Source organism: Grampus griseus (assembly GCF_964374135.1).
Source record: "Grampus griseus genome assembly, chromosome: 8".
NCBI classification, from domain to species: Eukaryota; Metazoa; Chordata; class Mammalia; order Artiodactyla; family Delphinidae; genus Grampus; species Grampus griseus.
The window spans coordinates 9930984-10075162 of NC_139002.1; the positions used below are offsets into that span (position 1 = coordinate 9930984).

Consider the following 144179-nt stretch of genomic DNA (forward strand, 5'->3'; position numbering starts at 1 on the left):
ACAGCATAGAAAAGACGGATGGACAGTATGGAATCTGGATGACTGGGACGGGGAGGAGAGTAGCATAAAGACCTAGAAAAAGTATAGACTAGGGAATTGGAGGGTAGAATCAAATTTGAACCCTCGCTTTTACTCAGTAGCTATGTGACCTTCACCAAGTTACCTGATGTCTCTGAGCAAATGTTTTCACAGGATTATTAAGAAAATTAAATGGCAAGTGCTCAGCAAATTTAATCTCCATTCCTGCTGGATCTTCTCCTCCTAGTGTCAGCACTTCCACTAATTTATTGTGTGACCTTGGGACAACTGCTTCATCTTTCTGGGCTCATGCTTGCTTATATGAAAAATGATTATGCTCTATCATTATTTCTACAATCTATTTACTATATATGTTTATTTGTATATTAAATGGGCAGTACATGTTCATGATAATTAAAATTATTACCAAAAAATAATCAGTGAAAGGACGTCCACTTCACTCCAATTTTCTGGTCCTTTTGTACCCTCCCTCGGGTCCATCACTGTTGCTTATTATATATTTATAGACAGTCTTTGCACGTATAGTATACGGTACCTGCACATACATACACACAGTGTTGCCTTTGTTTTCAAAGTCTATGAGCAGTTGCTTTAAACGGATGAAAATTAATTAGAAGAGGAGGGAATAAGGAATTATTATTGGATAAATAAATTAATAGAAAAGCACATAAAATGTATATGAAGGGTCATGGGTAGCCCAAAAGAGGGAGAGAGAAAGGAACACTGTGAAAACAAGGAAGCACCAGCCCTGGTTACAGAAGTGTGTGCCCCAAGACAGAGCTCACAGCAAGAATTTGTTTTTTCTGATCTCTTGCCTCCAATTTGATTTTCATACTTGTGTAAAATTCTACCATATGGATGTATTATATACAATGAGCAATTTTCTACTGCTGTATACTATTTTAATATTTCCAAATTATAAATAATGCTTGATTAACAACATTCAATAAATCTTTGAGTCTCCCCCCACCCTATCAGAATATATTCCTAGACAAGGAATTACTGAACTACACAAGATTTCTTGAATTTTATTGCAAAATCCCCTCTTGAAAGTTTACCTCAACTTGCACTCTCACTAGCCGCGTAAACATATCTGGACTGTCTACTTTGGCCAGACTCTGTACTGGTTAAGGGCGGCACTCATGAAAATTGATCACCTTTAATTTTGGTGGTGGTGGTGTTTGTATTATTGTCTCTTCCTTTTACATCTTTTTTTTTTCTCTACTTCATAAACTACTTGTGGTATCGGGATGGGTAAGAAAGGAGGGAGCAAAACTGAAAATGTTTTCTCCACCCTTCTTTTCCTTCCTTATATAGTCCTTCTATTTCTTAAATGGCTCTTTCTTGGCTTAATCATATTGCTGGTAATCCTTTTAATTCTAGGAAGGGAACGTACTCTGGAGCCTTTATGTCTGTGATAAGCTATTGTGAGGTGTCTTTCTGGAATATCTTTCTCCTACCCCCCACCCCCGTTCGTTTCTGCACCTCTGCTCTGTGCTCTCACAGCAGAACACTGCAGTCAATTTATCAAGTGCTGGTCACAATGTAGGGTCCTTGCTCACTTTCTTTTCTGTATCCACCCCTACCACAAATAAGACTGTAGGTTTTGTGTGAGCAGAGTCCCTGGTGTCCATTTTGAGACAGTCCCACACCAAGCACAGTGCCCGGCACATGCAGAGTGGGGATTTAACAAATATATGTTGGATGCAAGATTGGAGCATCTAGCAGTTTTAGCAGCTGACAGAACAGGGGCTTCCCTGTTTTGTCTTCTGGCAACACATTCTTCTCTTCCAGCATACAGATAAACACATGCTTGGCCCCTAACATCCCATCACTGATGCCTTGATTGTACTATTCTTATGTTTAGTCCTGATCCCCAATTTTAGGCACACGCCACCTGGCGTCTGTAGCAGGAGCCAGACCCTATCATGATTTGTAAACCACAACTTTACACTTCTCTTAAGAGTAAAATGTACTGTGTTATATAAATGTCTTGTGTTATATAAAATGTATTGTATTATAGTAAACTCTAAATCACTATCCAATTGAACATAGGGCTTTGAGGGAAATTTTATAAAATACCAACAGTTGGGCATTCATTTTGTACTCCCCATTTTAACTAATATCTCAGAGACAGCATACTGAAGAAAAATTTGTACAATAAAGAAGTCAATCATTCATGACACTCCCAAATGGGGTATGACACTCTCATTTCCCCCAGAGTAACAGAGACTATAAAATCAAATGATTGTGTTCAAAAGATAAATACACTTGGAAAAAAGTCACCAAGACCACAATCTGGTTCTTCTTTGCTGACCTTGCAAAGCACCATTTCCTCAGAGCAAAGCTTCCTTTTTCTTTACTCACACAAATGAATATATTCTATGTCCTCTCAGAATTGCTTCTGGGGACACTTGATAAAACAAGAGTTTTTGAAACTTTGCAAGTTCCTTAGTAATTTATTGGGGAAGGTTACCACTTTTTCCTTTGTAATTAGAAGTAAATTGTGGGGAGACATTTTGAAACTATGAAACGTCATGTTCCTTTTCAATCTTTCACACCCTAGTTTTAGCATCCATTGATGATGCCTGCCTGAATCTATTACTCTGATGGTTGTAAAATGGGGCCTGTCTAACTCCACCAAACCTTTGTTATTTGTTAGCCTGCATTTTCTCAGGAAGAACCTTTATTTCTTCTATATTTATTCATTCATTCATTTATATCATTGTGGACTCATACATTCTAATTTTATCTGAGTTATGATTCATTATTGTCATTATTTACTTTGATGCTCAATTTGTCCATGATTTGTCCAGTGTGACCCTCCTCACACTGGATCTTACGTCCTTTTAATATATCTCCATTAGATTTTGAGCACTTTATTACTTTCTGGCAAAACAATCAGGCTCATCCTGTACTTCCCCTGCCCCAGCACTGATTCTACATAAAGACAAATGGTGTTTAAATCTGAGATATGACTATTAGGTGAAATGAGCTGTATTTAATGTAATTCTGCAAGCAGGTATTTAATGGGAGAATATTCGTGTTTGTAAAGTACTCATTTATATGTTTGCTCTTTGAGGATACCTGTCTATGTATAAGTGAGACTTGCTTTCTGTCAATAGGCCAATGCTCTGTGTCCCAAACCCGATGATTCCGAAGTGTCAGTTCTCACCACTTTTTACCTGCTCACATGACAGTTTCCTAGGTTCCCATCAGTGACTTGTGAGACTACATGAAAGGAAGAATTAGGCCTGGAGCGGGAGGAAAAAAGCCCCGAGACGCTTGTCCACACATTTGGTTGTAGATGCCATTCAGTCTGGCCTCCTTAAAGATATGACTCCTTGTCCCATTTGCCTCCTTCATTCATGTATCTTGCAATGACTGTGATCTGAGAATGAAGGTGGACAATATTTTCACATTCAAGGAACTCATGTTCTTCAAACAGTAATAATAACATTTTATATGAGTTCTCATTTAGTCTTCCCTACGACTGTATGAGATAATTCTCTCTGCTTTATAGATGGGTAAACTGAGGCTTAAAGACGTTAAGGAACTTGCCTAAGATTGAATAAATAGTAAGCGGTGGAGTAAAGAACTGAATTTAGACTGTCTGACTCTGGTGTCCACACTCCTACCACTCACTGCCTTCCAGAGGCTCAATCTGCATGTGTAAGAAATAGTGATGCACGTATATGCATCTCGTGCCAAGACCAAGGCCTTGCTGCCTTTGAGCTGAGCAAGTCCATAATTCACTCTCATTTGAAAACAATTTGCCAAGAACAAATGTCAAGGGAGACACACTAAAGACCCTTCTCCTTACTCACTGCACTGACCTACTAGGGTCAGTAACATAAACGTGTGAGACCTCCTGGACTATGGTAATATGGATTGTGAAGTAATATATTCACAGAATGTTTATTTGAGGTTATATTCCCAACCTCAGCTAGGTGATCTAACACATGCTGAGAGCTTAATGCCTGACAGATACAGAAGGTGCTAAATAAATGTTGAATGAATCCTTAGTGAGATCTTAAAATACTGAATTATACAGTGTTTTGTTTTTAATTTTTGGAAATAATTCTTCTTAAATTTGCAAAAGCAATGCTTGAGTTGTAAGAATATGTAAATGTATAGGTAAGCAAAAGATTAAAAAATCTATGATCTTGCCACCTAGAGATAACTAACTACTCTTAGGATTTGGGTGTATGTTTTTTCAGAATATTTGTGTGTGTGTAGTCGTGATGGCTTAAATTGGTTTGCAAAGACAATACACACATAAACATATACAAACACACAAAAACAGATGTGATCATATTATGTATGATTTTATAACTATTTTTCATCCTGTAACACATTGTAAGCAGCCTCTGTGTGATTAAATATATATGAAAATCATGATTTTTAACAGCTGTACTCATTATGTTTGAAGCTGTAAGGTCAGTGGAATGATGTGAAATGTTTCTGTTGGCTGCACAGAAGGACAACATTGTTTCCTTCTTTTCAAAGAACTTTTTAACAGTGATGTGTTCATCTGAGGATCCTAAATTCCTTTTCTAAGAGTAGCTTTCTCTTTGATTTATTCTCATGTGTGACATTCTGCACAACCCTCCCACCACCTTAGTTCAAGTTTCCTGGTCTCCAGCCCCATCCTTCTCCTTCGCCCTTTACCAAAATTGAAAGACAAGTCTGGAGATGTCAAGGCTCTCCCATTTTGCTCACCATCAACTACAGTGAAGTCCAAACTCTGGTGCTAACCACTTTGGGCTCCAAATGCGATTCTAGCTTCATTTATGCTTTACTTTCCCTAGTGGGGGAGAAGCTTCTATGTCCCAGGCAGGTAAATGAAGAAGCAACCCTTTCACTTCACCCCAAAGGAGAGGATGGTTTATAGCAGGGGTCCCCAACCCCCGGGCCACGGACCACCAGCAGTCAGTAGCCTCTTAGGAACCGGGCTGCACAGCAGGAAGTGAGTGGTGCACGAGCAAAGTTTCACCCGACGCTCCCCATCGCTCGCATTACCGCCTGAACCATCCCCTTCATCGCTCGCATTACTGCCTGAACCATCGCCTGAACCATCCCCTCCATCGCCGGCATTACCGCCTGAACCATCCCCTACATCACTGACATTACCGCCTGAGGCAACGCCTCCATCGCTGACATTACCGCCTGAACCATCCCCTCCATCGTTCGCATTACCGCCTGAACCATCCCCTCCATCGCTCGCATTACCTCCTGAACCATTCCCTCCATCACTGGCATTACTGCCTGAACCATCCCCCACATCGCTCACATTACCGCCCGAACCGTATCCCCACCCCCCCCCCCAACCCTCCACCCCAGCCCCGTCTGTGGAAAAACTGTCTTCCATGAAACTGGTCCCTGGTGCCAAAAAGGTTGGGGACCGCTGGTTTATAGGACTGATCAGAAATTGGGAGAGTTAACTTATAATGTGGGTTAGTGTGGCCCAGCCCCCTTCCTACAGCCCATCTCATTTCTAGTTAGGACAGGCACATTCTCAGGATCTCCACTCATCTGTTCCATCTGCAACTTTGTTTCTTTGTCGAGAACACCAACAGTTAGTTGTCCAGCTCAGTTTAGACCTGGATTCATAAATTTAGTCTATGGTGTGCAATGAGGGAGCTATAGGGTCCTTGGATGTAGATGTACAACCAAGCTGGGTCTTCCAATCAACCTTATCAGCAATAAAGCTGGCATTTTTTTTTTTCCTGTTTGACTTCTGTATCTAATTTCTCAATTGATTCTGGACTCAGAGAGGGAAGAAGGATATAATTTACTATCATCCTTCATCTAACCCAGCTACCTCCCACCCCTCTCTGCCATGTATACGATTCAAGTCTGTGTCATTTTCCATTCCCCAAATTTGCAGTGCTTCCCCTCCCCCCCCATATGACCTTTAATATTTCCTTTTGTGAGTCCCTTTGCCCAGAACATCCTCCTGATATTCTCTGCTGGTAAACTTCTACTTATCATTCAAGACTAATAGCAATGCATTTCTAAAACCACATCATAAAGCAGACTGTGTGTTTCCATAGTAACAATGTAATAATTGGAGACTGTTTCCGAATAAAGATCTGTTGCAAAATCAAAGATACACTTTCCATAATACTATATAAATGATTTTCATTTTTTCTTTGCGGTATGCGGGCCTCTCACTGTTGTGGCCTCTCCCATTGCGGAGCACAGGCTCCGGACGCGCAGGCTCAGCAGCCATGGCTCACAGGCCCAGCCGCTCCACAGCATGTGGGATCTTCCCGGACCGGGGCACGAACCCGTGTCCCCTGCATCGGCGGGCAGACTCTCAACCACTGCGCCACCAGGGAAGCCCTATATAAATGATTTTTAAGAGTAAATTATTTTCCACGTTTTACAAGGTACGCAGATAGCTATTCCATGTATTGATTTTATAAGGAATTGCAAAGACAATAAAGTGTATACAGAGCCCATGAAAAATAGAACCTTATAATAACAATGACCAATATAAACACACACTAGCAATTTAATCATTAATAAAAATAATTTTTGTGTCATTAGCTTTCTTAGATGTTAAACATAATCCTTATTATTATTTGCTGTTGTTGTTATGGCCCACAGAGCATTAAAAAAGCTGGTCAGACAATTAATCAAATGCATTTCTGTTTAGCTAGAAAAGCAGCTTATTAAAGAAAAGAAGAGTCATTGGAGAATTGAAGGTTTAAAAAACTTTGTGTAGGAGTATGAAGAATGGTCTCCAGAATCTGGAATGTGTGTTCACTTTATCCTCTAAACCACATCCACACAACAGTTCCCTGGAAGGGAAAAATCATTCAAAATAAAGAAAATCTCTGGGAGTTTGTTACACCCTTTTAAGAAGGTGATTTTGGCGGGTATGTCTGCCTTCAAGCTGCCCCACAGCCTGGAATGCTTTCCCTGAATCCACTCCCCGCCCACATTCCCCTTAATCTCCAGTCCCTATTCTACCAGCCAGGGTTCTTGACTGCAGACAGCAGACATTGATTCTGGTTAACTTCTTCAAAGAAGGGAGTTGTCAAGAAATGGGGTGGTTCACAGAATCCTAGAGCAGACTGAGGAACCAGTTTCTGGAGTCAGGCAGCAACCAGGGGAAGCCAGGTGGTGGAATCACAGCCAAGTTACACCTCAGAACCATCTGGATAGGCTGAGCTGGCTGCTCCTGCTGGCACCAGCAACACCTGATGTTTGTTATTGACTGATCGATTTTTTCTTTTCTTTCCTTGTGCCAAAAAGAAATATAAGTTGTTCTTGTTTCTTGTGTCACTTGCCCCAGACTCAGAGACCTGCATGGGAACATCTGAGCTGAGCTCAGGTCTTATGTTCTCTGGAGAGATTTCACGGAAAGAGGCCAGGTCCTGGCTCCATCCAAGGCTCACACAAGGGCGGATTCCCAAATGCAGAAGGAGTGCCAATGCTGGACAGTCACAAACAAACAACTATTTTTATCCCTACTTACTTTTTGGGTTTAAACCTGAATTTCACTTCCTCAGGGAGGCCTTCCCTGACCCTCCATTAAATGGGTTCATAGCACCCCATAACTTCTTCCTGGCACACTTACTGTATTTCTAATTGATTATTCGAAGTATCTGTTTATTCTAGGTTTCTCCATATAAAATACATGTTTGAAAGAACAGGGACTATGTACGTCTGTTTCCGCTGTTGCTCTATTTTTAGTGCAAAACACAGGGCCTAGAATGTGGTAAATGCTCTCTGTATATCTGTCGGACCTTCTTTACTTCTACATTTCTTGGGTTATATTTCTAAATGATATTTATTTCCCCATCCCCCTAGCTTATGTTGGCTTCTGGATAATTTCTACTCTCCAAGTTACTTATTTTCTCTTTACCTGTGTCTAATAGGCTGTTTAACATATTCATACAGTTGCTAATTTCAACAATCATGTTTTTATTTCTAAAAGTTCTATTTGAAGGAATTCCCTGGTTCAGGAACTAAGATCCCACAAGCTGCGCAGTGTGGCAAATAAATAAATAAAGTTCTATTTGAGTCTTTAAAAAAATATGCCTTGTCAATTTTGATTTTTCCTTCATTATACTTTCAATTTTTTTTCCTTTGAATACATCAAGTACATTTTTTTTGTATTCTGTCCCTGATAAGCCTAATAGTTTTGCAGGTCTGGTTGTACAGATTGTGATTTTTCGTTTATGGTGATTCTCATCCTGGCGGCTTATTTTTGTGTTTGTTTAGCGGTTTTCATTAAGAGCTTATGATCCTTGGATATTTATCTGGGGAAAGTCTTTGATATCTTGATTTAAACTGTATTTTTCCAAGAAGGATTTTTTTTTGGTTGTATATGTAATATGAATTTTCCACCTAAAACACAGAGGTGGTTAGAACTTTTCAGGGGATACTTTATCTCTTTGTCTGCCCTTCTAGAGCCAAGGCCAAGACAGATACATATCTCTGCCCTCTTCCTGTGTGAGCTTTTCTCTTCCTCTAATTAAGCCATGGAAGATGTTTCCCTTTGGGGATCTAGTATTATGCATCAACAGGTTCCAAACTCCCAACCTGCTTGATTCCCAGGCTTTATCTCTTATGTCCTGCATAGGTAACCCAATTAAACTCTGACTCTGGGCCACAGGGCATCTACTAGTTCCCCAAGGGCAAACCCCAGGTTCAGTGCTTGTGCACCCCTCTGGATTATTACATCCTTATTTTTTCTCTTTTGCTCTCATAGGAGTTCACTTAGTTTCTGCCAGTTCAAAAATTAACAAATAGATGATTTTTATATTTTATTCTAAATTCTTGGTTTTGTTATATCAGGAGAGATTTTTCTGAATATAAAGTTTGCAAGATTGCTGGAAATAGCTAACCTTAATACTTATTGGATGATGAATAAATGAATACACTGACTTCTACTCTAATGAACAGAGATAATTCTTTCTTACTCTTCCATTGCTGGGTCATTGCTACACATCTGCTAACCTGTTATTTAAGAGGGGGAAGTGCAGTGGGTAAGAAATTATGTACTAGAAAGAAATAACTATTTTCTTCACAAAAATAAATCTCAAAAACATCATCTAAATATGGAACTGGAAAAAGATTTCTCTGAGTAGTGAGGGGGAATTAGACCAAGTAATCCTGACCTGTACTAGAAACTGTCCTGGCCCCTAGAGGGCTTCTGCTCTCCCTCAACATTGGATAAACTGCCATAAACTTTCTGCTTTGTGGTGTTTTTGGAGACAAAGCCAGAGTGTTCCAACATGACTGAGATGCTGGGGATGACAAAAGAGGAATAAGAGTACGGGGAGAGAGAGAGAGAGAGAGAGAGAGAGAGAGAGAGAGAGAGAGAGGGAGGCAGGAAGGAAGGGAGGGAGAGAGAGAGAAGGAGGGGGGAAGGGGGAGAGAGAGAGAGAAAGGGAAAGCTGTATTCTTTCATGACTGAGTCACAAAGCATCACTTCTACCATACTCTTGGTTTGAGAAATCCCAAGTCCCTGCCTAGATGCAAGGTTAGAAAGCATAGACACCATCTCTTTATGGGAGGAGTGTTAGTTTCATTGTACCAAGAGCATGTGGGATGTAAGATGCATGCATGTATGTATGTATGTGTATGTGTGTGCTGGAATGGCCATCTTTGGAAAGAATAATCTGCCACACATGCACACTGTCTAGTTGTTATAAACATAATACATAGAAAACATCCAGCATAATGCCAGGTGCTCTGCAGTTGCTCCATAAGCATTAATTCCTTTTCCTCTTGATTTCCTCCCTTTTATATGAGAAACAAAAGGGGGTTTTATTTTAAGAAAAGTAAGATAGATGAGAAATAAAAAAGGTACTTTTGCATGTGTTATCATACTGAAAGTTGGTAGGTTAGTAAATCTCCATTTTATAAATTAGGGAATTATGCCTCAAAGGTGTTTAGTAATTTTAGTGTTAAAGTAATTCTGCGGGATGATTTATTAAGATATTCATTTGTTTTTGTTCTCCATTTATGTTTTACGTAAACTTTTAATTGAAGGGTAACATAAGAACACAGTTGGATGAATTTTCACAAACTGAACACATCCATGTAACCAGCACCCCTGTCAGAAACAGCACATTGTCAGCAACCCTGAACCTGAAGCACCCTTCATAGACCTTTCCAGTCACTAGTCCCCAACTGACCAACCATGAATAACTGCTATCTGACTTCTAACATCAAAGATTAGTTTCCTTGCCTTTGAACTTCATATAAACAGAATCATAAAGTATGCCTTCTTTTGTCCTTGGCTTCTTTTGTTCCATAATAGGTTTGTGACGTTTATCTGTTTAACTTTCATGAAACTTTTTGGCATGTTTTTAGGGTATACATGTGTATACTTATTTTTATTCGGTATACATCTAGGAGTATAACTGCTGGGTCAAAATGTATGTATATGTCCAAATTTGTTGAATACTACTAATCAATGTATTGTACCATATACAGCAATATACAACAATATTATACCATGGTACCAATGACTGCAATATAGAATTGTACCAATGTTTTATTCCTTGTTCCTATGTAATTCTTCTCCCCCTATTCCCCTTCCACATACTTTAGGCAGGTAACTACGGTTTTAACTTCATTTGCTTTAGGGTTTTTTGCTAGGTATAAATCAGAAGCAGCCCGAAGTTAATGCCTTCCCACTTTGAAGCCAAAATCTACTGATGAGATAGTACTGGTTGGCCAGGAAGAGTAGGTTCAGGGAAGGAGAACTCTCAAGGTAAGGAGGGTGAAGGACAGAGAGACTCCCTTGGTCAGAAAGTGGATAGAAGTCAGTGGGTCTAGGAGACAGCAGGAGCCAGAGGACCTGAATAGCTGCTTATGCTCTTTTTAGTAGGGTGACCATATAATTTGTTATCCAAATCCAGACACTTTTGAGAGTGAGAAGGTTTGCTATTAATAATTATACAGGGATAATGGATGTAAATCAGGACTGTTCCAAGCAATCTGGGATTATTTTAGGCAGCTTCAGTGGAAACTTACAAATGTAGTTGCTCACATATCTTTGAATATTTCTTAGAATATTCATGTAGCAGATCACATGGAGAACAATTTTGTCATCTGGAGGATGACAGGATTAAAACCTTTAGGTACATCTCCTGTTAATACCTTAGCCTGCACACATCCATCGAGTAACTTTGTAAAGGGGCGTGTGTGTGTGTGTGTGTGTGTGTGTGTGTGTGTGTGCTTCTTTGCATATGTGATGTGATATTTTAATCTCTTCATATATAGTAAAAGCTGGCCTATGGCCCTTAGTAGAGCTGAGGGTAGGTGGTGTTTGGGGCGGGGGGTGTCTCCACTGTTCTGAGCAGCTCATGGTGCTAGAAACATTTTGTCTGAGGTGCTTTCCATATCACCTACAAGTCTGACCTAACTTTTTTTTTTGTCCTATTCTCAAAACTCCCTTTGAAAATTTAGAAATAGTGGCTGAAATTAGTTTGGGATCATCCCCTCTTAATGTCAAGTGTAAGTGCCAAGCTTTAATGAAGGACAGGAAAACTGAGGGTCCCCCCCTCCAATTCAACACTAAACAACATGAAGTCCTTGGAGATAAGGAGAAGTTTGAGTAGAACACCTGCGTCCCAAGATGCTAGGTAAACATCATCATCCAGGCTGTAAACAAAGACAGTACAATTTCTTCCCTGTAGGGACACATCTCTGAGAAATTCCCAGGGGGTTGAAACTGTATCTAATCAGATCCCTGAGACCATCAAGTAGCATAAAGTTCTTCATGATATGCCAGCTGGGGTTCTGGTGAAAATGAGCGTTGCTGTTTTTTTCCTCCTAAAGTTGATGTATATACCATCTGGGAAAATCCACAAACAGAAATCTTGGTCTGTTCCTAGAGCACCTTGGAGCCTGGGGTCTGTAAAAGCTCTGATTCTCAGCACCAACGGAATCAGAAGAGTTAAAACTCGAGGCTGTCTTCTTTATGCACTAACACCATTTTCTCCTTTGAGATAATGGAAAAAGAGATTGCATAGGGCCCAGGACTTTGGGGGGCAAGGAGGAGGAAGGTGAATGTCTGACTCCTATTTTCCTGATGGCTTTCTTTTAAACTCACAAATAAGGGGTCTGGGATGTATTGAGCCCTTCCCTACTCTTAACACTGACTCTGGTGTGAAATGCAGTGAAGGGACCGAGAGGAGGAAGGTAGGAGGTGCAAACAGAGGGGACACTCTTGGCTTTCTCCCCATGGCGGGAACCCCGTATCTAGTTGGGAGAGGGAGGCAGGATGAATGGAGACAATGGCGACAGGAGAGCTCCTGTCTCTGAGCCTGAGGCAGTGGGCTCGGGTTGTACTCCTGCTGGCTCTTGGAAGGTCTTTCTGAGAGCCGCTGGGCAGCCGATTCAGGGGCTCCATCCCCTCATCTCCCAGGTGGGGACAGAACTCTTGCTGCCCATGCTAACAGACTCTAGCTTGGATTCACGATCAACCCAGGGGAGCTGAGATATAGTCACAGACACATTGTCAATAGCTTGGGGGGGGGCATAGATGAGAGAAGAAAGGCACAAAGGAGGGCATCCATGCACTGGCTCATCTTCTAGACCTTTCTTCCATCAGCCATGCTTGTGCCTATAACCAGTCTATGTATTTTGCCCCTTGTTTCCACAGACAGCTCCCCAGAAGAGAATGGCTCTGAGAAACAGCTCCTCAGTGACTGAGTCTATCCTTGTGGGATTATCAGAACAATTAGAGCTGCAGCTTCCCCTCTTCCTACTGTTCTTAGGGATCTATGTGTTTACTGTGGTGGGCAACTTGGGCTTGATCACCTTAACTGGGCTGAATTCTAGCCTTCACACTCCTATGTACTTTTTCCTCTTCAACTTGTCTTTTATAGATCTGTTTTTCCTGTGTGTTTACCCCCAAAATGCTGAACGATTTTGTGTCAGAAAACATCATTTCTTACGTGGGATGCATGACTCAACTATTTTTCTTCTGTTTCTTTGTCAATTCTGAGTGCTTGTGTTGGTATCGATGGCTTATGATTGCTATGTGGCTATCTGCAATCCTCTGCTGTACATGGTCACCATGTCGCCTCATGTCTGTTCTCTGATGATGTTTGGTTCGTATGTGATAGGGTTTTCTGGGGCCATGGCCCACACCAGAAGCATACTGAGACTGATCTTCCGTGATTCCAACATCGTTGACCATTACCTGTGTGAAGTCCTCCCCCTCCTGCAGCTCTCCTGCGCCAGCATCCACGTCAATGAGCTGGTGTTTTTTATTGTTGTTGGCGTGGTCATCACAATCCCCTTATCAGTATATTCATCTCACGCTTTGATTCTCTCCAGTATCCTCCGTATTCCTTCCACTGAGGGCAGGTCCAAAGCCTTTAGCACATGTGGCTCCCACGTTGCTGTGACTCTGTTCTTTGGGTCGGGGCATTCACCTATTTGAAAACCTGTTTTCCTGGATCTATGGACCAGAGTAAATTTGCCTCAGTCTTCTACCCCAGTGTGGTTCCCATGCTTAGTAACTCTGATCTACAGTTTGAGGAATAAGGATGTTAAAGTTGCTCTGAGAAAAACCCTGGAGAGAGTGCTCTTCTGATGGTTCCGTTTGTATCAGTTATGTACCGGTAAGCATCATACTCAAGAATCTTTTTATATACAGGTGTAGGAATTTTAATCTTGTTTCCTTAAGGGGGATGTCTCTCTACTTAAAAAAATCGCACATCCCTTGCTTATACTCTTTTTGAGGTTTATACTGGTTCACTGCATGCAATTTAGCATCTATTAAGTGCCTATCGTTTACTGGACTCTATACTAGGTCCAAGAGATGAGCAAGATGAGGCTCTATGCCTTCCATCCTTTTCTTGGTAGGCTAAACGGGTTTGTCCAAGCAACTTTTCTGGCTGGGAGATGGGGCAGGTGGTGGTATGAAGGTCCAGGAGAGTGAATTTATTTTTTCTTCAGTTATGGGAGCAGGCTGACCAAAGACGAAAGGTAGATATACCTTGGGCCATAGGTAAGGTAACTTAGAGAGGTTGCTTGGCGAGGAAGATTGTAAATCATCCCTTTCATATACATCCATGTACACACAAGAGAACGCCTCACTTAAGAGTTCTCTACGTGGCCTGAAATGTAAAGATAAATCAAACCTAAAATCTTTCTTTCCAAAGTTTCAGAACTCTTAGGCCATGGATTGGTAACCATGGGGTAGGTAGTTTATAACTGAGCCAAATTCTTGGGCCCTGGGCTCTAAGGCTGAAAGCAAAAGAATAAGGGAGAAATTCCATGGATTTACAAGCTTATGTTAACTGCTACCTCTATCCTGCCTGAGATACTGTGCATATTATAGGCATTTAGGACAATTCTTTTATTATTTACAATAGATTTAGATATTACTGTCTCTGAGACTGTGTGTATGTACGTGTGTGTGTATTATAGTTAACTATTAGAGAATCAGGAAGAAAGAGGAGTCACATTACACTTTCCACTTGCAGGAAGACTTGGAAGCAATCCTGATTTTGAGTGCCAAAGACTGCTCTGTACTACTCTGTTGAAGATTCTGCTATTCCATAATGGATAGCTCAGATTTTGAGGAGTACACCCTCATAAACTTCCCTGTGTGTTGGCAGGAAAGTGAACTTAGGGCCAAACCAACCCACATGGAAAGATGGGAGAATGGAGACTCATGGTGGGGTCAGAAGAATGGGACCCTCTCTGGGTAAAGACTAGAACTTGGGGTGTCCATGAGATCATCCGTAAAGAGTATTTGGTACTTTTGGATACCGAAGAGTCATATAAAGTACTCGGTTTATATATTTTGCTTTGCTTATATTTTTCCAACTCACCCATAAAATTGGACAGCTGCGTAGTGTATATTGGTATGAGAAACGAGGAAACAAGAGATGTAAGACCTTTCTCACATTTATCTCTCTGCTGACACTTGTTAGAAGTGGCAGCATCGTACTGAGAAGAAAGGTAGTTCAAGTGTTCCAGGTCATGGCCAGAAGCAAGGCATCCTGAGATACAGCTGAAAACAGCACAGAGAAGCACCTGCAGCAAGGAACTGACTAAGGAGGAGATGTGAGATAAAACTTATTTTCTCAAAATATGCTAAAGGGAGGGCGTTTTTGAAGGTAGAAAAATCCAATACTTGGATTATATCTGGATTATGATAAAAATGATACTTAACCTTTATTGAGCACTCTATGTCTGGGCACTGTTTAAGGTGCCTGACATATATTAACTCACTTCCTGCAATTGTGTTAATGCCATGCTGAACCACTGCTAGTCAGTCCTCTGGACTTAGCTGAACTCTACCCTCCAGAGGACTATCTAGGTCTAGGCATGTGGAGACCTGGGGATATTAGTAAGAGTCAAGAATAAGGAACAATAAGGATAAATATAATTTGATATGCATAAAGGAAAAAATTACCATTAGTATAAATGAGTGGAAATAAGGGACAAAGCAAAACCATAAGGATGTGAGTGGAAAGGAATAATTATGAAATAAGTTCATTAAAGCCTAAGAATAACTTTATTTACATTCATCCCATATTGGCATTGGGGTAACTAGAGGTGAAAGCATAAGTATGACTTAATGAGACACCGGCTTGGAACCCTTTGTCACTGAAGATCTGAAACGACAAAAACTCAGAGGCTCTTTTCCTGGTTCTTGTAATAGCCAGTAAGAGCCATTTATTTCTCCCACATAAAAGACAACATTTCATAAATTATGAAGACCTTCACCTCTGTCACAAACTAAGGACGGGTCATCTTGCATACCCTTCTAGGTTGGTGTTGAGGAACTGCTGGTTCATAAATGGTCAACAAATAGGAACAGGTTTGGGGGCTTCTGCTTTACAGTAAGTGAAAAACATGATTTGACGCTCTGTGTCAGATGTCCTAAAGTGGGTCCCTCTGCGACAACAGCAACATTCTGTCACCTCATGACATCGTGACATTTTGACTTTCAGCAAGTGAAATTTTCTCTCTAGGAAGCATTATTAAAGTCAGGATTCCTCTGGGTTCAGTCTTTGGTCTACTTCTCCTTTTGGCTCTTCCTGGGACGCCTTTCCAGCTCCTGCGGCTCCAACAACCACATGTTTGACTCCTAAATCCATAACTCTAGTTTGGATCTATGTTTATAACCTACAATTAGTTATAACTAGAAATATGAAAGTATCGTCAGATACCAAACAGAATTATGTAATAATTTGATGGTGACGTAGTTTTGGAGAATAGAAAAGAATAAACTACTCTTGATAAACTACAATAAACTACACATTCTCCTACATTCTAAATAGGTAGGAGAACACAGAGGTAAGTGACAGACACCAAGTCCGCGAAGAACTTTCCAGTGGAGCTTGGGAGTGAAAGGCACTGCTCTAGGCTGTGGGGCAGTGATGCCTGTTCAGTGCTAAGCCTTAGCCCACGTGTTAGATCGACAAACATCGCCCTCTCTCCCCTCACACTTCCATAAAAGAAATCCGTCATTTACTAAATGCTGCAGCTGCTGATAACATAAGTGTGACTGCAGTGGCTTAAACACATGAAGGTCCATTTTTCTCTAACATAAAAGGCATCTAGAAGTAGGGAGTCCAGGGCTGATATGGCAGAGTCACCAAGAACTCAGTGTCTCTCTCTTTCTTCTCTTCTTAGCAGGGACTTCATTCTCGTGGATGCATCATGGCTTCCATATGGCTGCTAGACCTCATATGGTTTTGTCCACAGTCCAACCAGCAAGAAGACAAAGGGGCAAAGGGTGCTTTGCTTATTCAATGAGTGACTTTCACTGACATCTCACTAGCCACCCCTACTTACAAGGGAGACTGGAAACTTGGCATTCAACTTCAGAAGACTGCCATCCAGGAGAAACGTTAGGATTTTGTTATTAATTAAGAAAGAGTAAATGGCTATTGGGTAGGCAATCAGCAACGTGTACCAAAGGACAGAATTGGTTCCACTTGCCAGGAGAGAGCAGTTCAGAAGTGAGCACCTTCCATCCCTATTATGGCTTCCTTACTTAGTTATACTTGGTTTCAAGTGTAAGGGAGAGAGAGAGAGACAGTGTTATTAATATTGCTAAATGTCTCACATTACAGTTATCTTTGTCTTTTTAGTATAAAGGGACTTCTGGTAATTGAAGCTCTTATTTTCTTATGCTTTGAGACGCTCCCTCTTGATTTGTAGGTGTTTATTAGAAATGGTAGGAGAGAAAAATAAACTTTCCTCTATCCATCTTAGGTTCATTGACTAGGGCCCTAAAATTAGAATGATGAAAGAGAGATTAACAAGAGAAAAACAAACAGAAGTGTATTAACATGCGTGGTGTACATACACACAGGAGTATTCAGGGATGAGTAACTCCAAGGGGTGGTTAGAACTTGGGCTTAAATAGCATCTTAACAAAGAATAAATTTGTAGAGAAATTACAAGATAGAGGAAAAGGGTTTTGAGCTTCTGGGGTAGTAAACTGTGGGAAATATATGGGGAAAACTAATGGAGGATAAGGTCTAATTAGTAATGTTTTTTAATGTAGGTTCTGCTGGTGAGGTCTCTGGGTTTAGAAGGGTCTAGAGTTGTCTCCAGTGATTAACTTCTGTCCCTAACTTCTGTCCCTTCTGGTAGAGAAGAGAGAGGAACACCTCTACACATTTATGTGCTGCTTTTAGGTAAATAGGGAGAGATTTTCTTATATCTACTTTTTCTAAATAGTCTTCAGTTCAAAATCCTTATACCAGCATGGTATATTTTGGGTAGCATATACTCTGCTGCCATTAGGAACCATACCAAGAACAAAGTTACTGAGGGCACACAAAAATGCAATTCAAGGGCTTCCCTGGTGGCACAGTGGTTAAGAATCCGCCTGCCAATGCAGGGGACACGGGTTTGGGCCCTGGTCGGGGAAGATCCCACATGCCGCGGAGCAACTGAGCCTGTGCACCACAACTACTGAGCCTGCGCTCTAGAGCCCGCAAAGCACAACTACTGAAGCCTCTGTACCTAGAGCCCGTGCTCTGCAACAAGAGAAGCCACCGCAATGAGAAGCCCGCGTACCACAACGAAGAGTAGCCCCTGCTCACCACAACTAGAGAAAGCCTGCACGCAGCAATGAAGACCCAACACAGCCAAAAATAAATAAATAAATAAATAAATAAATAAATTTATTTTAAAAATGCAACTTAAATAGGGCCACGGACAGCGGGGCTCATTGACAGCTAACAGAGAAATATGACAAGAAAAATTAGGCTAGGAAATCCATAATTTCACAGAACAGCAAGAAGACTTGCTTATCTTTTAAGATTCACCCAACCATTTATGGGTTCAACTGATATTCACTAAATTCTCACTAAGTCACAGGTGAAGAGTTCAAGATTTTCACTTAACGGGATCACTAGGACTTCAAACTGTCTTTTTCTCCATTAATATGTACAACCACATGCCCTAATTAATAAATAAGCTGAGGAGGGTTTGATTGATACTACTTTCTGAAAACTGAGAATCCGAATTAGGACATTTGCCTACTCAGAACAATTTGACATCTCCTTGGAAGAGGGACAAGAGTATTTACAAGCTGACAATTAATAAAAGAATAAGTATATTTAATAGTGTAAAATAGACACTAAGGAAGAATTATTTTTGGCTAAAACTTGATGGTGGAGAAAAGGGAGCAGAGAGGATAAGAAGAGGAAATGTATTAGTTGTATTATTAAATTATAGAGATAATAGACACAGTAAGGGTATTTTATAAAGTTATTATAAAAGCATGCACCATTACAAAAGTACAAACCAAAATTTCACACACATAAGGAGGAAGAAAGGCAAATCACGTAGTTAGTGATGTAAAATAATGTAAATATAAAATGAGAAGTATTAACATAAAATACTATGATAGAACTAAAGCAAACATATATAAATAAATGTAAAAGTCCTCACCTCTTTATTAGTTGAAAAAGGATTAGAGTGGACCATAAAGCGAAAGACAAATCCATGTTACATAAAAAAACCTATCTAAAACCAAGTGATTCAGAAAGATTGATAATAAAATAGTGGCCAAAGACATACTAAGTAAATGCAAACAAATGAACAAACGAACAAGTATCAATAATATGGGTATCAACTAGAATGGAAGTCAGGCCAAAACTGTTAAGCAAGAAAACTATAATGTTACAGGGTAAATTTTACAATGTATATGTGAGCGTTGTGACTCTCTATGCCCTAAATAGTAAAACAGCAGGACCTATAAGAAGACAAAGACACACTAACGGAAGGAAACTTTAAGTTACCTTTCTCAGTTCATGATAAAACAAGGTTACTGAAAAAACAGAAAAAGACATAGAAAATCCTGTCTAAATATAAGAATCAGAAAAATATAATTTATATATATCATTTACATGATATACTGTATATAAATCATCTGTACGTGTGTGTGTGTGTGTGTGTGTGTGTCTAGCTCTGTTTCCTAGAAACTAGAAACACATCTTCTTATTAAGAGGTCAAGACAGTCACATAAATTGAATAGCTATTAGGTCATAAAAGCAAACCTCAATAAATGTTATATATTAGAAATAGCACAATGTCAGCTGATCACTGTGTAACAAAACTAAAACTTAATTACATAAGTAATTAAGGAAAAAAGTCCTCTATTATCTAAATAATAAAAACTAACTTTAAAGGTACTTACACGTGACAGAAAACTGCAAAATTACAAAACATCTAGAAAATGGATATAAAAATGCAACATTTCACAACTCATGGGATTTGTGTACTGCTAAAGCAGAAATATAACATATAACCTTAAATACTGTATCAATAAAGAGAACAATGAAAATAAATTAAGCACTTAATAAATCAGGAAAAAACATAATAAAACCAAGAAAATGAAAACACAGGGTAGGAATTAATAAAGTTAAAATAAAAAATACTGAATTAGAAAACAGAAAATAGTAGAATTAATAAATAAATAGATCAACTACTATCTATTCTAAACTCAGAAAAAAAAGGAAGGGGAACAAATACTAAATTTAAGAAATAAGGGAGAATTAGAAATGGAGGAAATAAAAAACTTCAAACTACTTTGTTTTGCTCTATTCAAATGAATTAAAAAGCCTGGATGAAACAGTCCATTTTCTAGGAAAATGTGATTCAGTAAAACTAATGCTGTAACATGTAGAAAACCTAAAGAGTCCAATTCCATAAAACAAAGTTGTCAAGAGTTATATACCAGTCCCAAATGGTTTCACAGAAGAATTCTACCAAAGAACAAATAATTCCAATACTATTTAAACTGATCTAAAGCCTAAAAAAAGAAGAAAAACTCCAAAATTATTTTTATGAGATAAGTATAACACTGATGCCAAAATCCACAAGATTGCATACAAAAAAGGACCAACCTCATTTATGAAATCAATACAAAAATCCTAAATAAAATATTAGCAGATATTTCAGCAGCAGAAAAAAACAGTAGCTCATCATATCTAAGTAGGGTTTATTACAAGGCTGCATGGATGGTTCAATATTAGGAAATCTACTAATATAATTTATTTATTAATAGGGCTAAAGAGAAAAATCATATGATCATCTCCATAGATGCTGAGAAGATATCAATTCATCATACAATTGTGATTAAATTCACCTTATAAAATAGGTCTTGATAGAGCCAGTTTGAAGTTTGGATCGATCTCTCTCTCTTGCTCTCGCTCTCTCTCTCTCTCTCTCTCTCAGCTAGAACTAAAAACCCTATTGGACTTATTCCAGTTACTTTTATTTCTAGCTATATATAATGCTCATCAAACTGCCTGCCCTCTTCGGACTAAATTAACAGAGACATTTCATTTGTCGTATTTCTTTCCTGGCCCTGAGTAACTCATGCTATATTAGGTAAAATGTAACATTTCACTGTCTTATTCATTTGTATTTATAGCTCCTTTTATTTTCTAGCTGTTTCCAAGTTCTGGACAAATATTCTGGGTTTCACAATTTTAAGAGCAAAAACCACAGTATATTGTCCTTAGCTAAGGGCCAAAGGGCTATCTGCAGCATGAAGTTTCTTTGTTTTATTAACTGTGCAAAACAGCTCCTAGTGCAAATGAAGATCTTTTATTCCTCTTTGAAAAAGGAAAGAAATGAGGCAGAGAAATTTCCTAGCAGTGGACTGTACATTTCCATGCAACTCCCACTTGCCTGTAGCTTCTTAGAAGGTAGAAATAATGTGTATTCTCCTGGCTATCATCTTTTATAGAGGAGTAAACTGAATTCCAGAGTTAAGAATTTGCTGAAGGTCACGAGAATGTGGTAGATCCTATTTTTAAACTCCACTTTATTGGACTCCAACTCCTACGCTTTTTTGCACAAATACACATCGCTTTCTAGAAAGGAATGTAAAGAAACAGGAATATGAAATAGAGAAATATGAGAGGAACAGAGAGCATGACAATCTGGAGAAATGGTTGCAAATCAGCATGAAAGAGAGGATGGACACAGTGTTGGTGCCCCAAATCCCTGTGAGTGAGATATAGTTTACTTTGGTTTAAGAGTCCAAAATAGACACTTGCACATATTCTTAAAAAGTTTGTCTCCAGGGCTGGATGAAGAAAGCCAGCTACAAGGGAACACTTAACCTTGCTTTGTTTTCAACAATAACTCTAACGAGACTGGAGAATGGATCAACCTCATTCTGGGAATAGGTCAGAATCTTTAGGGACACTGTGTATAGTTAAAAAAAAAAATTATTGTCACATGATTTTGTATATTTGAAAGTAAATTAAGTAAAAATAATGTCATAATGCAATTTAGTGATATAAAATACTCTGGTGAGAATACCTAAAAGAATTTATCTTCTTAACACCACTTATTCTAAAGAATGGCAAATAAAATTACTCCTTGGAGGTATATATCAGAGCCTTGGGATTTGTAAAATTTAAATTTTTATCAAATGGTTTTAAGATGGTTAAACACACTGTTTTATAGGAATAAATTTAGATTATAAGTTATATTGGTGAGCATTTAAAACTAGATTTTATGTTCATGACACTGTCTATAAATATACATTATATAATCACTAACTTATAAAATCTTTCTTTCACTCAACTTTTTATTGTATTCCTACTACATTCCAGGTTTGGGGGAGAGAGCAGTAAACAAAACAAAACAAAAAATACTCGGAGCTTAGATTCAACTTATTTGTTAAATTGGAATAATTAGTTTATATTTGTGTATGTTATTTATATTGTGATTACCATGTCTCATCCATTCTTTCTTCACCACATAACGTAGTAAGCATCCAATAAGTTTTGCAAATTGAATATATTCAACCTGCTTAATTTAAATTTTGCTCTAAAACACATCTTTTTTTAAAGTTTATGTGTTTTAACAATGAATTGAAAATTTTATATAATGAGTTATGTAAAATCTCTGGTTATACATTTAGGGGCCTAAAAATATGCAAAATATAAATTTTAAACTAAATTCACTTTTTTTAAAAACAACTTCACTGAGTCACCAGCACAACCTGGTGGCTGCTTAAATAATTACTTGGTTCAGTGTTAAAAAGTTTCTCTTCTGAGTTGTGTCTCCATTCCTGTACTGACCTGGCTTTTTCTTTTTTTGTATTTAAAAATCACATTAAGAAGCTTATAACTATCATAATTAAAATTTCACAATTTTTTGTAGAACAAATATAGGTATTTCAAAATCCTATACATACTGGTCCTCTAATAGCAATATGATTGGATGATTTGTCTCCTCGCCAAGTTAATTAATTTCTAGAGGGCAAGAAGAGCCTCACGAAGTTTTAAATTATAATCCTGCTCCCCACAGGAACTTAATATTCCGCAAATTAAAAGCAATTATTGTTTTACTGCTTTGCAACATTTTAAAGGGTTTGTGTGTTTTGCAGGTGATTTATACCCATTTAATAGAGTCTGGGGTCTTGTCAGATTCATGATATCTATAATCTGAGATGGCTCTTCTTCCAAGTGATCATGACTAGAAATAACTGGGAAGAAGCTGAACGATCATTTGCCAGAAATGTCTTAAAAGGTATTTCACCATGGATGGGGGTGGTTGCACTAGATGACCTCTAATTCTAAGATTTAAAAACTACTAATGATTCATTAAAATAGATCATTTTTGTCTGCTTCCACTTCTGCTTTTGTACTTCCACTAGCTAATGCAGGAATTCAACTCCTGTGAAATTTCCTCAAGAATTTCTGGGAATCTCCAGAAAGATCTTGTTGTGCTCAGGAACCAGTCGTCTCACTGGCAGCACACTACTCCCTTCTGCAACCTTCCCTGTACCCCAAGACTGGAGGATACACTGCTCTGCAGAGCAGAAGATCAGCTGCTCTTGCCCCTGAGTTTCTGTCAGATGTGCCTGCTGCCCTCTCTTGCCACAGCTCAGAGACCACCCCATGGGAGTACAGCCACATTCTCCAAGGCTGTTACCAGGCCCTGACACAGAATTCCCCTTCCTTGGTCCCTCGTTTCCCACCTCCCACACACATCTGCTGCTTTGGATGGTGGCCACTTTCATTGCTTTTATCCTTTTCCACATATCCCTGTAAGAAGCATTTAAATGAGCATCTATAATGTACTGGGCCCTGCATTTGGCACTGGGGATACAGCACTGAGCTATGCAGATATGGTTCTAGTCCTCATGAAGCATTCATCCCAACAAATAAATATGGAGCCAAATCAGATCATCTCACCATGAATGAATGAAATCCACAACTTCATCAGACATTATGAATCTCCTCTGGGTTCATCTGAACTCCTGCTAAATAAGTATTGATTTTACTTGCTTTGGTAAATAACACAATCTTTACTGAGTTTTAGATGAAATTGTAGGCTTAATCTAAATAATAAAAATCCAAGTGAATCACAGATTAAAAACATCTGTGATTCACTTGAGTGAGTCATATCACCAATCACTGTGATATGTGATGTGTGATATGTGATATGGAGATGATGGAGTTCCTAAATCTTGAAGCAGCCCAGAAACTGAGTATTTTGAAGCCTTGGTCTTCCTTTCTCCTTTATGTTCAGGATTGTATGACGCTTTCGTTGCTGTAAAGCTGGTAGAAATCTTCCCTGGAAAGGAAGAGTATGGATGCTTTGGGGAATGGAGAGAATTGAAGAGAAATTTCTGGAAGGATAGTCCAGGTGAAGAGTAACTAAAAAGTTATTTGGATGCAGAAGTAGTGGAAGGGGTAGGGAAGAAAGGTGGATTTTGGCCGTGTTGGGCATGGGCAACCTCGTACACACAAGGAGAATGAGTCATAAAAGCATGTAGGGATCGGGCATATATTATCAACTCTTTGATTCTGAATACTGAGCCTAAGTTGTTTGAATGTAACTTTATTTTCATCAACCTGTACTGATGTGAGATGAAAAACACACACTTCTAGTGGGCCCATTTTGAATCTTTGGAATCCCTTGGTGTGTTGGGTGGCTTTATTAGTGGGGAAATTTATTCAGGTAGGAGCAACATGCACATAGGATGCCCCATAACAATCTGTGCTAAGGACACACTAAAGTTTAAGAAAGCTGTTCTAGTACATACAATGTTGATTACATTGATATTGTTCATCTCAAGTTAAATTCAAGATAACAATAAAATTAATCTAAATGGGCGATATCCTAAGATTTTAGTTTCAAGGAGAATAAAATTTACAAATTCCCTTAAATGCCTTAATTTCTCTGTTTCTGAGATAAAAGCCTATATCTTTTATCTTTTTTAAAAAATTAAACCTTTTAAATAGTAGATTAACATGCAGTTATAAAAATAATGCAGGGATCCCATGTATCCTCTATTCAATTTCCCCCAATGGTAACATCCTAAGACTATAGTATAATAGCACAACCAGGATATTGACACTGATACAGTGCGTTGATCTTATTCAGATTCTCCCAGTTTTACTTTTATTCATTCATGTATGCGTGTGTGTGTGTGTGTGTGTGTGTGTGTGTGTGTGTGTGTGTGTGTGTGTTTGGCTACGTTGCGTCTTCCTTGCTGTGCGCGGGCTTTCTCCAGTTGCAGCGAGTGGGGGCTACTCTTCATTGCGGTGCGTGGGCTTCTCATTGCGGTGGCTTCTCTTGTTGCGGAGCACAGTATCTAGGGCATGCAGGCTTCAGTAGTTGTGGCTTGCTGGCTCTAGAGCTCAGGCTCAGTATTTGTGGTGCGTGGGCTTAGTTGCTCCACAGCATGTGGGATCTTCTCAGACCAGGGATTGAACCCATGTCCCCTGCATTGACAGGTGGATTCTTAACCTCTGCACCATCAGGGAAGTCCCTGTGTGTGTGTTTAATTCTGTACAATTTTTATCACATACGTAGGCTTGTGTATTCGATACCACAGCCAATATGCAGAACAGTTTTATCACCACAAAGATCCCTTGTGGGGCTTCCCTGGTGGCGCAGTGGTTGAGAGTCCGCCTGCCGATGCAGGGGACACGGGTTCGTGCCCCGGTCCAGGAAGATCCCACATGCCACGGAGCGGCTGGGCCCGTGAGCCTGCATTTCTGGAGCCTGTGCTCCGCAACGGGAGAGGCCACAACAGTGAGAGGCCCGCGTACCGCAAAAAAAAAAAAAAAAAAAAAATCCCTTGTGATGTTCTTAACTTATGATGTTCATTTTCCTCCTTAAACTTCATTCCCAGCCTTAAACTCTAATCCTTAAGCCACTAATCTGCTCTCTACCAGCATTACTCTTTCATTTAATTAATACTATAAAAATGGAATGATATAATATGTAACATTTTTGGGATTGACTCTTTTCACTCAGCATAATTCCCTTGAAATTCATCTAGGTTGTTGCCTGTATCAATAGTTCATCCACGTTTTTGTGTGAAGCAAGTTTTCCTTGCTTTGGGATATATGCCCAAGGTTCTAACTGCGAGGTAATCACGTGTTCAGTTTTAGAAGAAACAAACTGTTTTCCAGAGTGATTATAATACTTTATATTCTCACCAGGAATTTACGACTGATCCAGTTTTTCTATATCATTGTCAGCATTTGGTGCTGTCACTTTTATTTTAGCCATTCTAATATGTAATGTTGTTTCATTGTGGTTTTCATTATGTTTTCCTGATAATGTTGAACATCTTTTCATGTGCTCATTTGCCACCTGCATGTCCTCTTTAGTGAAATGTCTACTCATGTCTTTTTCTCATTTTCTACTTGTTTCTTTTTTTTTACTTTTAAGTTTTTGAGAGTTCTTTACATAATCTTGATACGTCTGTGAGATATATGCTTGCAAATATTTTCTCCCTATCTCTGTGTCTTTTTATCCTTTTAACAGGGTATTTGACAGAGCCAAACATTTAATTTTGGTGAGTCTAAATTTACAAATTTTTCCTTTTATAGACTGTGCTTTTGATGTCAAGTCTTAAAAATCTAGGCCTAGCCCTAGATCATAAAGGTTTTCCCCAAATCTGTGTTCTTTTAGCCAACTAAACAAGTTTAACATTATTGGGTTTCTGTCTTAACCTCCAACTCTGTCCATCCTACATAGAAGAGAAAGTTTTAGAAACAGGTGCTGGAAGATCAAAATCTTCCAGGCAGGTTTTCTCAGTGATCTTAGCTAAGAGTTTACTTTTCCTCTTCTACTGTTATTAGGAGACTCTGTGAGTCAGAGTAAATCCCATCATGAACATTTTCATTAGCAAACACCCATTATCATTAGCTTTCATAATGAAATAAATTATTTGGTGCGTTTCATCTGTTAATTACAATTGTAATTCTGATGATACTTGGGAAAGATGGGGTGATACCAAAAAAACTTCTCTCCTTTAAAAAGGAACAATATTAATCACAAACGAAAAGGGGCCATTTTTCTCTGAGTGAAACCAAATTACTCCCTTCATGGGTTGATTTTTCTTAATCACGTTTTGACCTACTTTCTGTTTGATATTCAATCATAAAAATTAGGAGACTAGGATATTTCATAACTACAATTCCTTACCATAGTGTGAGTTCATGAATGTAGGGAACTCTGTTTTGTTCTGTATTATATCCCACACGTAGCACCTACTATGATAGGTGTTCAAAAATTTTTTGTAGAATGATTGAATTAATGAATCAATGAGTATTACCCCTAATTATTTCTTCAGGCAATTTAGGAGAGTCATCACTGAAAGAAAGATCAGAGCAGTGAATTCATTTAGTGTTCTACTTCTAAATAACAGAGGTATGTAGAAAACAGCAAGAATTTCTCAGACTGGTTACCTTGGAGAGGGAGGTGTCTTTCTATGCTTCCCCAGTAACACACAGTCACAAGTTCTGAAGTCTGTGTTCCATTGGTTCATCTATATTCCCTTCTGAGCTGAAAGTAACCAAAATGGGCAATATGGGTATCTATGCCCATCAAGCAGAGATATCAGCCCTATTCCTAAGCTCAATATTTGGTGGGCATATGCTAAATCTCTGCGAGCCTTCATCCTCTTTGGCCTGCTGCAATCTCCCCTAGCTTCTTCCATTGGTGCCCAACCTTAGTTTTGGACACCTGATTATATTCGAGCCCCTGCGGGGACTGAGAAGATCCTCAACCTAAATTCTATGCCACACCTTAGACATCATCCAAAATGTACTGCTGTTAACATTTTGTTGTAATTCCTTACAATCCTAATTTGTAATTGCCAAATAAATCCCACTGCATGCTTATGCTCTCCCTGAAGCGCTTCATGCTCTGCCATCTTTGGCCCTTTCTTCATGCTTTTCCTTGTTGAATTTTCCTCACTCTCCCTATTGTGCTCCCACACTTCTCACCTGACAATACACACTTCTACTTTTGTTCAGGTAACTCATATCCTTCTTCTGTTCTCCGTTGAAACATTACTTTCTCCATTAAGTCTCCCAGCCTCTTAAATCAATCTTATATGCTTGGATACAAATGTACCTATTATCCTCACTGTAAGTATAAATATTTGTCAGATTCCACCACAGACTTTCAGTTCTTCCAGGACAAGGGACATGTTTAAATTATTTGCCATTGTATCAAGATGTCAGGGGTGTTTTTGATATGTAGGCAACAGGTTTCTAACCTTGGAAATACATAGGAGAAAACAGTGTGGAGCTGAGAGACAACGAGCATTATCTGGTACTTGCTGTCTTGTTTATTCTCTTCTGTTCCACATTTAATCCTGAATAAATATTGTGGGTTCTAGAGTCCACAGTGAGCTAAATTAACATTATGCTGAATTTAGCTGGGCACCAAAGTGCCACGGTATTATCATCAAATATCTTGAGAATGTGACTTAAGAGTAGCTTAAATTAGACAATTCAGGTGAACTAAGTCTTTTTGATCCTGTCTTCCTCATACTTTTTAATAGAAGGAAAATTTGCACGTAACTTATCTCTAACAGTTTCTAGAGGCAAAACCCCAAAATCATAGCAGATGAGGTTGATGTTACATGAAAGAGGATTCATTATTGGCAAAGTCAATAATGACATTACTTGCCAGAGGAGGAAGCTAGAATTTTCTCTTTTGATAAGTGAGGTACAGAGGAGGTTACAAAAACTACCACTTTCAATCATTAATCATGAATCAAAACACCCTAAAACCAGTTTTCACAATGTTTAACTTTTCATGTACATATCTTTGGCCAGTTTGTCCATGATTTGGCATATATGGATGCAGGGGAAAATCCTGTCTCAGGATTTATGCTGATAAGCAAATCACTCTAGTAATTTACAGAAAGAATACTGGGGATGCAGGCACTTGGTGTGAGCCTGTAAAGCTATACTTGGAGAAAAGGCAGAACCGAGGCAACCCAGAGGCCAAGAGCAGGGCGTATTCAGCAGGAACAGTCTTGCTACAGCGCCACACCCCTGCTCCATACAACTGGCACGGCCCCTGGACATGCTGCAGCCACCAAAATGGTTCCCAACTGTCTCACTCTGTTCACATCATTCCCATCAGATTAATTTCTCCGGTGGAAGTATGCAATTGGCTGCATCTAGGTCAATGTGCCTCTTTTCTGTGAGCCTAGGGACATGGGGGAGGTGTTTCTCTCCTACATGGATTCTCCAGTGGGAAGTTGGGCACTCAATCTCATGAACATGACACTGAATGGAAGATTATCCTCCAAGATACATGCCCACACATTTGGTTTTTTTCATATCTACTGAAAGAGTGAACCTATATTTTCAACTCTGGTTAGTTGTTTATTTACATAATATCCAATATGACATTTGGGAGTGGAGCACTTGCTGTTTTTTCCTTGCATGTGATTAAATCGATGCCAAGACGATTCAGGTCATCTTCCTGTAACCTGTTTCAATTTGTTTTCATATTTTTAAGATGCTTTTTATTTCTGGCATCGGCATTGAATACTGGTGGAACCGAATAGTAAGCCAGCTGGCACAGCAGAAATATAAGCTCCAGAGGCTTAGCCCCAGTATCATGAAAAAAAGTACAGAAGGGTGGATTTGGACTGAGAGGTAATTTAAACTTACATGAATCAAAGAAATGGTTCTATTAGGGCAACTGGACAATATTCATCAAATTTACATATATACATATCCTTAGGCTAAATAAATGCACTCTAAAAACCTATACACATGCCTAACGATTTATGTACTGGTTTACTAATTTTAACCTTTTTTCACAATAACAAAAAACTGGGATTAACCTAGTTATCCATCAAAAAGAGACTGTTCAAATACTTTTGTGGACATTTGTACAAAAATTTTACGTAGGTGTACTAAAAACTAAGACTATCTTTATATATATAAGACATATATCATATATGACTATCTTTTTATATATATATATATATATATGATATAATATCCAAAATGTATTGTTAAGTGGAAAAAACCCTCCTAAACCACTGTTCCAGTCTGGACTGGTTGCTTTTAGGCTAGCTACACAGCTGTCATCCTGGGACTTCACTAGTCTTCTGAATTTACTCTTTCCTGGATCCTAAGTCTTACTCGTTCTCTAGCTGTGTCTCAAGAAATGATATATATAAGATAAAAAGCAGGTTAAACCAGTGTGCACACAGAATGCTACCATTTATGTAAAATCAGTGGGCTAATATATATGAACTTTATTATATGTGAATAAAATGTCACTGACAGCACTGACAGTAACTGATAGGACTGGCTGCCTCCTGGGAGAACAAGTAGGTAACTGGGGGGATGTGGAATGTAAGGGAGACTTTTCATTGTATATCCTTTCTGTAGCTTTTGAATTTTGAACCATGTGAATGCATTATGGACTCAAAAACTAAATAATTAAAAAGGACCCCAATACTAAGAAGCCATATTTCCCTTATATAACGAGTTATTAATTCTATATATACATATAGGAAAGGAGAAAAATCTAGACAGAGATGGTGGTGGTGGTAAAAGAACGCAGTAAAAGTAAACTTTCCAGAGGAAATACCATCCTAAGAAGAAATATCAGTAAGAAGTCTAAAAGGCATGAGAGAGCATGGCATCAGGAACAGTGTTTTCATAGAAGGAAATCTTTACTGACACAGGAAAATGCTCATGACAGAAAGGGATCAAAAAACAGAGAGCAGAAGCAAAGGACATAATCCATATAATGAAGAGGCATCCTATAGAATGGGAAAAAAATATTTGCAAACCATAGATCTGATGAGGGTTTAAATATACAAGGGACTCATACAACTCCACAGCAAAAAAAAAAAAAAAAAAAAAAAAAAACCTGATTAAAAAATGGACAAAAGAACTGAATAGATATTTTTCCAAAGAAGACATACAAATGGCCAACAGGTATACAAAAAAGTGCTCAACATCACTAATTATCAGGGAAACGAAAATCAAAACCACAATGAGATATCACCTCACACCTGTTAAGATGGCTTTTACCAAAAAGACAAGCAATAGCAAGTGTTAGTGAGGATGCAGAGAAAAGGGAATCCTTGTACACTGCTAAGTGGGAATGTAAATTGGTGCAGCCACTGTGGAAAACAGTATGGCGGCTCCTCAAAAAATTAAAAGTAGAACTGCCATATGATCCAGCAATTCCACTTCTGAGTATATACCCAAAGGAAATGAAATCAAGATTTTGAAGAAATATCTGTAATTCTATATTCATTGCAACATCATTTACAGTAGCCAAGATATGGAAACAACCAAAATGTCCATCAATGGATGAATGGATAAAGAATATGTGATACACACACACACACACACGCACACACACGTTGGAATATTATTCATCCATGAAAGAAGGAAATCCTGCCATTTGCAACAACATGGATGGACCCTGAGAACACGGTGCTAAGTGAAATAAGCCAGACACAGAAAGACAAATACTGCATGATCTCACTTACATGTGGAATCTAAAAAAAGTCAAACTCATAGAAGCAAAGAGTAGAATGGTGGTGGCCAGGGGCTAAGGGGTGTAGGGAATGGAAAGATGTTGGTCAAAGGGTACAAGCTTTCAATTATGATAGGAATAAGTTCTGGGGATTTATACTTTAAATTTACTAAGGGAGTAGATCTTAAGTGTTTTCACCACACACACACACAAAGTGGTAACTATGTGAGCTGATGGACGGGTTAACTAGCTTGATTGTGGTAATCATTTTGCAATGTGTGTGTGTGTGTGTGTGTATATATATATATATATATAAAATCATGTTTTATACCTTAAATATATACAATTTTTATTTGTCAGTTTTATCTCAGTAAAACTGGGAAAAAGAATGCATAAATTTATGTGTAATATCACTCCCATTTCCCCCTAAATATATCTGCAGATGTAAAGAGAAAAGACTTGAAGGTAACATACCAATGATGAAGGGTAGTTTTCTCAGTGTGGTATCTGATACCTAGCATTCTAGTAGCCTAAAATTTAGGGCAAGGCAACTGTCAATCCTACTGAGGAAACTGAAATGCAATCCAATTTAACCACGGTTCAAGCCAAGCATGACTGTGCACAATAGCAGGGATATGTCTTATATTTCTGCTGCCACTCTTAGAAACAAAATTTTACCTACCATGATGCATTTTGGGGTTCTAAAAATGCCACAGCCGCTTTGCAGGCACACCTAATTTATTTACTTGGTTTTATTATCTTCTACCAACACATGCATAGGTTACATTTTGGAGACAGGTTTTATTTTATTTTATTTTTTTTGTCTTCTTTTAACATCTTTATTGGAGTATAATTGCTTTACAATGGTGTGTTAGTTTCTGCTTTATAACAAAGTGAATCAGTTATACATATACATATGTTCCTATATCTCTTCCCTCTTGCGTCTCCCTCCCTCCCACCCTCCCTATCCCACCCCTCTAGGTGGTCACAAAGCACCGAGCTGATCTCCCTGCGCTATGTGGCTGCTTCCCACTAGCTATCTATTTTACGTTTGGTAGTGTATATATGTCCATGCCACTCTCTTGCTTTGTCACAGCTTACCTTTCCCCTTCCCAGTATCCTCAAGTCCATTCTCTAGTAGGTCTGTGTCTTTATTCCTGTCTTACCCCTAGGTACTTCATGACTTTTTTCTTTTCTTAGATTCCATATATATGTGTTAGCACACGGTATTTGTTTTTCTCTTTCTGACTTACTTCACTCTGTATGACAGACTCTAGGTCCATCCAACTCACTACAAATAACTCAATTTTGTTTCTTTTTATGGCTGAGTAATATTCCACTGTATATATGTGCCACATATTCTTTATCCATTCATCTGTTGATGGAGACTTAGGTTGCTTCCATGTCCTGGCTATTGTAAATAGAGCTGCAATGAACATATTGGTACATGACTCTTTTTGAATTATGGTTTGCTCAGGGTATATGCCCAGTAGTGGGACTGATGGGTCGTATGGTAGTTTTATTTGTAGTTTTTTAAGGAACCTCCATACAGTTCTCCATAGTGGCTGTATCAATTTACATTCCCACCAACAGTGCAAGAGTGTTCCCTTTTCTCCACACCCTCTCCAGCATTTATTGTTTCTAGATTTTTTGATGATGGCCATTCTGACCGGTGTGAGATGACCCACCTCCTAGAGTAATGGAAGTAAAAACAAAAATAAACAAATGGGACCTAATGAAACTTAAAAGCTTCTGCACAGCAAAGGAAACCATAAACAAGACCAAAAGACAACCCTCAGAATGGGAGAAAATATTTGCAAATGAAGCAACTGACAAAGGATTAATCTCCAAAATTTACAAGCAGCTCATGCAGCTCAATAACAAAAAAACAAACAACCCAATCCAAAGATGGGCAGAAGACCTAAATAGTCACTTCTCCAAAGAAGATATACAGATTGCCAACAAACACATGAAAGAACACTCAATATCATTAATCACAGGTTTTAAATTTCATGTATATAATAAGTAGTACAACAAATCCCGATTTTATCTTAGTTTCTGAAGGTAAAATTGCATGCTTTTCCTAATTTATTTTGTAACCAAGCCAAACAGTTCTTCTTTTTTCCAAAAGGGATCCAAATTCTTCAGGAGGAACATGTTAGTTTGCAAACAGGAGTGCTGTTTACCTGAAATAGTCAATTTGAAAGATACCTATGTTATAATAGACCCAGGAAAACCCAAAAGCTGAGGGATTCCATCACCACTAGACCTGCCTTATCGGAAATGCAGAAGGCTATACTTCAAACTGAAAAAAGAATGGCATTTCCTTCTACTGTATCAAACCAGACTCTTCACCGTTTTGAAGATTTATGGTCACGAATTTTAAGAAAACTCATTTTCTGAAAAAAAGGAAGTTTTTACTAACAAAAACTTTTAGTTTGCTTTAGAGAAAACATCTGTATCAAACAAGTTCAAACTATTAATTTCATGAATATTTATTTTACCAGAGTCTAGTCTAACCATATAGGAGAAAGGAGTAAACACTAGGTGGTCAAATTCTATTTGATTAGGCAGAGATGTAAACAAAATTATGTACATGTACATTACATATTATGTACATATCTGATACATGTATATATACATATACATCATACCCCTGATGCTATTACAACGAGTCAGACTAAATTGATTTAAAGTAACTAGGTTCATTTCTCTCAGTTCCTAATTGGTATTAACACATTCCATACTTATAAGCTAATACTTGTGATCCCTGTTAACTAAGCATAAATATCTCATAGATACTATTGAAGCTTTGCTGAGTTTGGAAATGCAGTACTATAGAAACCATGACTAAAAGAGCACTGAAATTCTAGAAAATTTATAACTTACACAGAAGGAACTCCTCAAATGGTTAAAAAACAGAAAGGGCTACATTAACATTGTTTTTAGGGAAAACAAAGAGGGGTGGCCACATCAGACCACATTCATGCTGATGTATGAAAAGTACATGGAAAGAAGCAAAGTGGGAGGTGGTGTGAAAAGGAGTAGGAATCAAGCTGAGTCTCTGGAGCCCACTGTTAAGAATAAAGCTCATTCAGTGAGTAAGCATGGAACTGAGAACAATCATGAGACTCAATAATATTTGCATGTTTAAATGGCATGATTAGGCAGAAAAAAGGATCTAAGGCAAAAACCTTGTTCTGAAGAAAATTATGGGGAAACACATTCTCTCACACACACACACACACACACACACACAACAACCCAGCAATACTGGTTCTGCTTAGTTCGCAACTCTCTTTAGGGTTTTCTTCAGAGCAAGTTTGACATCCTTGTTCCTTAGACTATAGATGAGGAGGTTCAACATGGGGACTACATTGGTATAAAATACTGAGAAGAACTCCCCCTGGCCCACAGAACCATCAGAAAAGGTCTTGAGATGTGTAAACAACCCAGAACCATAGAAGAGGGCAAACAGTTATTATGTGGGAGCCACAAGTACTGAGGGCTTTGGACCAACCCTGAGCTGATGAGATGTGGAGGATACTGGAGAGGATCAAACCATAAGAAACAAAAATAATGAAGCTACATATTATTATAACTGTGCTCACAATAATGGAATCCACCATCTCACTGGCATCAGTGCTGCTGCAGGACAGCTGGAGGAGGGGGAAGATGTCACACATGTAATGGTTGGTGATGCTGGAATCACAAAAGGATAATTGGACCATGTGCCCTGTGTGGGCCATGGCACCGGCAAACACCATTACATATGAACCAAACATCAGCAAAGAAGAGACCTGAGGGAACATGGTGACTGTGTACAAAAGGGGCTTACAGATGGACACACAGCGATCATAGGCCATGGCTGTCAACACATAGCATTCAGAATGGACAAAGAAACAGAAAAGAAAAACCCAACAGAGTCATGCACCCTGCAAAGGAGATGATGTTCTCTGACACAAAGCTCATCAGCAGTTTAGGCGTAATGACCAAGGAGTGGCAGAGATCTATGAAGGACAGGTTGAAGACCAAAAAATACTTGGGAGTGTGAAGATGAGAGTTCAGGCATATCTGATTAATTAAGCTCAAATTCCCTACCACAGTGACCATACAGTTCAATAAGAAGAGGAAGAAGAGGGGTATCTGGAGTTGACTTTGGTCTGTAAGTCCTACCAGGATGAACTGAGCCATTTTCCACAGACATTATCGGCAGGGGTGTGATCTGTGAGGAAATGAGAGAACAATGTCACATCAAGAAGAGACTGAAATCCTTTCTTTCTAGACAGAGGACTTGTTCCATGGGGGCTCAAGGGTGACTGCTGGGACAGCACTCTAGAAGAGCCAGAGTGACAACTCCGTATCTTTCAACTTTCTTCTCTCAGCTGTCCTTTCCTTCCATGTTTTCAAATCTCAGCTGCAACTCCTCACCTCCCTTGGGCTGACACGATCCAGGATAAAGTCTTTCAGCAGGGGTCCAAAGTGATGTCCACATCTGAGAGATAAGGAAAAATATCTTGAAGAGATGAGTAGGCTGGCCAAGGCCATACAGCAAGAGAGGAAAGGAGTCCAGAGTGGTACCCGGGACTCCTTGCGATGGAAATTCCTGAAGCTTGGGACAGTGAGGTCACTGTGATCCCCACTGTGCCCACTGCTCAACCTATTCTCTTCCTCCTACCTTTCAGAAACTCAGCACCAGGCTTAGCAAAAGTACTGAGAGTGTCCCCTACGATCCTGCCTTCCTCCCACCCATTCCCTTTAACCAATCTTACCCCAAAATCACAATGGATTGTTTAAGAAGGGCAGGTGGCCTCCCACATCTCTCCACTGCTGTAGCAGTGGGAATGAAAACATCAGAACGGAGAAGCCTCGCCACCCAACTTCCTTCAACCTGGAGACTTCACTACTACCAGGCCTTATGTACTCTTTTCCCTTCACTGGCCGGAAGGAGACAGAGGTTTTGACAAAGGTGGAGGCAACATTCCTTCTGTCTGTAGATTCGCATATGTCTTCAGGGCAAGGCAAATGCATCAGCTTTATGTCTCCAAACCATCAGCGGCCTAATAGTGTGAACGCATCTTATTCTCTGTGGATCTCAGCAGCTTGTTTGGAAGCTTGGAAAATGAGCCTCATTTAGGATCACAGTTTGATCAGGCTCCTTAGGGAAGAAATTACTGAGCCTGTGTTTACATCTTTTGTTAGTAAGTTGATATTGGCACATTTGGGACTCAATGTTCTTCTCCAACTATCAGTTCACATTAAGAATTTATTGATGTGTAATAAATTATCATAAACTTAGTGGCTTAAAAGAACACCCACTTATTAGTCATAGTTCTGTAAATTAGAAGTCTGGTATGGAATCACATGGCTGGATTCTCTGCCCAGGCCGAAATCAGGATGTGGGCAGGGCTGCATTCCCTTCTGGAGGCTCTGGGGGAAGAATCTGTTTCCAAACTCATTCAGGTTGTTGGAAGAACTCAGTTCCTGTAGTTGTAGAACTGAGAGCTCCATTCCCTTGCTGGCTGTCAGCTGGGGGTCACTCTCAGCTTCTAGAGGTTGCCTGCATTCCTCATCACGTGGCCCTCTTGTCTTCAACCTGGCGGTAAATGGAGAATCCTTGCTGTGCTTTGAATCTTGTCGACTTCCCCTTCTGCCACTAGCTTGAGAAAAACTCTCTGGTTTTAATATGCTCATGTGATTACATTAGGCCTGCCCTGATAATCTCCCTAATTTAAGGTCAACTGTACCATATAACATGCATAATCCCTAAAGTGATATATCGTTATATATATGGTTCCTTCCACATTAAAATAAGAGGGGATTATACAAGAGGAAAAGACATTGGGGGGCGGGTCATGTTTCAGAATTTTGCCTGCCACATCTATCTTCTCTGGAAATCTATTCTTCATACATTTTATATGGAATTACTTGTGAAAATGCTGTATTCCCTTGTTTAGCTTCTCTCTCAACACAGATGCAAATTCCTCAGAAAGAGCCTTCTAGGGTCTGCTCCCCAAGTTTGGTGTCCACAGCCTTTTCTCCCATGTGTCTACTTCTTGAATTTTACTCTCTAGTAGTACTTCTCATGCATTTTGATGATTTCTTGGCTTCATGCCATTTCATCTGCCTGAAATGCCTTCTCCCTTGTTCTCACTTGGATACCACTTACTCATGCTCCGAGACTTGTTCTGTCATCATTTCTGATAGGACATCTATTCTGACCTCTTCTCCTGTCTCTACTCCCGGAACCTAAAGTGCCTTCTCTGTGTGCTGCTGAAGCATCTTCTGCATTTATCTTCTCCCATTTCTATACAGTGAGTTTACATGCGTACCTTCATTTAAACTGTAAACTCCTAGAGGGCAAGAAGTCAATCTTATTTATTTTTATTCATGCTGCTATTAACAAGTCTTTCTTTCTATTTTTTCTTTTTTTTGTTTTGGTCTTTATATTTCTAAATAACATGCGGTTGTTTCTTGATTTTTCACTATTATGTCTTGTCAATTGACTTTAAGTCTGGGAAACTAAATCTAGCCAATTTTCACCTTCTACCACCGCAAATATACTTCCTAATGTCTTCATCTTCCCAGTACAGTTAATTTTTAAAGTTCCATTAATATTCAGTGTTTACATGATTATGAGGATGTAAATGCTTTGCACATCTAAGGAGTAAAATATGCTGATTACTTTTCCTTCACAAGCCTGTTTTCTCTAGAGTAAATAATGGTCTTGGTGGATTTAAGCTGTAAGGTACTCTGAATACAAAAAGGAATAAGATGCAGATCCTGCCCCTTGGTTCTCTCATTCTAATTAGAGAAGCAACAAAAGAAAGTGAGAACAGCACAATTTATAGATATCTGGCTCTAGCTACAATACTAAACTCTTTCATTAACTTATCCTTTATAATCTTCAGAATTATCTGAGAAAAGTATTTCTGTTTTACATATGAAGAAACCAAAGCTGATGTTAAAAAGAAATTTGCCAAAGTCATAACAACTAATGTCAGAGCCAGGATTTAAACACAGATCTTTCTTAATATAAAATTAATTTCTCTTACAATGCTATACAGAAAAAAGGGAGTAATTACTATCATAGAACTTTGTACAAGGTACAGTAGTGACATGTATTAATTAAAAACCTTTTCATTATAATAAATAATTACTTTTCATTGTAAGTGAAATGATATTGAGACAAACAAAAAAGTTCACTTAACTGGCAAGTCCAGGGATGCATTATGCTTCAGAATTGAATGGATCCGAGGAATCCAGAGGGTTGTGTCTCTTTCTTTCAATTACTTGAATATGCTTGGTTCTACCTGGCTTTTTTCTCAGACAGACTTTCTCCTTGTGTAGACCAGAAGACTCTACTCTGTTCCTCATGAATATGTATCTCCACCTTTATTATTCTGACTCATGCAATGAAAAGATCACTCCTTTGCTTGATCTTATTTTAGCTGAAATTTCAAAATGGACCTTACTAAGAGTTGGGGTATAACTCAAGGGGAAAATGGCTTACCATGAGACCATATAGGACTAGCTTGTTCTGTGGGGCTCCTCCGCCCTTTTCCGTATACTCAGATCACATGAAATTGAGTAGCTCTTATCTAGGTACCTACTTTTGTAACTTCCAGTGTCAACACGTGGCAGGCATCAACATTATCACCCTTCACCCAAGACTACCCAACAGGTATTTTGAGCTTTTATAGTCCAAAATGAGGAGAGGAAATAAAAAGAAAGGAAAAGACTCAATATGTGCTGCTCAATGCCTGTACTTTTAATTTCAGTATTCTGTTAAAAGAGATGCATCTTTCAAACATGAGTGATGCCAAGAAAATGATCTCACCCTCAACTGCTTAACTCTGGGTGAGATTTCAAGAGAATATCATTCTCAAGAAGGGACTGGAGAGAGACCAACCCAGTGAAGAATCTCATTGCTTGCTTGATTTTGCCTATTTTTCTTCTTTTCCGTGTTCTAGTCTTTAAGATTTTATTTTTAAAACTGTTACAACACAAATTTTATTCTGTATTTGACCTCTCTGTTATTAGTGTCTATTATTTCTTTACTCCACACATAGTACTTTTATAATTTCATTTTTTTTCTTCTCTCAAGGTACCAAGAGGTGACACTTCAAATTGCATATCCTTTCCCTTCCCTTCCTGTATATCTCACTCTCATCTCTCGAGACAGATTCTTCCTTTTCACATTTAGTGTGAACTTAACTCTTTCTGACCATGGTTTTGGATCAAATTAGATCCATCACAATCACAACTCTTCTCTCTTTCCTAAGCTTTTTCCACCTGCTCTTGCTCATTGCAAAAGCTTGAGGTCTCTAGAGCAGGAGTGAGAGAGACTGCTTCCTGGGATTTGGAGTTTTTCTCTCTTAATTTATAGTTATTTTGAAGTTTGGACATATTTTTGTCTTTGGATTATGCTGTGGATATTGTTTTTACAAATTTTTATTTGTTCATCTTATTCTTCTGTATTGCTTTCACCAGAAATATTGGGAGATGCAGATCTAGGCAGCTGTCATTTTTTCTGGCTTCCTGAAAGTCTTCTCAAAAATAACACCTGGGGCATATATCCAGAGAAAACCATAATTCAAAAAAATACATGCACCCCAATGTTCACTGCAACACTATTTACAATAGCCAAGACATGGAAGCAACCTAAATGTCCACTGACAGAGGAATGGATAAAGAAGATGTGGCACATATATACAATGGAATATTACTCAGCCATAAAAAGAAACGAAATTGAGTTATTTGTAGTGAGGTGGATGGACCTAGAGTCTGTCATACAGAGTAAAGTAAGTCAGAAAGAGAAAAACAAATACCGTATGCTAACACATATATATGGAATCTAAGGGAAAAAAAGTTATGAAGAACCTAGGGGTAAGACGGGAATAAAGTCACAGACCTACTAGAGAATGGACTTGAGGATATGGGGAGGGAGAAAGGTAAGCTGTGACAAAGTGAGAGAGTGGCATGGACATATATACACTACCAAACGTAAAACAGATAGCTAGTGGGAAGCAGCCGCATAGCACAGGGAGATCAGCTCAGTACTTTGTGACCACCTAGAGGGGTGGGATAGGGAGGGTGGGAGGGAGGGAGACGCAAGAGGGAAGAGATATGGGAACATATGTATATGTATAACTGATTCACTTTGTTATAAAGCAGAAACTAACACCATTGTAAAGCAATTATACTCCAATAAAGATGCTAAAAAAAAAGGACATTAGGTAAATACTAAGGAAATCTGTATAAAGTATGGATTTTAGTTATTGATAACATAACAATATTGGTTTATTAATTGTAACAAATGTACTGTAAGATGTTAATAATAGAGGAAACAGAATGTGGGGTATTTGGTAATTTTCTGTACTGTGTTCTCAATTTTTCTATAAATCTAAAACTGTTCTAAAAAATAAAACTCATTTAAAAAAATGAAGAAGGAAACCAAGAAACAGGAAGATATACGATCCAGAGAATAGGGGACCTAACATAGGTACAGGGACCTAACATAGGTAAGAGGTGAAGAGTACCCCCAGAAAGATGGTGAAGGGGGATCTCAAGATGTTAAATCTTCAACAAAGTAAGAGGGCATCCTGTCGTCACTGGAGTGGATCATAAATTTATTGGAAAGACATCTTAAAGAAGATAACACTTTTAGACTACCAGCTAACATCATATAGCTACAGCTGTACATACTGAGAGGAGATCTGTACAAATGGGCACGAGGTTAGGGATAAATCACAGAAATCCACAGAATATTAAGCAAAGGAAAGCACCTAAAAATATTCACTTCAAGGAAAACAAAATAGGAAACAAAAGCAAAAATAGCATTTTATGTACTATCTATAAATACTGTTTAATAATCTAACTGCCAAGATTTATCTAACAATTTACAGTTATAACCATATTGCAAGAAAGAGAGGCACGCGCGCGCGTGTGTGTGTGTGTGTGTGTGTGTGTGTGCGCGGTGAGAGGGAGGTAAGATTCCACAGGAACTCACACTGGAAACTATTAGAGTAATCTAAACATGAGATGAGGAGAAGCTTATCAAATCAGTATAATTGAGAGAGAAAGGCCAGACCAGGATTTCAAGAAGATAAGTTCTCTGGGACTTGGAGGCTGGATGAAGAAGTTGAGTGAGAAGAAGATGTTTACAATTTATTTGTTGCCTAGGTGGTAGTGAAAAAAAGCTTATAAATTAATGACCAGAGGAGGAGCAGTGCTGAGAATCGCCAAATAAATGCTGACTGCAGTTTGGGGCACTTTAACTTGAGGAACATAAACAGACATAAAACAGAACCGTCCAGGAGGCAGGTAGGAAACAGGTTCAGGCTGTACATTCAGGTGAATATGAATGAGGAGAAGAAGAACAAAAACTTACCAGATTCTATGTTCCAGGCAGTGTTCTAACATTTTACATGTAGTAAGTCATTTATGCCAAAAGACAATTATTCTCATCTCACAGATGAGGATACCAAGGGTGAAAGAGGTCACATAAATTGTCTAAAATTTCACAATTAGAAAGTGGAGAATCCATCTGGGTTTAAATTTCAGAAAGTCTGACTTGACGGCCCGTTCCCTTAAACGCTTTGCCGCAAGTCAAAACCTCAGACTAGCAGAATCATTGACCTGCTCTGCTCTCCTGACACTGAGAGAATAACATATCCACAACTACACTACATGATGTGGGTGTTGCCAACTGCTCAGAATTGGGTGAGCATCCTTTGTCAGTGGTAGCACAGCTGCCAGTCCTTTTGGCCTGCCCCACCCTTGCAGAACCTCTGTCTACCAAGCTGTCTATAAGATGCCTTATAGATGCGGATACCTGCCACATCTGCCTATTCTCCAACCCTGGTTTTAGAACTTCAAACCAATTGTCTGAATTCCCAATCTTCTTTATATTAACTCTTTTCTATTTAAAAGAGCTAGTCATTTTTTTTCTAGTTTTATTGAGGTATAATTGACAAACAACACTGAATTAGAGTCACTTTCTATTGTTTGTGCACATAAACCCTGATACAATATTTCTCCCCCACATGTATCAGCCAAAGTATGATCTAACTGGCAAAACACTTATCTGTCAAATGAGTTAAATTCTAAGTTACAAATATGAATAAACTTTGCAGTACAAGATTTCAGGGTGTTTTAATTCTCAGTTAATCATTGAAATTTGTGTAATCTTTGCACCTCACTTCTCAAAAGAGAGTATTCTAGCTTCTTCTTTGGCAAACAATGTCACTATTGGTTTTCCCAATAAGTCCTGTTTCATGTAACATAAATTCATTTGCTACAACTTTGGATTTTTCCACCAAAAATTATTAGAAGTTACAAACATAGTTTATATTTCCTGAAAAATATGGGTAAGTCAAATCAAAAGGACCTTCTTCAGTGGAACTTATGGTTGAGTGAGGTCAGCAAATCTTCTCCACAAGAACATCCACAAACTTGGCCAAAATTGACAAACACAATGATTTCAACACTCTGGAAATCAACCAACGCACACAACAATCAGAAATGCTGATGCTTCAGAAAGTGTTGAAGTTAATGTAAGAACAATGGGAGTCTGAGATATTTTACACAGGACTCCTCCCAAGGCCAAATCCTGCCTGGCTCTTCGAACTGTGTATAAACACCGTACTCTAGTTGCTGAATTTGTTTCTCACAGGGCTATGTGTTTCCAACTCTGAAACCCTACTCCACGTTTACTGGGGTTGACAGAATAATAATAAATTGTAGATAAAAGAAATTTTGTTATATTCAAATGCCTTTTCCCGGCTGATTTGCTTATGATGAATAATATTGATCTGGGGAGCCAGCGCCGCAGCAGCGAGAGCGGCCGGCTCCACCCGCTCGACTCCTCCCACAGCCGCCGCCGCCTTACCGCCGCCGCTCGACGCGACGCGCGGGCCAAGGTTCGCTCCACCGCAGCCTCCCGGAGCCCAAGGGCATCCCGGAGGCCCTGTGCCTGAGCGCAGGCGCAGCTTCACTCTTACCTTCTCCGGAGAATCTCTGAAGACCCGGCGGGCGCAGGAGGCTGGCTAGCGGCCCCTGCGAGGTCCTGCGCGAGGGCTCCCTGGTCTCCGGCATCTGCTGGGCCCCGAAGTAAGCGGCGCTAGAGAACGGGCAGCCTGAGAGCCCCGGGCGGCCGGCTGGGCCTGGGTGACCGCTCGGAGGCTGTCACGGGAGATGAGTGGGGCCTGCGGGCACGCGTGGCCTGGGCCACCGCCAAGGCCTCCTAAGGCGGCAACTGCGAGATGGACGGCACAGAAGCCACCCTGGGGCAAATCAGCGGCTAGCACCAGAAGCGCCGTGCAGCCCACGCCCCGGCCCACTGCAGCCCCCAGTTAGGCCGCCCACCAGCTGCCCATGGCTTGGCCCCTGACGGTGCCACAAGGACAAAGCTTCGTCCGTCTTCTGCTCTGCAACATGGGGACCCCAAGCCCGCCGAGCTACACACCCGCCTCGGAGGAGCCGGCGGCTGTGGCGCCGTGTGAGGAGCATGCGCACGAAGAACCCGCCTGCTGCCGCCTCGGGTCTTCCGCAAAATGGAGAAGCAAGGCCCTACGGGGCCGCTGGGCCAGGGCCTGGCCAAGAAGGACACCAGGGGCAGCAACCTGAGTAAGTGCCCGTCCATAACCCTGGGTATGTTCTAAAACAAGAAGTGCGTCTCCCGGCCAGCCGCTCAGGCCGGGGTTCCCGCGTCACTGCCGCCCATCAGATGGGCACCTGGCCCTCGTGCCGAAGCAGCCTGGAAGCCGCTGAACACGGCGGAGCGCGGCTCCCCTTGGGGCGCACCGGTGGATGCCCTGCCTCTCGCCCATCGGCCTCTCCGGTCTTGGGGCTCTGGGGCCCCACTGCCCCAGGCCTTGCTCCCCCAACTCCCATCTCTTCTCACACCTCAGTGTCTGGGCTCTCAGCCTCCCCTTCTTACGCATCTGCCTCCACCGTCTCTTTGGGCTTCAGGTCCCCTTTGGGCCCTCATTCACTTCAGGGTCCCATCGCTTTGTGCCTCAGTCCCCCATTTGTAGGGGTCGCCTTTTTGTACTTCAGTTCCCCATTCTCTTCGGGCCTCCTGTCTTCGGCCTTCCGTGGTCTTGGGGTTCCCCTCTGCTCACGACTTCCCGACCTTGCAGCTTCCTCACTCTGCTGCTGCTTTGCTGTCTCTGGCAGCCCCCGTCCTCTCTGTCCTCCTCAGACCCTTTCTCTCCCACCTGCATCTCAGGCAGCTGGGGGTCACTTCCTGTCCTGCTTGTATTCCGGTTTCTTCACTGCCTCCCTCCCTGCCTCCAGACACCTTTATTGACGGCCCATCCTTTTGCTGTGAGGAAGCGAGCTGGTTGCAGGCAGTTTGGGAGGGAGGGGTGGAGCCAGCTTCAAAAAATGCCTTTCTTGGCAAGTGCGATAGGACAAGCCCTTGAAGCAGACCTGGCCTCCTCCTCCAGCAAGGCTGTGGCCAGCATCTGGTGAGGAGTGAGTGCACTAGGCTTTGCGCACGATAAAACCTGGTCTGTATGGATGATGCCCCAGCCTCACGAAGAGTCCCTGTCATGCCCCACAGACACGTGTTCACAGGCACCATCCCCAGCTATGCCCGGAAAAGGGCTGAATGTGGAGCGCTCGTTCTTGAACAGGTGAAGGCAGAGTATGGTGGCTGCTGAGCCCCAACCCACTGCTCTGGAGGGGTCCTGGCACCCCATGGGGTGGGAGTGGTCCTTGCCCTACAGGTGCCCAGCAGACCCCATCTCTACCCTGTTCTTGGAGCCTTTCCTCTTTGTTACCAACCTGCAAAATCTGTCCTCTTAACTTTCTTGTATTTTTTTACCTCCAGAGAGTAACTTTGATTTGGAATGATACCTTTTGGTACCAAAAGCCAATCCCCCCCTCAACATGTTGGTGTTAGCACTGTGAAATTAGTGTTTCTGCTATTTCATTACAAATAGGTTTTTGTTGTTGTTTTGTTTTTAAGTCTAAGAAATCCCAAGAGAGAAAGAGTTTAAGAAACAAGGCCACTGAGCAAAGGCAGCAGTTCTGACTCCCAGCATGGAGAAGGGAGGATGGTGGGGCTTGGGGGACACTGTCGCTTTCATTCCCTTTTAGCTCTCTGTCCACCAAAGCCACTGCCCAGTGAGTGGTGACACCAGGGACTTTTGTTCAGGTGGAAAAGGTCACTGGGGAGCTGGATGAACTTGAGCATTTCTTGGCCTTAATATGCTTGCTCCTTAGTTTGTTTTCATGTGGCCTGGTGTGTCACTGTTCTGAGCAGGCCATTCCAGGCCTGTTGCTAAGGGAAACCCTAACAGGCATTCTCCCCATGGAGAGGCCAAAGACTGGGACCCCAGCCAAGACTCTTAAGAGCCTCCTGTCTGTATCCTCCCACACCATGCTGCATAAGACATCTCCTAAAGTGAGATTCTGCACATTTTGTTGTTAACAATAAAACACAATACATGCACAAACACAGGCACATAATGATGATGTTATGAATTTTCACAAAGAGTTAGTAGTGGGACATACCCTGTCTTTGACTGATTATAAGACCAACTCAAATTCTGGCCTAACTGTGCAGGCCTGGGAGAAACCACAAACTTGAGCATGCAGCACCACCCTAGGGAAAGCAAAAAGGAGGCTATCAGTAACTGAACTAGTTTTACAGCATTGAAAGAAGGCATACAAGCATAAGAACTCTGCTGTAAGTTGAAACAAGTGTGGAGCACCATAGAAAAGATTTGAGAAAGCCTCAGAATTACTAGCAGGGCTGACAGAAGGTAATTCTCTCCTGAAGCCTGTCAGAAAGACCAGAGGAGGTGACTGCTTCTCCAGATTTGAAGACAGTAGCAAAGTCTTCAAGGAATTTGAAAAATCAGTGTAGCATGACATCACCAAAGGAGCACAATAATTTTCCAGAATCAGAGCCAAAAAAAATATGGAGATCTGCAGTTTGCCTGATAAAGAATTCAAAATAACAGTTTTAAGGAAGCTCAGTGAGCTACAAGAAAACAGAGAAAGACAATTCAATGAAATCATGACAAACAAAATGAGAAGCTTAATAGAATCATAAAAAAGAACCAAATAGAAATCCTGGAGCTGAATAATTACAATGAATGAAATTTAAAAATGTGATAAGAACAGCAGAAGCAGATTAGATCAAGCAAAAGGACAATTCTATGAAGTAGAAGACAGGACATTTGAAATTATGCAGTCAGTAGAGAACAAAGAAAAAAAAATGAAAAAGAGTGAAGAAAGCCTATATGAACTGTGGGATACCATTAAGAGAAACATTGTAGACACTATTGGAGTCCCAGAAGAAGAAGGATGGAGAAAGGGGCGGAAAGCATGTTTAAAGGAATAATGGCTAAGAACTTCCCAAATCTGGGGAGATATCTGGACATCCAACTTCATAAAGTTAATAGGTCACCCCAATATTTCAACTCAAAATGATCTTCTCCAAGACGCATTATAATGAAACTGTCTAAAATCAAAAATTTAAGATCATCCAGAGGAAAAATAATACTCAAATACAAGTGAACCCCCATTAAACTATCAGATTTTTCAAGAGAAAGCTTGCAGCCCAGGAGAGAGTGAGATAATATACTCAAAGTATTGAAAGAAAAAACTGCCCTGCCAATCAAGAATACTTTACCCAGCAAAGCTGTCTTTAAAAATGAAGGTGAGATAAAGACTTTCCCAAACAAACAAAAGCTGAGAGAATTAATCAGTATTAGACCTGCTCTAAGAGACGCTGAACGGAGTTCTTCAAGCTGAAACAAAAGAACACTAATTAGTAACATGAAATGTAAAAAAGTATACAGTACACTGGTAAGTATATAGTCACATTCAGAATATAATACTATAAGACGGTGGTGTGTTAACCAGTCAACTCTAGTAAAGGTTGACAAAACTAAAGAACAAAACTATTAAAAATAACTGTAACTTCAATAACTTGCTGATGGATGCACAATATTAAAAGAGGTAAATTGTGACATCAAAAACAAAATGTGGGAAGGGAGTAAAAGGGTAGTGTTTTTGTGTGTTACCAAAGTTAAGTTGTTATCACCTTAAAATAGAGTTATATCTATAAGATATTTTTTGTAAGTCTCATGGTAATCACAAAGCAAAAGCCTACATTAATATAAAAAGATAAAGAGAAGGGAAATAGAAACATACCATTATAGAAAATCATTAAATCACAAAAGAAGACAGCAAGAGAGGAAGAAAAGAACAAGGGAATTACAAAACAACTAGAGCACAATTAGGATGGAATTAGTAAGTCCTTACCCATCAATCATTATTTTAAGTGTAAATGATATAAATTCTCCAGTCAAAAAGAAAAGAGTGGCTGAATGGATTAAAACAAAACAAAAAACAAGACCCAATTATATGCTGTCCATAAGAGACTTACTTCAGCTTTAAGGACACATACAGACTGAAAGTGAGATAAAAAAAGGTGTTCTATGCAAGTGGAAACCAAAAAACAGCAGTGATAAATATATCAGACAAGATAAACTTTAACAGCTGTAACAAGAGACACAGCAGTGATATCATGATGAAGAGGAAACATTACAACTGATATCACAATAATACAAAAGATCATAAGAGACTACTATGACCAATTATACACAAATAAATTGAATACTATAGAACACATGGATAAATTCTTAGAAACAAACAATATACCAAGACTGAATTATGTAGAAACAGAAAAATCAAAACAGATCAATAGGGCTTCCCTGGTGGCGCAGTGGTTGAGAGTCCACCTGCCGATGCAGGGGACACAGGTTCGTGCCCCGGTCCAGGAAGATCCCACATGCCGCGAAGCGGCTGGGCCCGTGAGCCATGGCTGCTGAGCCTGCACGTCCGGAGACTGTGCTCCGCAACTGGAGAGGCCACAACAGTGAGAGGCCTGCGTACCGCAAAAAAAAAAAAGAACAGATCAATAACGGGTAAGGAGATTGAATCAATAATCAAAAACCTCCCAACAAAGAAAAGCCCAGGACTAAAAACTAGATGGTTTCACTGGTGAATTCTACCAAACATTTAAACAAGAATAAATGCCAAAACTTCTTAAACTCTTCCAAAAATGGAAGAAAGAACAGCTTTCAAACTCATTTTATAACCAGAATTACCTTCACACTAACGTCAGGTAAAGACAGTATAAGAAAAGAAAACTACAGGCCAATGTCTCTGATGAATATAGATGCAAAAATTCTCAATAGAATTTTAGCAAACCAATTCAACAGCACATTAAAAGATCATACACCATGATCAAGCGAGATTTAACCATGGGATGCAAGGATGGTTCAACATACACTAATCAATAAATGTGCTATACCAGATTAATAGAATGAAAGATAAAAATCATATGATTATTTCACTAGATGCAGAGAAAGCATTTGACAAATTTCAACATCCTTTCATGATAAAAAAAAAAGGGGGTGGATTGCAAAGGGAGATGAATATACTTTTGGGGGTGAGGGAAATGCTCTAGATCTTGACCATGGTGGTCTTTACATGACTGTATTATTTTTGAAAGTCACTGAACTGTACTCTTAAAATGAGAGCATATTATTGTATCCAGATTATGCCACAATAAAACTGATTAAAAAGAGAATATTATAAGAAGAGCCAGTCTGAACTGTGATCTTATATCCCCTGCCCCTTAAACATTTTCCATAAATAAAACAGATTTAGTTTTGCATTAAACAAGAACCTAGTAGTTTTAAAATTACTACAGAAGTTTGAATAAATGTGGGTTGTATAAAATGGAACGCAACTCAGCAATAAAAGGAGCAGACTGTTGATACATGCAACAACTGGGATGGACTTAAGGGCATCATGCTTAGTGAAAAAAGCCAATTTCAGAAGTTATATATTGTATAGTTTCATCCGTTGTCTTCCTAATGACCGAACTATAGAGATGAAGAACAGGTTAGTGGTTGCTGCAAGACAGATGAAGGTGGGAGGGGATAGGTGTCACTATAAAGAGGTAGTGTACGGGGTTCCTTTATGTTAGTGGAAGAGTTCTGTATCATGATGGTGGTAGTTACATGAATCTACACAAGTGATGACATTACATAGATCTACACACACACACACACACACACACACGACAGAAACACATACTGCATATAAAATTGCTCAAAGCTAAATAATGTCTGTAGTTTTGCTATTATACTACAGTTGTCAAAGATGTCACCATTGTAGGAAGCTGGGTAGATTTCAGGGGACTCTATCCATTATTTTTGAAATTTCCTGGGAATATATAATAATTTAAAATTTTTTTAAAACTTAGATTTTTTTCTCATAAGCATGATCATAAGCTAATACATACATAGGAATTTTAAAGTCATATTTCCTTGTAATAGAAGCTTATTTACAGTGATTTTTCTTATACATTTGATTTTAATCTATTAAAAGCATATTGAATCAGAACAATTCAAGGTAATTAAATTTCCATGGAATAATTTTTGTAGTAAATAGTGTTTTATTAAACAATAATCTCTGAAATCAATTTAAAAGATTCTTTGGTTTATGTCTATAAAATTTGCATAAACACTGATTATTTAAAGAGACTCAACTATTATAAAGGGCCATAATAAACTTTTCTGAAATGGTCATATATCTTTATGAACTCAAATTCTTGAAACTTATGTTACCTAGAATTATAATTAGTGAATTTTCAATGACATTAATTATTTGCATCTTTATAAGAGACAGCAGAGGATCCTTTCTCCTATGCTCTGGGGAATGTATAGTCCCTGATGGGAAATTAACATTTACTGTAACAATTAGGGTGTAAACACAGACACATTTCTCCCCTGCAGAGCGTATCATGATGGGAAAGTCCTGGGGGACCCCTATACCTGAATTTCTAATCAGGTCCAAAAGAATTATAAGCCTTAAGCAAATGCTATGTGCTCTATGACATTGTGGCTCAGATGTGAAGCCTGTGGTTTCCCTTCATGATCTCTTAGTAAATTTATAACCACAAGTTTGATCTAAATCATAGACTGACTCTTGGAACATTCATACTGTGAGATCTATGCTATGACTCTTTTCCAGGGAAGGAAGAAGATTCTGTGACTACATCTGCTCAGCTTTGATATCTCCAAGGCCAGTTCTTTCAGGACAGCGGAGGTAAAACACGTATAAAGCGTCAGCACTGAGTTCCCTCAATGGATGGAGAGTGAGATAACCAAGTTTGTATACTTGCTCACTCCCTCTGTTGCTGAAAAATGAGAACTATTTATATTGAATAACAAGAAACTCCAAAGTCTGAAGCTCTGACTCTACTGCCTGTATTGTTCGCAGCATACACTCTGTGTTGACTCCATCTTCATTCTGGGAGCAGGAGAACTGTAGCAGTTCCAAGGGACAAATCCAGACAGCAACATCAGAAGAAATTTGTGTTTTCTTTCTAAATTTTTTTTATTGAAATGTATAAACAGAGGAAAGTTGATATATCATAATAAGTATACAGCTTGAAATGTTTTCACAAACTTAATAACTAACTTAATCAGCACTCAAATTAATATTTCTCATTCATGCCATCCTACAAAGCCTAGGAAAGCACATCCACCTTCCTTTATTCATTCGCTGTCCAGCTAGGATAGAGCAGAGGAGGAGAATGTGTGGAAACACTGGAATATATGGTTAAGTATAAAACTTAGGTTACGAAGGTTCACCTCAATACCTGTTATCAATTATTAACTTCCTGGATTCTTATAGTAAAGTATCTGAAAACCTTAGAGACTATGAGAGACTTCCTGGTAGCAGAATATCTGTATGGTCTCTTCCCTGTAGGGATCCTTTCTTTCTTGACGGTCAAAACAGGGGACCTGAGGTACCTAGTAGGGTAATGGAAACATGAGTAGGAACTAGGAAGTGATGAATCAGAGGAATAGGGGGGAGAAATGGGGATACATTCCCACCACTGAAGCCCATCAGCAAGTAGTCTTGTTCCTCAGCTACCCCATCCCTCTCTCTTCTAGTAAGATAGAGCAGTTGTTTGTCATATGCAGTTCATGCAATGAAAGACAGTGATTTAAATGTTGAGGGGTGCGTACCTTCAGACCTTATGAAGAAAAGGAGGACTTATGTGATTTCTGCCAGTCTGAGTCTCTTTCTCGTAAAGCTCATATAAAAGAGAGTCTGTAAGGACAGAGCTGGGTTCCCTATTGATGGAGTTTTCTTCTATTCTCACAGATTTCCGAAGTTGAGAATGCTGGCTAGAAATGACTCCTTAGTGCCTGAATTTATTCTTGCTGGATTAACAGACCGTCCAGAGCTCCAGCAGCCCCTCTCTTACCTGTTTCTAATGATCTACATTGTCACTATGGTGGGCAACCTGGGCTCGATCATTCTTATTGGTCTAAATTCTCACCTCCACACCCCCGTGTACTATTTAGTCTTCAACCATCCTTCATTGATCTCTGTTGCTCCTCTGTTTTCACCCCCCAGATGCTGATGAACTTTGTATTCAGGAAGAATATCATCTCCTATATTGGGTGCGTGACTCAGCTGTTTTTCTTTCTCTTTTTTGTCATCTCTGAGTGCTATATGTTGACCTCAATGGCCTGTGATCGTTATGTGGCCATCTGTACTACAATGCTATATAAGGTCACCATATCCCATAAGGTCTGTTTGGTGCTATCTTTGGCTGCGTATGTGATGGGGTTTACTGGAGCCTCTGCCCACACAGGGTGCATGCTTAGACGAACCTTCTGCAATGTTAATATCAACCATTACTTGTGTGACATCCTCCCACTCCTCCAAGTCTCTTGCACCAGCACTTATGTCAGTGAGGTGGTAGTTCTCATTGTTGTGGGTATTAATATCACAGTACCCAGTTTCACCATCCTAGTTTCTTACATCTTCATCCTTACTAGCATTCTTCATATCAAATCTGCTCAGGGAAGATCGAGAGCCTTCAGCATGTGTAGCTCCCACATCATTGCTCTTTCTCTTTTTTTTTGGCTCAGCAGCATTCATGTACCTTAAATATTCTTCTCCTGGATCTATGGAGCAGGGAAAAGTTTCTTCTGTTTTTTATACTAATGTGGGATCCATGCTCAGTCCTCTGATTTAGTTTGAGGAACAAAGATGTCAGAGTTGCACTGAGAAAATCCGTGTTTAAAATCCAGAGGAGAAACATGTTCTAATTACAAACAACAATAATGTAAAGATATTCAATTTTTATTGTCTTCCAAGATGATATTTGTTCATAACTGTGTTTCTTCTACAGATTGTGTTATATGTGGTATAATAGACTTGTCTCATCACTTTCCTTATAGCTTGTCTAACTTTTCCTACTTATCTCTTGCACCTTGTACCAGTTTCCTAAATAACTAGTAGCATCTTTATAAGAGGAAAATATGAACTGATTTTTTTCATACTATCTTTGTCTCCTGGGCTATTCCTAATCTGGACAAATATGGTGAGTTTCATAAATACATAAAGTTAAATTTAGAGCTTGCTGTTCTAGACACAGAAGTGCCCAAACACTGCAGAATAATTGTCTTTTAAAACAATATTGTTCCTGGTATAGGAAGAAGAATTCAAAGAAATGTCTTCATTGCAAATTGCATATATAGCTTAAAGTAGGATCAGATCCTTCTGATATTATCATTTTGTTCTATTTTTCATACCACTTTTCCTTTTATTATTATTACTTTTCTTGTTCCCTTTGAAAATGGCCAAATCTGTTTTACATGCCACCTGCTTCTGAGAACCTCTATAAGGCAAATGCCTTTAATATTGAAGAGAATACATATAACACCACCATTTATTGCCAAACACGGCATTAAGAGAGGATGATTAGAAGAATAATACATATGTATCTCAGGATCCCAGTAAGCATAATGGGTGGTTTATTATAAAATTTGTGTTTATTACTCTCTAAAATGACACCAGATATTTTGAAAAAAGCACATGGTTTTACTGTCAATTTTGTTTTTTATCACTTTAGGAAAATACTACACATGGTGTTAGGAGAAACATTTTAGCCATGTTTCACTTATCCAGTGAAGTATCATGAAAAAAGTTGTGTATTAATATAGTAAACCATATTCCTAGCAACATTTTTTGAACATACTTAAACCTCGTCTCACCAGTAAGGCAATAAATATATTTACCTAGATGCTTCTCCCTATAATTTCCCTATTTCTCCAATGCTTTTTCCATTCATATATTTAGAGTATCAAATATAGTGGTAGGTCAAAAATATTCTTGTTGAATTGGATTATCTTGTTTGAATAATAACAGTAATAAATTTAATGTTATAAATAATAATTAATAAAATATAGTAATAAATGACAATAACAAAAAATAAGTCAGAAAGAACTTTGGGGTATAATTTCTTTTGAGGAGTAAAGTGTGGCAGCCATAGAGAGGTGCTGCTAACTCCCTTTCAGTAGAGCCACCTGTGGGGAGCATCATTGACTGTCTATAGCCGATACTCCTTTGGATCCACCATAGTGTTCAGGCAGAGTCCATGCTTACTCTAAGATGGCCTCAGCCAATGGCTTAGCATGGTGGGTCATACCGGACCTGGCCAATTTCTGTGTAACGTGAATCTCTTCTGATAGTCAGTCTTTGTTTAGGGACTTCCTATCATCCTATTTGAGATTTTTTTGAACTGCACTGTGGTCTGAGGTTTTCCTACCCAATCCTTTCTTCTCTCTCTCCTTTCGTAGGTATCACACTTTCATCCTGGTCTGAAGGCTTTCTCACTGACTCCCACTCATTCCCATTTTATCCTTCACAGGCACTTACCACAATAAATGTCTTGGAAGTCTAATCATTTCTTAGCATCTGTTTCTTGGAGAACTCTAAAATGACATAGAGGACTTAACACTAACTGATTTTAAACCTTAGTTTTAGGATATGGTAATCAAGACAGATTGGTTTTGTTATAAATATAGATAAATCCATGGGACACAATAGAATATTCAGAAACAGATCCTCACTTATATAGTTGATTGATTTTTAACTGAGCAACTGTGTAAATCCGTAAGTAAAGAAAAATCATTCTAAGCAATTGATGCTGGAAATACTAACTACTCATGAGGAAAACAATGAACTTTGATCTCTACCTCACATCATACACAAAAATTAATTTTAAATAGATCAAAGCTATACACATGAAACTTTAACATAAACCTTCTAGAAGAAAACATAGAAAAGTATGTTAGTGTAGGCACAGATTTCTTAAACATATTCTGGAAAGCACTAAATCTAAAAGAAAAAAAAGAGAAAATGAGTTTCATTTAAATTAGAACACTCTGTTTATCAAAAAAATATTTATAGGCAAGACACAGACTGGAAGAATATTTGCAAAACATATATTTGATAAAGGTATTGTATCCAGAATATATAACAAATTAATTAAAATGTATCTCAGTGATAAAAAGATCATATCATATATTGGCAAATGATTTGAAAGACACATCCCAAACGAACATATGTAAATAGCCAATAAGCACATGGAAATGTGCCTAACTTGGTAAACCCCCTTATGTATAGTGAATAGCTGGACAACAGCTCCTTAACAGCTATAGTATCCTCCCTCACTTTATTGCCCATACTTTGCCCCTTGAGTGGCTCAAGCACTTGTCAGGCCTTCTTCTTGGTCTCCCTCCATGTTGGTCCTTGCACCCTCTTGGAGCCTCTATTGCAGAGGTCCAAGGACCAGCTGTGGGGCATCTCCAAACCCTCCATTAATCCAAGCACCAATCCTATAGAGCTTCTCCTCTTAGATTCTAGAATCTGGTTATGCTTCTTATTCTTTCTGTTTGTTCTATCAGTTCTGGGTAGCTATTTTTTAGAGGTTATTAGTCTTTATGTTTTCTCTACTTCATCTTTTGCTCTTTCCTCCTTGCAATGTCTATATATCCAATTATCTTTTTTTTTTTTTTTTTTTTTTGCGGTACGTGGGCCTCTCGCTGTTGTGGCCTCTCCCGTTGCGGAGCACAGGCTCCGGACACGCAGGCTCAGCGGCCATGGCTCACAGGCCCAGCCGCTCCGTGGCATGTGGGATCTTCCCGGACCGGGACACTAACCCGTGTCCCCTGCATCGGCAGGCGGACTCTCAACCACTGCGCCACCAGGGAAGCCCTGAAACAGGGAACACATTTTATGTGATTTTGTTGGACTGACTTGCCCATCTCACAAGATATATCCTGTCTAATTAGCACATGCCAAACCCTGATGACAGTGATTAGTCAGAAAGTCATTTGACTACAGTCTTTTCTGCCAAAATTATTTAAACAAACTTTTCTTCTTGTAGTTACTGAATTGGTAAGATTAAATCTAGGGATTCTAGTAGTCCTGTTTTCACTACATGGGGAGAGTTCATCTGAGGTTAAAATGCAGTAGAACCAAGCAGACAAAATGCGTGGAGAGAGACACGCCTCCATGAATGGTTGGCCCTGGCCAGCCAAATAAAAGGCCATGTATATTCATGACTTACCAGTTTCACACACTTTTTGGGATTATGTTGGTTTATGTAGGCAAAATATAGTTGCAGGCATGACACATGCCTTGTAGTCTGAATGTGATATCCAATTTCCCAGCACACTCTGCTGGCAGTATGAGTCAGTAAAATGCCTGGCTCGGTCTGTGAATCAGGTTGACTTTATATTCTTTTGATCAACATGGCAAAAATGATCATTTAAAATTATTAAAATCACAACTCATATAAAACTAAAATGATTAAAAATTCAATTGTAGTGTTTTAAAAATAACTATAATTATAGAATTTGAAGTAAAAATTATTTCAATATATCAAGCGTTTTTAAAACACCTTTAGGATATTTGGAAGTATTATGTCCACAACTTGATGAATTTCTTGAAGATATGGGTAGATATGGCTTTATTATCCTTCTGTATATGCTGCATAAATACAATTTTAATTGGGAAAAATATTTGTTTTCTTCATGCGGAATCCCCAGATGAATTCACATTAAAGGCATCGAGCGTAGAGTATATCCTAGACAGATGCTCTTGGAAGGGTAAGAATAGAATGTGTCTGACGTGATGGCATATACCGTACTTTGGCCAGCGTCAAGAATGGTCAGCCAAGTGAGGCACTCACTGCTCTATTTCAACAGCCCGACCAAAAAGGCACTCCACCACCTGCTTACCAGCTACAGCAGCCACACGCAGAGGGTTCAGTGCCTGTGGTGGACCAGAGTCCCACAGGGATGCTGGGGGAGTCTGGTTCAGGTGCCCAGGAGCACAGTGCTTGGCCTGTGGTGGATGCCAGGCAAGGAGTCCTGATGTTCGCAGCTCCAGGCAGATGCCCTAGTCTCTGGCTCCCCATTTCATGTACTTCTGTCCATCTCCAGCCAATTTATCCTTTTCGTGGCATCTAAACTAGTTGAAGTGTGATTGCTCTAAGAATGCACAAGCCTTCTGCAAATTGGGTTTCTCTGTTATTTTGAAATATTTGAAATGAAAAAGCGAAATTAGTTCCAAATTTGTTGAACATTAAATTTGTCAGTAAAAAGAAAATAACTCACATTATTTAAATATGATTTCAACGGCAAAGTTTTAAATGGTGGTAAGAATGATCTAAACTCTACCACTGTGCATACAAAATTTCTCATTGATGATGATTATAAAAGAAATTAGAGATAGTCATTAAAAATTCTTGCTCAAGAATTGCAAATAACTATTTCAAGCACAAAGCCTGTTAACAAAGAAATTATATTCCAGAAGCAAGTACCAATTTTCATTTAGAATTATGAGTATATTTTATTTGGGAATGTTATTTAATAAAAAATGATAAATCTCATTTAATAGATATTTTTGATGTTTGAATAATTTACATTATTATAGTAGGTAATGAATATACCAACTTTTCTGATTTTACCATCAAATATATCCTGAAAACTTCATAATACATACATTTTCAATTTAATAAATAATGCAAAATTTATGTAATCACAAACCAGTTCATAAAATAGAATATTGTAGAATATTTTATTCAGTATTTTTAGCTGTTTTGAGTGGGTGGTAGACCCAATAGCCTAGCCCAACAATACCAGAAATGACAGTTGTTAAATAGCTTATTTAGTCAACTTTGTTCTCAAATTAGATTAGGTGGTAAGGGGGCATTCACTGTATAGTGATACTTTAGGTGGATGTCTTCAGCTGTTATGTCTTCAAATATTTTTCTACCACTCCTCCTCTCTGCTGTCTGGGACTCCAATTACATATGAGGTTACTCCAATTACATAATACGATGTCTTAGGGCTCACTGATGCTCTGTTCATTCTTTTCTAGGCTTTTTTTGTTGTCTCTGGATATCATTTTGGTTACTTTCTATTGCTGTTCTTTAAGTTCACTCATTGTTTCTTCTGATGTGGTGTTAACTCCATTCAACACATTTATTTTTACATAAATTTTTTAGAATTATTTTAGATTTATAGAAGAATTGTTAATATAATACAGAGAGTTACTATATATTTCATATTTTGTTCCTCTTGCTATCTTACATTAGTGTGATACATATGTCACAGTTAGTGAACCAATATTGATAATTATTGTTAAAGTCCATACTTTATCCAGATTTTCTTAGTTTTTACCTAATGTCCCTTTTCTATCCTAGGATCCCATTCGGGATACCACATTGTGTTGATTAGTCATGTCTCATTGGGTTCCTCTTGGCTGTCACATTTTCTCAGACTTCCCATGTTTTGGATAACTTTGACAGTTTTGAAGAGTATTAGTCAGGTATTTTGTAGAATATCCCTCAATTGGGATTTCTAATGTTTTTCTCATGATTATTTTTGGATTCTGTATTTTTTTGGATTTGGTGTATTTTTCATTTCACACGTTGTATTTTTCAGATCAAGGAAGTCAATATGGGCCTTGTCATGCCTTGACTTTTTTTTTCTTGAATATATAGAATATATTAATAAAAGCTCTTTTTTTTCTTATCTGCTGATTTTAAAATGTTATTTTCAGTATGTTTCTACAGATTGAGGTTTTTCCTCATTGTGGATTGAATTTTCCTGATTTTTGCATGCCAAGTTTTAAGCTAGTTTTTAGTTGGATTTCCTGTTATTTTAAACATGAAATGTTGCCATATTTTTAAACTGAAATTACTCATTTGTAAATTTTTTATAAGAAAGATAAAAAGAGATTGAAGCTTGGCTGTCACTATTGGTGATAGAAACACAAACACACTGTAATAATTGGCAGGGCTCATGGAGCACAAGCTTAAATGGGAAGTGATTAATGTACCAGTTGTATCTGATTATTTTTTTTCTCGGTTTTCTTTCTTTATGTCAACTTCATTGAATTTCCCCAGGTTGGAGACATGGATTCAATATAAGTCAGAATATTCTTTATGGAAACACCCAAGCCCAATCCTGTGTAAGACTACTGACCCATCTGGTCCAGTATTAAGCCTCTAAGGTTGGTATGGAAAGGTGTGGATTGGCCTACGCATACTGATAGTAGATATTAGAGATGTGTTACAAAAACACAGACTAGTTTTCCATAGTAAGTCCTGAGAGATCTACTGAACAATATATTGTTTAAACTATTGAGCTGTATAAATTTTTACACAAATTTTCCTTATAAAGTTTTATAAAAACATTTCAAATTATATTTTATGAGGTCTAGTTTACATATAGTAAAATATACAAATATGAGGTCTACAGCTTGATGACTTTTTACCTAAGTATAAACTCATTTAATCACCACCCAGAAAAAGATACAGAACATTTCCATGACCCCAGAAATTTCCCTTATGTCACTTTCTAGTCAATAGACAAATCCCATACACCAGTTGAGGTAACCATTGCTCTCATTTCTATCACTTTAATTTTGCCTGTTATTTAAAATCTTATAAATAAAGTCATACTGTTTATACTCTTTGAGTCTGCCATCTTCGTTCAACATAATGATTTTTGTATTTCAACCATATTGGTGCATGTATCAGAACATTGTTTTATGAGAAATATCTCACTGAATGTATTTTCTACAATTTCCTTATCTATTCTCTTATTGATGGAAATTTGGCTATTGAAATAAAACCTCAGTGAACATTCTTGTACAAGTATTTTTTCTGACATATGCACTAACTTCTCTGTATATGTGATAGCCATGGAATGTCTGGATCAGATGCTACATATGGTGCAACTTTATTAGAAAATACCAATTTGTTTTCCAAAGTACCTATATAATTTTACTCTTCTAACAGCAGTGTATGAAAGTTCCAGGTGTTCCACATCCACATGTTCACTTGGTATAGACAGTTAGTAATTTTAGCCATTCTAGTGTGTATGCAGTGGTATCTCATTATAATTTTAATTTGCATTTTCCTTAGGACAAAGGATGTTGAGATACATTTTTTCAAATTTATTAATATTTGAGCCTGTATTGCTTCTTGGAATGATAACTTTAAACCGTTTTTAAATACATATTGGAAAAAAAAGAAATACAATTGTCTGTGTTCTCAGATGACATGATTGTCTCTGTAGACAGTCCCTCAAAATTGACAGCAACAACTACAAAACAAACGAACAAAAAAACCTCTTGGAACTAATAAGTAGCTAGAGGAGAGTCACAGGATACAAAGTTAACATACAAAAGTTAATAGCTTTCCTATATACCAAGCACTGGATGATTGGAATTTGTAATGAAAAACTCAATACTATTCATATTGTCACCCCACCCCTACCCTCCAAAAAGAAGAAATACTTAGTTATAAGTCTAACAAAATATATAAAGGATCTATATGTGGAAAACTACAAAACTCTAATAAAAGTAATAAAAAATCTAAATAAATGGAAAGATACTCCATGTTTGTGGATTAGAAGACTCAATTATGTTAAGATGTCAATTCTTCTTAACTTCATCTGTATCGTCAATGTGATCCCAATCAAAATCCCAGCAAGTTTTTGTGGATATCAACAAACTGATTCGAAAGTTTATATGGAAAGGGAAAAGACCCTAAATATCAAATACAATACTGAAGGAGAACAAAGTTGTAGGACAGATACTGTCCAACTTCAGGACTCACTATAAAACTAGAGTAATCAAGTCAGTGTGGTAGTGATGAAAGAAAAGACAGTGGATCAGGAGAACCTGACGTTGACCGACAAAATATAGTCAACTGATCTTTGACAAAAGAGCAAAGGCAATCAATGGAATAATGGTAGTCTTCTTCACAAATGATGCTAGAAAAATCAGATGCCCATTTGCAAAAACATGAGTTTAGACACAGACTTTACACCTTTCAAAAACAAACAGGGCTTCCCTGGTGGCGCAGTGGTTGAGAATCTGCCTGCCAATACAGGGGACATGGATTCGAGCCCTGGTCTGGGACGATCCCACATGCCGCGGAGCAACTAGGCCCGTGAGCCACAACTACTGAGCCTGCGCATCTGGAGCCTGAGCCCCACAACAAGAGAGGCCGCGATAGTGAGAGGCCCGCGCACCGCGATGAAGAGTGGCCCCCGCTTGCTGCAACTAGAGAAAGCCCTCGCACAGAAACGAAGACCCAACACAGCCAAAAATTAAAATTAATTAATTAAAAAAAAAAAGAGTAGAGGCTTCTTCCTTCAGCTCTACCATGCTGTTTATCCATTGAACTTCCAGTCAGAAGACCTGGGTTTACCTCAGGTTCTGTCACTAACAGTCAAATCTTGCATGGATCACTTCACTTCTACTGACCTTTGTTTAAAAAACAAAACAAACAAAAAAAACCAGAATCAGGACCAGAATCTAGGACCCCACCCAAGATCTGCTGAATTAGATTTTGCTTTCCCATTTTCTTCCTGACACTTACAGATTTAACTTTCTTTCCATTATATATTTACATTTAAAAATATATTATTAGCCAGTGATTCCAGATGCTTGCAGCAGCTTAGCTCAGTGTGACATAATACTGCAAATTAAAATTCTATTTAGTTAAAAAAGGTTTACATTTTTTGCATCTTGTTGATAATATAGTATGGTATAAAACTTAAATTACCACTGACATTGATAAATTAGAACATAACGGGCTTGAGTTACTTAAAAAGGTGCCAGGAATTAACAAAAGATACCATGGTATATCTCAGTGAAAAGGATCAGGCTACTGTGACCATCATGTAGGTAGAAGAAAGGAGGGTAATGGGTTAGTTTTGCAATGTAAGAATAAGCTCAGAGTATCTCTACACTCATTCTCTGCCTGTATTTACACTGGTTGTGTTAAAAGTGAAAGAATGACCTTTAATTCTAATTTAGTACCTTGCTATAAACTTTTCTTGTAATGTGATTTGATGTAATATAAACTTAAAGGGAGTGTTTCTGGTTCTTGCATCACCTAAATAAGAGTTCTTAACATTTCCAGGAAATAAAATAGTTTTAATGAATCTCTAAGGTCCTCATCAAGGCTAAGCCCAAGAATGTCTGTCTTGTGAGACACATTTCAAGTTTGCCCTAAGGAATTTTTAGTCCCCTTGTAATTTCTAAGGGTCTGATGAAAATAATTGGGACTCATTTTTGTAATGATTAGGTTTTCAACCATCCTATGTGTAAAACCCATATGAGGGATTTCCCACATGTATTTCTTGCCTCTCTGCTCTTTTTCTTTTTATTCTTTCTCATTGAGTTCACCTGATTCCATGGCTTTAACCTCTGTGGAAATGGTCCCCAAATCTTTTTCTCAGATTCTGGTCTTCCTCTTGAGCATTATTTAGCCTTATTTAGGTTGTATACTTCTACTTGCTTGTCCAGCTGGCAACTCAAGATCACCATGTTCAAAGCTGAATGCCTATTGTTTATGAATATTTCCATTCTTTCTGAATTCTCTCTGTTTGTAGTTAACACCATAATTTAACCAAGCACCTAGGCTAATATCTTTGGGCTATCCCCTTTGTGAGAAGTTCTGATGACTCTTTCCTTTCAGTGTCTCTTGCATGTGTTTGTTTCTTGGAATTGCTCACAATAGCACTGTTAATTCAGGGAATTTTTTATCATTCATTGACTATTGTAATTGCCTCTTGCGAGTTACCTTGCCTCCAGTCTCTCTTATGCCAGTCCATTCTGCCAGCCATTGCCATATTACTCTTTCTAAGCTTGCACTTAGATTATTTCAATCCTGTGTCAGAAAAGAAGTAAAAATGTCGAGTGGTTCCTAATGGCCTCTCATAGTGAGCTGACCTTGATTTTGGCATTTGAAAACTTCCTGTATTGACCCAAATCTGCCTTTTGATCTGAGTCTAGGCAGTCAGGGAGAGACATTGAGACCTTTCTGAGAGTCTGTGGAAGTCCTCTTTGTGACATTCAGGGAGGATGGAAATTACATTCTTTTCTCTGAGCTTAGCAACTTTGATCTGAGTCTATGTTGCATTCAGCAGGGACCTTTCTGAGAGCTTGTGGAAGTCTGACAGTCTGGGAGGATGGAAGTTACTTTATTTCTCTGAGCTCAGTTAATCCAGCAGGATTGAGGTCCCCATGTAAAAGGGTGAGTGTTGAATTTTATCTGTCATGTTATTCTTCCAAACCTCATCTCAGAAAGCCAAGGACTCCCTGAAATGACACACCTTCTCTCTGCTGAGACAATCATTGATCATTAGGTGGGCCTGGTAAGCTATCAAAGCAGAAGTGGAGCAAAGATGCTGTAGTCATGAGTGGTCACAGGGTTACTGAATCTTATCCCTGTAGAATTTGCCCGTTAGTGTTTTTGATATATATTATCTTTAAAAATTCCCTCAGCCTTTACACAAAGGAGAAAACAAAGGCACACAGAGGGTTGGCTTGGGTTCATTCTCCTATTCTGGGTCTCAACCTCATTATAGTGGGATTGGGTGAAGAGAGCTGGGTACTCATTTTAATGTTACCCTTTGTCCTGTTCCCACAGATATGTCCTAGGGAAGAATGGCCCCAGGGAACGACTCTTCAGTGACTGAGTTTATCCTGCTGGGTTTAACACAACAGCCAGAACTCCAGCTGCCTCTCTTTTTCATTCTCCTAGGAATATATCTGGTCACCGTGGTGGGGAACACTGGCTTGATTATTCTGATTGGTCTGAACCCTCACCTGCACACTCCCATGTACTACTTTCTCTTCAACTTTTCCTACATTGATCTCTGCCACTCCTCTGTCATCACCCCTAAAATACTGATGAGTTTTGTAAACCAAAACGTCATCTCTTAAGCAGAGTGCATGGTTCAGCTTTGTTTCTTCTCCTTCTTTGTTATTGAAAAGTGCTGTATTTTGACGTCAATGGCCTATGATCGATATGTGGCTTTCTGTAAGCCCCTGCTTTACAAGGTCTCCATGTCCCATCAGGTCTGCCTCACGCAGATGGTGGGTGCATACGCGATGGTGCTTGTGGGTACCATGGCCCACACTGGGTGCATGCTGAGACTCCTTCTGTGATGGTAACATCATCGATCATTACATGTGTGACATTCCTCCTCTCCTCCAGCTCTCCTGCGCAAGCACCTACATCAATGAGTCGGTGGTTTTCGTTGTGGTGGGTGTCAATGTCATAGTGCCCAGTCTCACCAACTCCATTTATTATACCTTGATCCTCTCCAACATCCTCTGCATCTGTTCTACAGCGGGTGGGTCCAAAGCCTTCAGTACCTGCAGCTCTCACATAATTCTGGTTTCTCTTTTCTTTGGATCATCAGCATTCATGTAACTGAAGCCTTTTCCTGCTGTGTCTCTGAATCGAGATAAAGTATCCACAGTTTTTTACACCATTGTGGGGCCAATGATGAATCTTTTCATCTTTTCAGGAACAAAGATGTCCAAGTTGCACTGAGTAAGACTTTGCGTAAAAGCGTGTTCTCCTGAATGAAATCTGTGTTAGTTATTGATGCCAAATCCTCATAAGGGCAAACAACATATAAAGCTATGGAGATAATAGTAAGAAATCAAAAAAGAAATGTAAATGATTTAAAAGTGTAAATTAACTTAGTTATATAAATCACTTCTCAAGAAAATGTAAGGAAGAGGAGGATCAGCCGTTCACTCTCACCTTCTGATATTCCAATTATGCATATTTTTTCACTTTTGAAGTTGTTTCAGAGTTTTTGAATGTTCTGTTTTTCACTCTTTTTCTCTTTGGATTTGATTTTGGGAAGTTTCAATTGACTGATCTTCAAGCCACTGGTTCTTTTTCTAAACTGTGTTGGGTTTTGATGAGCACATAGAAGGAATGCTTCATTTATGTTACTGTGCCTTTTATTTCTAGCATTTTCTTTTGATAGTTTTTGTTAGAGTTTCCATCTCTCTGTTTACCCATTGATTCTTACACATTGTCTATTTTTCCCTTACAGTCCTTAACATGTTCATTATAGACATTTTAATTTCCTGTTCAATAACTTCTACATCTCATTCTTATCTGAGTCTGGTTCTGTGGCTTGCATTACCTCTTAAGACTGTTTCTTTGTCTTGTAATATTTTGTTGAAAGATAATGTGCTGTCTCAGGTACTAACCACTTAGTTAATGGCTATTAGGGTGAGAATTTTTGGTATCCTGGCTAGGATTTTGGCTATGTTTAATTCTGTAGTGTCTATGGTTGCCAGAGTTATTTGTATGGAAATATGTTAGTATAAATGTTTCAGACCTTACATGAAATTTCTAAAAATCTTATATGTTCTGGTATAATGTTATAAGTCATAATTCTAGTTATTACTTTAAAATGTATATCTCAGAAATAACTAAATTTCCTTGTCAATTGCATTATTATGAACTTTCATCAAATCTTTAACCGTGGTCATTTTTAAGTCTCCTGTCATTTACAGACAGTTCTGGGTGTACTCTGATGCTTTCGCAAAAATGTTCCTATAAAAGGGTTTCATCTTCAAGGAATTCATGGAAAAGACTCTGACAAGTACAGGTTTTTGGTAACTGACTATACTGCTGAACTGAATGAATAAGCATTTTCAGAACTCTAATGGAAAACTGATGAATTCATAAAAGTGCTAACAAAAGATCGAGATAAAAAAAATTACATGGGACTGAGTGAACTGCTGAGGATGATTACAATTTTTGTGACTTTCTGTTTGAATAAAAAAAAATCCCACAAGGACTCAGAGGCAAAAAATATACAAATCAATTTTCACTGCAAAGTAAAGGAGCTGTTACAGTGGAGGATCACTGGACTGAATGTCAATATTATGACATAGTATGAGTGTGTTTCATGTTTGGTAATTGCAATCATTGTTTGCATCCATTTACAATACTTGGTGTCAGTTTATCTCTTGTAAAAATAAAATACAGTGTGTGTGGGGAAAATTTTTTTTTGTCAAAATATATGTACTGTACAAGTTTACATGTCATAATAAGTATACAGCTTGATATATATTCACTAACAACAGATAATTTAATCAGCGCCCAAATTAATTTATTTCACTTTCATGCCATCCTACAAAACCTGGGAAAGCATATCCACCTTCCTTTATTCATTCTATGTTCAGCTAGGATGGAATAGAGGAGGAGAATATGTGGAAACAATGCAGTATATGTTTAAGTATAAAGTTTAGGCCACCAAGGCTCTCCTCCATACCTGTTATCAATTGTTGACTTCATGGAATCTTGTAGTAAAGTACCTGAAAATCCGAGAGACTCTTAGCAACTCCCTTCTAGGAAGCAGAATATGGTTATGGTCTCTGCCCTGTGGGAATTCTCTCTTTCTTGAAGGTCATCACAGGGGAACTGAGATAACTCGTAGAGTGATGGAAACATGAGTAGGAACTAAAAAGTGACTGGTCAGATGAATAGGATGGAGAGATGGGGATACACCCCACCACCAAAGCCCATCAACAGGTAGCCTTGTTCCTCAGCTACCCCATCCCTCTGTCTTCTAGTAAAGATAAAGCTGTTGTTTGTCCCATGCAGCTCATGCAACAAAAGACAGTGATTTAAACATAGAGGGGTATGTGTTGCAGTACTTACAGACCCTGTGAAGCAAAGGAAGACGTGATTTCTGCCAGTCTGAGTCTCTTTCTCGTAAAGCTCATATAAAAGAGAGTCTGTAAGGACAGAGCTGGGTTCCCTATTGATGGAGTTTTCTTCTATTCTCACAGATTTCCAAAGTTGAGAATGCTGGCTAGAAATGACTCCTTAGTGCCTGAATTTATACTTGCTGGATTAACAGACCATCCAGAGCTCCAGCAGCCCCTCTTTTACCTGTTTCTAATGATCTACATTGTCACCATGGTGGGCAACCTGGGCTCGATCATTCTTATTGGTCTAAATTCTCACCTCCACACCCCTGTGTACTATTTAGTCTTCAACTTATCCTTCATTGATCTCTGTTACTCCTCTGTTTTCACCCCCCAGATGCTGATGAACTTTGTATTCAAGAAGAATATCATCTCCTATGTTGGGCGCATGACTCAGCTGTTTTTCTTTCTCTTTTTTGTCATCTCTGAATGCTATATGTTGACCTCAATGGCCTATGATAGCTATGTGGCCATCTGTACTCCATTGCTGTATAAGGTCACCATGTTCCATAAGGTCTGTTTGGTGCTATCTTTGGCTGCGTATGTGATGGGGTTTACTGGAGCCTCTGCCCACACAGGGTGCATGCTTAGACGAACCTTCTGCAATGTTAATATCAACCATTACTTGTGTGACATCCTCCCACTCCTCCAAGTCTCTTGCACCAGCACTTATGTCAGTGAGGTGGTAGTTCTCATTGTTGTGGGTATTAATATCACAGTACCCAGTTTCACCATCCTAGTTTCTTACATCTTCATCCTTACTAGCATTCTTCATATCAAATCTGCTCAGGGAAGATCGAAAGCCTTCAGCACGTGTAACTCCCACATCATTGCTCTCTCTTTTTTTGGTTCAGCAGCATTCATGTACCTTAAATATTCTTCTCCTGGATCTATGGACCTGAAAAAAATTTATTCTGTTTTCTATACTAATGTGGTGCCCATGGTCAATCTTTTGATTTACATTTTGAGAAACAAGGATATCAAAGTTACACTGAGGAAATCCCTGTTTAAGAATCCAGAGGAGAACCATGTTCTAATTTGAATCAGCGATATTGTAAAGAAATTCAACTTTTTATTTATTTTTACTGGTGTCTTTCAAGACTGTATTTATCACCATGTTGCTCCTACAGATTTTTTTATATGTGGTATGGACTTGTCTTATCACTTCCCTCACTGCTGATCTTGTCTCATATTTGGCCTCTGTATCTCCTGCACCTCATATCAGTTTACTGAATAACATGTTTATAAAAGGAATAAATATGCTGACCTTTTTAAAAATAATTTTTTCATACTTCCATCTTCTGAGCTATTCCTAATCTGGACAAATATGGTGAATCATAAATCACAGAAAGTTAAAATTATATCTTACTCATCTAAACACAGAAGTGCCAAATACTGTAGAAATATTCTCATTCTTGTCGATACTATTGCTGGTATAGGGAATGGGATTCAATAAAATGTCTTAATACAAACTAGTATATAACTTGAAGTATCATCAGATTCTCTGATCTTTCCCTTTTGTTCTATATTTCTTATCAACTCTCTTTTTATATTTTGCCCTTTCTTGTTCCCTTTGAGAATGGCAAAATCTATACAATTTACCACCTGTTTCTGAGAGCCTCTATCAGCCCAGTTCATTTAATATTGAAGAGAATATATGTAGCTCCACCTTTTATTGCCAAAGATGGTGTTAATAAAGTACCATTAAAGGAATAATATGTACCTTAGGGTATGTACCTTAGGATCCTAGCAAGGGGGCTGACTGGTTTATTATAAAACTTGCATTCGTTATTATCTACAATGACAGCAAATATTTTTAAAAAGAGCATATAGCTCTTACTGCATAGTTTGTTATTTATCACTTTAAAGGAAAATACTGCACATTAAGTTAGGAGAAATATGTTAGACATTGTTTTACTTATCTAATGAGATTTATGATGAAAAAAGGTGTATATTAATGATAATAAACTATATTTTTTCCAACATTTTTTGCGCTTATTTAAACCTGTACCTCAGTCCATTCAGGCTGCTGTAACAAAATACCACAGACTCAATGACATAAACAACAGAAATTTATTTCTCACAGTTCTGGAGGTTGGAAGTCCAAGATCAGGGTATCAGCATAAATGGGTGAGGGCACTTTTCTGGTTCGCTCCCTTCTCATTATATGCTCACAAGGTGGAAGGGGCTAGTGATTTCTGTGAGATGTCTTTCATAAGGTACTAATCCCAATTATGAGGGTTCCATCTTCATGACTTAAGTACCTCCTAAAGGCTCCATCTCCCAATATCATCACCTTTGGGGGTGTTAGGATTCCAACACTTGACCATAACACCTTGTCTCCCCAATAAGATAATAAACAGATTTAAAGTAGATGCTGTTTTCTCTAATTTCCCTATTTCTCCAGCGCTTTCCTGTTTGTATATTTAGAATGTCAGATGTATTTGGAGGGCAAGAAGAATAGTGGTTACCTCTGGGGAGGGGATGGGTATTGACTGAGAAGGGGAACAAGGGAACCTTTCTAGGAAATGTGTATCTTGAATTATATTTTATATGGGCATAGATATATAGGTAAAATTCATTGAGCCATACACTTAAGATTTATGTTTCCTTTTTAACGAAGTATAGTTGATTTATACTATCATATTAGTTTCATTTGCACAACATAGTGATTCAATATTTTTATAGATTATACTCCATTTAAAGTTATTACAAAATAATGGCTATATTTCACTGCACTGTACAATATATCCTTGCTGATTATTTATTTTATACATAGTAGTTTTTAAGCCTTAGTCCCATACATGTAATCTGCCCCTCCCTCCTTCCCTCTGCCCTTTGGTAACTAGTAGTTTGTTTTCTATATCTGTGAGCATGTTTTTGTTTTGCATATACATTCATTTGTATTATTTTTTTAGATTCCATATGTAAGTGATATAATACAGCATTTGTCTTTCTCTGTCTGACTTATTTCACTAGGTCCATTCGTGTTGCTGCAAATGGCAGAATTTCAATATTTTTATGGCTGAGTAATATTCCATCTTTATCTGTCTATCATATCTTTATCCATTCGTCTATTGATGGGCCTTTGGGTTGCTTCCATATCTTGGCAATTGTAAATAGTGCTTCTATGAACATTGGGGCATATGTATCTTTTTAAATTAGTGTTTTTGTTTTTTTCCCAGATATACCTCCAACAGTGGAAATGCTGGATCATATGGTAGATCTATTTTTTAATTTTTTTGAGGAACCTCCATACTGTTTTCCATGGTGGCTACACCAATTTACACTCCCACAAACAGTGTACAAGTGTTTTCTTTTCTCCACATCTTCTCCAACATTTGTTATTTGTAGAGTTTTGATAATAGCCATTCTGACAGGCGTGAGGCGATATTTTGTTGTTTTGATTTGCGCTTTCCTGACAGTTAGCGATGTTGAGCATCTTTTCATGTGTCTGTTGGCCATCTATATGCCTCCTTTTGAAAACTGTCTGTTCAGGACTTCTACCCATTTTTAACTTGTGTTGTTTGTGTTTTTTTGATATTGAGTTGTATGATCTGTTTACATATGTTGGCTATTAATCCATTATCCGTCATATTATTTATAAATATTTTCTCCCATTCAGTATGTTGTCTTTTCGTTTTGTTGATGGTTTCCTTTGCTATGCAAAAGCTTTTAAGTTTAATTAGGTCCCGTTTGTTTATGTTTGCTTTTATTTCATTTACCTTAGGTGACAGATGTAAAAAAATATTCCTACAGTTTATGTCAAAGAGTGTTCTGCTTATGTTTTCTTCTAGGATTTTTATGGTTTCATGTGTTACATTTAGGTCTTTAATCCAGTTTCAGTTTATTTTTGTATATGGTCAGGAAATGTTCATCCCATTGTTTTACAAGTAGCTGTCCAGTTTTCCCAGCATCACTTGTTGAAAAGAATGTCATTTCTTCACTGTATATTCTTCACTTCTTTGTTGTAGATTGACAATAAATGTGTGGGTTTTTTTCTGGGATCTCTATTCTGTTTTATTGATCTGTGTGTCTGTTTTTGTGCAGGCACCACTCTGTTTTGATTACTCTAGCTTTGTAGTATAGTCTGAAGGCTGGTAGGGTAATACATCCGGCTTTGTTCTTCTTTTCTCAAGATTGTTTTGGCAGTTTGGGGCCTTATTTGGTTGTATGTGAATTTTAGGATTAATTTTTCTAGTTCTGTGAAAAATATCATAGGTATTTTTTTAGGGATTGCATTAAATCTTTAGATTGCTTTGTGTGGTATGCCCATTTTAACAACATTAATTGTTTGAATCCAAGAGCACAGGATATCATTTCATTTCTTTGTATCATATTCAGTTTCCTTTATCAGTGTTTTATATTTTCCAGATTACACATCTTTCACCTCTTTGGTTTAGTTTCTTCCTATGTATTTTATTCTTTTTCAAACTATTTTAAATGGGCTTTATTTTTTACTTTCTTTTTCTGATAGTTTATTGTGTATGGAAACTCAACAGACTTCTGTATGTTAGTCTTGTATCCCGCAACATTGCTGAATTCATTTATTCTAATAGCTTTGGGGTGGAGACTTCAGCATTTTCTATATAATGTATCATGTCATCTGCAAATAGTGGCAATTTTACTTCTTCCCTTCAAATTAGGATACCTCATTTCTTTTTCTTGTGTGATTGCTGTGGCTAGGACTTCCAATTCTGTGTTAAATAGAAGTTGCAAAACTGGTATCCTTGTATGGTTCCTGAATTTAGAGGAAAGGCTTTCAGCTTTTCACCATTATGATGTTACATGTGGATTCATCATAAATGGCCTTTATTATGTTGAGATATGTTCCCTCAATACCCACTTTGCTAAGTGTTTTTTATCATGACTGGATGTTGAATTTTGTCAAATGTTTTTTCTGTCTATTGAGATGATTGTGTGACTTTTATTCTTCCCTTTTTTTTTTTTTTTTTTGCGGTATGCAGGCCTCTCACCGCTGTGGCCTCTCCCGTCGTGAAGCACAGGCTCTGGACGCGCAGGCCCAGTGGCCATGGCCCACAGGCCCAGCCACTCCGCGGCATGTGGGATCCTCCCAGACCAGGTCACGAACCCATATCCCCTGCATCGGCAGGCAGACCCCCAACCACTGCGCCACCAGGGAAGCCCATATTCTTCCTTTTCTTAATGTAGTTTATCACATTGATTGATTTGTGAATGCTGAACCATCCTTGTGACTGTAGACTAAATCCAACTTGATCATGGTGTATGATCCTTTTTATATATTGTTGGATTTGGTTTGCTAATATTTTTTTAAGGATTTTTGCATCTATATTTGTCAGAGATATTGGCCTCTACCTTCCCTTTTTTGTAGTGTCTTTGCTTGATTTTGGTATCAGGGTAATGGTGGCCCTGTAGAATGAGTTTGATAATGTTCTGTCCTCTTCATTTTTTGGAACAGTTTGAGAAAGATAGGTATTATTTCTTCTTCATATTTTTGGTAGAATTCCCCTGTAAAGCTGTTCAGTCTTGGGCTTCCCCCCCACCCCCCACCCCGGGAGACATTTAATTGCAAATTCAATTTCACTACTAGTGGTCAGTTCAAATTGCCTGTTTCTTCTTGATTCTATCTTGGAAGGTTGTATGTTTCTAGAAATTTGTCCATTACTTTTAGGTTGTCCAATTTGTTGGCATATAACTGTTTGCAACATTCTCTTATGATATTTTGTATCTCTGTGGTATCAGTTGTTCTTTCTCTTCTTTCTTTTCTTATTTTGTTTATTTGGGTTTTCTATATTTTCTTCCTGGTGAGCTTGGCTGGTGGTTTATCTTTTTTTTTTTTTTAATCTTTCAAAAAAAATAGCTCTGTTTCCTTGATCTTTTCTGTTGTTTTTTCTATTTCTATTTTATTTATTTCCTCTCTGAACTTTATTATTTCCTTCCTTCTCCTGGACTTTGGGCTTTCTTACTTCTTATTCTAATTCTTTTAGGTGGTAGATTAGGTTGTTTACTTGAGATTTTTCTTTCTTGAGGAAGACTTGTATCACTATAAACTTCCCTCTTAGAACTGCTTTTGCTGCATCCCATAGATTTTGGATTGTGTTGTTTCCATTTTCATTTGTTTCAAAGTATTTTCTGATTTACTCTTTGATTTCTTCATTGACCAATTGCTTTTTTAGTAGCACGTTGTTTAGTCTCCATGTGTTTGTGGTTTTCCCATTTTTCTTTATGTAATTGATTTTTAGTTTTATACCATGTGGTTGGAAAAATGCTTGATATAAGTTCTGTCCTTTAAAATTTGTTGAGACTTGTTTTGTGCCCTACCATGTGATCTATCCTATAATACACAGAACACAACAAAGAATTATCCACTTCAAAATACCATTAGCGCTAATTTGAGAAATCCTGCTATAATGAATATGGATTAATAGCAATGGGAACACTTCTCAGGTTCCTATTATATGTCAGGCATGTTCCTAATAAACTTTGGGTGATTTAACTAATTTAATCCACAAAACAGCCCTATGAGATAGCTCTTTTGCTAGCCTCATTTTATATACATAGGGATAAGTATATAAAAATATGCAAGGATCAGAGAGGTTATATGATTATCTATGGTCTTACAATTAAGAAGTTTAACAGCCAGATTTAAACTAAGTCTGACTTAAGGGGTCCATTCTTTTAACCATTTTGCTACAACACGTCTTTACAGAGGTGAAATCCATAAGCATGGACAGTGCTAAAGCTATGATACACTATTTCACTAATGCAATCCCAGAGGCTCTAGGAAAGTGCTAGTAAAGGCAAGTGATCATGCCCCATATGTTCCTTTTTTAGAACTGTGCATAGACACCAGGAGATGATGAAGAAAGTACAAAAGGGGCACCAATTTTTCTGCATTGGGGGTTAAGAATTCTCATTGTGAAATTATAAACTGAGTAGAACATTGTGTCTCCAAGGATCTATGTTACAGGATGGAAACACAAACTCAGTAATTTCTACCCTCAGTGGGCTCACTTAACTTGAAAGGAAATCACGAGGGAGAGAATAATTTTCTGTGCTTCCAATCAATTTTCCCAGAACTATAGGGCATGGAAGAGAATCTCATTTGAATCAACTGATTGTTTTGGAGCTCATATAAGGTTGCTTTCCTCCTTGCAAGTGAAGAGGACCTTCTGGGTAAATTCTCAAATAGAAATTATGGCTTGTTCCCCAGCACACCTCTTTTAGCAAGTCAAAGACTGAGGACCGTGCTGGTGGATACTGCCTCCTTCATTGTCAGAAACTTTGACCCTCTCAGGACTGTAAGGCAGAAGGGGCCTTAAGGTTCAATGGCAGTGAAGCATTCAGAAAAAAGGTGAGGGTTGAATCAACCCCCTTTTCTTTTCAGACCCCAAACTACATAAATCAATGGTTGTGGGGAACACTACCTGTTTAATTGCTCTTTTCAGCCCTGATCCTTAACGGACACGGGGGAGAAGGGAGAAAATGACATGCAGAGACACTGGGAGTCTACTAGCATGATTTCTGAACAGAGAAAAACAACAGTAGTAAGGGTAGAAAGGAGAAAATGAGGAATCATCAATCATTGCTTTTTGGATGTCTTAATGTATGTCTTTATAAAAGTGAGATTATAAATGAGCAGATCCAGCTCTCCCTTGGAAAACAAAGAGGAAAAGTCCATTGTTAATGTCAGTTTCTACCCCTGTTCCTGCAGATCACAATTGGGCAATTAATGGCTATAGAAAATGCCTACTCTGTGACTGAGTTTATCCTTATGGGATTCACAGACCAACCTGAACTCCAACTACTCTTGTTTTTCCTGTTTCTGGTGAACTACATGGTCACTGTGGTAGGCAGTTTGTGCTTGATGAATCTAATTTGTCTAAATTCACACCTTCTCACCCCCATGTATTTTTTCGGCTTTAATCTGTCCTTTATTGATCTCTGTTACTCATGTGTCTTTACCCCAAAATGCTAAAGAGATTTATTTCAGAGAAGAACATCATCTCCTTTACAGGATGCATGTCTTAGCTATTTTTTTTCTGATTTTTTGTCAACTCTGAGTGCTATGTGTAGACAGCCATGGCCTGTGATCACTATGTGTCCATCTGTAAGCCACTGCTGTACACAGTCACCATGTCCCCTCAAGTCTGTTCTCTGCTTATGTCTGGTTCATATGTGACGGGGTTTGCTGGTGTTGTGGTCCACACAGGGTGTATGATCAGGCTGATCTTCTGTGATTCCAACATCATCAACCATTACCTGTGTGACATCTTCCACCTCCTCCAGCTCTCCTGCAGCAGCACCTTTGCCAATGAACTTGTGGTTTCTGTTGTTGTGGGTACAGTTGTCATGGTATCTAGCTTCAATATCTGTTTCTTATACCTTGATTCTTTTCAACATCCTTCACATACCATCAGATAAAGGTTGGTCCAAAGCCTTCAGCACCATGGCTCCACATAATAACAGCTGGTCTATTCCATAGACTTGGGCTGCTCATTCATGTCAAGCCATCATTTGCTGGGTCTGTGGGTCAGGGGAAATTTTTCTCAGTGTTTTACGCCAATGTAGTACCCATGCTGAACACTCTCATTTATAGCCTCAGGAACAAGGATGTCAAAATTGCTCTGAAGAAAACCATGAAGAGAATTACAAACTGAGCTGAACCATTTATACCTCCATTTTTGTCTTTTCCTTCTCTTCCTGCTCCACTTTATTTTCTTCCTACTATTCTTTTTTTTTCTTCATTTGTCTTTCTAAATTCTTCTTGGCAGGATTTCTTCTCTAATTTCTTTTATTTTCTTTTCTTGCCACATGATGTAACCCCATGGGCCTATTCTTGGACTAGAGGGTCATTCTCAGCCCTTAGTAACCCTATACAAGTTGGAGACAATGGGCCAATAACCTTTCCCATCTAAGGATAACACTACTTACTTCTTTTCTTGTGTCTTTCCCATCCAAGGTAAGCCATGGAGGGGTATGCTGTCTAACCAATTTTTTTCTTTCTTGGTTTCATTACACAGCACCCTTTCCTGTTTCAATGATTTATTACTTACAATTTCATAAAACAGAGAAGGAATGACAAAAATTGTGGGTATGCTAAACTTGTAAATATTTCCAGAATTTATCAGAGTTCTTTTATTAATCACTCTTATTCTAGATTTTCAGTATGCATATATATATAGCAATTGAATACTTTGTTGAACTAAGGTTCTTTATTCTTGAGAATGCTTGAGAATGTATCAGCTACACTATTCTGCTCACCTTTCACAATACACACCAATAACAAACGCCTCTGTGTATGGTATTGGTCAACTGATATTTTGTCAGAAATGTAATTGAAATTGTTATCAACTTGTCTACATATCTGTGGATTGTGATTGTGATTAAAAATTAACCAATAGTATTTTTGGCTACAGAATAAATTGTCACATGTAATGTCAGGATTCTCTGTCTAACTGCAAAACACGGGTTCACCTTTGCAAAGGAAGATTTATTTGCTGCTTTCAAAACACAAACAATAATATATGGCAAAACCTTGTCCTACTGGACAACATGGTAATTGACTTTCAACATGGTAATTTGAACTCCTCCCTTTTGTCTCTCAGAAGGAAAATCTGTACTCCATAACAGATTACTCCATGGTAATTTGTAATTTGACTCCTCCCTTTTCAACATGGTAATTTGACTCCTCCCTTTTGTCTCTCAGAAGGAAAATCTGTACTCCATAACAGATTACTCCATGGTAATTTGTAATTTGACTCCTCTCTTTTCAACATGGTAATTTGACTCCTCCCTTTTGTCTCTCAGAAGGAAAATCTGTACTCCATAACAGATTACTCCATGGTAATTTGTAATTTGACTCCTCCCTTTTCAACATGGTAATTTGACTCCTCCCTTTTGTCTCTCAGAAGGAAAATCTGTACTCCATAACAGATTACTCCATAATCTGTACTTTAATTCCTATTAAAAGTCTCCTCATCCTGTTTTATAGATAAGGAAATAGTTATATGACTTAATCAAGATCCTACAGCTAAAGATGCAGAGCCCAGTTTTTGAACCCAATGTTCATCTCACAAAGAAATGGAATGAAAGAAAGAATTGTGAAGGGACAGATAGAGCTCCTAGAGCATTGTTTCTGAATGAATTTGAAAGTGGGAGTTTTCCTCAGCCATGATTGCTGTGGCAGAGGGATGTTCTACAAGGCTCTGGTGCCTAACTAGAAAAGTGTACCTGCTTTTATGCCAATACCATACTGTCCTGATTACTGTAGCTTTGTAGTATAGTCTGAAGTCAGGGAGCCTGATTCCTCCAGCTCCGTTTTTCCTTCTCAAGATTCCTTTGGCTATTCAGGGCCTTTTGTGTTTCCATACAAATTGTGAAATTTTTTGTTCTATTCTGTGAAAAATGCCAGTGGTAGTTTGATAGGGATTGCATTGAATCTGTACATTGCTTTGGGTCATATAGTCATTTTCACAGTGTTCATTCTTCAAATCCAAGAACATGGTATATCTCTCCACCTATTTGTATCATCTTTAATTTCTTTCATCAGTGTCTTACAATTTTCTGCATACATGTCTTTTGTGTCCTTAGGTAGGTTTATTCCTAGATATTTTATTCCTTTTGTTGCAATGGTAAATGGGAGTGTTTCCTTAATTTCTCTTTCAAATTTTTCATCATGAGTGTATAGGAATGCAACAGATTTCTGTGCATTAACTTTGTATCCTGCAACTTTACCAAATTCATTATTTAGCTCTAGAAGTTTTCTGGTAGCATCTTTAGAATTCTCTATGTATAGTATCATTTCATCTGCAAACAGTGACAGCTTTACTTCTTCGTTTCCAATTTGTATTCCTTTTATTTCTTTTTCTTCCCTGATTGCTGTGGCTAAACTTCCAAAACAATGTTGAATAATAGCGGTGAGAGTGGGCAACCTTGTCTTGTTCCTGATGTTAGTGGAAATGGTTTCAGTTTTTCACCACTGAGAACGATGTTGGCTGTAGGTTTGTCGTATATGGCCTTTATTATGTTGAGGAAAGTTCCCTCTATGTCTACTTTCTGGAGGGTTATCATAAATGGGTGTTGAATTTTGTCAAAAGCTTTCTCTGCATCTATTGAGATGATCATATGGTTTTTCTCCTTCAATTTGTTAACACGGTGTATCACATTGATTGATTTGCGTATATTGAAGAATCCTTGCATTCCTGGGATAAACCCCACTTGATCATGGTGTATGATCCTTTTAACGTGCTGTTGGATTCTGTTTGCTAGTATTTTGTTGAGGATTTTTGAATCTATGTTCATCAGTGATATGGGCCTGTAGTTTTTTCTTTGTGACATCTTTGTCTGGTTTTGGTATCAGGGTGATGGTGGCCTCGTAGAATGGGTTTTGGAGTGTTCCTCCCTCTGCTATATTTTGGAAGAGTTTGAGAAGGATAGATGTTAGCTCTTCTCTAAATGTTTGATAGAATTCACATGTGAAGCCATCTAGTCCTGGGCTTTAGTTTGTTGGAAGATTTTTAATCACAGTTTCAATTTCTTGCTTGTGATTGGTCTGTTCATACTTTCTATTTCTTCCTTGTTCAGTCTCGGAAGGTTGAGCATTTCTAAGAATTTGTCCATTTCTTCCAAGTTGTCCATTTTATTGGCATATAGTTGCTTGTAGTAATCTCTCATGATCCTTTGTATTCCTGCAGTGTCAGTTGTTACTTCTCCTTTTTCATTTCTAATTCTATTGATTTGAGTTTTCTCCCTCTTTTTCTTGATCAGTCTGGCTAATGGTTTATCAATTTTGTTTATCTTCTCAAAGAACCAGATTTTAGTTTTATTGATCTTTGCTATCATTTCCTTCACTTCTTTTTATTTCTGATCTGATCTTTATGATTTCTTTCCTCTGGCTAACTTTGGGGGGGCTTTTGTTCTTCTTTCTCTAATTGCTTTAGGTGTAAGGTTAAGCATGTATTTGAGATGTTTCTTGTTTCTTAAGGTAGGATTGTATTGCTATAAACTTCCCTCTTAGAACTGCTTTTGCTGCAACCCATAGGTTTTGGGTCATCATGTTTTCATTGTCATTTGTTTCTAGGTATTTTTTGATTTCCTCAGTGATCTCTTGGTTATTAAGTAGTGTATTGTTTAGCCTCCATGTGTTTGTATTTTTTACAGATTTTTTCCTGTAATTGATATCTAGTCTCATAGCGTTGTGGTCAGAAAAGATATTTGAAACGATTTCAATTTTCTTAAATTTACCAAGGCTTGATTTGTGACCCAAGATATGATCTATCGTGGCGAATGTTCCAAGAGCACTTAAGAAGAATGTGTATTCTGTTGTTTTTGGATGGAATGTCCTATAAATATCAATTAAGTCCATCTTGTTTAATGTATCATTTAAAGCTTGGTTTCCTTATTTATTTTCATTTTGGACGATCTGTCCATTGGTAAAGTGGGGTGTTAAAGTCCCCTACTATGATTGTGTTACTGTCGATTTCCCCTTTTGTGGCTGTTAGTATTTGCCTTATGTATTGAAGTGCTCCTATGTTGGGTGCATATATATTTACAATTGTTATATCTTCTTTTTGGATTGTTAAATCTTTTTTCACACTGTATGACAGTCTCTAGATCCATCCACGTCTCTACAAATGACCCAATTTCATTCCTTTTTATGGCTGAGTAATATTCCATTGTATATATGTACCACATCATCTTTACCTATTCATCTGTCAATGGGCATTTACGTTGCTTCCATGACCTGGCTATTGCAAACACTGCTGCAATGAACATTGGCATGCATGTGTCTTTTTGAATTATGGTTTTCTCTGGGTATATGCCCAGGAGTGGAATTGCTGGATCATATGGTAATTCTATTTTTAATTTTTTAAGGAACCTCCATACTGTTTTCCATAGTGGCTCTATCAATTTACATTCCCACCAACAGTGCAAGGGGGCTCCCTTTCCTCCACACCCTCAACAGCATTTGTTGTTTGTAGATTTTCTGATGATGCCCATTCTAACTGGTGTGAGGTGATGCCTCATTGTAGTTTTGATTTGCATTTCTCCAACAATTAGTGATGTTGAGCAGCTTTTCATGTGCCTCTTGGCCATCTGTATGTCTTCCATGGAGAAATGTCTATTTAGGTCTTCTGCCCATTTTTGGATTGGGTTGTTTTTTTAATATTGAGCTGCATGAGCTGTTTATATATTTTATAGATTAATCCTTTGTTGATTCGTTTGCAAATATTTTCTCCCATTCTCAGGGTTGTCTTTTCGTCTTGTTTAGGATTTCCTTTGCTGTGCAAAGGCTTTTAAGTTTCATTAGTTCCCATTTGTTTTTGTTTTCATTTCCATTACTCTAGGTGGTGGATCAAAAAGGATCGTCCTCTAATTTATGTCAAAGAGTGTTCTTCCTATGTTTTCTCTAAGAGTTTTATAGTGTCCAGTCTTACATTTAAGTCTCTAATCCATTTTGAGTTTATTCTTGTATATGGTGTTAGGGAGTGTTTTAATTTCATTCTTTTACATGTAGCTGTCCAGTTTCCCCAGCACTGTCTTTTCTACATTGTATATTCTTTGTCATACATTAGTTGACCATAGGTGTGTGGATTTATCTCTGAGCTTTCTATTTTATTCCATTGATCTATGTTTCTGTTTTTGTGCCAGTTCCATATTGTCTTGATTACTGTAGTTTTATATTATAGTCTGAAGGCAGAGACTCTGATTTCTCCAGCTCCGTTTTTTTCCCTCAAGACTGCTTTGGCTATTCAGGGTCTTTTGTGTCTCTATACAAATTTTAAGATGTTTTGGTCTAGTTCCGTAAAAACTGCCATTGGTAATTTGATAGGGATTGCATTGAATCTGTAGATTGCTTTGGGTCATATAGTCATTTTCACAATATTGATTCTTCCAATCCAAGAACATGGTGTATCTCTCCATCTGTTGGTATCATCTTTAATTTCTGTCAACAGTGTCTTATAGTTTTCTGCATACAGATCTTTTGTCTCCCTAGGTAGGTTTATTCCTAGGTATTTTATTCATTTTGTTGCCATGGTAAATGGCAGTGTTTCTTTAATTTCTCTTTCAGATTTTTCATCATTAGTGTATAGGAATGCAAGAGATTTCTGTGCATTAATTTTGTATCCTGCAACTTTACCAAATTCATTGATTAGCTCTGGCAGCTTTCTGGTGGCATCTTTAGGATTCTCTATGTATAGTATCATGTCATTTGCAAACAGTGACAGCTTTACTTCTTCTTTTCCCATTTGGATTCCTCTTATTTCTTTTTCTTCTCTGATTGCTGTGGCTAGGATTTCCAAAACTATGTTGAATAATAGAGGTGAGAGTGGACATCCTTGTCTTGTTCCTGACCTTACAGGAAATGCTTTCAATTTTTCACCATAGAGAATAATGTTTGCTGTGGGTTTGTCGTACATAGCCTTTATTATATTGAGGTAGGTTCCCTCTATGCCCACTTTCTGGAGAGTTTTTATCATAAATGGGTATAGAATTTTGTCAAAAGATTTTTCTGCATCTATTGAGATTATCACTTGGTTTTTATTCTTCAATTTGTTAATATGGTGATTCACATTGATTGATTTACGTATATTGAAGAATCCTTGCATCCTTGGGATAAATCCCACTTGGTCATGGTGTATGATCCTTTTAATGTGTTGTTGGATTCTGTTTGCTAGTATTTTGTTGAGAATTTTTGCGTCTATATTCAGCAGTGATATTGGTCTGTAATTTTTTTCTTTTTTTTGTAGTATCTTTGTCTGGTTTTGGTATCAGGGTGATGGTGGCCTCATAGAATGAGTTTGGGAGTGTTCCTTCCTCTGCAATTTTTTTGGAAGAGTTTGAAAAGGATGGGTGTTAGCTCTTCTCTAAATGTTTGATAGAATTCACCTGTGAAGCCATCTGGCCCTGGACTTTTGTTTGTTGGAAGATTTTTAATCACACTTTCAATTTCATTGCTTGTGATTGGTCTGTCCATATTTTCTATTTCTTCCTGGTTCAGTCTTGGATGGTTATACCTTTTGACGAATTTGTCCATTTCTTCCAGGTTGTCCATTTTATTGGCATACAGTTGCTTGTAGTAGTCTCTTAGGATGCTTTCTATTTCTGCAGTGTCTCTTCTAACTTCTTTTTCATTTCTAATTTTATTGACTTGAGTCCTCTCCCTCTTTTTCCTGATAAGTCTGGCTAATGGTTTATCAATTTTGTTTATCTTCTCAAAGAACCAGCTTTTAGTTTTATTCATCTTTGCTATTGTTTTCTTTGTTTCTATTTCATTTATTTCTGCTCTGATCTTTATGATTTCATTCCTTCTGCTAACTTTGGGTTTTGTTTATTCTTCCTTCTCTAGTTCCTTTAGGTGTAAGGTTGGATTGTTTGAGATTTTTCTTGTTTCTTGGTGTACGCTTGTATAGCTATAAACTTCACACTTAGAACTACTTTTGCTGCATCCCATAGGTTTTGGATCATCGTGTTTTCATTGTCATTTCTCTCTAGGTATTTTTTGATTTCCCCTTTGATTTCTTCAGTGATCTCTTGGTTATTTAGTAACGTATTGTTTAGCCTCCATGTGTTTGTGTTTTTTAACGTTTTTTTCCCTGTACTTGATTTCTAATCTCATACTGTTGTGGTCAGAAAAGATGCTAGATATGATTTCAATTTTCTTAAATTTACTGAGGCTTGATTTCTGACCCAAGATGTGATCTATCCTGGAGAATGTTCCATGTGCACTTGAGAAGAAAGTGTAATCTGCTGTTTTTGGAGGCAATGTCCTATAAATATCAATTAAATCTATCTCGTCTATTGTGTCATTTAAGGCTTCTGTTTCCTTGTTTTCATTTTGGATGATCTGTCCATTGGTGTAACTGAGGTGTTAAAGTCCCCCATTATTATTGTGTTACTGTCGATTTCCTCTTTTATAGCTGTTAGCAGTTGCCTTATGTATTGAGGTGCTCCTATGTTGGGTGCATATATATTTATAATTCTTATATCTTCTTCTTGAATTGATCCCCTGATCATTATGTAGTGTCCTTCCTTGTCTCTTGTAACATTAAAGTCTATTTTATCTGAGTATTGCTACGCCCAGTTTCTTTTGATTTCCATTTGCATAGAATATCTTTTTCAATCTCCTCACTTTCAGTCTGAATTTGTCCCTAGGTCTGAAGTGGTCTCTTGTAGACAACATTATATATGGGTATGTTTTTATATCCATTCAGCACGCCTCTGTCTTTTGGTGGAGCATTTAATCCATTCACGTTTAGGGTAATTATCGATATGTATGTTCCTATTACCATTTTCTTAATTGTTTTGGATTTGTATTTGGCGGTCCTTTTCTTCTCTTGTGATCCCACTTAGAGAAGTTCCTTTACCATTTGTTGTAGAGCTGGTTTGGTGGTGCTGAATTCTCTTAGCTGTTGCTTGTCTGTAAAGCTTTTGATTTCTCCATCGAATCTGAATGAGATCCTTGCCAGGTACAGCAATCATGGTTGTAGGTTCTTCCCTTTCATCACTTTAAGTATATCATGCCACTCCCTTCTGACTTGCAGAGTTTCTGCTGAAAAATCAGCTGTTAACCTTATGGGAGTTCCCTTGTATGTTATTTGTCGTTTTTCCCTTGCTGCTTTTAATATTTTTACTTTGTATTTAATTTTTGAGAGTTTAATTAATATGTGTCATGGTGTGTTTCTCCTTGGATTTATCCTGTATGGGACTCTCTGGTCTTCCTGGACTTGATTAACTATTTCCTTTCCCATATTAGGGACGTTTTTGACTATAATCTCTTCAAATATTTTCTCAGTCCCTTTCTTTCTCTCTTCTTCTTCTGGGACCCCTAATATTTGAATGTTGGTGCAGTTAATGTAGTCCCAGAGACCTCTGAGACTGTCCTCAATTCTTTTCATTCTTTTTTCTTTATTCTGCTCTGCAGTAGTTACTTCCACTATTTTATCTACCAGGTCACTTATCCGTTCTTCTTCCTCAGTTATTCTGCTATTGATCCCTTCTAGAGAATTTTTAATTTCATTTATTGTTTTGTTCACCAGTTTGTTTGCTCTAGTTCTTCTAGGTCCTTGTTAAACATTCCTTGTATATTCTCCATTCTATTTCCAAAGTTCTGGATCATCTTTACTATCATCATTCTGAATTCTTTTTTAGTTAGACTGCCTATTTCCTCTTCATTTCTTAGGTCTGGTGGGTGTTTGCCTTGGTCATTCATCTGTGTGTGTTTGCCTTGGTCTTTCATCTGTTGTGTGTTTCTCTGTCTTCTCGTTTTGCTTAACTTATTGTGTTTGGGGTCTCCTTTTTGCAGGCTGCAGGTTCGTAGTTCCCATTGTTTTTGCTGTCTGCTCCCAGTGGCTAAGGTTGGTTCAGTGGGTTGTGTAGGCTTCCTGGTGGAGGCGACTAGTGCCTGTATTCTGGTGGATGAGGCTGGATCTTGTCTTTCTGGTGGGCAGGTCCACGTCTGGTGGTGTGTTTTGGGGTGTCTGAGACCTTATTATGATTTTAGGCAGCCTCTCTGCTAATGGATGGGGTTATGTTCCTGTCTTGCTAGTTCTTTGGAATAGGGTGTCCAGCACTGTAGCTTGCTGGTCGTTGAGTGCAGCTGGGTCTTGGCATTGAGATGGAGATCTCTGGGAGATTCTTGCCATTTGATATTACATGGAGCTGGGAGGTCTCTTGTGGACCAGTGTCCTGAACTTGGCTCTCCCACCTCAGAGGCACATCCCTGATGCCTGGCTGCAGCACCAACAGCCTGTCATCCACACAGCTCAAAATAAAAGGAAGAAAAGAAAGAAAGAAGATAAAATAAAATAAAATAATTAAAATAAAAAATTTTAATAAAAAAAAACAAGAAAGAGAGCAACCAAAGCAAAAAACAAATCCACCAATGATAACACGTGCTAAAAACGATACTTAAAAAAAACAAAAAAAAAATGACAGAACCCTATGGTAAAAGCAAAACTACACAGACAAAATCACACAGAATCATACACATACACTGGAAGAGAAAAAGGGGGAAAATATCTATCTATATTTATATATATATATGCAAAATATAAATTATATATTTAATACATATTAAATATATAATATGTATATAAAATATATAATATATATATTAAATATATACATATATTATATATATGTGTGTGTGTGTATATATATATATGTGTGTGTGTATATATATATATATATATTGCTCCCAAAGTCCACCTCCTCAATTGGGGAAGATACATTCTCTATTCAGGTATTCCACAGCTGCAGTGTACATCAAGTTGACTGTGGAGATTTAATCTGCTGCTCCTGAGGCTGCTGGGAGAAATTTCCTTTTCTGTTCTTTGTTCACACAGCTCCTGGAGTTTAGCTTTGGATTTGGCCCTTCCTCTGCGTGTAGGTCGCCTGAAGGCATCTGTTCTTCGCTCAGACAGGACAGGGTTAAAGGAGGAGCTGATTTGGGGACTCTGGCTCACTCAGGCAGGGGGGAGGGAGGGCTACGGAATGCGGGGCGAGCCTGCGGCGGCAGAGGCCAGCATGACGTTGCACCACCATGAGGCGTGCCATGTGTTCTCCCGAGGAAGTTTTCCCTGGATCATGGGACCCTGGCAGTGGTGGGCTGAACAGGCTCTCAGGACAGGAGGTGTGAATAGTGACATGTGCTTGCACATAGGCTTCTTGGTGTCTGTAGCAAGCATACATATTGTCTCATGCCCGTCTCTGGGGTCCGCACTGATAGCTGCAGCTCGCGCCCGTTTCTGGAGCTCCTTTAAGCCACACTCTTAATCCCCTCTCCTCACGCACCAGGAAACAAAAAGGCAAGAAAAAGTCTCTTGCCTCTTCGGCACCTCCAGAAGTTTTCCCGGACTCGCTCCCAGCTAGCTGTGGTGCACTAGCCCCTTCAGGCTGTGTTCACACAGCCAACCCCAGTCCTCTCCCTGGGATCCGACCTCCGAAGCCGGAGCCTCAGCTCCCAGCCCCCACCTGTCCCGGCAGGCGAGCAGACAAGCCTCTCAGGCTGGTGAGTGCTGGTCGGCACTGATCCTCTATGCAGGAATCTCTCCGCTTTGACCTCTGCACCCCCGTTGCTGCGCTCTCCTCTGTGGTTCTGAAGCTTCCTCCCTCCGCCACCACCCCCCGTCTCTGCCCGTGAAGGGCCTTCCTAGTGTGTGGAAAGCTTTCCTCCTTCACAGCTCGCTCCCACTGGTGCAGGTCCCGTCCCTATTCTTTTGTCTCTGTTTTTTCTTTTTTCTTTTGCCCTACCCAGGTACATGGGGAGTTTCTTGCCTTTTGGGAGGTCTGAGGTCTTCTGCCAGCGTTCAGTAGGTGTTCTGTAGGAGTTGTTCCACATGTAGATGTATTTCTGATGTATTTGTGGGGAGGGAGGTGATCTCCACGTCTTACTCTTCCACCATCTTGAAGCTCCTCCTATCACTCACTTCTTTTAGAACAAGTTCCCACAGGTCAACAGCCTGCAGACACATGGCTGACAGGACCGTCCTAGATCACAACCCACCTTCCTGCCTCAAGCCAGACCACCTCTCTCATTTCATTCTTTTAATATTATCTTTCTCAGAGGAAAAGTCTTTAATTTTGATAACATCCAGTTTATTTAAAATTTTATGGACCATTTCTTTTCTCTCACATTTTAGGAGAGTGAAAAATAATTACCCAATTTTTCTTCCACATTATATGTATAATATCTTTTGCAGTTTTAAAAATAAGATATATGTATATCTCAAGGATCTTAATTTGATTTTTTTAAATGTTCTTAAAGCCTTCTTGGGATATTCCAAACAATTTTTTTTCCTTTTAATTTAATTCAAATATTGTCTAAGACAAAAGTCCCCATCAGAGGGAGCTGTTTACTAAGATTCTCACTGAAGCAATTTCCAATTGACAATAATTCCCTTCACTGATAGAGACCTACTTAGACCACATAACACTGTGGCCTAATTCATAGGGAAAATGAATATAGATTAATTTTTCACACTGTTCCAGTACTGATATGAAAGAAAATTATTATTTTAGGACAGTTAAAATTATAAGAAGGCTTTGTCCTAAAGACCCAGTGTTCCTTTTCTCCTTTAACAAGAGTTATGTTCTAGACTGTTTAGAGAATTTATGAACTAGCAAATCTCAGAGGGAACGTTTTTCCTTAAGTGAGTAATTGATAGGAGAGTTAATAGCCAAAATAAGGTAAAGTCCAGATTCCTGCATTTCTCTTTAAATAATAAATGTACTGTCCCATTGCAGGATTTGCTGGGATATATTTCTGAGTTCTATTGTCCAGAAATGCAATTGTTCATTGCCTTTGTACCCAGCTTCAATATGTCTGGCTTCATGCATGAACTGAGTGAAAGGCCCTCAACAAGTTTCAGAATTTCCTACAAATTCTCTACATAAATTGTTTTGACAGAGAAATTATAATCTTTACAAACAAGCAAAAGTTAAGAGAATTGCGCAACACCAACCCAGCTTTACAACAAATGCTAAAGAAACTCCTCTAGGGAGGATACACAAGAGAAGGAAAAGACCTACAATGACAAACCCAAAACAATTAAGAAAATGGTAATGGGAACATACATATCGATAATTACCTTAAATGTAAATGGATTAAATGCTCCAACCAAAAGACATAGACTGGCTGAATGGATACAAAAGCACGACCCATGTATATGCTGTCTACAAAGACCCACTTCAGACCTAGGGACACATACAGACTGAAAGTGAGGAGATGGAAAAAGATAATCCATGCAAATAGAAATCAACAGAAAGCTGGAGTAGCAATTCTCATATCAGACAATATAGACTTTAAAATGAAGTCTATTACAAGAGACAGGGAAGGACACTACATAATGGTCAAGGAATCAATCCAAGAAGATATAACAGTTGTAAATATTTATGCACCCAACACAGGAGCACCTGAATACATAAGGCAAATGTGAACAGCCATAAAAGGGAAAATTGACAGTAACACAATAATACTAGGGGACTTTAATACCCCACTTTCACCAATGGACAGATCATCCAAAATGAAAATAAATAAGGAAACACAAGCTTTAAATGACAAATTAAGAAAGATGGACTTAATTGATAATTACAGGACACTCCATCCAAAAACAACAGAATACACTTTCTTCTCAAGTGCCTATGGAACATTCTCCAGGATAGATCATATCATGGGTCACAAATAAAGCCTTGGGAAGTTTAAGAAAACTGAAATCATATCAAGTACCTTTTCTGACCACAACAGTATGAGACTAGATAACGATTACAGAAAAAAACTAAAAAATACAAACACATGGAGGCTAAACAATGTACTAATAAATAACCAAGAGATCACTGAATAAATCAAAGAGGAAATAAAAAAATACCTAGAAACAAATGACAATGAAAACACGATGACCCAAAACCTATGGGATGCAGCAAATGCAGTTCTAAGAGGGAAGTTTATAGCAATACAACCCTACCTCAAGAAACAAGAAAAATCTTAAATAAACAACCTAACCTTACTCCTAAAGCAACTAGAGAAAGAAGAACAAAAAAACCCCAAAGTTAGCAGAAGAAAAGAAATCATAAAGATCAGATCAGAAATAAATGAAAAAGAAATAAAGGAAATGATAGCAGAGATCAGTAAAGCTAAAAGCTGGTTCTTTGAGAAGATAAACAAAACTGGTAAACCATTAGCCAGACTCATCAGGAAAAAGAGGGAGAGGACTCAAATCAATAAAATTAGAAATGAAAAAGGAGAAGTTACAAGAGACATGGCAGAAATACAAAGCATTTCAAGAGACTACTACAAGCAACTCTATGCCAATAAAATGGGCAACCTGGAAGAAATGGACAAATTCTTAGAAAAGTATAACCATCCAAAACTGAACCAGGAAGAAATAGAAAATATGAACAGACCTATCACAAGCAATGAAATTGAAACTGTAATTAAAATCTTCCAACAAACAAAAGTCCAGGACCAGATGGCTTCACAGGTGAATTCTATCAAATATTTAGAGACGTGCTAACACTTATCCTTCTCAAACTCTTCCAAAATATAGCAGAGGGAACACTCCCAAACTCATTCTACGAGGCCACCATCACCCAAACCAGATAAAGATGTCACAGAGAAAGAAAACTACAGGCCAATATCACTGATGAACATAAAAGTACAAATCCTCAACAAAATACTTGCATACAGAATACAACAGCACATTAAAAGGATCATAAACCATGACTAAGTGGGGTTTAACCCAGGGATGCAAGGATTCTTCAATATAGGCAAATCAATCAACGTGATACATCATATTAACAAATGGAAGGAGAAAAACCATATGATCATCTCAATAGATGCAGAGAAAGCTTTCGACAAAATTCAACACCCATTTATGATAAAATCCCTCCAGAAAGTAGGCATAGAGGGAACTTTCCTCAACATAATAAGGGCCATATATGACAAACCCACAGTCAACATCGTGCTCAATGGTGAAAAACTGAAAGCATTTCCACTAAGATCAGGAACAAGACAAGGTTGCACACTCTCACCACTCTTATTCAGCATAGTTTTGGACATTTTAGCCACAGCAATCAGGGAAGAAAAAGAAATAAAAGGAATCCAAATAGGAAAAGAAGTAAAGCTGTCACTGTTTGCAGATGACATGGTTCTATACATAGAGAATCCTAAAGATGCTACCAGAAAACTACTAGAGCAAATCAATGAATTTGGTAAAGTAGCAGGATACAAAATTAATGCACAGAAATCTCTTGCATTTCTATACACTAATGATGAAAAATCTGAAAGTGAAATTAAGAAAACACTCCCATTTACCATTGCAACAAAAAATAAAATACCTAGGAATAAACCTAACTAAGGAGACAAAAGACCTGTATGCAGAAAACTATAAGACACTGATGAAAAAAATTGAAGATGATACAAATAGATGGAGAGATATACCATGTTCTTGGATTGGAAAAATCAACATTGTGAAAATGACTATACGACCCAAAGCAATCTACAGATTCAATGCTATCCCTATCCAACTACCACTGGTATTTTTCACAGAACAAGATCAAAAAATTTCAAAATTTATATGGAAACACAAAAGACCCCGAATAGGCAAAGCAATCTTGAGAAAGAAAAACTGAGCTGGAGGAATCAGGCTCCCTGACTTCAGACTATACTACAAAGCTACAGTAATCAAGACAGTTATGGTACTGGCACAAAAACAGAAAGATAGATTAATGGAACAGGATAGAAAGTCCAGAGATAAACCCACAAACCTATGGTCACCTTATCTTTGATAAAGGAGGCAAGAGTATACAATGGTTAAAAGACAGCCTGTTCAATAAGTGGTGCTGGGAAAACGGGACAGCTACATGTAAAAGAATGAAATTAGAACACTCCCTAACACCATACACAAATATAAACTCAAAATGGATTAAAGACCTAAATGTGAGGACAGACACTATCAAACTCTTAGAGGAAAACATAGGCAGAACACTCTATGACATAAATCACAGCAAGATCCTTTTGAGAAAAAAAGACATGGAAATAAAAACAAAAATGAACAAATGGGATCTAATGAAACTTAAAACTTTTGCACAGCAAAGGAAACTATAAACAAGAGGAAATGACAATTCTCAGAATGGGAGAAAATATTTGCAAGTGAAGCAACTGACAAAGAATTAATCTCTAAAATTTACAAGCAGTTGTTGCAGCTCTGTATCAAAAAATCAAACAACCCAATCCAAAAATGAGAAGACGACCTAAATAGACATTTCTCCAAAGAAGATATACTAATGGCCAACAAACACATGAAAGGATGCTCAACATCACTAATCATTAGAGAAATTCAAATCAAAACTACAATGAGGTATCACCTCACACCAGTCAGAATGGATCATCAAAAAATCTACGAACAATAAATAATGGAGAGGATATGAAGAAAAGGGAACCCTCTTGCACTGTTGGGGGAATGTAAGTTGATACAGCCACATGGAGAACAGTATGGAGGTTCTTTAAAAAACTAAAAATAGAACTACCATATGACCCAGCAATTCCATTATTAGGCATATACCCTGAGAAAAGCATAATTCAAAAAGAGTCACGTACCACAATGTTCATTGCAGCACTATTTACAATAGCCAGGACGTGGAAGCAACCTAAGTGTCCCTGACAGATGAATGGATAAAGAAAATGTGGTACATATATACAATGGAATATTAGCCATAAAAAGAAATGAAATTGAGTTATTTGTAGTGAGGTGGATGGACCTAGAGTCTGTCATACACAGTGGAATAAGTCAGAAAGAGAAAAACAAATACAGTATGCTAACACATATATATGGAATCTAAAAATTAAAAAATGGTTCTGAAGAACTTAGCGGCAGGACGGTAATAAAGATGCAGATGTAGAGAATGGACTTGAGGACATGGGGAGGGGGAAGGGTAATCTGGGATGAAGTGAGAGAGTGGCATGGACATATACACACTACCAAATGTAAAACAGATAGCTAGTGGGAAGCAGCCGCATAGCACAGGGAGATCAGCTCGGTGCTCTGTGACCACCTAGAGGCGTGGGATAAGGAGGGTGGAGGGAAACACAAGGTAGGGGGACATGGGGATATGTGTATACATATAGCTGGTTCACTTTGTTATACAGCAGACGGTAACACAACATTGTAAAGCAATTATACTCCATAAAGATGTTTTTAAAATGTCACAAGACACGTCAAGTGGAAAGGTAAAGAACATTCCGAAGACATCAAGGAAACATGAGGTCCCAACTGAGATATGATAGGAATATTGGAATTATCAGAGAGGAAATTTTAAATAATTAAGAATATTTACTCAGGCACAGCGTTTTCGGTTTTTTTTTTTCTGCTTTGTTTTTTTAAAAAATCTGTTTAATAAAGGTCTGAAACAGAGTATTTATTGAGGTCTCTTTATACTAAGGTCTTTGACTATGAACACTTAGAAAACTCTGATTGACTTTGAAATCCATATTATGCGTTGTGGCATTCTTCTTTCACTAACAGAAGTCATAGAAACAATGATCAGTGAAGGTGAGTCAGAATAGTTCTTACAGATGTCAACTGACAGCTTGATGGTTTCCAGGCATTCTTTTTCTTGAACAATATAAATGGATATCTAGAGAATAATGCTGATCCATGATTTTGTTACTCTTAGGTGGGCTTAAGAGTTTCACACATGACGTATTAAAAGCTGTATTCTTCACAAATAACAGATCAACATGAAAGGGTAGATGTTTGCAATAGGAAGTGTATAGCCCACAAGAGCCTTCCAAAGCCTAGTGAACCAGCCTAGGCAGAAGCATAGCCAAGAAAATCACCCCCTTGTTCAAAACTTTACAGAATGATCCCAAGAAGGAAAAAAAATCCAGAGTCTCAGTCTGGCTCTGTCTTCTGTATTTATTATATTCTTTATTGTATATTGCTATGGACAAAGAAGAATGAACTTGTTACCTCCAAAGTTCTTTCTGTTTATTTCAAGCTTTAGGAAAATTGGAATCTGCAGTAGAAGGGATTATATTATACATTTAAGGACTATAACACATGGTCTAAGTGACTAACAAAGAGTATCAATGTCTTTTGGGGAAAACTTGAAAAGGTTATAGTTAATGATTTCATTTTCATTTCTGCCTAGAGACAACAGGCTGACTGATGGCTTCTTCTTAGTTTTGTGCTTCTAGGATTTTTTTTCACCTTCCATCATCCCTGCTCTGTGGTCTTTACCACAACAGTCTCAACTCTGTTATTTCCTGGGACTGAAAATGAACTCTTCCTGGAATCCACGATTCATCTACAAGGCCTGTGCTTCAAAGAGCTCACTGCAGAGCTTTGCCTTGGCTTCTCAGGAGACTAGGAACTGTGAGATTTATTATAAAGTTGTATAGTCTACTTGAATTCTTAGAGGATGCTAAAACAGTTAATCATTGAGGAAAATTAAATCTGGAATGTATTAGTCATAAACTCACAGGCTTTAATCCTCTCAGGGTATGAGTTCAAATCAGGAAAGGAGTATTTAAACTGAGTCTAAATTATTTTCAGTTCCTATCATTATGCAACAATGATGTCTTAATTTTGACTCCTTTTCTGTTCTTGAAGGATGATTTACATTCGGTTCCATTGTAGCCATCTAATTTCTACACCTAGAACAAACCTTAGAATATCCATTCATAGTGATATAGATGCACTCTTTCTTGCTCCTGGACCCACTCACTTCCTTGTTATGGGTAGAAAGGAGACTTTTTCATTCTCTGTTATTCTCTGTTTTTGTTGGGTGTTTGCCCAGCTGGAGTAGCCAAGAGTTTGCATTTCATGTTAACATCAGGCCACAGGCTGACCTCTACCATCCTGTACATACTGAGTCTTTATGTTCAGGAATAGGTCTGTCTGTGACAGGAAGGAATAAATTATTCCTGACTTGACATAGATACTACATACTCCCAGGCTCTGAGTTAGTTCTGCTTCTTCAAAGGCTGTATGTGGTGATGGGCTGCTCAGTCACTTGTTTCCCCTCATTTGTATAGAACTTTGCCATTTACAGAAACACATTCTCATGTATTATCTAATTTTATTTATTTATTTTATTTTTATTTTTTATTTTTATTTTTTTGCGGTACGCGGGCCTCTCACTGCTGCAGCCTCTCCCATCGCGGAGCACAGGCTCCGGACGCGCAGGCTCAGCGGCCATGGCTCACGGGCCCAGCCGCTCCGTGGCATGTGGGATCTTCCCGGACCAGGGCACGAACCCGTGTCCCCTGCATCGGCAGGCAGACTCTCAACCAATGCGCCACCAGGGAAGCCCTGCATACAAAGTAAGGAGTCTATAAATAATAATCTTCATACTACTGAACCAAAGACAGCAAGGTGAGGCACAAATGGGTGAAAAGGCTATTTAAAACAATGAAATACAGACAGTCCCCAACTTGCAATAGTTCAACTAATGATTTTTTGACTTTCTGATGATGCAAAACCCACATGCATTTAGTAGAAACCCTGCTTCTAATTTTGAATTTTGATATTTTCCCAGGCTCACGATGTGTGGTGGGATACTCTCTCGTGATGCTGGGCAGCAGCTGTGAGCCCCAGCTCGCAGGCAGCCACGTGATGCTGAGGGTAAACAACAAACCGAGAAAGTGCACGCTATTATCAGTATCACAAATCATACATTGGATATGAGAGGCAGTAGAGCAGAGCTGGGCTTGGAAGTGTCTTACTTTTTCAGGACTTCGGCGACAAAATATCACTAACTTGGGTGGCTTAAACAACAGAAATTAATTTTCTCACAGTTCTGGAATCTAGAAGTCTAAGATCAAGGAGACAGAAGGGTTGGTTTCCACTGAGAGGACAGCCTCTCTCCTTGGCTTGCTGCTGGCCACCCACTTGCTGCCTCCTCACGTGGCCATTCCCCTGGCAGTGCATCCCTGGTGTCTCTTTGTGTCTGCAGATTTCCTTTCTTATAAGAATACCAGTCACATTGGATTGGGGTCCACCCTAACAGCCTCATTTTAATTTAATTACCTCTATAAAGGTCCTATCTCCAAAAACGGCCATTCTGTGATATGGGGTCTGGAGGGGGTGGTTAAGCCTTCAACATATGAATTTGGGGGAAAAACACAATTCAGCCAGTAACAGAGTAAGACAAACACAGGGATGAATGCTAGCCAAGGTACCCACCACATGTATGGTTTTGAACAAGTCTCCCACGCTCTCAGTCTTATTTTTCTAACTGTAAAAGAGGGATCATAATGATAAGCATTTACCTCATAGGGTCATTAGGAGAATAAAATTAGGTAAGAATGGCAAGAACCTAGCATAGTGCTCAGCACACGATATATGCTCTATAAATCTCAGCTAATCACAACAAAAATTTACATTTTCTTGGTATCTCAAACATTTTCTGGTGGTAGCTTCAGTTTATCCTTTTCCATCTACAGTTATGATTTAATGTCTATCAGCTTGCTTCTTTACTATAAGTCCTTTTCAATCTAATATAATGTTTAAGCTTGTATTTTTGCTTCTTTTAAATGTCTTTGACAAAGTCTCAAATTTTGGTAGCAGTTTTAAGCAGCAGCAGCATTTCTGATATTTCCTAAGAATTTTTATCTTGTCTACTTTTTTGGCAAATTGGAAAAACGGTCTTTTTGGCTTTTTTTCTAAGTCTTTGTTTACATCTCTTTACAATTTGTTAGCTGTAGATAAAACATAAATAGAAAGTAAGTCAAGAAGAGAAACAAATACCGTATGCTAACGCACATATATGGAATCTAAAAAACAGTACTGATGAACCTAGTGGCAGGGCAGGAATAAAGGTGCAGACATAGAGAACGGAGTTGAGTTCCCCCTAGTGGGGGAAGAGGAAGCTGGGACAAAGTGAGAGAGTAGCATTGACATATATACACTACCAAATGTAAAATTAGATAGCTAGTGGGAAGCAGCTGCATAGCACAGGGAGATCAGCTCAGTGCTTTGTGACCACCTAGAGGGGTGGGCTAGGGAGGGTGGGAGGGAGGCTCAAGAGAGAGGGGATATGAGGACATGTGTGTATGCATATAGTTGATTCACTTTATTGTACAGAAATTAACACAACATTGTAAAGCAATTATACTCCAATAAACATGTGGAAAAAAAACATAAATAGATGTTGGATTGAGATAAAATGTATAATTCCAATATTCCAACATCTATCATATATTTGTGGGATCATATATTCAAGGGTTCAGCATTTTAGTGACTAAGTGAAGGAAAAGTAATTGTGAGAACTATCACAGGAAACAGCCTCATCCAATTTTGCCTCAAAATATTACATAATTATAAATTAATGTATAAAATAGTTTATATTAAATTAAAACATTTTATTATACTTACTACTGGCTAACATTTACCATGTACTCATTACATGCTCAGCCCTGTACTAAGCCCTTTACAGATAATATCTATTCTTCACAGTGACCTGTGAGTTGGGTACTTGTATCCTTCTCATAGTGCATTTGAAGAGTGTGTGCTCAGAGAGCTTGCCTAACACCACACGAATGACCAGTGGGAACTTAAACTCTGTCTGGCTATGAAGCCCAGCACACTCTTAAACAGTGTTCTTTGCCCCTAATATTCTTGAAGAATTATATCCAAAGGAAAACCTTGTGAACTACATATGCCTTTCTTTAGCTTTTTAAAAAAATTATTAATTAAAATGTATTTCTTAAGAAACAGAGAAGAGAGGAAGATAACATTTGCCAAATCCCTATTATGTTCAAGATACAGTGTGAATTGCTTTAAAGAAGCATCCAAGTCAATCTTTACAATTCAATGATGTAGGTTTAAATATCTCCATTTTGCTAATTAAAACATAGCAATTTAAATTAGCTAAGTAACTTATTGCAAGTCATAAAATGTTTACATGTTAAGATAAAATTAAAACTATCTCTGATTCTATCACTTCTCTTGGCTTAACGATTACTACAGTTTATTCCTCTCAAAGAAGAACACGAATCTGTTCTTAACAGATGCTTAATAACATCTGACAAATGTATAGACTGGGGTTCTGGCCATCAACAAAGTGTCATTGAGAAGTCACACTTTCATTTATTGTTAACAAATGAAGGGCTGGACAGTTCTGAACTGTAAATATTGTCTCCTTTTCTTCACTTCCCTGCATCTAGTTAACTGTTACTCTTGAGGTTCACTTTACCAATCTTATTTTCACATGATTAATTGATGCTGTATGCTATGATGTAAAATTGGAACACAAAGAAATAAGCACTTAACTATGTCTGAGACAGGGATATTCCACAAAGAAAATGAATATTTAACTTGGATTTTGAAGGATGTATAGAAGATTTTCCAGCAGAAGAATCAGGGAAGGGCATCCCAAGTGGCGAGAGTAAAATTTTTAAAGGCACAAAATTGTGAATGAATCTATTTTAAACGCTTTTTGGAAACCTTCTCCAACATCTGTACAGGATTAATCATTATATATTTTACATATTTCTGTTAAATATTTATTACCTTTTATTTTCATCAAGTGTATGTTTACCTCCCATGCTCAGGTATGAGCTTCTAAAGAATAGGACTTCTAGATCTTTGTAACTACAGTGCTCAACATAGTAAATGCTCAATAAATATGTGTTTCTTGAAAGAACAAGTCAATGAATGAATGAAAAATGAAAGGGGTGTCTCTGGGCAATGGTGAGGACATTTTAGCTAAATAGTAGACTGTGCCTGAGAGAGATGTGTGCGCTACTAGGTAAACACATGGCTTTGAGGGGACTACAGAGGTAGGCTGGGTCTGAGTGTTAGTTCCATAATACTATGCAAAGTTATTAAGTTATTTTAATGCAACGTATAAGCAATAAATTATTGAAGATCCTAAAGAAGCAGAGCAGTATTACATGGTTTGCATTTTGGAAAGGTAATAGTTTAAGAAGTGAATGAATTATGACCATAGCATTTCTTAGGACCTCTGTTCACATCCTTCCAGCCCACTCCAGAGGTCACCTTCAGATAATGTCTTTATGTCCTGAGGACTCCCCACATCCTCTGCCTGGCAGTAGTCTCTGGCCAAGGACTTTTTTTGGTTTACATATATGAGGCAGGCCACGAACCAATGTGGGGCAGGAGTCAGTACAAAAATACCCTAGCTTCCTTTTCACCCTAGTGGGACAACTTGGAGGTGTTTACAGACCATTTTTCCAGAAAATCTCCAGTGTGATTGAGCCCCAGTTCCCCACAGCAGTAAACTATTCATTGACACTTGCTTAATTGACTATCCTTTCCTGACTCACTTTCGCATTCCCTTATCATGTTTCTTGGGATCATCTTTCAAATAAATTGGGTTATACCCAAACCCTCGTCTCATTGTCTGCTACTGGGCAAATCCAAACTGAATAAAGTTTTCTATTTTTCTTTTCCCTAATAGAAGGAATTCTTGCAGGGAGGCTGGTAATAGTATCTTTGTGTCATATCTATACCTATTGACAGGTATGAAGAACCCACCAAAGTATTATGGATGTTTAAAAGAAAAGGGTTCTTACATTCTGGAAATTCATATTATTTATAAATAAAAACAACAGCAGAAAAATACATGTTGATCTACTCACACAATGGGATACTACACTTTGGCTAATGAATTACTTTCACACACATGCGATGACATAAATGTCGAAAAAGTAAAAATTTCAGTGAAAAAAAGAAAATTTCAGTAGAATTAAATTAATATAAAGATCAAAAACTTGCAATATGGACACATGAGGTAAACTTTAAAACAAGGGAAAAATGAACCCAAAATTTAGGAGAGTGATGACTTCTAGTGTAAAGGGAGTGAAGGGAATGGAATCAGCCCAAGGTTCACTGGGAACATCCAACGTACAGACATCGCTCTACTCCTTAAACTAGGTAGTGGGACCCAGGTGTTCATTGTATCGGAGTTTTGTATACTTTACATATTTTCCATTAATATTATTTTTTAATTGTTTACTATTTAATAAAAACTTTTGAAAAAACTTCCAACAGGACAATGAAGGATGTCTTTTTGATGTCATTGTAGAATATTATTGCCACAGGCATTAAAACATTATTTTTAAACAATGGAATGTAAAATAAAGGGATGATTAAATAATCGACTATGTTGTTTTTCACTAATTTAGCATCCCAGTAATCACAGGCATTATTACTCCTCCTACCCTAAGTGAACTAGCAGAGCATAAATAATGCTATTCTCTTAGCTTGAATGATTATTTTTGTAAAAGTAAAGCCAGTATTATTGACCAAAAAAATTGCAACTTAAGCGATAAGTGTCAGGATGAACCTAGAAGCCTTTAAAGGAACAAGAATCTACCTGGAGTCAGGTCTTGGATACCACTTTCTAGACCATGTTTGAATCCAGTGACTCAGGAAATGCTGCTGCTTGTAGCCACTCTTCTCAAAACATCCTCTGAACCTTTGCTTTAATATTCTTGTTCTCCTCTGGCCTCCCTGGTCTTGGACTTTGATTCTCTTTCTTTGCTCTGCCCCTGTGGATTAAATGGCTAGATGGTTTACTTGATTTGGGGTTTCTGCCACTGAGATTTTTTTCTTAAGTTCTTCTTACATTGTCCCTTTAATTGTAGAACACAGAAAAGTCTTATTCCACTATCGAAGCCACTATCACATGGGTAAAGTGTGTAGAAACCCATTTTTAAAAAGCAAAACAGAAAGATGAAGTAAATTTTAATACTACAGTTTATTTAACTTGGTTTTGTCACCAGCATGGTCCATTAATAATTCCCAGGAAGTAAAAATAGAACCTCCCAAGAAAAAGGCTCAAATATCACAAACTAGGGTGACCTACCTCGGCTTCATTCGCACAGAAGGTCAGGGAAGCCAACCCCATGAAAGAAAAAAAGCCATTTTTCAGCCTGACCCCACCCAAAACTAGAAGACAGCTTAGAGGTTTCCTGAGGATGGCTGGGTTTTGCCCCATCTGAATCCCTAGCTCTGGTCTAATAGCTAGGCCTCTGTATGAATAGTTGAAAGGAAAGGATAATGATCCTTTTGAATGGAAATCAGAGTGGGAAGGGGCGTTTTAAGAACTGAAAAAGCAATTACCCTGCCCTGGCCCTCCCAGATTTAGCTAAACCCTTTGACCTTTACTTTCATGAGAGAAGGGGAATTGCCCTTGGGGTACTAGCTCAAAAACTGGGACCCCTTACTTAGGTGGTTGCTTATTTCTCTAAACAACTAGATCAAACCACTAAGGGATGGCCTTCTTGCCCCTGCTAAGGGATGCTAAAAAGTTAACATTTGTTCAGCTAATCACTATATGGACTCCACACCAGGTTCAGGTTTTAGTAAGTTCTAAGGGAACAGAATGGCTATCCCCCAAAGGTCAATTCAAAGTCAAGCTGTGCTTTAAGACAACCCAGTGGCTCCTATAAAAACCTGTCACACACTAAATCTTGCCACCCTGCTACCCACAGAACCTGGGCCCCTGAAGCATGATTGTATAGAAACCATATATAATCTATTCCAGTTGTCCCAGCCTAGGAAGCGAGCCTCTCCCAAACACCAAAGAGGAATGGTTCACAGAAAGAGCAGTTTTATGAGAGAAGGAAAAAGGCTGGTGGGATACACAGTGACCTCCCAAACCCAAGTCACAGAAGCAAGAAGCCTAGGTCCAGGACTTCTGCCTAAAAGGTGGAGCTGATAGCTCTTAGAAGAGGGAAGCCTTAGAGCTAGGGACAGGGAAGTTCTTAAAATGTTTACACAGATTTTCGGTATTCGTATGCCGTCCTACACACACACGGGGCTATTACTACAGAGAATAAACAAGTGAAACATGGCTTAAACATACTGCTCTTAGAAGCAGTACAGCTTCCAAAAAAGACAGAGTAATTTATTGTAGGGGTCACCGAAAGGATGATGCGGAGGTAATAAAGGGAAACAACAAGGTGGATGCAACCGCCAAAAGGGCAGCCCCAGACCAGTAACTTGGCAGCCACCCATCTCATACCTTGAAGCCAGATCCATCCAATTATTCCCCAATCTACACAAAAGAAGAATTACACAAAGCCCGAAAATGGAACTTCAGTAAAGATCTAGGAGGCCGTGGGTGGCTAGTTAATAAACATGGGCAATACCTCTTTCCCCAAACTGCAGCTTGTCAAGCCATCAGGGAGGCTCATAACGGGCCTCAATATGGGAGGGAAGCCCTATATAATCGATTAGTTGAGTTGAGGTCTTGGTAACTCCTGGCATGAAAGTATAGTTAGTCGGAGAGTCGAGACCTGCCCCATCTGCACAGTGAACAGCCCCAGCACCAGAACCCCCAGGCTCCCAGATAAGGTCCATTCAGACCAGAGGAACATACCCTGGAGAAGACTGCCATGCTGAGAATACTGGGCAATTTCAGGCATCTCTTGGTGCTAGTGGACACATTTTCTGGGTAGAGAGAAGTATTCCCTGCTAGATCTGAAATGGCAGCTGAAGTGGCTAAGGCATTACTAAAAGAAATAATCCCTAGGTTTCGGCTCCCAGGACCCCTACAAAGCAATAATGGTCCAGCATTTGTGTCTCAAGTAACAAATGGGATAACGAGTTCCCTGGGCATGAAATGGACCTTGCACTTAACCTGGAGACCCCAATCATCAGGAAAAGTAGAGAGCTCCAGTCAGGCCTTGAAACCAATCAGGCCTTGAAATGGGCCTTAGCAAAGCTATGTCAGGAAACTCAAAAATATTGTATTAACTTGCTTTCAATGGTCCTGCTTTGCCTGGGGTTAAATGTGTTCAGACTCATGTATGGTAGACCCACTCCTCAAGTCCCAGAGAAGGGACACCTTGAAGTCCCTTGAAATGGAACAACTCAAGTGTGCCTCCAGGTAGGAGAAACCAGGAGAGCTCTTGCTGAATATGGTCACCAGGTGCTGCCCCTACCTGACCTGACTCTGCACCCCTTCCTGCCAGGAGACTGGGTGCACCTAACCTGGAAAACAGGAGCCTGCAAGACCAGCTCGCTCCTAAGTGGCACGGACCCCACTCAGTGATCCTAGCCACCCATTCTGGCCTGAAGTGGCAGGGATCACTCCATGAGTACATCAACTCTATGGAAGAGGCCCCCAAGCCCCAACCTCCAAAGAGACAATACGGGGCAAGAGCCACCCCTGACTACTTGTGTGACCCTCTCTCTAACCTGAAGCTTCTCTTCCGAAAAACAGCAATGTGTGACCAGGGATATTCAGGCCACGGCAGTGAGCCTCGCCAAAGACCAAGATACCTTCATTTTTAGGAAAAATTTGATATAAGATCATTATTCTCTTGCTAATATTTGGGCCATGCATCCTACATTGTCTGGTGTCCTTTGTCTCCAAAAGGATAAACAAGTGGTGCTCACTGAGGGAGACAAACAGTCAGGGCCGAGGCCTGGTGACCATCACACGCATCTAAAGGCAGCAGCTGGGGAGCAGCTCTGCTTCTCTCCCAGGGTGATGATGACACCCACGCTCAGCAGGAGGCACTCACAGGAGACAGACCTCTACCCTCAGCCCCCCTCAAGACCGAGCGAGACAAAAGGCAGAGAAGGGGTTTGTCACCAACAAAGACCATTAACAATTCCCAGGAAATAAAAACAGAATCTGGGTAATAAAATTAGGTCTAACCTTTTTTTTCTTTTCTTCTGTGCTCAGTCTAGTTCCACTTGCTCATAGGGGGCCGCGTTCGGAAGCCCCGTCCCCTGCACTTCAGACCAGACTTTCTCGCGGGAAACGCCGACGCCGACACCCCAGCTCGAGGGGCTGTGCGGAGAAACACCGCCCACTACACCCAATTCAAGATGGCGGCGGCGGGCCGTGTGCAGAGACGCTGCACCAGGCACTGTGATGTGGAGCGTGAGCCGCAGAGCTGCTCCAGCCTCGCGAGAACTCCTTGCGCCCGACACTATCCACACGCTATCAAGCAGCCCCGCCCTCGCCGTCCGCCTGTCCCGGAAGCCTCTGCTCCAGAGTGGGAGTACGCACCTCTCCATTCTCTGATCAAAGGATAAAACCATCCTTTGCTTCTGAACTGAACTCGGTCTTATTCTACTGGCGTGAGTGACACCAGGTAGGCGGACACTGCTTGGGGACAGACTCCGGAAGGTTAGTAGCACTATATCCAAAAATATTATCTTTTAAACATGTAATAACATAACTCTATTAAGGTCATTTACGTTCTTTTTTTTTTTTGGTGCAAATCTTTAAAATTCATAATGCATTTTATACTTAACAGCACATCTCAAAACAAACTAGCCACATTTCAAATGCTCAGTGGCCACACATGGCTTGTGGCTACAATATTGGCCAGCAAAGGTACAGAATATAATTTTTTTAACTATGAATTTTTTTAATATGTAAATTTTTTTTTTTTTTTTTCTGTGTTGGGTCTTTGTTTCTGTGCGAGGGCTTTCTCTAGTTGCAGCGAGTGGGGGCCACTCTTCATCGCGGTGCGTGGGCCTCTCACTATCGTGGCCTCTCTTGTTGCGGAGCACAGGCTCTAGAACGCAGGCTCAGTAGTTGTGGCGCACGGGCTTAGTTGCTCCACGGCATGTGGGATCTTCCCGGACCAGGGCTCGAATCTGTGTCCCCTGCATTGGCAGGTGGATTCTTAACCACTGCACCACCAGGGAAGCCCTAATTGTGTTAACTGTTGGTATTTATTTATATTTTTGTTATAGTCGAGTTTTGTTTCTCTTATAACATTTTTTCCTGTCTACAAATTTGGAAATTATACTGTTTCTATTCTTTCAGTGAGTACTCTAGAAAATTTATCAAGTTTATTTAACTTAAAATCTAACATGAAACAGTATTTTATCCTCTCTTGTATCGTTTGGTTTGGAAGCTCCAATTTTTCCTCTCCACTCTCACATTCTATTGTCATCCTAGCTTAACTTCACAAATTCAACACTATTATGACTTTTTACAGAGAATTTTCATTTAGATTTATGTACATGTTCACCATTTTATTTTTTATTTCTTTCTACATATTAAATTATCTTAATATTATTTTCTTTATTCTTGAATTGTATTTTTTAGAAATTACTTTACATCTGGTCCGTTGGTAATAAATTCCCGAAGTTTTTGTCTGTAATATATTTATTTTACAATAGAAGATAATCTTACTAGATATACAATTCTGAGATGGCAATCATTTTCTCACCATACTTTAAAGATATTATTTAACTAAGTTTTGGCTTCCTTTGCTGCTGTTGAGAAACCGACAGTCATTTTAACTGCTGTTCCTATATAAGTGATCTTCCCTTTCTGGTTGTTTTCCATATTCTCCCTTGAGTGTCCTGAATCTGTTTTCCTTTTAAATACTGCCCCAGCTTCACTCACTCTATTCTCTCTCCTGAAGGATACAAACTATGTATATAAATGTTCCCATTCCTTTCATTTCTTTGAACATTGTCTCATATTTTCAATGTCTATCTCTCTTTGCTTCATTAAAGATAAATTCTTTTGATATATCTTCCTAATTGCTAATTCTGTTTAAAATTTTACCTAATCTATTGTTTATCTCATCTTAACTCATTTGAAATAACTCAGTTGTTATTTCAATAATGATAGGTTAAAAGGATCCTTCAGTTCATGATATGCTAGTCAGTCTTAACAGAGGAATGAAAATAGAATCTGTCTGATAGCTTCTCTTCCTTCAATAAATATAATCTGAGGTTTTCAGCTAGGATATCCATATTATTAAATGATTAAAATATATGATCAAAATAACTTGAATGATTTTCAGTTAATTACATATTTCAGTTAGTTTGAATACATTTGGGTTTAAGGAAGGAAAAAAAAAGAGAAGAAATATTTTAGTTAAATAAAAATCAAATAGTTAAAGTTTAAAATGATCACAGAGTTGCTGTTTGCTTTTTTTCCCCCAGCACATCAATTATATAGATGAGAACTGAGGCCTAGTGATATAATTTGATTTGCCCAAGTCCACAGACAGAATTAGAACCCCTCACTCTTGAATGTTCTCTCTATTCTATATTTAGTGTAATCATAAAACACTTGAAATACATCTTAAACTGTTCTAACCTTCTTCATTTCTTCACCCCTCACACAGAAATGGCCATGAGAAACCAGACTAGCATGATTGAATTCACCCTTGTCTCCTTTCCCTCTGTCCAGGAGCTTCAGATCTTGCTATTTCTCATTCTCCTGCTGGTTTATACACTCACTATAACAGAAAACATTGTTATCATTTCCTTAATATGGACTGATAATCGTCTCCAAACACCAATGTACTTCTTCCTCAATAGTTTGTCATTTTGGGACATTTTATTCACAACTACTATTGCCCCAAAGTTGCTAGCTTGCCTCTTAGAGGAAAAGAAAAACATACCTTTTGCTGGCTGCGTCATCCAAACATATTTCTACTTCTTTCTGGGGACAGTGGAGTTTATCTTCTTGGAGGTGATGTCCTTTGACCGCTACGTGGCCATCTGTAACCCGCTGTGCTACACCATCATCATGAATAGCAGGGCCTGCCTCCTGTTAGTTCTGGGCTGCTGGGAGGGGGCCTTCCCGTCAGTGCTTTGCCCAACTATTGTGGTGTCCAGATTGCCATACTGCACTGAAGAAATTAGTCATTTCTTCTGTGACATCGCTCCTTTACTGCAGGCGGCCTGCATAGACACTCATTTCATTGAGATGATAAGCTGCTTCTTATCTTCCCTCGTGGTCCTGACCTCGCTGGTGCTCACCACCATGTCCTACACCTACATCATTTCTACCATCCTGCGCATCCCCTCGGCCCAAGGATGTCAGAAAGCCTTTTCCACCTGTACTTCTCACATCACTGTGGTCTCCATTGCCTACGGGAGCAACATCTTCATGTATGTGAGACCCAGCCAGAGTCATTCCCTGGAATTTGACAAAGTGACAGCTATCCTCACCATAATGGGGACCCGTCTTCTGAACCCCTTCATTTATAGTCTAAGGAATGAAAAGGTAAAGGAAGTGTTGAGAGATGCAGTCAACAAAATTTTGCCCTTTTTGCACAGGAAACCTTGAAAGTTTGTTTGCTAAGAATGTCATTTTCAACTCTTGGACACAATGTGGAGTAAGGCATGCTTGAAGATCGTAAAATCAAAGATGTGTAAGAAGAAATGAAAAAGCTTTGTGCCACATCAGATGCAAAGTATTATAGTCAAGGTCCATAGGAGACAATTCAGCCATCGAGAAAATAACATGCTCTGAACTGTTATTGGACCGTCTCACACACAGAACATTATGAATTAAAGAAAAATACTGAAGTCAGAAAACCTGAATTTTAAGGCTAGCTCTATTACTTCTTTACCAGGTGACACTTAACCTCTCTGACCTTAGTTTCCCATCAGTAACATGCTTCTCCTATTTTTTTTTAATAGTTAAAGTAGAATTAACGGAGATAGTCTAAGTCATGCAACCACATGTAATTAAAAATGAATCTTCTGGGACTTCCCTGGCAGTCCAGTGGTTAAGACTCTGCGCTTCCACTGCAGGGGATGCGGGTTCGATCCCTGGTTGGGGAACTAGGATCCCACATGCCACATGACACAGACAGAAAAAAAAAAAGTGACTCATCTAACTGGGTTTTTTCAGAATTTGCAAGATGATTGGAATCATCCCTGACAGCCAAAGACTGTAAATAATAATAATAATACAAAAACAAGGAAGAGGAGTAACATAACCCTGTGTTTGTACATGTACTTAAATATGTACATACATATCTCATTTAATCCTCTTAACAACCTTGAGAAGCTGATATTTTTATCTCCATTTTACAGATGAGAAAACTGAGGTTCACTGAGATTAAGCGTCTTGCCCCAAACTACATCACTAGTTTTGAATATATACTTCACTATGTCATGAAGTATGGAATGGGAAGAAACTTAAGAGGGGAAACAGAAGTTAACATGGAAGTTATCCACTTTTTCTGAGACAAGAGCATTCCCTACCAGTCCTAATTACCTGGAAAAATCTACAGACCAGGAAGCATCAGGATGACTGACAATAGACTGTGAGAAGCAACGGTTTGAAAGGAGAACCAACTATTCAGAAGCAGTAACTGACCATGAGTCCAGATTGATCATCTGTGGCAACTGGCCAATGTGACCATCATCTACAGAAGAATTAGTATCCTAGGATGCATTTGGTTGGGGGAAAACAAAAGCAGAAGAATAGTCAAGCTGGCTTAAGTGAAATGGGTATTTATTATAATAATAATCAAGAATACCACATAAAACCCCAAAAGGTAAGAAACAGCAAGACCTGCTAAGGGGCTAGAATCAGGAACTAGAAATCCTTGAAAATCCAAGGCAAACACTCTCTTCCCTCTGAATTTCTCTCTTGCCTTCTCGGGGTTCATTTGGTCTCTGTATTATTGGGTTTTTTCCAAATATCTTGTGGTAAGCTGAATGATGGCCCCAAAAGATATCCAGACCTAATCCCTGACCCTGTGACTCTAAGTAACATATGAAGTTTATATGGCAAAGGGATTTTGCGGATGCAATTACAGATCCTGCGATAGGGAGATTATCCTGGATTACCCAGGTGGTTCTATTGTATTTACAAGTGTCACATGAGAGAGGTAGAGGCAGATTTTACCACACAAAAGAAGGTAATGTGATCTTGGAAGCAGAGATTTGAAGATGCTATGCTGCTGGCTTTGAAGTTGGAGGAAGGGGCCATAAGCCAAGGACTGCACATCTCAAAGCTGGAAAAAGCAAAGAAATGGATTCTCTCTGCCCTAGAGCTCATGGCATGGCCCAGCCAACACCCAGGTTTAGGCCCAGTAAAACTGACTTTGGATTTCTGTCTTCCAGAGCTATAATAGAATACATTAGTGTTATTTTAAGCCACCAAGCTTGTGGTAAATTCCTGCAGCATCACAGCAAACTAGTACATACCTGATTCATGTTTCTCTGTCTGCAGACTCTTTCCACTTCTCTCTGCACATGGAAGGTAATGGTTGCTTCAGTCATCACAGATATATGTATATTTCAATCATAGATATATATATACAAGTATATATATTGGATACATTTAAATATTTGAGATATACATTATTTATATCAACATTTATTTTAAATTATCAGAGTTCTAAATCCAAATTCCTGGAAAGAGGATCTGATTGATCTGATTGGAGAGAGATGTCTTCCCTGATTCACTTATTTGTAAGAGGAAGGGTTTGGCAAGAGGTAAACTGCCCTCTGTCAACACAGCCACTGAGCAGGTGCTGTGGGGACAAGCATCTAAAAAGAGAGCTTAGGAACACGGAGAAGACAAGAGGCATCTTAAAGATCAAAATAGGTCATTACCAGTGTGGTCATTGACTGTCTAGCTGTGTAGACAAAGATGAAGACCTTAAGAACTGGCAGGGAACCCATCATGGGAGAGCAGGTAGAGAAAGTACCATCTTCAGAATGGATTCCGAATATTATAAAAGAACATTGTCCCAAAAAAAAAAGAACGTTGTCCGTCAAAAGATAGAGCAGTGGGCAAATGTCTAAAGGTCAAAAAAATGTAAAACAGGGAATTCCCTGGCGGTTCAGTGGTTAGGACTCCACGCATTCATCACCAGAAATGAAGCATTCACATAACTTTCTGCTCTGTATTCATAATCAGACATTAATTAAGATGGGATTTTGAAAGTTTGTGTCCTATTGAGGCCATAACAAAATAAGCAGCTAAAAAAATACAGATTTATTATCTTACTGTTCTGGAGGTCAGGAGTCCAATACAGGTCTCACCAGGCTGCAGACTGCATTCATTTCGAGGGGCTCTAGGGGACAATCCATTGCCTTCTCATTTGGGCTGTTGACAGAATTCATTTCCTTGAAGTTTAGGACCAAGGCCCTGTTACGTTGCTGGCTATCAGCCAAGGGCCAGTCCCAGTTTCTAGAAGGTGCTGCAGTGCTTGGCTCATGGCCCCCCTTCCTCCACCATCAAAGCCAACAACAGGGGGGCAAGTCTCTCATGTTTCACATCTCTCCTCCTCCTTCTGCCATCACCTCTCTGAGATGGAAAAAGTTCTTCCTTTTTAAGGACTCATTTGATTGGACTGAGCCCGCCCAGAGAATCCACAATAATGCCACCAACTCAAGGTCCACATGCTGAATTACTTCTATAAAGTGCCTTTTGCAAGTAAAGTAGCATAGAGCTGACCCTCTGCACCCTCGTGTTCCACATCCACTGATTCAACCAACTATCAATCAAAAATACTTGGAAAAATTAAATTCCAGAAACTTCCAAAAGGCAAAATAAATTTGCTATGAGTTGGCAACTATTTACATAGCATTTACATTGGTTTTATAAGTAACCTAGAGATGATATAAAGTTTCAAAAGGATGTGCACAGGTTTATAGGCAAATACTACGTCATTTTATATGAGGGACCTGGACCCAATTCCCCTTGAATACCAAGGGAGAAGTGTATTCACAGGTTCAGGGGATTAGGACAAGGCTATCTTTAGGTGCCATTATTCCGTTTACCAATGTTAAATTGCTAGTGTTAAAGGTGCAAGAATGTAAAAGTAAAAAACCAAACACGGTATGTTTTTTTAAAGCCGATACTAAATCCTAAACTCTCTGTCTTTCATCACTTGCAACCAAAAGAATTTACAAGACTCTTATGAAAGATTAGTGAAAAGCAGCAAAATATCTGGCAAATTCATATTTTAATAGTTATGTTTGTTTTTATTTAAATCATTGTTAGGTAAAATTTTATAAATTCATGTTGACCAATATTTGAGAGAAACTTTATCTGTAAATTTTTGATCACCTTCTAATTGATTCATCTTTTATGCTTTTGAAAAAAATTATATGGAAAATAGCAATTTCAGGTAATGCTATTTTAACTGAGACATTAAATCAGAAAACCAAGAGTAAATACATGTAAGAGATACCTGAATGAAACTTGGGAGCCATTTCTTGTAATTCTGCTTGTATCCTAATTTACTGGTAAATCCATTATCGTGATTTAATCTGAATTGTTATTAGAATGATTTTGCAACAAAAAAATCATTGTTAGGTGAAGATAAATGTAGTCGGCACTTTGTGCTGTTTTAACTTCTTAATGAATTCCCATGTTACTCAAAAGTCCCATTCTGAGATCATTAATTCAGGAAAGAAAGTCCTCAACAAATAAGGTAATTTAAACATGATTCAGGTATCCAAGTAGGGCTGGCCCCGGGTTGGACCAGCCTTGAAACTGAAAAGTACAAAAAGACTTCATAAACTCTTAAAAATGGTATAAATATACTGCTGTTTGTTGATCATTATTATGATGATGACCAACATTGTTATAATAGCAGATAATGATGTTTGTTTAATCAATGTAATGATATATTGATTCTGATTAGTTCAGTTAATTGGAAAATGGGAGCTACTTGTCCCAAATTTGAGGACAGCTAGAGAATTCTTCACTCTTCCTATTCTCACCTATGACCAGATGTTTCAAGCTATTGTTTTTCATATCAGAGATGGAAGGGGGAATATACCAAAATAACTTGTAGACATTTTAAACAATATCTACTTATTAGATATATTATATCCTCCAAATATGGATGAAGGGCATCCAACCAGAGAGCCACTGTTTTATGTAATGAGTTCATTGACGCTTCTACTTACCAGCTAATTCTCACATATTCCTTCCTCCCAACTCAGTTGTAACAGATTATTCAGTAAGAATAACCATGATCATACGTCCCATTACATGACAAGGATTCTAAGGGCTACAGTAAAATGTGCCAAATAATTTATTTGGAGTTTGTCAAGAGCTTAACACAGTTACTCCATCAGTCTTCTCGTGCCCTTGGAATGGGATTTACGCTATTGGCTCCCAGATCCTCAGGCCTTGAGACTTGGACTGGAATCACACCACCAACTTTCCTGTGTCTCCGGCTTGCAGATGGCAGAATGTGAGACTTAACCTCCATAATCACATGAGCCAGTTCTTCATAACATATATATATGTGTGCATATATATATATATGAATTAGAAAATGGAACTTGAGGAAGGTCTTCTGAAAAAAACTATAGGAATATTCTTCAATGGCCACATCCCTTCTCTTGCATGGCAGAAAATATGTGACAATTATTGTGTTGATACATATTTTAAATTTTTTAAAGTCATATAGGGCTGTCTTTCCAATAAGCAGACTGAAAAAATATCACTGTGGGGGTGAAGTTAACCTCACATATGTAAGGCTCTAATTAGACATCCATCAAGAGAAGACTGCCTAGATCCCGGTTAATTAAAAACGGCGTGAAAAGGGTGACGATAGATGGAATGTCTACCAAAATTTTGCATTAAGTGATCCCAATGCTCTACCAACTCCTCAAACTTGTAAAAGGACCACAGTGGATTCACTCAGTTTATGTTAGCTTTGGTAAGTTTCTGAATGGGGAAAAATAGATAATTCCTTCAGCACTAGTGCCGATTAAAATGGTGAAAGGCAAAAGAGGGGTTATGAATCTGAGTGACAGGAGGACCAAGGTCTCTTGGCACAAAACCCAGCAGAAGACTGGAGCCAATTTGCATCGGCATAAGTGAAACAGCCTGGTGAAGAAGGTTTGCTGCGATTGTGGACACTGGTATACAATGTACTTCCGTATATTAACGTAACAATGAAAAGTTAAAGGATGATGAAGTAGAGGGATATGGTGATATGATTGTCAAAATCAGGATTTAAAGTAGGAATTTTTGCTGTAGTTTTCAATTAATCTTTATTATAAGACATGAAAGTAGTAATAGGCACCCTGAGAATCCTCAGCATTCCGGTCATAATCCTCTTTGTCTCCATTATGTCCTAGCAACCCAATTTACTCTTGGGAATTGGGGTCAGTACTCCAGCCAGTAGTAAACCTTTATTTTACCCAAGTGCTCAGTTGCATAAGGAGTTCAGAATGGCCAGGTGGCAGTTCAGTCTTCCAATTCAGTGGAACCACTGCTGTGTCTCATGGTAGAAACATTCTCTCCTTGGGGTCTAAAACCTCCTAACCAGCAGAGCTCAGAGTTTTCAAGATGAGAAACAAAAATTCTGTGAGTGTGTTATTAGAATTAAAGTGAGATCATCACTACCACTTCTACCCCTTGATTACCAGCCCCTTGTATTCTGGATTTGGGGGAGACAGTATCACACAATAGTTGGTTCAAAGACTATGTTAAGCTTTTCAAGACAGAATCTTAAGCTTTCAGGTTGTTGTCTCCCAACAAGTGCTGTAACTGATCTGTCAATAACCTGTACACTCTTCAGCTGGACCAGCCATTTCTAGGCGATAGGATATGAGGTGATACCAGTTAAGTACATGGCCATGAGTCTATTGCTACACTTTTTTTTTTTTTTGCTGTAAGTGAAGTGTTGTGCTCCCCAGTCTTGTTTGCTCTTGTTTCCTCTTCATCCCACTGGTGAAGTAGTGAGTCCTGCTCTAGAGTTCTGGGGATGGCTGAACACAAGACACTCGATACTGGATGGATAAGATGGACGATATGTTATTAATCACGTATGTTCACAGCCCAGGGAGGAGAACACAGCATGCCCTGTAGGACCACACAGGGGTTGCATTCAGAAGCAGAGTGAACAACTGCTCAGCTGGCAGAGAACTGAAGCTGGTTAGGTTGACGACTGGGTGGGATCCAGGTGGTCTGGCTGTTATGGGAACTAGCCAGGTGGGAGACTCTCCTGCTATGGGGGAGCATATCTGGCAAAAGCGGGGGGGCTCACAGTTAGGGCTTCGGGGCCCTGTGAGGCTCAAAGATGTTAAGACAGCACAAAATTTTAGGACTTATGATATGTCTCCCCAGTACTTGAGGTATATTTTAAAATAATGCCCAGAGGCTCTTGTTTTTATTTCAGCTCCATTTTAGAGGTGTTCATTCCACTGCAACGACTTATTCTCAGTATCTCTCTCTCTGTCTCTTTGTCTCTCTCACTCTCTCTCTCTCTCCTTCTCCCTCTCCATCTCGTTTCCTCTCTCTCTTTGTAGAAATATATATACTTGTAGAAATACGTATTTTTTATATTTTCACACGGAAAAAAATATTTTTTAATATTATTTATATTTTAGGCAGAAAGGTTGATAAGGAGAAAATGGGGTCATCCATCTGCTGGTGGCTGGATGAGGCCATGGAGTAAATGTACAGAAACAAAGAACTGTAGAATTGGGAGATAATAGTCCAAGATTGGTATCTTGGAGTTTGGGGTTTCAGAGATTGAGTAATTCAGTGTGATGGCAAAATCCAGTTATAAAAATGGAGGAATGCAGGCGATACTCATTGATAGTAAGATTAAGACATTCAAATTTTAGCATCTTTTATAACTCTATTTATATAGATAATAAAGTTTCCCATAGTGATTGAAATTCTTAGGATGAAATAGGAGACCATGAACCACTGAAAAAGTCTTTATTAAATGTATCTCCAGCGATTTTCATGTTTTCAAATTCAGTAAAAACTCCCCCATCATTGTCTTAATGTTATGCTCTACGGCAGTTGTTTACTTCTTTCTTGAAACTCAGCTGGGCACTAAATGACGTAACCAAGGAAAACGAACAAGATTGTGTAACATAAGCCTTGGAGAATTTTTATCCAAAACCAAAAGAGAGTGCAAATTGGGAACAAAATAACACCATCCTCAACAGCAAATAAGAATGAGCCTGTCCCTCCAGCCATGCATCCCTCACCCTTGGGGACAGGGAAAGGAGGAGGTGCATGCTCACTTGAAAGAGACTCAGTGGAATCAGCGTCCTCAAGTAAAAGTCAGATTTATGTTAAGATGAAAGGTACAGCGTTTCTAGTTCGGAGGAGAATGTTTTTTTAATTCTTATTTAAAAAATATGTACGTATTAGAGAATGAAGTTAAAGTTTATAGCAAGCTTGTGACTGTGAAAGATAAGTCAGGAGGATGGAATAACCGTTGAACTGGGCTGAGTTCAGTATAAGGGCTTATGTTTCTGAACAAGGACAGGACAGGGATGAGAAACATAATGGAATTTACTATGGCTGTATTTTCACCTGGAAGTTTTTTGTTAAATCTATGCTGGTACAGACAGAGGTACTACATGTTATCTGAAACTCTAGAATATTCATTGTTGGAGAATATTTCCTGTTGTATCAATAGCTTAAGTGGGATGAAAAGTTTTCTGTTTTTAGCTTGTTGATTTTTTTAAGTATTCTTTTTCCTTTAATGGATAAAGCAGGGCTTCCCTGGTGGCGCAGTGGTTGAGAGTCCGCCTGTCGATGCAGGGGACATGGGTTCGTGCCCCGGTCTGGGAAGATCCCACATGCCACGGAGCGGCTGGGCCCGTGAGCCATGGCCACTGAGCCTGCACGTCCGGAGCCTGTGCTCTGCAACGGGAGAGGCCACAGCAGTGAGAGGCCCGCCTAACGCAAAAAAAAAAAAAAAAAAAAAAAATGGATAAAGCAAAATACCTGAGGAAATCCCCCAAGGAGCCCCTAACAGGTCTATTACACCTTCTAAAACTTTGTAATTGTGATTAGGTAGTTCAAAACCAACATTCTTTTATAACAATATTAATTAACTTCGTTTGACCCATATTCCCAAGAGCTGTTCCCCTCTAAATCTCTAAGGCAAATAAGCCTATGCAAAAAATATAGTTCATCCACTGAGGAAAGAATCATAAAAAAAAGGAAGCTTTATAGAGAAATGGAAAGGGATAACTTTTTTCTTTTTTAATTCAAGTCATCTTTAATCTGGTGATGGTAGAGCATTCAAGACCATTTGGTAAAGCTCCAATGGAAAGATTAATATTCTAGTAACCATGAAGGTGGAATGAAATACCAAAAACTGTACTGAGCACCCTTCACTGGCCATCCCTTGGTGAGGATGCTCGAATGATTCTGCCTCAGACACGTCTAGATGAGTTAATTGTATGAAATTCTATATCTAAAATAGCCGAGTTACTAAATACTTAATTAACCAAAGAGACAAAACATAGCCTTCTTGCATGGGGAAAAATACTTGAGAATTGAGAATCAATGTTTTTTTCTCGGATGAATTTCTTAAGTGGAGTTCAAGATGATCTACTCTAATACAGCTTTGACTGATTTAGTCCTGCAACGTTGTCAAGCCACTTAACACAACTACCACATTCTCTATCTGCAGAAACAGACTGGAATTTGAGCTGTGCTGAAATCACTGGGATGTTGTGGGACAAAGAGGATTTCCAGATCATAGAGGTGTTTGACGGCTGTTGGGATGGAAAAGGTCAGTATTTGGTCCCTAAGGAAAGTGCATGAATGTGTATTTGGAAGTTACAAAGACAGAGTTTTCCACTCCAAATAAGAGCTTTTTATTTAGCCAGTGCAAAAGCAGAATAGTCATTTCCCAATCACTGGAGTCATCCAAGCAATGGCTGGGTGGGTATGTGGCGAGAATACTAATCAGAAGGACTCACATTAGGGTGAGATGGTTCAGTGACCTAGTAAGGTTTATTTTATCTTTGAGAGGTATTTCTATGAGCTAGAAATAGCAATAGAAATGGCCCAAAATTTTTTTCAATGTACAATGCTTAGAATTAATTCATGCACACAGAATAATCAAAGTTTGAGCCTCTTACTGTGTCTGCACGTTAAAAACATGTTAGGAGAATTTTAAATCATCTGTTCAGCTGCCAAGATGTAAGTATACACTTTCACATATGTTTTGTTTACTAATATATCACTTTTGTTAAATTTATTTCTCTGTGTATAGTCTCTCTGATCTGTCAATATACTTAGTGGGGTCAGATGTCAACCTGGGGGCATTCAGATTAAGTATGCATTAAAAATATCCCTCAGTTACAAATTAAACTTTTCATAATTTATTGATATTTACTCAGATAAGAAACAAGTAGCTCTAAGTGTTCATCTTCTTTAAGTCCATCCCAGTCTTTTCTGAATGGAACCATATTTTTTTAACAAGAATCTATTAAATATTGTCACACACATGATTTAATTTAAACCTCACAGCAGCTCATTTTGAATGTTATAATTACCCTCATTTCTCAGATGAAGAAACTATGACTCGGTTGAAGACTTTAATATAATGAAGATGAAAGTGATATAAACTGGGACTGGAACTCAGTTTTTCTAACTTCTCACATTAGTTAATACTTGAATCTTAACATGTGAAATATCATTTGCCAGTTGAATGACCTCGTGGAAATAGTGATATAAAATACACACAAAAATGGCATCAGAAAGCCTCTCACAGAAAGTTCATATGAGATTTCATCTGCTATTACATTTGTATACATAGTCATGAGCAGCCATTTCTGTGGAGTCATTTACAGAATCATTTGGGAGGCTGTTCACTAGAATAAAAGAAGTTAGAATATTTGAGGTGGGGAAGAATGTTGGAAAAGTAACTGGTAGCAGGACTCCAAGACAATGAATGGACCTTTTAAAGGTGTAATCCAACATTCTAATTTTTCAGACAAGAAAATTGAAGTTCAGAACATAAAAGGAGACTTTAAGAAAAGCACATCAGCTTAGTCTTGTTAAAGCCATCAGCTACCCGGCTTTAGGTATGATGTGGAACTATTTATTACCTCAGAAAAAGAACCCATGAAAGCAATCTGTAAGTGATTTTGCATTATCAGAGGCTCTAGTAGGGCAAAACCTTTCTTGTATTTTTATATTATGATAGAAATAGTGAGAACAAATATGCTATTGGAAATAAGAGTATTCTAAGGAATAGTAAGATAGCTGCACAAAGACATATGTGCAAGAATATTTATTTGAGCATTATCTGTATAAGCAAGAAATGTTGATCATCTAAATTACCAACACTAAGCAACTGGCTGAATACATCACAGTCCCATCCATACAATTGAACTATATGACTCTTCATAATGATTGTGTAAAGGAAACTCTGGGAGGTGTTAGGTGTGTCTGTGAGCGTGATTGTGATGATGATCTCCTGGGTATTTGCATACGTCCAGACTCATCAAATGGTACACGTTAAAGATGTGCAGTTCTTTGTATATCAACTATACCTCGAAAAGTTGTTTTTAAGAAATGATTGTGTAGATTTGTAGTTATTGACGTGGAAAGATGATTATTATAAAAAAGAAAGAAAAAGCTGGTTACAAAATAATATGTTAGTAATTTATTCTAGGTACATATGTATGTAATTAGTACTTTGAAACAGCCTGGAAATATATACACCAAACTGTTGTCCTGTATCTCTAACTAGTTTAACTACAGATTATAAATTTTTTCTATTTGCATTTTCTAATTTTTTGCACTGAAAAATGTGTTTTTGTAATAGGAAGAACTTCAAATAAAAAGTGAAATAAGAAGGCAAACTTTTTATCTTGAAGGGGTCAGAGAGGAGGTGGGAGAAGGGAAATGAGGGGATTAGCTGTAACTTATTTATTAAGGAGCTAAGTAAAATCTAGACAGAGAAAGCACTGAGGTCAGAGTTCAAGAATGGGTAGTTTTAACCTGAAATGGGGAAATCTATGCAAAAGAACCATTTCTCAGATAGTAGGTGAAAGTACAACTTGGGTGATGTTGATGTACAGTTTTGGTGTTTTTTTTTTTTTTGCGGTACGCGGGCCTCTCACTGTTGTGGCCTCTCCCGTTGCGGAGCACAGGCTCCGGACGCGCAGGCTCAGCGGCCATGGCTCACGGGCCCAGCCGCTCTGCTCTATGTGGGGTCTTCCCGGACGGGGGCACGAAGCCATGTCCCCTGCATCAGCAGGCGGACTCTCAACCACTGCACCACCAGGGAAGCCCCGATGTACAGTTTTATGATTTCAACTGATCAAGTAAATAAAGTAAGATGAATTACCTCTACTTTACCTTTCTGTGTGTAATTTGTGAATTTTATTACATCGTATAATGTCCTCTTAAATAATCAGCCAGATATACAATGTACATATTACGTACTTCATGGAACATGCAGGAAGTAGGATTTGGACACAGGACCTAACCTGATAACAGGATACTCATGATTTCCTTTTGATGTATCATCTAAAGTGATTAATAGGAACCATGAGCCGTTGTTCCTTTTCGACATTCCTGGTCTATTTCCATAGATCTTTGCCTGCTAGGAAAAGACTTTAAAAATTGGGAGACTCTGGTGATCAGCAAATATTGGAAAAAAGAAATCAACCTTTACCTCTTACTAATGGCAGGTCACCAATGTCAACCGCCACAGTGAAAGAAAACTTGTTATAGGAAAGGCTAGAAAGTATTTTAAAGGGTTTCCCTCTCAGTGACTGTAAACTTCAGAATGATAGAAGTTCTAGATAAAGTATGAGTCAGTACTTTAGCACATATTTAGCTAGGAAAGTAAAGCTGGACAGGTTGAAAAGAGCAGAAATTGCATTTTATTTATTTTATTTTTTAAAAATAAATAAATTTATTTATTTATTTATTTTTGTCTGTGTTGGGTCTTCATTGATGCGCACAGGCTTTCTCTAGTTGTGGCGAGTGGCGGCTACTCTTCGTTGTGGTGCTCGGGCTTCTCATTGCGGTGGCTTCTCTTGTTGTGGAGCAAAGGCTGTAGGTTTGCGGGCTTCAGTAGTTGTGGCATGCGGGCTCTGTAGTTGTGGCTCACGGGTTCTAGAGCACAGGCTCAGTAGTTGTGGAGCAAGGAGTTAGTCACTCGGCAGCATGTGGGATCTTCCCGGGCCATGGCTCAAACCCAGGTCCCCTGTGTTGGCAGGCAGATTCCCAACCACTGTGTCACCAGGGAAGTCCCAGAAATTGCATTTTAATGAGGAGAAATCTTAGAGTTTTTTTTTGATCCAGTCTTATCTCTTAATTTTATAGAAAAATGTGTGTCTAAATAGTATTTTGACTTTCCCAAGTTTGCACCATAATGACTTTCAGATCAAGGAATATATCCCTCGAGTCATTTCCCAATATAAGACACTCTCCACAATACATTTTCAACAGATATTTATAAAACTACCTTCTAGGGAATTGCCTAGAGGTCCAGTGGTTAGGACTCCGCGCTTCCACTGCCAGGGGCCCAGGTTCAGTATGTGGTCTGGGAACTAAGATTCCACAAGCCACATAGCATGGCCAAAAACAAACAAACAAAAAACAAAACAACAACAACAACAAAAAACTACCTTCGAGGCTGATTTCCTTTTTCTTGTTTCTTCAGGGAGACCTATTGTTGACATGTAACAATGGCTGTGGGGAATTGCCTCACAGTGACTGAGTTCACCCTGACTGCCTTCCCAGCCCTCCTGGAGCTTCGAATATCCCTCTTTGTGGCTCTCTTGTTGGCTTACACACTAACAGCAATGGAAAACATTATCATCATCTCCCTAATATGGACTGATAATCGCCTACAAACCCCAATGTACTTTTTCCTCAGTAATTTGTCCTTTCTGGATATTTTGTACACCACTGTCGTTACCCCAAAGTTGCTAGCCTGCCTCCTAGGAGAGAAGAAAAACATGTCCTTTGCTGGCTGCATTACCCAAACATATTTCTCCTTCTTTCTGGGAACCGTGGGGTTTATCCTCTTGGCAGTGATGTCCTTTGACTGCTACGGGGCCATCTGTAACCCGCTGCGTTACACCATCATCATGAACAGCAGGGCCTGCCTCCTGATGATTCTGGGCTGTTGGTTGGGAGCCTTCCTACCCGTGTTGGTACCAACCATAGTAGTGACAAGGCTACTCTACTGTAGCAAAGAAATTAATCATTTTTCTGTGACATTGCCCCTCTTCTACAGGTGGCCTGTATAGATACTCATCTCACTGAGAAGGTAAACTTTCTCCTATCTGCCCTTGTCATCCTGAGTTCCCTGGCATTCACTACTGGATCCTACGTCTACATCATTTCTACCATCCTGCACATCCCCTCAGCCCAAGGCCGTCAAAAAGCTTTTTCCACCTGTGCTTCCCACATCACCATCGTTTCCATTGCTTATGGGAGCAACATCTTTGTGTATGTGAGACTCAATCAGAACCACTCCCTGGATTTTGACAAGGTAGCCACTGTCCTCATTACCATAGTGACCCCTCTTCTGAACCCTTTTATTTATAGCTTGAGGAATGAAAAAGTGAAAGAAGTGTTGAGAGAGGCAATGAACAGAATCATGTCCCTGGTACTAAGGAAAACCTGACATGAACACTGAGTGTATCATACAATGTTTATCTTCAGCCCATTCATTCTGCATAAGTATAGTGCCATGCTGGCATGTCAGAAACCTGAGACTATGTCTGCAGGATGAGCAATGCCCACACCGAGCAGAAAGAGAATTCTGCTTATATCTGGAAAAAATTTAATCCATGTACCTTCTGGTATATTCATAGCTTAAGATCATGAAAAGTTACCTGACTGGGATTCAGAGGCCTTCAAATCTAGTCTTGACTAACTTAGTTTATTTTCCAGGTGACTTTGACCATGTCAGAACTGATCTGAGCCTCAATGTCTCTAATCTACCAATGAAATAATAAAGTATCACTACTTGTAGTAAGACATGTTGAGTTAGAGAATGTTAACTTCATGTTAGGCACTCTTGAATATTTCAGGAGACTCGGTTCTCACCTCTATTAACCAGATCAGATAAATACGAAGTGAGGAGTGAGGGAAAAAGAGGTGAGACTCAGAATGATATCAAGCCTCTGGTTATAAACCTAAGTGAGAAGTGGAGATAGTCAATGCGATAAGGAACATAAGAAGGGAGGTGAGTGGTGGACCTATTGAATTGGAAGTTCCTGTAGGACATCCAGTTGTAAGTTGTCAGTTGGGTTATTATTTGAAGCTGAGGAAAGAGATATAACCTAGAACTATAGGAAATCATCAAATATATTAATGATAATTAAAGCCATAGAAGTGGCTGAGATAACCAGGAGGATAAAAAATTAGATTAAGGATGGATGACCAATGAGAAGAAAACTCAGAGTATGAGATCATGAAATAGGATGAAAAACAAGGGGGAAAATAATACAAGTAGCGTGATAAAGAATTAAAAGTATCTGTTGCATTTAGTAGCAGCAGATCATGAATAACTCTGGTAAAAGTTCGATAGAATTTAGGGATAAAAGCCAAAATATGTTGTAGATATTAAGAAACAGATGCAGCATAGAGTGTAGATACGAAGTAATGGAGAATTTAAATACAGACAAGACTTTCCAGAAGGCTGGCTGAGAAGCTAAGCAGTATTATAATATGAAGGAAACGTGGGTTAGAAAAGGTTATTTACTAATAGGAAGTGTGTTTCCTTATTTAAAATATTGATTGGAGGAGGACAGTAGTGGATGAGAGAGCAGGAAATGACCCATGTGATGGGTTACCTGAGATGGTCAAAGGTGATGACAGCAAGAACATTAGAGGAAAGATTGTTGGCAGAAATTTGTAAAAATACTGATAAGTAGTAATGAATGAATCCAGAAGTGGAACCATGCCAGGTAACACCAAGGTGAAAATTGTCACAGTGCCTTTTGATGAATGGCCCAAAGTGAACCTAAAGAAGATACTTAGCCCCTAACTTCAGGTAGAAAATGACCAAAGAAAAGTATAACTTTAATAATGTGTGCAGATTGAGTAAATGAACTAAGTCCATCAGTGAGTAATTTAATTTGTTAATGTACACAGGCCAAAGGAAATTATTCATTTATTCATCCATTCACCAAATATTGCTTGAGTGCCTACAATGTACCAGTAAACAGAACAGACAAAATCTCTGCCCCCAGTGGGTTTAAAATTATAGTAGGGAGAGACATGCAGTAAGTAAAATATAGACGGAAATCATATAAAAGGTTACATGGTGACAAATTTATGGAGAAATAGAAAGCAGGGAAAGGGAATAAGGAGTTTGGGGGGTGGAGTTTCCATTTTAAATGAGGTGGTTAAGAAAGCCTTCTCTGAGAAGTTGACTTTTGAATAAGGATTTGAAGATGAGAGTGTGAGCCATGTGGAGGATATCTGGGAAAAGATGGTTACGTCAAAGTAGAACAAAGACCCCAAGGTGTGCTTAAGAGTGAGGGAAGCAAGCCCTCGTGCTGCAGCAGTCAGCCATGGAGAGCACAGGTCATCTGAGAACCTCTGCTGCCAGATTCCAAGGACCAGTGTGAGCACCAAAACGGGGAACCTGATTCATCTGCACACTGCACTAGAACTGAGACACGCTGGGACCTCAGACCTGAGACCCTTTGCTGCCATGCTTGCACCTGGACTAACATCTCCTCTTCTCCTAGAGCAACAAAATACAAAGAAGCTGTAAGGGACTAAAAATAACTGAGTGCACATGCAGTTGGGGCAAATTATGGACAACAAGATACAAAAAGGCCAAAAAAGAAAACCCAGCTGCCACTCTGAAGAGCCGGGAGCAGACAGGGAGCAGAAACAGGGTGTCCAGAGCAAAAGCAGGATACTGCACATGCCCCCTGCACTTACCACCACCTAAGAGGTGGGCAGAACACCTAAGCCACCCCTCTGGCCCGACCCCTGGACCCACCCCTACCCTCACCCCATATAAGGAGCAAGCTCACCACCCCCCCACTCCAGGGAGCGAGCAAGGGAACCTGTTACTTGTTCTCACTCCCTCCTGCTGCAGCAGGGCCCCCAGTAAAGCCTTGCCTGAATTTCTTGTCTGGCCTCTTATCAGTTTCTATTGATTGGGGAAGGCAAGAACCCTTGTCGGTATCAGAACTAAAAACCAAAACATTGGACTATACCAAGCCCATATTGCTGAGGAATTGGTACTTAAACACAGCCACATATCAGCAATAAATATTGACTTCCTGTAAGAAATATACATGATTTACCCATAGTATTTTGATTTCTTTCAATGAATTCCTTTCCTTTATTTATTTAATTTATTTTTTGGCTGTGTCGTGTCTTTGTTGCGGAACGTGGGCTTCTCTCTAGTTGTGGCGTGCGGGTTTTCTCCCTCTAGTTGTGCTGTGCGGGTAGGCTCCAGAGCACATGGACTCTGTAGTTTGAGGCACATGGGCTCTCTCGTTGAGGCGCGTGAGCTCTGTAATTGTGGCACGCGGGATCTTAGTTCCCTGACCAGGGTTCAAACCCGCATCCCTGGCATGGGAGGGTGGATTCTTTACCACTGGACCACCAGGGAAGACCCCAATGAATTTCTTTCTTAAGTTTGAAGTTAAAGACTAATTTATATTCATTGCAGCACTATCTACAATAGCCAGGACATGGAAGCCACCTAAATGTCCATTAGCAGAGGAATGTATAAAGAAGAGGTCGTACATATATACAATGGAATATTACTTAGGCATAAAAAAATAACAATGCCATTTGCAGCAACATGGAAGTCATCCTGAGCGAAGTAAGTCACACACAGAAAGACAGATATCATATGATATCACTTATATGTGGAATCTACAAAAAGGGGTTACAAATGAACTAATTTACAAAACAGAACTAGAGTCACAGATGTAGAAAACAAACTCATGGTTACCAGGGGATAAGGGGCGGGGAGGGATAAATTGGGAGATTGGGATTGACATATACACATTACTATATATGAAATAGATAACTAATAAGAACCTCCTGTATAGCACAGGGAATCGTACTCAGTGCTCTGTAATGGCCTATATGGGAAAAGAATCTAAAAAGAGAGTGGATATATGTATATGTATAACTGATGCACTTTGCTGTACAGCAGAAACTAACACAACATTGTAAATCAACTACACTCCAATAAAAATTTTTTTAAAACTATATATTTTTTTGAAAAGAAATATCTGAAATAGGGACAAACCAAATAATTCAGTTACTTAGTACACTGATTCTCATAATCTGGCATAAATAAAATTCCTGGGCACATCCCAGGCCTGCTGTATCTGAAACACCAGGGGTGAAGCCCACCAATCTGTGTTCTAACAAGGTTTCCAGATGCTATAAAAGCAAGCAAACACTAGAGAACCATGGGCTTATGGAGAGCCAGGCGGGTAATCAGTTATTGAGACACATATATCATTTCTGTTGCTCACAAAAAGCCTTGATTAAGTATCGCCAGGAAACTTGCCTTACATTGTACTTTCTGATTTTTTAAATCATATAACACACAGTATTATTAATATGATCATCATTATGAAAATGAACCTTATTCTTATTATAGGTACTTATTGTTTGTGATCTCTGGCTTTTTCCGGTTCTTGAAAATAAAAAGCTTTAGTTTATATGGTTTAATTACCATTGTGTACATGAAGATCATTTTTCCTCATAACTCATTGTTCGGTAAGGTATTTATTCATAAAAAATGTGTTGAGTACACTTACTGAATCAGTATGGCACAGGCTCTGAATTTATATCTTCATTCTGACGTTTACTGCCAGTATGATGGTGGGAAAGATACTTAATCTCTCCGTACCTCAGTTGCCTTATCTATAAAATGAATTCTCATAGTAATTTCTAAACTTCAGGGTTATTGTATGATAAACTTAAAAGCACTATATCAGTGCATCACTGAATAAGTATTAGCTGTCCTTTTTAGGACCCTGTGTAAAATTCTGTGGGAGGTTCTGAAGATACAAAGATAAACAGGACATGAACTCTACCCCTAAGTAATTCATATTTTAATTTGATTTTTTTAATGATATATAAGAAAATACTGTGAATGATACATTCTAAAACTAAAGGAATTAATACTCTTGATTTTGACCATGATGGGGTAGCAGAGATTTTATTTAACCTTTTGACTTAAGCTACTAGAAAATGACAAAAGTACATAAAGTAACAGTTTTCAGACATTGGACAACAAGCAGTGCAGAATTGTAATCATTGAGAGAAGGGAGACAAAGTGAGCTTTACAATTGCCTGAACTTGCAGGCTGAATGCTGTTTCTAGGCTGCAGCACAGGGAGGGAGCATTCAAACAGAGGCTGGCAGTGTCTCTGAATTGAGCAGAGATCAGAGTTCAGGGAGACCAGGTGACTTGCGTTTCCAGGGAAGGGGACCAGAGATGGGAGAGTTGCATAGAAAGGTAACTCTGGAGATATGCAAAGGGGTCCCCTTAAGATTTTGTCTGAATATAGATCTAAGCACACTGAAAAAAATTTTTACCTGAAGGTGTGAATGAATCCACAAGAAATCAGAAAGCCAAATAATTCTCAGTGATCTCATAGGGATGGAAACAGTTTTTGTTCCCACCAGCCAGACTGGAAAGACCTTTTAATAAATGTGGCATTATTAAGAGTAATGTAGGGCTTCCCTGGTGGCGCAGTGGTTGAGAGTCCGCCTGCTGATGCAGGGGACGCGGGTTCGTGCCCCGGTCCGGGAGGATCCCACGTGCCGCGGAGCGGCTGGGCCCGTGAGCCATGGCCGCTGAGCCTGCGCGTCCGGAGCCTGTGCTCCGCAACGGGAGAGGCCACGACAGTGAGAGGCCCGCAAAAAATAAAAAAAAAAAAAAAAAAAAAAAAGAGTAATGTAAGAGTAAGGGGGATAAATTATCGTTATTGCAAAAGCAAGCTAGCTTTTTCTTAAAAACCATTTTAAAATAATACTTGAAAGTATCAACCTGGTCCACAAGTAACTTAAGTGCCTCGGGGAACAAAGTCTGTCACACCCTAAAAGAATACAACCAAATCCATGACACTGTAAAATACACAACATCCAGCAGTCAAACAAAATTTTCAAGGCATACAAAGAGGCAGGATATTGTTATACATAACCAGGGGGGAATTCATGAAAGGAAATATCCAGGGCAGTGTGTACATGCTTGTCCACACAAAGCATGAGACAAAGAAAAATAAGAAATATTACAATTTTTGGAAATGGGATGTTCAAGAATGCCTTCAAAGTTTGAAAGTGGTTACCATGTATTAGAAATATTTTCTGGATACTGTCATATTTATAAATGTAACCCCTAATGTTTTAGTATAATCAATTGTCAGGGAGGAAGAGATTTTCCTGTGCCCTTCTAGGTTCTTCTGGCTGGTCTAAGAAACAAATTGACATGAGACAGATTAATAGGAGAAAATCAAACAAAATTTTAATAACATATATACATGGGAGACACCCAGGAAAACTGAGTAACTTGCCAAAAGGCGAAAGCCCTCACATTAAAAACCATCTTCAGCTAAAGACAAAAGAGGATGTTGAGGGTAGTGGTTTGGGACTTCAAAGGAGAGGAAAGTAATTCACATAGATGTGGAAAAACAAATGTTTGCTGAGCCTGGCAGAGATAATGGGACCCAGAGTGGACTCTGATCCCTGCCAAGTTTCCCATCACACCTAGCCTATATTGTTTGCAGATATCTCTTGTGGTAGCTCGATTCTGGGAATAGGCCCTTTGTCTAAATTCTTTGGGCAGCTAAGGGGGAGGTAAAAAGAAACATTTCTTAAGTCTTCTATTTCTTAACATCATCAGTCTAAAATAATCCTCATGCCAAAGAGACACATTTTGGGGTGGCAGATTTTGCTCCCCTACACAATTAAATAGAGGAAAATAAAAGAGATTTGATTATAAATTCATCTTAGTGGCAAACTGAAAATCCGTTCTCTTAATCTAGTGACTTACCGGGTTTAGCCTTACTGCTAGAAATTTTATGCTCTGCCTTTTAAATACCTAATCCCTTTTTTTGTTTGTTTCCTTGCTTGTTTTCATAGTTAAATACTGTAAGGAAGTCCTTGATCCTCTTGGGTTAAATTTGAAAGTTAAGTTTTGTTAGTAACACACTCCAACCACAAGGGGGAGTGCAAGAAACACACATGCCACCCTCCCTTTCACTTTTACCCTCCCCTCCAGTCACAGGAGGAATAATTAACAAGTTCACTGTATTGCACAATATAGGGGTCACTGCTCACACTGTAGTCTATCATATTTCAAATTCAAGACCTATCAGGGCCTAGGTGTTCTGGTGCTTTGGATTTGATAAGTGAACGAGTTAAAATTTTTGAGTTTAAGAATCCTAGGATTCCTGTCTATATATGGCTGGTGCAGTTAAGAGAAGCCTGTGGTCTCCTACCACTGAAGACAGTGCCCTTCACCAACTATAATTCCCACATTAAGACATTACTGGTATAAGGAAAAGGGGCATGAAGTTCTTATTGCCGGCCTGGGGCTCTAGGTTTTAGGCACAAATGATCCTTCTTTCCCTGGGGAGTTTCCCTTGGATTTTTTTCCATGTTTCTTCTTTTCTTAATCTTTAAATGCTTTTTTCTTTAGTTTAATTTTATTTTTTTATACAGCAGGTTCTTATTAGTCATCCATTTTATACACATCAGTGTATACACGTCAATCCCAATCTCCCAATTCATCCCACCACCACCACTCCCGCCACTTCCCGCCCTTGGTGTCCATACGTTTGTTCTCTACATCTGTGTCTCTATTTCTGCCCTGCATACTGGTTCATCTGTACCATTTTCTAGTTCCACATATATGCATTAATATACGATATTTGTTTTTCTCTTTCTGACTTACTTCACTCTGTATGACAGTCTCTAGATCCATCCACGTCTCTACAAATGACCCAATTTCATTCCTTTTTATGGCTGAGTAATATTCCATTGTATATATGTACCACATCTTCTTTATCCATTCGTCTGTCGATGGGCATTTAGGATGCTTCCATGACCTGGCTATTGTAAACAGTGCTGCAATGAACATTGGGGTGCATGTGTCTTTTTGAATTATGGTGTCCTTGGGGTATACGCCCAGTAGTGGGATTGCTGGGTCATATGGTAATTCTATTTTTAGTTTTTTGTTTGTTTTTTTTGTGTTTTTTTTTTTGTGGTACACGGGCCTCTCACTGTTGTGGCCTCTCCTGTTGTGGAGCACAGGCTCCGGACGCGCAGGCTCAGCAGCCATGGCTCACGGGCCCAGCCACTCCGTGGCATGTGGGATCTTCCTGGACTGGGGCACGAACCCATGTCCCCTGCATCGGCAGGTGGACTCTCAACCACTGCGCCACCAGGGAAGCCCTAATTTTAGTTTTTTAAGGAACCTCCATACTGTTCTCCATAGTGGCTGTATCAATTTACATTCTCACCAACAGTGCAAGGGGGTTCCCTTTTCTCCACACCCTCTCCAGCATTTGTTGCTTGTAGGTTTTCTGATGATACCCATTCTAACTGGTGTGAGGTGATACCTCATTGTAGTTTTGATTTGCATTTCTCCAACAATTAGTGATGTTGAGCAGCTTTTCATGTGCCTCTTGGCCATCTGTATGTCTTCCATGGAGAAATGTCTATTTAGGTCTTCTGCCCATTTTTGGATTGGGTTGTTTGTTTTTTTAATATTGAGCTGCATGAGCTGTTTATATATTTTAGAGATTAATCCTTTGTCTGTTGATTCGTTTCCAAATATTTTCTCCCATTCTCAGGGTTGTCTTTTCGTCTTGTTTGTGGTTTCCTTTGCTGTGCAAAAGCTTTTAAGTTTCATTAGGTCCCATTTGTTTATTTTTGTTTTTATTTCCATTACTCTAGGAGGTGGATCTACAAATATCTTGCTGTGATTTATGTCATAGAGTGTTCTTCCTATGTTTTCCTCCAAGAGTTTTATAGTGCCCAGTTTTACATTTAGGCCTCTAATCCATTATGAGTTTATTTTTGTGTATGGTGTAGGGAGTGTTCTAATTTCATTCTTTTACATGTAGCTGTCCAATTTTCCCAGCACCACTTATTGAAGAGACTGTCTTTTCTCCATTGTATATCCTTGCCTCCTTTGTCATAGATTAGTTGACCGTAGGTGCATGGGTTTACCTCTGGGCTTTCTATCCTTTTCCATTGATCTCTATTTCTGTTTTTGTGCCAGTACCATATTGTCTTGATTACTGTAGCTTTGTAGTATAGTCTGAAGTCAGGGAGTCTGATTCCTCCAGCTCCATTTTTTTCCCTCAAGACTGCTTTGGCTATTCGGGGTCTCTTCTGTCTCCATACAAATTTGAAGATTTTCTGTTCTAGTTCTGTAAAAAATGCAATTGGTAATTTGAAAGGGATTGCATTGAATCTGTAGCTTGCTTTGGGTAGTATAGTCAACCACTGTGCCACCAGGGAAGGCCTCCCTTCTATGCTTCTTTATGCCGTCAGAGTGGTAAGATATCAAGGATCACTATTAGAGTGTGAACTTAAGGTTCACACTTTAAAATAAGTTGGTTGTGTTTTCTATGCTATCAGTCTTTGTCCAAATGTACAATGGTGATTCTCAATGTCAGGGAGGGGAAAATTTCCCCCTCCACCCCTGTTGAGTTCTTATGGCTGCACTAATAATAAAGCTACTTTTAGTCAGGAATCTTCCTCCTCTAATAGGCAAGAGCAGCCTTGGCATGCCTCACATCATCCAGCTCAACCCATCAAAGAAATACAATGAGATTGGCTTCCAGAGCCAGTAACAAAGAGCTTTCCTTTTCTTGCCTGTATCCTCTAGAGACTTATGGGAGAGGCTGCAGCTGCTGAAGACAGCTGGTCACAAAATTGAGAATTGGGAATCATGGGTCCCAGCCATCTCTCTTTCTATTGATTTCCAACTTAGACACAAATATTAAAATTCTGACGGAAGTGTATTGAGCAAACATGAGTAATTAATGTTTTTATTGTTTACAGATTGTGTCCTGAACAAAAAGAATTTAGTGAGGAAGACTTTAGACTTTAGTTTAAAATAGGTGGCATTTGAAAATTTTAATAACTCACATAGCAATTTATTCCCAACTTCCAATCTAGAAGTGTCCTGGTTTTGGAACAGAATCTGAGTCACAGAATGGAAGACTGAAATTTCATTTAACAAAGCATGATTTTTAAGAAATTGAAAGACAGACATCTTGGGACTTCCCTGGTGGCCCGGGAAGACTGGGAGTTAAGACTCCAAGCTCCCAGTGCCAGGGACCCAGGTTCAATCCCTGGTCAGGGTACTAGATCTCGCATGCTGCAACTAAAAAAAAAAAAGAGCCCACATGCCGCAACTAAAAGACCCTGCATGCCGCAACAAAGATCTCGCACACAGCAATGAGGATCCCGCGTGCCGCAACTAAGACCTGGTGGAGCCAAATAAATAAATATTAAAAAAAAAAAGAAGAAGTCTTCTATATCAGATGTGACAAGGAGGTCATGCATGAGCCAATCCTATAATCTCCTAGAAGTATTCTCATTTCCATGAATATCATTAAGGTGTAGGTTATATAAACTTGGAATTTGGTCCTGGGTCATAAGGCATGTTGATAGGAAGTCTAACTGTGCTCTCTGTTCTTCATGCATGAGAACATACTGCAACTAAACAATGCCAAAAAAGGTGCTGGCAGAAGAAACACACAGCTGTCTCCTACATATGAACCAAAACTGGGATTGACAGAAATAAGAGCAGCTGACAGGAACAGCTGAGGCTGGTGACAAACTGATGCAGATTAAAGAAGTAAAAACCTGACCAGAGATTAACTCTGGGAAACCTGAAAATGACAAACTACATTGTGGTTTAGAAATAATCCTTGAATAAAAGTCAGTTATCCTGGGTTCCAACCATGGTTCAGCCACAAAGTAGATCAGTAGCTTCATGCAAGTCACTAAATTTCTATTTTTCTCAGTTGCCTCAATTATAAAATAAGTTGGTTGTGTTTTCTATGCTGTCAGTCTTTGTCCAAATGTACAATGGTGATTCTCAATGTCAGGGAGGGGAAAATTTCCCCCTCCACCCCTGTCGAGTTCTTATGGCTGCACTAATAATAAAATTGGCAAAGGACAGAGTAACAGGAGAAAGAGAAACAAGTTTAATCCATGTACACAGAGGTCTCATAAATACAGGACCTAAGAAATGGCCAAAGGAGGCAATTTTATACTTTTTTAGACAAAGAAAAAATAAATTTGAAAGAAATTGCCAGGACAAAGAAACTTAGGTTTCAGTGCTTAATTAGTAAGAAACTTAAGCAAAATTTGGGCTTGGGTAATAAATTAGCAAAAAAGTAACCAGATTTGCTTATACAGGCTTCTTGGCCTGAAATTATCTATCTCTGGTGATAAGAATGTCTTTCTACTGCCCAGTACAGGGAGGGCATCTTTCTATAGGACATTTATTTCCTGATTTCAGAGATACAGAAAGCCAAATTGTTCCTCTTGTATTGGCCATTTCTCAAGTAACTTAATTTCAAAATAATAAATATGCCATTGAGTCCTATTTTGGGATGGCCTGCCCTAGGCCCCAATGTCAAACTAAAATATGCATACAAATTTTCTAAAGAACTTGTTAAAAATGCAGGTTCTAATTCACTGATTTTGAGTGGGACCCAATGTTTTGTATTTCCAATCAGCTCCCATCAGATTTGATGTTATTTATTTGCATATCACACTTTGTATAGTAAGACTCTTGAATTTGTTGGTTCGGTTTTCCTGGTAGGATCAACCAAAAAGGAAACAGAGTTGTTTGATTGGCCCTTTTAAACTATAGGATGGCCCTTTTTTTTTTTTTTTGCAGTACGCGGGCCTCTCCCTGCTGTGGCCTCTCCCATTGCGGAGCACAGGCTCCGGACCCGCAGGCTCAGCGGCCATGGCTCACGCTCAGCGGCCATGGCTCATGGGCCCAGCCGCTCCACGGCATGTGGGATCTTCCCGGACCGCGGCACGAACCCGTGTCCCCTGCATCAGTAGGCGGACTCTCAACCACTGCGCCACCAGGGAAGCCCCCCTTTTAAACTATAAAGAGTCAAGTGAGTAGAACAGAGATTGGGCCAGGAAATGTGAAAAGGACGCAAGCACTACTGAAAATTATAAACAACTGAAATCAGGGTTTACCATGCAAATTGTGTCAAATATCTAAAGATATGAGGATTGCTAAAACTTTTGAGTCAGAAAAGAACAACAGCCCTAGGGAAAATTCATTTGTAAAGTGAATTATACTGCTAATGATAAAGAAATTAGCAAACCTATAGACAACATCATGCTAAACAGGGAAAGCTGAAGGCATTTCCTCTCAAAGACAAGACAAGGATGCCCACTCTCACTCCTTTTATTCAACTTAGTATTGGAGGTCTTAGCCACAACAATCAAACAACAAAATAAAATTCTACTTCAAAAAACAAAGAAACAAACAAACTCATAGAAAAAGAGATCAGATTAGTGGCTGGAGGGACAGGGGAATTGGATGAAGATTGTCAAAAGGTACAAACTTCCAGTCATAAGATAAATAAGCATTAGGGATACAATGTACAACATGACTGATATAATTAACACTGCTGTATGGTATATATGAAAGCTGTTAATAGAGTAAATCCTAAGAGTTCTCATCATAAGGAAAAATAAATCTTCTTTTTTTTTGCCACACTGCGCAGCATGCAGGATCTTAGTTCCCTGACCAGGGATCAAACCCACACCCCCTGCAGTGGAAGTGCAGAGTCTTAAGCACTGGACGGCCAGGGAAGTCCCTACTTAGTGGTAATTATTTCATGATGTATGTAAGTCAAATCATTATACTGTGCCCCTTGAACTCATACAGTGCTGTATGTTAATTATATCTCATTAAAACTAGAAGTGGGGGCTTCCCTGGTGGCTCACTGGTTGAGAGTCCGCCTGCCGATGCAGGGGACACGGGTTCATGCCCTGGTCCAAGAAGATCCCACATGCCGCAGAGCGGCTGGGCCCGTGAGCCATGGCTGCTGAGCCTGCGCGTCCGGAGCCTGTGCTCTGCAATGGGAGAGGCCACGGCAGTGAGAGGCCCGCGTACCGCAAAAAAAAAAAAACTAGAAGGGAAAAAAAAAGAAATTAGAAAACCAGTTTATCATGATAGCTCTGAGCATAACAGATAATCTGATTAACAGGGTATCGTTGAAAACATCCAGGTTGATCAGGAAGCTCTGTTTCTTTTTTCTTTTTCCCCCTTTCTTCCTTCCTTTCCTTCATTTCCTTTTTCTGACTCTCAGGTGGAGAGAATTAATGAACTATACACCTCAGGCCATGACACACTATCAGGATTGATCTAGGCAAGGCCCTCATCTCTCTTACTCCCTTTGATTCCTATTCCCCACCACCATTTCTTGCGTCTCCCCACAAACAACAATTATTTGTGTAAGTTTCTGTATAATGTGTATTGCTATTTGGTGTTGACCAAGATGACCTTAATGTTCTCAGCTTGACCAAACTTTACACTGGGGGTTGGGACGTTTTCCTAACTCTTGACCCCTGACTTTTCTTAGAGCATTTATTTAAGAAAACTTGTAGCTGTACTTTCTTTCTCTGCCCCTTTGAAAAATGCAAATCTTTTTTTTCTTTTATTATTCTTTCTGTTCTTTTCATCTTTTTTTTAAAAATTGAAGTACAGTTGATTTACAAAGTTATGTTAGTTTCAGGTATACAGCAAAGTGCTTCAGTTATACATATATATGTATATGTATATTTTTCAGATTCTTTTCCATTATAGGTTATTACAAGATATTGAATATAGTTCCCTATCCTTGTTGTTTGCCTATTTTATTTACAATAGTGTGTATCTGTTAATCCCAAACTCCTAATTTATCCCTCCACCCACTACTTTCCCCTTGGTAACCATAAGTTTGTTTCCTATGTCTATGAGTCTATTTCTGTTTTGTAAATAAGTTCATCTGTACCATTTTTTTGGATTCCACATGCGTGACATCATATGATATTTGCCTTTCTCTGTTTGACTTATTTCATTTAATAGATAATCTCTAGGCCCATCCATGTTGCTGCAAATGGCATTATTTCATTCTCTCTTTTTTTTTTTTCCATTATCTTTTATGGCTGATGTGTATATATATATATACCACATCTTATTGATCCATTCATCTGTCGATGGACATTTAAGTTGCTTCCATGGCTTGGCTACTGTAAATAGGAGATGCAAATCTTTATAAAAGCCTCTTGCCAATTTTACAACCCAGGAAAGTCTTTCTCAAGGACATGGGAGCCATCCCTTTGAAGTGTAATCATCAAAGAACATAGCTTCCCTTTCTCCCAGTCTCTGTGGAAGGGTAGGAGTCTAATTCAATGAGGGCCAATTAGCAAACACAGATGGCATAATCACAGAAAGGACATTTGCAAACTCAGAAGTAACTCTATATGCTTGACATAACCCATTGACCAGCCTCCCCAAAAACACTTCCTATTATTTGTCCACTAGCTCACCCTAGTGCTTAAAACACTTCCACCCTTTGTTTCAGCAGAGTTGAGTTCAGACAGGGTACTGGCCTCTCTCTCCTATGGTAATAGCCTTGAATAAATTCTTCCTTGCCTGTTTAACTTTGTCCAGTATATATTTTTTTCTTTGACAGTGTGCATATTTTTAATTTACTTAAAGGGAATTATTTTATATATCATATTGCACTTCTCACTTTTTTTTTAACTGAGAACTATATTTCATGGATGTAAGCATGTTTTTATAAGTATATCTAGTCTAGTCCTCCTAACTGTGGCTTCATAATCTGCAGTCTGCTTTACCACCACTTTCCTATCTACGCTTACTTGTTTTACTTTGCATTTCTCTAAATACTGACTAATTGGACAATATCTTTAAGTGCACATTGTTCTCTGGGTTTCCTGTAAATTACCTGTGCCTATTTTCCACTCATTTTTCTATCAGGATCTCTGTCATATTCTTGTTGATTTGTAGTAGTTCCATAATTACTCTGGATATTGATACTTTCTTGTTTATAAAAACTACAAGTATCTTCTCCCAATTGGTCATTTGTTTAGTCAACTTGTTCATAGTGTACATTGTTTAGAAGAAATGCTTAACTTTGAGGTAACTCAAATTTATCAATTCTTTGCCTTGTGGTTTATGATTTTGAACTTTAGTTGAACATCAAAACAAAAGCACCCACTCCAGACTACAAAGTCATTCTCCTATATTTTCTTCTATTGGCCTTACAGTTTTATTTTTCACATTGAGGACTTTAATCTCTCTGGAGTCTTCCTTTATATGAAATGTTTCATATGGATACAGTCTCGGTGTTCTCTTCTGTTTGGTACTCTATAACCCCATTCAATTTGAGATTTTTTTCCCTAATTCTAGGAAATGTCTCCATTATTTCCTCAAATACAACCACTTTCCTTTTTTTCTCTCTCCTACTGGGACTCGTCCATATCTCTGGGCTTTTTATTTTTAATATGTTCTATCTTATGACTTCCTCTTGCCTTCTGGAGAATCCTCAGCATGGTCTTTCAACTCACTAGTGGTTTTCCAGTTACATCCATCCTACAATTTACTGTGTTTTTTATTTTAATTACTATATTTTACATACTAACATTTCCCATTTGGTTCTTATTTGTGATTTCCTCTGAATTTTTTATTTTTCTAGTATCTTCCCTTATCTCTTTGAATATTCTTTTTTATTTTGTTTTTATTTATTTATTTATTTATTTATTTATTTTTAACATCTTTATTGGGGTATAATTGCTTTACAATGGTGTGTTAGTTTCTGCTCTACAACAAAGCGAATCAGCTATACATACACACACGCTCCCACATCTCCTCCCTCCCGCGTCTCCCTCCCTCCCACCCTCCCCATCCCACCCCTCCAGGCTGTCACAAAGCACCAAGCCAATATCCCTGTGCCATGCGGCTGCTTCCAACTAGCTATCTACCTTACTACGTTTGTTAGTGTGTATATGTCCATGACTCTCTCTCGCCCTGTCACAGCTCACCCTTTTTCCTCCCCATAACCTCAATCTTTGAGTATTCTTATTTTGCACATTTTAAATTCTCACTATTAGTAATTCTACTTCAAGTGATATATGGTGTTCGGTTCGTCTTTTTTTTTTTTTTTTTTTTAATAGAAAGTTTAGTCCTCATCTATTACTTACTTGTGAACTCATGTACCCCTAGAAACATCAGCTGCTCTTCTGGTAATTCATGGTGGTGAAGAGCCAAATGTCAGGTACTAGTCCACACCAATCTGATTAAGGTAAGGAAGTGGTCTGCAAACTATGGCCCATGGGCCAAATCAAACCCACTATTTTTGTAAATAAAGTTTATTGGAGCACAGAAACCCCCATTTGTTTACATACTGCCTATGGCTGTTAGCACAACAAGCGCAGAGTTGAGTAGTTTCAGGAGAGACCAAATGGCTCACAAAGCCTAAAATATTTACTACCTGACACTTTACAGAAAAAAGTAGTTGACTCCTGATTTAAGAAGTAGAGAGGGTTTAGACCAAGTGCGGAAAAGGGCCAAACTACCATGATTCCCTGTCATCACTTCTAATTGCTGGTGCCCCATCAGGCAACACCTCTGATCCGGATTTCATCTTTGAGCTGGCTCTCCTAGGCTGTAATGCACAAGCCTTGATGGTTTGCCAGGAACAGTGAAGGCAGGAAGGCCTATGTTTTGCCGGTCAGCTCACACCTGTTTCCATCAGCTCATCACTCAGTCCAGGTTTTTGCACTGCCCTGGTATTTCATGGTTGAACTGCCGCTGCTTATTTCTGTCATGATAGAGCAGGCAATGATTGTTGAAAGGCACTGCAGGTGAAAAGCAAAGGGAATTTACAAGTGATCCTCCAGTCTAGCTTCACAGTGCCTCCTCTTCCTGACCCAGGAATGAAGTTGCACCTATCCACCTCCTCCCAAGAAAAAAAAAAAGACAACCTTCTATTTCCCTGGAGGTTTTCATGCATGATTTTTGTTGTTCCATGGTAATTGTTGTTTGATTCTGGAAGCCATGCTTCCCTCTTGCTTCTTTTGTTTCTCCCAGATTGTTTTTCTGTGAGGGAGCCAACAACCCATGTTGACAGAAACCAGAAGTCTCCAACATTTATACAGATTAAGCTGATCTCCATGGCAACATCTTTTCTAAGTCCTTCTCCACTTATTCCTAGTCCCTCCCACCATACAAAACCCATTAATCTAGAAGGAGTGGAGCCAAGAGATAAGGAAGAGTAAAACTTTCAGTGATTTTTCTTCAGGAGTTTCGTCTAGTGATCCTTCCTTCTCATGGGCCCCCGACAGCTTATGAAATATGTCACCTGCTTTTATGGACTGAATTGAGGTTGAGGTCCTCAACCTGACTATTTGGAGATAGAGCCTTTAAGGAGGCAATTAAGGTTAAACGAGGTAATCAGGGAGAGACCTAATCCAATAGGACCCGTGTCCGTAAGAAGAGGAAGAGACTCCCAGAGCATATGGACAGAGAGGTTATGTAAGAAAGGCACAGGAAGAAATGGCCGTCTACAAGCCGGGAAACAAAACCTCACAAGAAACCAACCCTGCCAGCACTTTGACCTTGGACTTTCAGCCTACAGAACTATGAGAAAATAAATTTCTGCTATTTAAGCCACCCATTCTGTGGTCTTCTGTTATGGCAGCCTGAGCAGACTAAAATACCTGCCAGTTAGCACTAAAACGTGCCCAGAGGAATCTCGGAGCTTATAACATCCTGATGGCAAGGATGCTGCTTATAAAACATGTCTTCCCCAATATCTGGCATATACTTATCATACCAAATTTCATACATCTTACATCACAAATGCAGAGAAGGGGGGAATTCCCTGGCAGTCCAGTGGTGAGGACTTGGCGCTTTCACTGCTGAGGCCTGGGTTCAATCCCTGGTCGGGGAACTAAGATCCTGCAAGCCCCGTGGCACAGCCAGAACAAACAACAACAACAAAATGCAGAGAAGGAAAAGAACTCCATTAAAGTATTCGAGGCAAAAAAAGAAAAAACAACTTCTCTGTTAGAGAAACGGACGCTAAATACTTACCTCCACATACCATGACCCCACCTTGCCAGATAAGGAATGTCTTAAACATAGATAAAGAAGGCAAGTTAATGGAAAAGAATTATTCACCCTTCAAGCACAGTTAGGGAGTACCATTAGAACTTGTGAGACATTTGGGGGAATCCATCCTGTGCTTTATCACAGATAAAGAAAGGCAAGACATTAAAAAGCTTGGAAAGAAGAGACAATGAGCACAGTGAAGAGAGGCTTACATAACCATTTCCATGTGGGTGTCTCCTGTCCAGTCCTCTCAGTATATTGCACATAAAAAGATAATATCCATGAATCATCCTGAATTTTCTCAAATCCTTTAAATGAAGAGAAAAGTAGTGTGGGTCCCTAAATATATGACTTGATTGCAACGTAAGAGAAAAAACTAGAAATCAAGCCAGATGAAATTTTCTTACCTGGAAAATAAAAGTCAGCATACAAATTGCCTATATTGCACCATACTACACCCATTCTCCTTTTAGGTTTCAGTTGACGTGACTGTTACACTCAGAAATTCTCCTCTGATAAAGAAAGTGGGGTGCTGAATGGCTACCTCCACCTGCAATGCAAAGCAAATGCCAGGGAAAGGAGTGTCCCTTGCCTAAATACGTCCCTCCCCCATACACAAAACAATTCCCTACCCATAATTTGTGGATCATAAGTACTTGTCAAATGACAAAAATAAATAAAACTAACTATGGCATAAGAGACAGATGAAAGTGGAAATGTCTCCTTTACTGCTGATCGAGTTGATAGGAGAACATGGCTTTGACTTGCCTGTACTTCATCCAAGAATTAGAGGTCACACGCTCTGGTTATGAGCAGTGCTGCAAACGGAGATGGGTACCTCATCAGTCATAGAACTTGTTCGACTAAGCTTACACATGATGAGAACACAGCCTGAGATCCAGTGCACCCTCTCCAGATAGAGAAAACTCCAGAAAGGCTGGGTCAAACATGTTCAATCTTTTCTCCCAAACATGGCAATCAGATAAGTCAGTTCTAATCCTTCTGTTGAGCATAGATGACAGTCTCTTTACAAGATAACATGCCTCCAGGAATTCTTTGTTCCTTTTTGCCCCTTAACTTATTAAATTGGATGCTTGCCACATTAATTTTCAGTCTTTCTGCTTTTCTAGGGAGCAATTCTAAGCATTTTCTAGGGAGCAATTCTAGGCATTTAAAAAAATTCCTTTGATTATACTACTTTAGCTATATTGCGTGTATTTTCATATATAGGGGGGCAAATTTTGCCACCACAAAATGTGTCTCTTTGGCATGAAGATTAATTTAGGCTGATTATTTTTAAGAAATAGAAGATTCGGGGGCTTCCCTGGTGGCGCAGTGGTTGGGAGTCCGCCTGCCGATGCAGGGGACATGGGTTCGTGCCCCGGTCCGGGAAGATCCCACATGCCGTGGAGCGGCTGGGCCCGTGAGCCATGGCCACTGAGCCTGCGCATCCGGAGCCTGTGCTCCGCAACGGAAGAGGCCACAACAGTGAGAGGCCCGCGTACCGCAAAAAAAAAAAAAAAAAAAAGAAATAGAAGATTCGGGAAGTGTTTCATGTTACCTCCCCCTTAACTACCTAAAAGAATTTAGATAAAGGGCCTGTTCCCAGAGTAGAGTTATCACCAGAGATATCTGCAAAGAATATAGGCTAGGTGTGGTGGGAAACCTGGCAAGAGCCTAGAGATCAGAGTCCACTCTGGGTCCCACTGTCACTTCACAATCCAGCAAACATTTGTTTACCAAACGTTTGTTTTTCCATCTCCATGTGAATTACCTTCCTCCTCTTCCGGGTCACAAACCATTACCCCCAATGACCTCTTTTTTTTTTTTTTAATATTTATTTATTTATTTATTTTGGCTGCACCGGGTCTTAGTTGCAGCATGTGGGATCTAGTTCCCCAACCAGGGATCAAACCCGGACCCCCTGCATTGGGAGCGTGGAGTCTTACCCACTGGACCACCAGGGAAGTCCCCCAGTGTCCTCTTTTGTTTTTAGATGAAGATGGGTATTTGAGGTGAGGGCTTCAGCTATTTTGGCAAGTTATTCAGTTTTCCTGGGTCTCTCCCATGTATATGTGTTAGACTTTGTGTCAGGGAGAGGAAAATATCCCCCCTTTACTTCTGTTGAGTTCTTGTGGCTGGACTAATAACAAAATTGACACAAGACAGTTAAAGAGGAGAAAAAGAAACAAGTTTAATTCATGTTCCTGGAAGTCTTATAGATATGGGACCTAAAAAGTGGCCAGAGTAGGCAACTTTGTAATTCTCAGACAAAGAAAAACTAAATTTGAGAGAAATTGACAGGACTAAGAAACTTATGTTTAGCACTGGTAAATTAGTAAAGAAGTAACAAGTGTTGTTTATATAGGTTTCTCAGCCCTGAATTCCCTATCTCTGGTGATAAGGATATCTTTCCACTTCCCTGTACAGGGAGGGCACCTTTCACATGGGAGACTTATTTCCTGCTTTCAGGGAGACAGAGAGGAGGGTAAAAGTGTCCCTCTTGCATTGGCCATTTCTTAAGTAACTTTACTTCAAAATAATCAATATGCCGTTGAAGCATAGGGTGTCCTGTCCTGAGCCCCAACATTTGTTTTTCTCCTATTAATCTGTTTCATGTCAATTTAATTCTTAGATCAGCCAGAAGCACCCAGAAGGGTAGGGGGGAGGTTTTTGTCCTCTTCCAGAGATGCATAGTATTTTCATTATCATTCAGTTCCAAGCATTTCCTTTTTTTGGAGGGGGCTGTGCCACGTGGCATATGGCATCTTAGTTCCCCCAGCCAGGAATTGAACCCACGCCCCCTGCAGAGTCTTAACCACTGGACTGCCAGGGAAGTCCCAATTTGTATTCTTTTTAGATTCCATATATAAGTGAAATCATATGCTATTTGTCTTACTACATCTGACATTTCACTTAGCATAATACCCTCTAGGACCATCCATGTTGTCACAAATGGCAAGATTTCATTACTTTTTATGACTGAATATTCCATTTTATGTATATGACACATCTTATTTATCCATTCACCTATTGATGGGCACTTAGGTTGCTTCCAAATCTTGGCTATTGTAAACAATGCTGCAATGACCATAGGAGTGCATATATTGTTTCAAATTAGTGTTTTTGTTTTCTTTGGAACATTACCCATAAGTAGAACTGCTGGATCATATAATGGTTCTATTTTTAAGTATTTGAGAAACATCCCTACTATTTTCTATAGTGGCTGCACCAATTTACATTCCCACCAACAGTGCATGAGGGTTCTCTTTCCTCTACATCCTGACCAACACTTGACATTTATTGTTTTTTTGATAATAGTCACTCTGACAGGTGTGAGGTGAGATCTCATTGTGGTTTTGATTTGCATTTCCCTGAGGATTAGTGATGTTGTTCATCTTTTCATGAGCCTGTTGGCCATTTGTATGTCTTTTTTGGAAAAATGTCTGTTCAGTTACTCTAATTTTTTTTTTTTTTTTGGCCACGCCACACAGCTTGTGGGATCTTACTTCCCCAACCAGGGATTGAACCTGTGCCCCCTGCAGTGAAAGCACAGAGTTCTAACCAGTGGACTACCAGGAAATTCCCTGTCCATTTTTTAATCAGGTTGTTTGTTTTTTGATATTAAGTTGTATGAATTGTTTATATATTTTGGATATAAAACCCTTATTGGATATATTGTTTGCAAATATCTTCTCCCATTCAGTAGGCAGACATTTCATTTTGTTGATAGTTTCCTTCACTGCATAAAATCTTTTAGTTTGATGCAGTATCATTTGTTTATTTTTGCTTTTGTTTCCCTTGCCTAGGAAGACAGATCCAAAAAAATTGATATGACCAATGTCAAAGAGTGTACTGTCGGGCCTCCCTGGTGGCGCAGTGGTTGGGAGTCCGCCTGCCGATGCAGGGGACGCAGGTTCGTGCCCTGGTCCGGGAGGATCCCACGTGCCGCAGAGCGGCTGGGCCCGTGAGCCATGGTCGCTGAGCTTGTGCGTCTGGATGACTGTGCTCTGCAACGGGAGAGGCCACAACAGTGAGAGGCCCGCATACCGCAAAAAAAAAAAAAAAAAAAAGAGTGTACTGTCTGTGTTTTCTTCTAGGAGTTTTATGGTTTCAGGCCTTACATTTAAGTCTTTATTCCATTTTGAGTTTATTTTTGTTTATGGTATGAGAAAGTAGTACAGTTCAATTCTTTTGCAGGTAGCTGTCCAGTTTTCCAACATCATTATTGAAGAGGCTGCCTTTCCTTCCTTGTATATTCTTGCCAATTTTGTCATAGATTAATTGACCATATAAGTGTGGGTACATTTCTGGGCTCTCTATTCTGTTCCATTGACCTATATGTCTCTTTTTCTGCCAGTACCATACTGTTTTGGTAACTGTAGCTTTGTAATATAGTTTCAAATCTGGGGGCATGAGACTTCCAGCTTTGTTCCTCTTTCTCCAGATTGTTTGGCTATTTGAGGTCTTTTACATTTCCATACAAATTTTAGAATTATTGGTTCTAGTTCTGTGAAAAACGCCATTGGTGTTTTGATAGGGTGCATTGAATCTGTGGATTTTCCTTGGGGACTGTGGTCGTTTTAACAATATTAATTCTTCCAATTCTTGAACACAGTGTACCTTCAAATTCTTTCATCAGTGTCTTATAGTTTTCCAAGCTCAGTTCTTTCACCTCCTTGGTTGGATTTATTCCTAGATATTTTTTTATTCTTAATATAATTATAAATCATATCACTTTCTTAATTTCTCTTTCTGATAGTTCATTGTTAGTGTACAGATTTCTGTATATTACTTTTGTATCCTGCAACTTTACTGAATTCATTTATTAGTTCTAATGGTATTTTGGTAGCATCTTTAGGATTTTCTACATATACTATGTCATCTGCAAACAGTGACAATTTTACTTCTTCTTTTCCAATTTATATTCCTTTTATTTCTTCTTTTTGTTTGATTGCTGTGCTAGGACTTCCAATACTATGTTGAATATAAGTGTCTTGTTCCTGGTCTTGGAAAAAATGCTTTCAGCTTTTCACCATTGACCATGGCTGTGGGCTGTCATATATAGTCTTTATGTATGTTCTCCTTATATCCAGTTTGTTGAGAGTCTTAAGTATGTTCTCCTTATATCCAGTTTGTTGAGAGTTCTTGCTATACATTGATGTTGAATTTTGTCAAAATTCTGCCTCTATTAAGATGATCATATGATTTTTATTTTTCAATTTGTATTCTGCTGCTTTTGGATGGAGTGTTCTATATACATCTATTAAGTCCATCTGGTCTAATGTGTCCTTTTTTTTATATATAAATTTATTTATTTATTTTTGGCTGTGTTGGATCTTCTGTGCAAGGGCTTTCTCTAGTTGCGGCAAGCGGGGGCCACTCTTCATCACGGTGCGTGGGCCTTTCACTGTCGCGGCCTCTCTTGTTGCGGAGCACAAGCTCCAGACGCGCAGGCTCAGTAGTTGTGGCTCACAGGCCCAGTCACTCCATGGCGCATGGGATTTTCCCAGACCAGGGCTCGAACCCGTGTCCCCTGCATTGGCAGGCAGATTCTCAACCACTGCGCCACCAGGGTAGCCCTAATGTGTCCTTTAATGCCATAATTTCCTTCTTGATTTTCTGACTTTGAGGAAACAGAGATGGTACCCACAATAGAGCTCATTGTTGCTCACTGCTTCCTTACCAACACTGGAGTTTGAAGGTACATCTTTCTCCTGGATCTGAGCTCTCCAGGCTTTATTCAGAATCTATTTAATGATTTCATCTTTCTGGTTAAGGCTTTGTTCTGTACTAAATACTCATTTGGCACTTTAATCTGATTTTGATATCAGACTATTTCAGCCAAAGCTGGCTGAAAATGCTTTCAGCCCAGTTCCTTCAGGAGGGGGCTGCTTCAAATAAAATTGTGCCAGTTCTCAGCCTTTGGTCTCTTCCTTTGGAAGGGCTGTCCTCTGGAGATTGGCTTTAAAAAGACTTCAGCCTGACTCCTCTAGAACCAAGCTGTCTTCTTAGGACTGGCTGGGATTGGTGTGCAAGCTTTTTAAATTGAGCCTTTCTGCTGTAAGCTGCTTAAGCCATTTGAAAATTGTTCTTTACTCTAGAGGGAAAACCTCTAGAGTTTTCTAGAGGTTTCTAGAGGAAATGGGATCCCAGTTGTCTAAGTATGTTGAAGGTGCCTCCCCTACAGGGACTCCACCTGATTTTATGTTTAAAACCATGGTCATTCCTCATGTGCATTTCTGATTAAATGGACCATCCCGACCAAAGGCAATTTAGAACAGCAGTGGCCTTTATGGGGAACTTTTGCAATCCCTAAATTTATTTTCCTTAAAATCGAATTGGACTACAATAGCTCAAAAATTTCCAGAACTGAATGGAATGCTTATTTCAGTTGGTATTTTGGGGCTTCCCAATGCTATCAGGAGTCTAAAATTGCCTCTCTAAAAAATAAGATTTTAAGATTAACTGAGGCAAACAAATGATTAAAGAAAGATAAAATGGCTTCCAAAGCCTCAGACTCTTCTTTCTTGGCTTCTTTGTCTGAGGCTCTGCCTCTGGTGCCATCTTCCTCCTTCCCTTCTACTGCCTGTGGCTCCACTACATCTTCAACTCCCCTATACAAATTCTCACCAAATGTCCCCTTTTCTTTGAAACTCTCTCCACTCCCTTTTCCTCTAAACTTGTCAGAACATATCCTTTTAAAATTAAGCCTTCTGAGGATCCAGAGGTTAAACATTCTTAGACTTCCTGGACTAAGGCTGAACAGTGAGCCGTAATCAAACACTTTCCCAAAGTAACCAAAGATCCTCAGCTTTGCTGAGAAATTGAACACAGTCACCCGAACTTATCAACTTGGTTTCTCTGACTTACATCAACTAGTTCATATGCTTGTTGGTGAAGGCTGGGCCAGCACTGGATGAAAACTGAAACTGGGAATGTTCTGGAATGTCTCTAGAATTACAACCAGGAGACTAGCCCACTAACATACATTGATTGCACCCTCGCAGAAGGTAAAACGGCAAATATCTATACAGATGGCTGCTATGCATTTGAGATAGTTTATGACTTTGGCATGCTTTGGAAACAGAGGATTCTTGACCTTGGGGGAAGTGGGGGTTGGGAGGAGAACCAGATTAAGAATGAAAATTAGGTCAACAGGTTGTTGGAATCATTCAACTTCCATCTGTCCTAACCATCATTAAGGTGAGTGGACATTTGAAATTAAATTCAGATGAAATCAAAGGAAATAATTTAGCTAATAAGACCACAAGGAGAGCTGCCTTATGAGCTATCCAACCTGAAACTTGTTAGAGCAAATTTGGACTACATTCCAAAAGAGGACCTAGTGAAAACTATCAAATATGTCCAATCTGGGGCACCACATGAAGAAAGGCTTCATTGGGTTGTATTTTTAGCCTGTTAACTAATTTATGGTATGATCCAAATAGAAGATCTGTCTTGCCAGAGTCCATTCAAAGACCGCTGATGGAAATGACTCATTGGATGACCCACTGGGCAGCAGATAAACTTGTAAGTTTTATGAAACAATACTGGTGGGGAAATATTTCTGAGGCCACCAGAGAAGCACAATTAACTTGTGCTGTATGTCCTAAATACAACCCAGGGAAAACTACCCAAACTGCCACTGGACACTTTAACTTGCCTAAAGGGCTTTCTAAAGGATGGTGAAGGGATTTTATCCAGTTGCCTCCTTCCCAAAGCTATAAATTGCTTCTTGTTATGGCTTGCGTGTTTGCTTATTGGATTGAAGCATTCCCTTGCTGACAGCCTACCACTTCAGCAGTTGCAAAAATATT

At 38.9% G+C, this 144179-nt stretch overlaps 5 protein-coding genes and 3 pseudogenes across 8 annotated transcripts; 7 read left to right on the plus strand and 1 right to left on the minus strand.

Annotated features, from left to right (window-relative positions):
- Positions 1-12688: 12688 nt before the first annotated feature.
- On the plus strand, positions 12689-13615 carry LOC309826710 (olfactory receptor 8B4-like; annotated as a pseudogene). The gene has a single exon. The product of its transcript is annotated as an olfactory receptor 8B4-like (transcript).
- Positions 13616-34588: 20973 nt separating this feature from the next.
- On the minus strand, positions 34589-35499 carry LOC309825637 (olfactory receptor 8C8-like; the record flags this gene model as incomplete). Its single annotated transcript, XM_082659284.1, is given in 3 exon segments — positions 34589-34777; positions 34779-35207; positions 35209-35499. Coding segments are annotated over 3 exon segments (909 nt in total).
- A 16036-nt stretch (positions 35500-51535) lies between these two features.
- On the plus strand, positions 51536-52475 carry LOC309826702 (olfactory receptor 8B3-like; the record flags this gene model as incomplete). The annotated part of the gene is given in 4 exon segments (XM_082660997.1): positions 51536-51728; positions 51731-52281; positions 52283-52398; positions 52400-52475. Coding segments are annotated over 4 exon segments (936 nt in total).
- A 10717-nt stretch (positions 52476-63192) lies between these two features.
- On the plus strand, positions 63193-64119 carry LOC309826708 (olfactory receptor 8B3-like; annotated as a pseudogene). The gene has a single exon. The product of its transcript is annotated as an olfactory receptor 8B3-like (transcript).
- A 2254-nt stretch (positions 64120-66373) lies between these two features.
- LOC309826703 (olfactory receptor 8B3-like) lies at positions 66374-67313 on the plus strand (the record flags this gene model as incomplete). Its single annotated transcript, XM_082660998.1, is given in 2 exon segments — positions 66374-67288; positions 67290-67313. Coding segments are annotated over 2 exon segments (939 nt in total).
- A 6677-nt stretch (positions 67314-73990) lies between these two features.
- LOC309826705 (olfactory receptor 8C8-like) lies at positions 73991-74918 on the plus strand (annotated as a pseudogene). The gene has a single exon. The product of its transcript is annotated as an olfactory receptor 8C8-like (transcript).
- A 28915-nt stretch (positions 74919-103833) lies between these two features.
- LOC309826709 (olfactory receptor 6M1-like) lies at positions 103834-104796 on the plus strand (the record flags this gene model as incomplete). Its single annotated transcript, XM_082661003.1, has 1 exon — positions 103834-104796. The coding sequence occupies exon 1, from the start codon at positions 103849-103851 to the stop codon at positions 104794-104796; it is 948 nt and encodes a 315-aa protein (XP_082517129.1). The 5' UTR covers positions 103834-103848.
- Positions 104797-117914: 13118 nt separating this feature from the next.
- LOC309826701 (olfactory receptor 6M1-like) lies at positions 117915-118861 on the plus strand (the record flags this gene model as incomplete). The annotated part of the gene is given in 2 exon segments (XM_082660996.1): positions 117915-118437; positions 118440-118861. Coding segments are annotated over 2 exon segments (945 nt in total).
- Positions 118862-144179: the final 25318 nt, after the last annotated feature.